General features: G+C 35.3%; 8 protein-coding genes across 21 annotated transcripts in view; 5 read left to right on the forward strand and 3 right to left on the reverse strand.

Annotated features, from left to right (window-relative positions):
• The window catches only part of pwn (calcium-binding EGF-like domain-containing protein pawn), a 65,879-nt gene extending 62,086 nt beyond the window's left edge, over positions 1-3,793 (reverse strand). For 3 of the 4 annotated variants that reach the window (XM_088273298.1, XM_088273299.1, XM_088273296.1), the window contains exon 1: positions 3,374-3,793. The gene's annotated coding sequence lies outside the window, so the exon portion shown is untranslated. Of the gene's footprint in view, positions 1-3,365 lie in introns of all 4 variants that reach the window. The other variant, XM_088273297.1, reaches the window with a different exon arrangement.
• A 3,941-nt stretch (positions 3,794-7,734) lies between these two features.
• Positions 7,735-12,020, forward strand: HINT1 (histidine triad nucleotide binding protein 1). The gene is made up of 3 exons (XM_088273283.1): positions 7,735-7,865; positions 9,718-9,829; positions 11,824-12,020. The coding sequence occupies exons 1-3, from the start codon at positions 7,752-7,754 to the stop codon at positions 11,979-11,981; spliced, it is 384 nt and encodes a 127-aa protein (XP_088129409.1). The 5' UTR covers positions 7,735-7,751; the 3' UTR covers positions 11,982-12,020.
• A 19,672-nt stretch (positions 12,021-31,692) lies between these two features.
• On the reverse strand, positions 31,693-72,231 carry LOC148301380 (uncharacterized). 4 transcript variants are annotated; one of them, XM_088273304.1, is made up of 10 exons: positions 71,918-72,231; positions 68,367-68,484; positions 66,464-66,577; positions 64,936-65,044; positions 63,847-63,983; positions 62,300-62,456; positions 61,452-61,537; positions 61,334-61,379; positions 57,872-58,959; positions 31,693-35,972 (listed from the first exon to the last, which is right to left on the reverse strand). In XM_088273304.1, exons 1-10 carry the CDS (start codon positions 72,061-72,063, stop codon positions 35,922-35,924), a joined length of 2,052 nt encoding a protein of 683 aa, XP_088129430.1. In that variant the 5' UTR covers positions 72,064-72,231; the 3' UTR covers positions 31,693-35,921. The 4 variants fall into 4 exon arrangements, with proteins under 4 accessions (XP_088129430.1, XP_088129427.1, XP_088129426.1 ...); XM_088273303.1 differs by lacking the exon at positions 31,693-35,972 and having other exon boundaries at positions 57,509-58,605; positions 58,696-58,959; XM_088273301.1 differs by lacking the exon at positions 31,693-35,972 and having other exon boundaries at positions 57,508-58,959; positions 61,452-61,522.
• Positions 72,232-72,368: 137 nt separating this feature from the next.
• On the forward strand, positions 72,369-91,261 carry dgt1 (KAT8 regulatory NSL complex subunit dim gamma-tubulin 1). The gene is made up of 11 exons (XM_088273321.1): positions 72,369-72,437; positions 72,819-73,012; positions 77,629-77,831; positions 77,914-78,027; positions 80,399-80,496; positions 82,870-83,023; positions 84,817-84,980; positions 86,249-86,385; positions 88,418-88,555; positions 88,940-89,068; positions 90,349-91,261. Exons 2-11 carry the CDS (start codon positions 72,881-72,883, stop codon positions 90,406-90,408), a joined length of 1,329 nt encoding a protein of 442 aa, XP_088129447.1. The 5' UTR covers positions 72,369-72,437; positions 72,819-72,880; the 3' UTR covers positions 90,409-91,261.
• A 4,225-nt stretch (positions 91,262-95,486) lies between these two features.
• LOC148301382 (uncharacterized) lies at positions 95,487-110,044 on the forward strand. 7 transcript variants are annotated; one of them, XR_015838799.1, is made up of 5 exons: positions 95,500-95,528; positions 97,222-97,569; positions 98,732-98,920; positions 100,444-100,519; positions 109,790-110,044. XR_015838799.1 is itself a non-coding variant. In XM_088273315.1 (4 exons), exons 2-4 carry the CDS (start codon positions 97,266-97,268, stop codon positions 100,461-100,463), a joined length of 513 nt encoding a protein of 170 aa, XP_088129441.1. In that variant the 5' UTR covers positions 95,500-95,528; positions 97,222-97,265; the 3' UTR covers positions 100,464-100,526. The 7 variants fall into 7 exon arrangements, 4 of the variants coding, with proteins under 4 accessions (XP_088129439.1, XP_088129441.1, XP_088129442.1 ...); XR_015838800.1 differs by having other exon boundaries at positions 98,732-98,836; XR_015838798.1 differs by having other exon boundaries at positions 95,487-95,528; positions 98,732-100,519.
• On the reverse strand, positions 102,250-119,847 carry LOC148301383 (angiotensin-converting enzyme-like). The gene is made up of 10 exons (XM_088273362.1): positions 119,533-119,847; positions 118,680-119,097; positions 115,973-116,108; positions 114,147-114,312; positions 113,363-113,532; positions 112,339-112,450; positions 111,149-111,906; positions 109,784-109,871; positions 107,782-107,843; positions 102,250-102,700 (listed from the first exon to the last, which is right to left on the reverse strand). Exons 1-10 carry the CDS (start codon positions 119,845-119,847, stop codon positions 102,538-102,540), a joined length of 2,388 nt encoding a protein of 795 aa, XP_088129488.1. The 3' UTR covers positions 102,250-102,537.
• Positions 119,848-126,607: 6,760 nt separating this feature from the next.
• Positions 126,608-129,288, forward strand: LOC148301384 (uncharacterized). Of its 2 annotated transcripts, none has more exons than XM_088273285.1 (3): positions 126,608-126,657; positions 127,669-128,075; positions 128,299-129,288. In XM_088273285.1, exons 2-3 carry the CDS (start codon positions 127,721-127,723, stop codon positions 129,240-129,242), a joined length of 1,299 nt encoding a protein of 432 aa, XP_088129411.1. In that variant the 5' UTR covers positions 126,608-126,657; positions 127,669-127,720; the 3' UTR covers positions 129,243-129,288. The 2 variants fall into 2 exon arrangements, with proteins under 2 accessions (XP_088129411.1, XP_088129412.1); XM_088273286.1 differs by having other exon boundaries at positions 127,696-128,075.
• Positions 129,289-130,513: 1,225 nt separating this feature from the next.
• LOC148301385 (uncharacterized) overlaps positions 130,514-134,320 on the forward strand; it is a 3,896-nt gene continuing 89 nt past the window's right edge. The window contains exons 1-3 of the mRNA XM_088273293.1: positions 130,514-130,697; positions 130,821-131,343; positions 132,149-134,320. The exon at positions 132,149-134,320 is cut by the window's right edge and continues 89 nt beyond it. Of these exons, the coding sequence (XP_088129419.1) occupies positions 132,479-133,102 (624 nt within the window). The 5' untranslated portion in view covers positions 130,514-130,697; positions 130,821-131,343; positions 132,149-132,478 and the 3' untranslated portion in view covers positions 133,103-134,320. The remainder of the gene's footprint in view (positions 130,698-130,820; positions 131,344-132,148) is intronic.

Genomic DNA, 134,320 nt, shown 5'->3' on the forward strand with positions numbered 1-134,320 from the left:
TTATGAAAAAAAAATTAAAATCCTAAAATATGAAAAATTTAAAAAGTGGCACTCAAAAAACTGATCGGGAAATTCATAAAAGTGGAAATATCTGGAAAACTAAGGCACTTTTACTGAGGTCAAATTTTCATTTTTTGGTGAGTATAAGCTGGCCTAGCACCTCTTAAAAGTAATACGTCGGATTATGGGACACCCTGTTCTGTACATTGGGATAGGTCAGGATAGGTTCTTTCTTCTTGTTCTTTCCTCTCCGCCTACCCCCGTGGGAAGCGACATAATGGTTAAGCTTCGAAAGATGCGTTTTTAATTGAGATGAGTAGATACTGTCGACCAGAAGATGGTCGGCGCCGGGAAACGGAGCGTGACAGCACTGTGTATAGTCGTACCACAATAGGAAGGTGCGTGACACGTCGTGTGTGAGTGTGGAGTGCATTCACTCGAGTCACGGTCCAATGGTTGACAGGCATCCTCTCGATGGATCAAGTGAAGACTTGCATAGGACGAGGTGTATTCTACATATTATCGAAACGTTGAATTCGATCTGTAATATGTTGTATTCTATTGTAACAACGTTGAATTCGATTATCAAAAGGTTCTCGGCTGTCCAAACTCAAAACACCGTAAGAGATATTTTTTTAAGTAGGTTCTACTTAGTCCAAAAATGGAAAAAAAAGTACTACAAAAAATGTCCCTTACTGTGTTTTAAGTTTGGACAGCCGGTCTATTACATTGTTGAAACGTTTAATTCTATTATCATAATGTTCTATTCTACTTTCGGAAAAAAGTTTGAACACAAAGGTCTTCTATTATCGAAACGTTGAATTCGATCAGCAATATGTTGTATTCTATTTTGAAAACATGGAATTCGACTTTCAAAAGGTTGTATTCCATTGTTAAAACATTGATTTCGATCAACGATATGCTCTATTCTACTGTCAAAGCGTTGTATTCTATCGTATTATCGAAACGACGAATTCGATTATGAAAATGTTATATTCTACTTTCGAAACAATATATTCTTTTATCGAAAAGTTGATTTCGATTATCAAAAAGTTGTATTCCATTGTCGAAACGTTGAATTCGATTATCAAAATTTTCGATTCTACTATCGAAACGTTGAATTTCATCAGCTACTTCATGTTGTATTCTATTGTGAAAATATTTCATTCGATTATTAAAAGGTTCTCTATAATATTATACTGTCGAAAAGTTGTATTCTACTTTCAAAACGTCGAATTCGATTAGAAATATACTGTATTCTATTGTGAAAACCTTGAATTTTACTATCAAACGTTGTATTATATTATCAAAACGTCGATTTCCATTATTAAATCATTGTATTTTATCATCAAAACGTTGAATTTGATCATGAATATCAAAAATTATATATTGTTAGATACCAAAACGTTTATATCCATAATCATCATCAAAACCAAACTTATTACTTTATAAAAACGTTGATTTTGACTATCAAAACATTTGAAAAAATGTAAAAAAAATACTGTGTAGTTAGAATTTTTTTTTTCATTGTTTGAGAATCAAAACGCAGGCATTACAAAAACGACAATAGTATAATTATTATAACATATTTTCATTGTTTTTTTCTTTGCCTTGAATATAATGCGTTATATTGTATCTATATAACAAAGGAATTTGTATTTTGTTGTTATTTCTACATTGTTTAATTCCATTGCTATGAATTTTGTTTTTTTACGACGTAGAGTATGTTAAAATTCGACCAGCTTTCTGCTGACCAGTTGTCCAATAAACTTTCCCAGATTTAGACCACGTCCAATATATCGTTATCACTTTTTCGATGTCCGTATTAGATTTTAAGCATTATCGATAAAATTAAGAAAGGTGTGTTGAGATGGTTTGGACATGTGGAGCGTATGAGTGAAGAAAGAACGGTTAAACAAATTAATGAGGCGAATGTAGTTGGAAAAAGAAGCAGAGGACGACCGAGGAAAACTTGGCACAATCAGGTATGTAAAATACTCAGCGGCCGGGTCAGGAGTCGTAATAATCGTCGGGTATGTATGAGGAGATGCATGAATGTAGAAGAGGCAAAGAATGTTTGCAAAGACAGAGTGGTGTGGCGTTCGATTCTCTCTGCCTATCCCTGCGGGGAAGCGGCGTGATGGTTAGTTAGTTAGTTATAAACGAATGTTTTTTTTAGAACAGGGTGGCGCAAAATGAATCACCCTGTCGGAAGATGTTATAATTTTGCAAAGGACGTCGTACGTCAGTCATATTTGATATTTAGCATTTGACGTTCAGTTTATAAAATGTGCCACAAAGTATCTGTGAAAAACATTCAAGAAAAGATGTTAATGTGTCTTGACCGCTCGTTGACATATTTTTCTTACATTTTTCTTCACTTCACGCACTTGGTGCATCTACTGATCTACCACATCGGGTGTCCTACGTATCAAGTGTCCGGGAGTACGGACTAGCAGATCAGCTGTCAGAAAATCAACTGTGTTAGGGATCCGCTGTTTAAAGAGTCAACTGTTGGGGGATTATTTGTAGGAGGGATCAACTGTCATGATATCAAATGTCCGTGGGGAAGATTGTCCGAGAAGTTATCTATCAAACGTCCAAAGGTTCGGGAAACAAACGACCGGGGGATCAGCTGTATAAGTGATCAACTGTCCGGGGATCAAACGTCCGGGGATTAACTGTCTACGTAATCAACTATTCGGGGATCAACTGTCCGGGGGATTAAACGTCCGGTGGATCAACTGTCCCGGGATTAAACGGCCGGTGGATCAATTGTCCCGGGAATAAACGTCCGGCGAATTAACTGTCTGGGGGATTAAACGTCCGGTGGATCATCTATCCGGGGATCATCCGTCCGATGGATTAAACGACCGAGGGATTAGCTGTCCGGGGGATTAAACGTCCGGGGATCAAATGTCTGCGTAATCAACTATCCGAGGATCAACCATCCGATAGATTAAACGTCCGGGGATCAACTGTCTGGGGGATCAATTGTCCGGGGATCTACTGTCTAGGGATCTACTGTCCAGGGGATTAACTGTCCGGTGTTTTCATGCTATTGTAGTAATTGTCCTGACGAAGAGACATATGCGTCTCGAAACCGGTAGACAATAAATCTTGGTGAGTGGTTTTATACTAATATTACCAACATTTTTAGTAAATAACAGTATAAAAGTAAAAATGACTAACCATAAAGTAAATGCTTTAAATATGTATAAAATTGAGAAAATTATTTAATTTATTAATTATAGTGCTGACGTTTCTCGCCGAATAATCATTATACTGCAAAATTCGCTTCAAAAGAAAGTCGAAAGTAAATCGTATGCGCCGAAGAAAGCTCCATACTGAATTGTAATACAAACCGACTCACATGCGCAGCCGAGTACCGTTACGCCGACCAATCACCACAAAACTGGCACAGATACGTTCTTCTACAACACAAATCGAGAAAACACAGCAAAAACTGGCGAAACACAACCGAAAAACCACTTTAAAACACCCGAACAACGTACAAAACAAAGAAATTTAAAAATAAAACCGGAACAAGGATGCGAAAATCTGGTCCAAATTCAAAAACATTCGAATCTCGGCGTTCCAACAAGTTTTTCACACCAAATAAAACACTTTTAAAATGTTTTCTTTTATTTAAACGTTGTTTTTATTTAATATTGTTGAATTATTTATGTTTTATTTTGTTTAAACGACCGGGAAGTGCGTTTTTGAGTTGTTTAGTAGGAGTATTAGCGAGTAGACGGAGGACTATCTAAGAACTGAAGCAGCTCTTCGTGTAGCACTCGAACACCGGCCAGGCGAGGCCGCACTGAGCTAAGACTTCCGAAATGACCAAGCAAATTTCAGGCTTTCTTCGAAAGAACCTTACTAAATAAAAACAACCAATTGTGCATTGGGCACTGCGTCAGTTTAATTTCATGTTGACTTAATCGATAATTATAGATGAAGGAAAGGTGAACGGTCATTCTTCTTCCAAATAGAGTTGGACCAGTATAAAAATTACCTTCATTAATACAATTTTTACTTTGGACATTTGACTTATTTTTTCTTATTTAATACCATTTTTTATGTATTAATTTTAAATCAAATACAGATTTTGTTGAGTTTCCTAAGTTGTATTTTAAAAACACTTAAAAAATTGTCACAATATTAATTTTTATGTGTTTTTGTTCATAAAATACAACTAGTAGACTCAAAAAATCTGTGTTTGATTTAAAACTAATATATGAATTAAAATGGGGTTCTGCAAACTGAACGCCAAATCAATAAATACATTTTTTCATTATCAAACACTGGATTATTCAACATACCGATGATAAAACAACTTACTTGAATTGTAAACACATGTTTAGAATAGATGACAGTAAAAAAAACACTTGTTATGAAATAAAAAAAATACTTTGATACCTCAATGGCACAGCCATCCGTTAAACATCACAGCAACATGCAATCCTCAACTTTTTTCTCATGGCGAAAATCGTGTTTCTTGACAGATGTTTGAATATTGTATAGCCACAAGCACTGTGAAATGAAATTATGTTTTTTGTTTTCTCTTTTCACAGCTGGTAAACAATGACATTTGATGCAAATTGCCAAATTATTTTATTACTTATTGCGTTACTCTTTAAATTTGACTGATTCATATCACCAAATTACTTTATTACTTATTTTATTGTTCTTTCGTTTTGTCTGATTCAAATCACCAAATTACTTTATTACTTATTTTATAACACTTTATTTTTTACTATTTCAAATCACCAAATTATTATATTACTCTTTACTTTTGACTGATCAAATCACCGAATTATTATATTACTTTTTTATTACCATTCTTTCGAATGATTTAAATCACCAAATTATTATATTACTTATTTTATAACTCTTCTTTCGACTGATTCAAATCACCAAATTACTATATTACTTATTTTATTACCCTTTACTTTTGACTGATTCAAATCACCAAATTATTATATTACTCATTTTATTACTCTTCTTTCGACTAATTCAAATCACCAAATTATTATATTACTTAATTTTTCACTCTTTCCTTTTGACATCCAGCAAATTTACTATCCGGAATAATTTCTTTAGAATATTGTAGACATAGCGGTACTGCAATTCTACCTGCCTTCCACTTTCTGAACAAATTCACTCGGCCAACTAGTAAAAAGTTCAAATCCACCGTAAAAAAACACAACTTTCTCCAAGGCAGCACGTAAAACCTTTTCGCATTGAACCAAAATCCAACTTTTGACACTGCGCAGTTTGTCGGAAGAGACTTGGTAAAAAAGACGCACTTCCAACTCGGTTTGAAATGTATTAGCGTGGTATTTGTTTGTATTTTTTACTACGTGGTGTCAGGAAAAGGATTCTCGTGTCTGAAATGGAATGTGGAAAGAATTTTTAGGTTACAGCATTTACCTATCAAAAGATAACACCTGTTTTTTTCGTCTGAAAACTGTGTATTGTAATTTGAACTTGTGAATATATTTTTGATCAGCGATTGAGCAAATAATCCTCTCTCGTTAACTGATTCGGCAGACATTTTGTAGTAATATATATCTATTTTGAATTTGTAATAATAGCATTGGATGATTCTTCCTTTTCTGCCTTCGAAATGAGGCCGGCGCAGAAGGTAAACTAACTAACTAACTAACTAACTAACCATCACGCCGCTTCCCGCAGGGGTAGGCAGAGAGAATAGAGCGCCACACCACTCTGTCCTTGCAAACATTCTTCGCCTCTTCCACGTTCATGCATCTCCTCATACATACCCGCCGATTGTTACGGCTCCTAACCTGACCACTTTCAAGTATTTGGCATACCTGATCGTGCCATGTTTTTCTCGGTCTTCCTCTGCTTCTTTTCCCGCTAACATTCGCCTCATAAATTTGTTTTGCCGAAATAAATAAAAACGGGTAGAAATACCTTTCCCGTCCCAAGTGTGTTGATAATTGTGAATAAAGTAATATAATATAGCCTGGAATTTATCATCTTAAATGCACAACGAAAATTTCAAATTAAAATTAATTTTTTTCTTGGTAAATACCAGCATTTCTTAAAATCTATTGTGACACTTTTTTCGAAGCATTTTTTTAAAATTACCTAACGTCCAAGTGACACTGAAATCTAGCTACGGCTTATGCAACACCGTTTATCATGACCCTACTCAGACTTCAACTTCTTAAGTTTCATAGCCTATGCCTACTCGTGAGTGGATTTACTCTTTTTGTTTAAAGTTACTATAATTTCATGTAATTCATGAGTGAAAATTTCAGGCATAAACGCTCGCTTTCGACGCATTCCGCATCCTTTTTGTTTTAAATCGTCGATAATCGGTGTTTGAAAATGATGCAGAATGCATTGAAACACGTTTCACAATAAATTTTAAGAAATAGTGGTATTTACGAAGTAAAACTTAAATTAGAAATAATTTTCATATTCTCTTGTCAGTTTTTAGAATCAATCATTTTTTACTAGATTTAAAAAAAAAATTAAAATTCAGCAGATAATGAGGACTTAAGAGTGCTAGGTTGTGAGTAGGGTTGTTTTTTTTTCTGTCCATCGTTTGTTAGGATTGCGTAGGCTTGTACCAAGGAAAAAAATCGTTACTTGTGAAAGGGATCCGTAATAGAGTATCGATGAATAATGGTTGCTGTCTGCTGTGCTGGTCGGGATTGTGGAGGCGTCTGTGTACCGGACAAAATTGGATATTGCTGACTAACTGAAATAACTAACTACTAATCCCTTTCTGTGTACCGGACAAAATTGGATATTGCTGACTAACTGAAATAACTAACTACTAATCCCTTTCTGTGTACCGGACAAAATTGGATATTGCTGACTAACTGAAATAACTAACTACTAATCCCTTTCTGTGTACCGGACAAAATTGGATATTGCTGACTAACTGAAATAACTAACTACTAATCCCTTTCTGTGTACCGGACAAAATTGGATATTGCTGACTAACTGAAATAACTAACTACTAATCCCTTTCTGTGTACCGGACAAAATTGGATATTGCTGACTAACTGAAATAACTAACTACTAATCCCTTTCTGTGTACCGGACAAAATTGGATATTGCTGACTAACTGAAATAACTAACTACTAATCCCTTTCTGTGTACCGGACAAAATTGGATATTGCTGACTAACTGAAATAACTAACTACTAATCCCTTTCACTGCCCACATCGGGGCACTTCTAGAAAATTTGGTGTAGGTTTTACAAATTTGTATTTATTTGACAGGGATATTGAAAGCTTTTAAATGTAAATTCACAGTAAAATCGAGATACAATTTTGTCTCACATTTTCCATAAATTTCGCAACTAGTTCATAAAGAAAAAAAATTGCTTTGCAAGAGATGGTCTGTCAGGAAGTCTATGGTAGATACCCCTGTATCGGATCTGGTAATGCGGTGGGACAGCTTTCAATAATAAAAAAATACGTCGCAAAACGTCAGCATGATTATTTACATAAAACAGCGTAATGCACGAAGATCAATATAACAAGATCTTATTAACAAATAAAATGCCAAATTAAATCATTTGTATATCCAATTAGCGAAAAATCCAGCATAAAAAATAACTTTTTAGCCTGCTTATTAGAATCTAGATAGACTCAACAACACAAAATAATTCTGAAGGTACCTACTTAAAATGAGATAAATTCATACTCTGGTATCATTTTTAATTATTGTCAACTGGTAATACTCGTAGATAAGAAAAAAACATGGCGGACGAAGTCGCCAGGGCTCAGGCGGCTGTATCTAACGGCGGAGATACGATATTTGGAAAGATTTTAAGGAAGGAAATACCATGTAATTTCATTTACGAAGATGAAAAGGTATTGCTTATATATTTTTACAAATTGCTTTAATTAATTTACGATAAATTGTCTGTTTTGGGACAGCTGTCACGATTTGAGGTTATGCCGGCAATGTCACTTCTATGATATCTTGAATATACTTATGATCAGAATAATTGGAGATTTACGCAATATTTTCAATGTAAAAATATTATATACCTATTGCGGTCTAAGCTGTCAAGTCGATAGTGCCAACCATAAAAATATAACTGCAATCAGAAGAAAGTTCCATCGCTATGTAAACTTATAAGCGCTTTTCGGCTAATACAGGTGTCAACACTAATACAGAATTTTTATTCAAATTGGACGTTTTACAAAACAAATCGGACGTTATATTGTATTTGATGAAATCGTTTGATGAAATTTCAAAAATATATTGAAAGTAGTACTCATGATTCAAAGGAGTATTGAAAATCTTGTCTGAAAACTTTAGTACGCGTCACCCGCAGAGACTATGACAGCGCGCCGCGCAGGCTTACCAATTTGACAGATATCACTCACTCCTTTCAACAACTTCAAATATCAAAAATTGTCAATTTTCAGTCGACCATGTTTTCGGAATGCCCAGAAAATGTACTATATCCCAGGGTACTCTGATTGGAAATAGCTAAATATGGTATCAAACGTTTTGACCAATATTACTAGTCTTTTGGTTGGTTGGAAGATATTGCTTTTTAGCAATAAGCCTGCCAATGTACTTATTTCTATTCTTTACATGATTATTATTAAAAAAATTAAAACCCTTATCCGCACCCCAATGGTGCATAGGGCACTGTGTCTTATAAACGCAGTGTTATCGTGATCGTTTTACACATGAAGGAAAGGTGATCAGCCCTCCGCTTCAGGTACCAGTCCATGGTAATATTGAATAAATATTACAGAGAAAAAATTACTTATATTTATTTTACCCCCCATGGGAATCGAACCCGGGACCTCCAGAACGGTAGCCGAGCGTGCTGACCATTACACTACGGAGGCGGACAGAAGTTTTTACATAAAGTTTAAATAAATAAATAATTCAAGGGTTTTTTTATGTCTAATTCAAGGGTTTTATATTTTATATATTGTAACTGCAGACAGTTGGTAGAATTTCATATTGAACTGTTGGGTAATATATCCAAAATTAAGCAAGGTTTATTGGATTGAATTCTACTTTTATTTATGTATATGTTAATACGTGATGCGTTTCGTCTTCTTAAGACATTATCATTGAGTGTTTGATGATGTCCTAAGAAGAGGAAACGCGTCATGTTTTAACATATACATACAACATTTTGAGTGTTTCCAAATACTTGTTCACAAAATATGGATTATCTCCAATTACAGGAGTTATTTTCATATTATCTTTTGTCATCTCATCAAAGATGAAGAAGAATATGGAAGTCTGGGCATTTACGGGGCTGACGACCGTCATAGGCTGGTTTAAGTGATCACTTTACACACGTGTAACATTCACCAATTCTACCCATTATTGACAACCACACTACTCAAATTCTTGGAAGTTCTATATATATATATGAACCAATTTTGAAACCTTGTTCTTGAATCACTATAACTTCACTAGAGACATCTTTTGGTGAGATGTAAAGAAGCTTTTTACTAAGCAGAAACTCTTATATTATCGGTCGTCAGCCCCGTAAATGCCCAGACTTCCATATTCTTCTTCATCTTTGATGAGATGTTAAAAGATAATATGAACATATACATACATAAATGTAGAATTCAATCCAATAAACCTTGTTTAATTTTGGATATATTACCCAACAATTTTATTTTTTACCATGAAATTACTCTTTGATTACACAATGCTTGGATCTGATTTACTTGTCAGTGTGTGGCCTTCCACGACATCAACGCTCAGGCACCGGTGCACTTCCTCGTCATCCCGAGGAAGCCCATCTCCCAGTTGTCTAGAGCCGGCGATGAAGACAACCAGCTCTTAGGTCAGTGCCTTCTTCAACCTTCCCCTCCCGGTGATATGTATTTACAAACTACAACTTAACTTTAAAAATGAGAATATCAATATAAATGATAATAGATACGGGTTCACAATTTTTGTATTCCTCCTATAACGGTCGTCAGCCCCGTAAATGCCCAGACTTTCATATTTTTCTTCATCTTTGATGAGATGTTAACCTTTTAACCGCATTCACTTTGTTCCTGAGAGACGCCCGTGCGCGGCGGAATTTCGACGGTTTTGAAATGATTACTTTTATCATGTATTTAGTTAAGAAACGATTTATTTTCCTAAGCAAAAACGTTCAATGGGATTCATTGTGCCTTTTTGGTACTCTATAATACACTCGTGTCACATTATTCTTGAAATATATCGTAATATAAACAAATAAGATCGTAACATAAATAAATCAAAGCACGCATCGTGTGTCACTCTTACCCACTGGCGATGCGTAGCGTCGAGAGTGAGACAGATATAGGGCGTGATTATGGCGCGGACTAATTACCGACCGCAAGAAAAATCAGGGATCTGTTCTTTTATTTATCCTTGTGATGTTACAAATTATTAGTCAGATATTTCAACAGATGTCATAAGACCAAGGATTGATGTATTATTTTATCCAAAGTTCCACACCATGAAAAAATCCCTCCAAGTTGAACTGAGGTTCGAAACTTGGAGTAAAGTAAAAACACAAACGGTTATGTCAGCCGCGTACAGGGAATGTTTTGTGAAAACACATACGGTTATGCGAGCCGCGTGGATCCGGTTAAAAAATAAAATAGTTATAGTGATTTTAAAACAAAGTAATATTTTGATTATATAATTTTAAATTTGGTCTCCAGTGTTTTGGCATGTCTAAAGTTATTGCTTCAAATATAAATTATCTATTCTCGATATTATTCATATTTAAAGCATTTACTTTGTGGTTAGTCATTTTTAATTATTTATTTTTCTACAAAAATGTTATATAACCACTCACCGAGATTTTTATGTCTACCGGTTTCGAGACGTGCCCGTCTCTTCATCAGGACAATCACTAACACAGCATGCAAACAACACCACCCTTCATCACCATAGCACCATTTACACACTTAAAACTACACAAAATGAACATGCGATTTTTGGTCGACCCGAAGACCGAAATGCTCTAAAGGTTCAGCACCGACATGCGTTACGAGCCAAGGTTAAACATGCACTAGAATGAAACGTATCAATGAATCAACTTATATACTCGTAGGAAAAAAGGAGTGGGGGGGGTTTGAATATACACTAATATTACTAACATTTTTGTAAAAAAATAAATAAGTAAAAACAAATGTCTTAAAACGGTTTTCTAGTTAAAAGGGATAAATTATGTGTCATAAATTCATATTTTTATGTCTACCGGTTCCGAGACGTACCCGTCTCTTCGTCAAGACAATCACTACCACAGCATGCATGGTGCATAAGTTTTTGAGGTATCTCTACATGAGAGAGTACGGCTATTATCCTTGGCTCTACCCGACCCAGTTTCTCCAGGGTAAGCTTGGCTACAATAGTTTAGAGACTAGAAGGAATGTGTATTTGATTACGCATTTTTTTCGATTGTTGCGCAGTATGATCGATAATCCTGAAATTATCCGGAGCATTGGTCTGTATGTTCCCGATAGTTACCTAAGACAGCGTCCTATATACAGGAGCAACCTGCCGATGGTTATGCCTGTAGGAAGAGCTACCGCTATGTTGAACAATATCACATTGGATATTGATCTGTTCCATGTGTCCGAAGGAGTCTTCCGAAGCGGGATTCTTCTACACATTTAACAAGAGTCTTCTTGCTTACTTTAAAATTTTTTTTTTAATGTATACGCCTTAAATGTTAGTTTGTAATGTATATATTAATTATTGAATGAATTTAATTTAATTTAATTTAATTGAATGGTGGTATTGTTTATAAGTATAAATTATGTATTGGCCTCATTTACCCTATATCCCCGCCAGGTCACCTGATGGGGGTGGCCCGCAGGGTGGCTGCGCAGGAGGGGCTCGCCCAGGGCTTCCGGCTCGTGGTGAACGACGGGCGCGACGGCGCGCAGAGCGTGTTCCACCTGCACCTGCACGTGCTCGGGGGCCGCCAGATGGAGTGGCCGCCGGGATGAGTGCACGCAACTTTCCAATAAATCATATTGTTTGTTAAACTCTGTTTATTTATTTGAATTCCCCTTTTTGTGTACCTTTTTATAGTCAGGGTGCACTTTTGATCATAAGGAAAATTCGCAGTACACCATGAGGCAAAGGGCCAGGATTGAAGATCTCCTTCTTGTTGAGGCAAGGGGAGAGGGTTGGAAGCTCTCTTTCCTGATGAGGCAAGGGGAAAAGGTTGGAAGACCTCCTTTCTGATGAGGCAAGGGGAAAAGGTTGGAAGACCTTTCTAATGAGGCAAGGGGAAAAGGTTGGAAGACCTTTATCTGATGAAACATGGGGAAAAGGTTGGAAGACCTTTCTGATGAGGCAAGGGGAAAAGGTTGGAAGACCTCCTTTCTGATGAGGCAAGAAAAAAGGTTGGAAGACCTCCTTTATGATGAGGCGAGGGGAAAAGGTAGGAAGACCTCCTTTCTGATGAGGCAAGGGGAAAAGGTTGAAAGACCTCATTTATGATGAGGCGAGGGGAAAAGGTTGGAAGACCTTCTTCCTGATAAGGCAAGGCGGGAGGGTTGGAAGACCTACTTCCTGATGAGGCAAAAGAGGGGGGTTGGAAGCTCTCTTTCCTGATGAGGCAAGGGGAAAAGGTTGAAAGACCTCAGTTATGATGAGGCGAGGGGAAAAGGTTGGAAGACCTTCTTCCTGATAAGGCAAGGCGGGAGGGTTGGAAGACCTACTTCCTGATGAGGCAAAAGAGGAGGGTTGGAAGCTCTTTTTCCTGATGAGGCAAGGGGAAAAGGTTAGAAGCTCTCCTTCCTGATGAGGCATGGGGAAAGGGTTGGAAGACCTCCTTCCTGTTGAGGCAAGGGGGTAGGGTTGGATATTGACGAAGGAATTACAAATTGATGATAATAAGGAAGGCAAAGGAAGAAGGGAGTTTAGGGAAGGAGGTAGAGGAAAAAACTAAAGGAGGAGGTTTGATGGACATATCGCTCACTCCTTTCAAGAACTTCATAAATCAAAAAACTTGATTTTTCAGGAGAACGTTTTTAAAGTTTGAAAATATAGTACAATCTATTAAAAATAAATATCAAGCCACTTATTGAACTTTTTACAGTGCAACAGATCTTTTCAGGTAGAACCTGAAGGTTTTTTCTCCATTTGAAAAATATTTAGTACATTTAAAAAAAAAAATTAAACAATACCTTTTCTTCAAAATGCAAGAAAACTTTCTGCCCTGTAGCGGGTAAATATTAAGTTTAAAATATGCCTCTTTTGCTGGGATATAGTACATTTTCTGGGCATTCCGAAAACATGCACAACTGAAAATTGACAATTTTTTATTTATACGTTCTTGAAAGGAGTGAGGAGTGAGTGTATATCGATAGGACATATTACATGATACTAGGAGGGTTTGTATTTTAAATTATGGAAAAATCAATTTTGTTTTTTTTATAAGGAAAAGTCATTAAATTTCGGTCAAATTTTAACCTAATTTATTTATTTCTTAGAATTCTATGTACATTTTATATTAAATACAGTCTGAATTTTTGTTAAATGGTACAAATATAAATATAGTTTAATATTTTATCATCATAATTTGTGTTTGATAATTGTTCAAAACACCTATTACTACAAAGGAATATAAAAAAATCACACTAGTGTTTTTACAGCTATCCTGACCGACAGTTATCAAATCGGGAATACAGAAGGCTGTGCTTTCCGTTTACAGGGCTTACGATCTGTCATTGGCGAGTGTGAGTGATCAATTTATGCAGTGTGTAACATTCACTTTTCTACGTCCATGATTGACAACCACACTACAAAAATTTCCATTATTTATACATATATCCGACTCCCTGGTTTAATGGTTAGCGTGTTTAGCTACCGTCCTGGAGGTCCCAGGTTCGATTCCCATGGGGGGGTGGAAATAAATATTACTGATTTTACACTCTAATATTTATTTAATATTACCGTGGGCTGGTCCCTGAAGCGCAGGAGTGATCATCTTACCTTCATATAAGTATTGATCAAGGTAACACTGAGTCACTACAATGCAGTGCCCTATGCACCATTGGGTGCGGATAAGGGTAAGAAGAAAGAAGAAGAATATATAGAAAGGATACAAAAAAGGTTTAATTTAATTAAAATATCAAAATATGTCAGGAATTTAATTTAGTATGAGAAACCTAACAAAATAGTAAAGAAGAAAAATAGAATAGACATAAAGCATCCTAATTTAAATAATGTGGTTGTTCAATTATCAGCTGAATCACTAAAACCGGCCGACGGACGGTCGTTAGCTCTGTAAACGTCCCGACTTTCATATCCCCATCTCATCGACACTGTCACCATCAAGATATATATATATTCCTGAAATATATGAACTTTTCAACAATTTTTTTTAAAAATGGCTACGCTATGTACTTTTAAAACACTACAATAGCTATCCGTCTAAAAAAACGGATGTAAGCTACGCAAATACAACCGTGAGTTTATCGTATAGAATATATATATATATGTATATATATATATATATATATATATATATATATATATATATATATATATATATATATATATATATATATAGTCTTAAATCTAATGTGGGTTCATTTAAAAAATATACTTTGATGTGAATAATACAATTTTTCTCCCTTCGAAACAAAGTTTCCCAAACCTTCTCAGCCCGTGGACCGCTTGTCAATTTTTTTCATAGACCCGCCTGTCCAAAATTGAATTTCATGTCACCTATCAATGCACTAAGGACGGGTGTAATGTGCAATCCTGTATAATTAAACAAAATTGAATATTCAACTCGGCCGACATACTACGACATGGCCCGCCGTAATTAGCATACATTTTCTATTACAGCTAGAAGTACACCAATGTGCAAAGGCAAATAGCCGCAAGTTAAAAACAGTAGTTTTGAGATAAAGGAGTTTATAGTTGACTTAAAATCATGCTTTTTGCCAACACGTGTGTCAAATTAATACAATTTTGCGGCTATTTCGATAATGAATATCTCGGTGAAGGAAAGAGATGGGAGTAAAATCTGTGATTGTATATCGCTCACTCCTTTCAAGAACGTCATAAATCAAAATACTTGATTTTTCAGGAGAACGATTTTAAAGTTTAAAAATATAACACAAGGTATTAAAAATAAATATCAAGCCACTTATTGAACTTTTTACTGTGCAACAGATCTTTTTAGGTAAAACCTGAAGGTTTTTTCTACATTTGAAAAATATTTAATTTATTTATAAAAATAATAACACAATACCTTTTCTTCAAAATGCAAAAACAACATTTTCAGCCCTGTAGCGGGTAAATATTAAGATAAAAATATGCCTCTTTTGCTGGGATATAGTACATTTTCTGGGCATTCCGAAAACATGCACAACTGAAAATTGACAATTTTTGATTTATGACGTTCTTGAAAGGAGTGAGCGATATGATAAAGGCCGGTTATAAGAATGCTTTGATCCGTGTTACGCCAAACAGCCGCAATTTGAGTTACGGCTAGTTGAAAATACATCTCCCGCCCTTAGTTAACTTCAAATCTTCTTTTTAGAAATTTCAGTCACTGGCCAAACCCGGTCATCATAGACCACACTGGGAAACAATGCTTCAAAGGTTATTATCATCAAAATAAATTAACGAGGTTTGCACAGCCTAAAAGATTTTTTTGTTTAAATTGTGATCTTACGCTAATAACCGCGTTTAAATTACAAAGTGACTTCTCCGCTACTCGGAGAAGTCACGACAAGGAGTCCTTGTTATTTAAAAAACGCATCCTCATGGGCATTTTTATTTTTTATTACTAACTAACTAACTAACCATCACGCCGCTTCCCCGCAGGGGTAGGCAGAGAGAATAGAGCGCCACATCATTCATTGCAAACATTCTTCGCCTCTTCCACGTTCATGCATCTCCTCATACATACCCGCCGATTGTTACGACTCCTAACCTGACCACTTTCAAGTATTTGGCATACCTGATTGTGCCATGTTTTTCTCGGTCTTTCTCTGCTTCTTTTCCCGCTAACATTCGCCTCATAAATTTGTTTTACCGTTCTTTCCTCACTCACTCGTTCTATATGTCCAAACCATCTCAACACACCTTTCTTAATTTTATCGATAATGCTTATCTCAGCTTTGCATTCCTTCCTTATTTCACTATTCGCACATCTATCATACATCGTTTTGTCACACATTCTTCTGAGAGATCGCATTTCGACTGCATTCAGTCTACATTACATTTTATTACAATAGCAAGTATGTGTGTATGAGGAAATGCATGAACGTGGAAGAGGCGAAGAATGTTTGCAATGACAGAGTGGTGTGGCTTTCTATTTTCTCTGCCCACCCCTGGGGAAAAGCGGCGTGATGGTTAGTTAGTTATAGCAAGTATACAGTGTGCCAAATACTTGAAAGCGGTCAGGTTAGGAGTCAAAATAATCGGCGGGTGTGTATGAGATGCACACACGTGGAAGAGGGGAAGAATGTTTGCAGACAGAGTGATGTGGCGTTCAATCCTCTCTGCCTACCCCTACGAGGAAGCGGCGTGATGGTTAGTGAGTTAGATATACAGTGGAACCACTCATAACGGGTAATCCGTATAGCGAACAAAAAATGTGAATAAGTTGCTCCATCAATGAGTGAAATTTTACATGAGTTACAGAGAAAGGACAAAGCCTGAGTAGGGTCATGATAAGCGGTGTTGCATAAGCCGTACCTAGATTTCAGAGTCACTTAGACGTTAGGTAATTCAAAAACAACAAAAAAAAACTTAGCCGGGACAAATGTATTATATAATTAAAATGTAAGTTTGTTTTTTAATAAATAATAAAACCCTTATCCGCACCCCAATGGTGCATAGGGCACTGCGTCATATAAACGCAGTGTTATCTCGATCGATTACACATGAAGGAAAGGTGATCAGCCCTCCACTTCAGGTACCAGTCCAGTGTAATACTGAATAAATATTAGAGTGAAAAAATCACTTATATTTATTAAACCCCCCTGGGAATCGAACCCGGGACCTCCAGAACGGTAGGCGAGCATGCTGACCATAACACTATGGAGACGGACACCTTTGTTTTTTAATCACTATAAATATTTTATTATAACTTAATTATAATGTCAACCGGTTTCGAAGCTAACCGCTTCTTTATCAAAGTTACGTTTTAATTATAAAACGGAAAATCACAAAGTTAGTGCTTCAAATATAAATTATAAATGAATTATTGTTACGCTGTATTTGATTTTGGATACATTAATTTAAAGTTCAATGATTAAAGAAAACAATTCGTTTTTTACCACTTGAGTTTTATTATAGACTACATGTTTCAGAAGTTAAACTTCCATCATTCAGGTCTGTATAATAACTAAAATATAAAATATAAAATTGTTCTATAAATAAGGAGAGGGGAAAGTAAGGGGAAGGGGTTAGTCAAGAGACGGAGTTTGAAAACAAAGGAAAAATGGAAAGCAATGGTGAAGAATTTTGAAACAATATATTATTCAATAAATTATTATTAGAATTCAGGTTTTTTTGGGTTTCTCAATTTTCAAGATAATTCATAATTTGCCCTCTCCTTATTTATAGAACAATTTTATATTTTATATTTTAGTTATTATACAGACCTGAATGATGGAAGTTTAACTTCTGAAACATGTAGTCTATAATAAAACTCAAGTGGTAAAAAACAAAGTGTTTTCTTTAATCATTGTAACATGTCTTACCACAAAGTTAATGCCGAAACAATAAATAAAATAATTTTTAGTTCGTTATTTTCAAAAGCTTTTTTGATTTTACTCTAAAAAATTTAGCACTCAAAGCGAAATTATCGTAAAAGTGAATCACTTAACAATTTCCCATTGATGTGTGAAATACGTTACCGTAGAACGGGGCTACTTGAACTTTGAAATGTTACTTGAGCCCAGTACAAAAAAGAGATTTAGATCTGTATTAGGTCTACAATAATGAACGTATGGTGACAATAAGTGTCACCTGTCAGGGACACAATGAATCATGTCCATACGTTCATTATTGTAGACCAAATACGGATCTAAATATTTTTTTGTACTGGGCTCAAGTAACACATCAAAGTTCAAGTATTATTTTTTGACATCTCATCAAAGATGAAAGAAGAATATGGAAGTCTGGGCATTTACGGGGCTTACGACCGTCATAGAGCGGTCGCTTTACACACGTGTAACATTCACCAATTCTACCCATTATTGACAACCACACTACTCAAATTCTTGGAAGTTCTGTATATACGAACCAATTTAGAAACCTTGTTCTTGAATCACTAGAACTTCACTAGAGACATCTATTGGTGAGATGTAAAGAAGCTTTTTACTAAGCAGAAACTCTTATGTTAGTATGTGAGGTCCGAATCCTGGATTATAATCACACACATGAGAAACGCCAGAAAATACCATTTTCATTTTTACTATTTAAGCTTATAATTTGACCAGACAATTTATTTACAACATTACGTGCGTAAAGTGAAGTAAAGTACTAATAAAAGAGTTTCTGCTCAATAAAAAGCTTCTTTTCATCTCACCAATAGATGTCTCTAGTAAAGTTCTAGTGATTCAAGAACAATGTTTCAAAATTGGTTCATATATAGAGCTTCCAAGAATTTGAGTAGTGTGGTTGTCAATAATGGGTGAATGTTACACATGTGTAAAGTGATCACTTAAACCAGCCTATGACGGTCGTAAGCCCCGTAAATGCCCAGACTTCCATATTCTTCTTCATCTTTGATGAGATGTCAAAAAATAATATGAAAATAACTCCTGTAATTGGAGATAATCCAGATTTTGTGAACAAGTATTTGGACACACTCAAATGTTGTAAAGTTCAAGTAGCCCCGTTCTACAGTACTTATATCGTAAGTCATTCTAAAACTGATCACCTGAATGCAATAACAATTTGGAAGTATGAAATAAAGCGTACAAACCTATCTTTTTTAGCACATGATGTGATTCATACATTCACTGAACAATTTATTATTAGTTTTTCTTCTTCTTGGGCTTGTGGCCTTTTTTAAAGAGGGATTAGCCTCCTGCGATGTCGACTCCCAGCTGTCGATCCATCTCTTTGTCGTCTACCTTGGAGTTGGCCGTGCAGTGCGATGTGGGGGAGTCTGGATGGTTCCATTCTCCTCACACGCTCATACCATTGTCTCCTTCGTTGCCTTCCCCACCTAACGACATCTTCCATTGTTGGGTAATATATCCAAAATGAAACACGGTTATTGGATTGAATTATACTTTTATATACATATATATGATAATATGTGACACATTTCCTCTTATTAAGACATTATCAAACACAAAAGTGTTTGATAATGTCTTAATAAGGCGAAACGCGTCACATATTATCATATTTCGCTCAGTTCTTTCAACAACATCATATATCAAAAATTGTCAATTTTCAGTTATGCATGTTTTCAGAATGCCCAGAAAATGTACTATATCCCAGCAAAAGCGGCATATTTTCAACTCAATATTTACCCGCTACAGGGCAGAAAGTGTTGTTTTTACATTTTTAAGAAAAGGTATTGTTTAATTATTTTTTAAAATATACTAAATATTTTTCAAATGGAGAAAAAAACATTCAGGTTTTACCTAAAAAGATCTGTTGCACAGTAAAAAGTTCAATAAGTGGCTTGATATTTATTTTTAATACATTTTATTATATTTTTCAACTTTAAAAACGATCTCCTTAAAAATCAAGTTTTTTGATTTATGACGTTGTTGAAAGGAGTGAGCGATATGTAATATTAAAAATCATTAATGGGAGCTATTTTTCTTTAAATATATAATAATGATATGCAATGCATATTGTTTCGTATATATATATATATATATATATATACATATATATATATATATATATATATATATATATATATATATATATATATATATATATATATATATATATATAAATATATGTAAATGAAGGTAGAATTCAATCCAATAACCGTGTTTAATTTTGGATATATTACCCAACAATTTAATATGGAATTCTACCAACTGTCTGCAGTTACATATTTCCCTTATCCTGGCGTTCCTTATTCTATCTCGTAGACTCTTGCCAGATATGCTCCTTAGGGTCCTCATTTCTGACACTCTTAGCGCATTTTTTATCACTTATTTATGATTCAAAAGTCTTAAAAGTAAAGATAAGTAGATCCAACAATTGTTATTTTGAAAATATATGTATAGATTTATATTATCCACTGACACTTGGTGATGGAATTGCATTTTTAATATATTATTAGATTAAAACCAATATTTTTAGCTTTTCCACTTTTTTTATTTGACCAGCGACCGGGTTTCGTCGTTCCCGACATCATCAGACTGGTGGGAGGCTATACAAATTGTTATGTTATATATAAAACAAGGCAGGAGTTGATAACTATGATTTGATATAATTTATCAAATCAATTAATTATATCAAATCATGGTTATCAACTCCTGCCTTGTTTTATATATATAACATAACAATTTGTATAGCCTCCCACCAGTCTGATGATGTCGGTAACGACGAAACCCGGTCGCTGGTCAAATAAAAAAAGTGGAACAGCTAAAAATATTGGTTTTAATCTAATAATATATATGTATATATGTTTAAAAGTATATTAGTTTTAAATTACGAGACGAAACGTCTAACATTTTATATCAGTCCATTACCGAAACCCAGCATATTACGACATATTACAAGAATTATATACAATTTTAACATATTGTTTAAATATATATTACGTGAAGGCGTTATTTAAAAAAATTAAACACAATTAAACTAGTAATATTTGGCTGTCGACGAATTTTATACAAGAAATAAAATGTTTATATTGCTTTTCTTACTATGTTTATACTGCAAACATATATGGCTGACCAGCCGGCATTATCAGAATTGCAACCTGGCAACATTACAGATAATATCAGAAGTAGAGGCATTTATATATGTAATATTAAAAATCATTAATGGGAGCTATTTTTCTTTAAATATATAATAATGATATGCAGTGCATATTGTTTCGTATATATATATATATATATATATATATATATATATATACATATATATGTATATATATATATATATATATATATATATATATATATATATATATATATATATATATATATATATATATATATATATATATATATATATATATATATATATATATATATATATATTTATATATATATATAAAGGTTTATACATTTTACAACAATTTCACAGAACCAATATAGCTAATAATAATAAAAATTCAAGAGATTGAATCCAATTTTTAACGATATCTTCTTTTTCTCACCCTCATTGGCATCCAATGGTGCAAAGGGCACTGCATCGTACGGAAGCAGCGATCCATTGATCGGTTATCTCATGAAGGCAATATGATCAATATTTAATGAGTTGTTTATTTAAATGGAGGTCCGTTATATCAAGGTTTTACTGTACACTGAACTCCCCATTTACAAGGTAGATACATTCCACATGATACCATGTAAAAATAAGTTACTTACTTATAACCCTTATCCGCACCCAATGGTGCATAGGGCACTGCATCGAATTGACGCAGTGTTATCTTGATCATTACTTACATGAAGGCAAGGTGATCACTCTTGCGCTGCAGGAACCAGTCCAGGGTAATATTAAACAAATATTACAGCGCAAAATCACTAATATTTATTTTCACCCGCTGGGAATTCAACCCGGGACCTCCAGCACGGTAGCTAGACACGCTGGCCATTACACCACGGAGGCGGACAAAATAAGTACTTGATTCATAAAAAAAATTATGGTAGATTGGTTCCGTTGTATGAAAATCTATTGAGAATATCCAAAATTCACATTTAACCTTCCCCTCCCGGTGATATGTATTTACTACAACTCCACTTTAAAAATGAGAATATCAATATAAAATATAATAGATACGGGCTCACAATTTTTTTGCCAACTAACTAACTAACCATCACGCCGCTTCTCCGCAGGGGTAGGCAGAGAATAGAGCGCCACACCACTCTGTCCTTGCAAACATTCTTTGCCTCTTCCACGTTCATGCATCTCCTCATACATACCCGCCGATTGTTACGACTCCTAACCTGACCACTTTCAATTATTTGGCATACCTGATCGTGCCATGTTTTTCTCGGTCTTCCTCTGCTTCTTTTCCCACTAACATTCGCCCCATAAATTTGTTTTACCGTTTTTTCCTCACTCATTCGTTCCACATGTCCAAACCATCTCAACACACCTTTCTTAGTTTTATCGATAATGCTTATCTCAGCTTTGCATTCCTTCCTTATTTCACTATTCGTACATCTATCATACATCGTTTTGTCGCACATTCTTCTGAGAGATCGCATTTCGACTGCATTCAGTCTACTTTCATCCTTCTTTTGCCAACTCCATGTTTCACTTCCATACATTAGAGTTGGAACCAGGACTCCGTTGTGCACTGCCAGTTTAGCTTCCGCTGATAGGTTTTTATTTGGTATAACTGATTTCAGTGCACCATTCACTTTGTTCCCAGCATTCACTCTCCTTTATATGTCTTTATCAATCTTTCCATCCCTAGAAAACATACTACCCAAATACTACGACTCCACTTTAAAAATGAGAATATCAATATAAAATATAATAGATACGGGCTCACAATTTTTATATTCCTCCGTAGTATAATCATGTATTACATGAAAGCATTATAATATAACGTTATTCATTTGCAGCGACGGAAATAAATAATTTATGTAAAAATCAGGGATAAAATCATTAATACACAAATGTTTCTCAGTGTGTGCGTGCGTGCCATGCTTTGCGTACACACACTTGTCTTAATGTGGCGAGTGCTTTTGCCTAGAACTTTCACTCATGAATTACATGAAATTATAGTAACTTTAAACATAAAGAGTAAATCCACTCACAAGTAGGCATAGGCTATGAAACTTATAAAGTTGCAGCCTGAGTAGGGACATGATAAACGGTGTTGCATAAGCCGTAGCTAGATTTCAGAGTCACTTGGACGTTAGGTAATTTAAAAAAATAATAAAATATTGTCTTAGCACTCAGGTCGTCTTCCGCGGCGGTCGTGTCGCTACGCCAGCTATTGCGGCTACTTGCGATGTATTTTATTCTCGTTTTCAGATACTTACCAGAACTAATATTACAAAATTTTAACATTTTAAATTCAACTATGGTCGATAAAAGCGATATTTAAGAATATTCACATTTTTCCAGTTTTTTAATTACAATTTTTTAGCACTGTAAGGGAAAGGTTAAACTTACGAAGGGTGACAATGAAGGCAATTCATGATTTTCTGACAAATCTTTCTACACTATAAGTCTAATTTTCTGCAGATAAAACTTGTTACTTACGAATATCGTTAATTTAGTTTTTTTATTTAAAAAAAAATAATTAGCGATATTGGTCCGTAAGCTGTAATAAACTTACAATAATTTAAAAACAAAAAAATTATTTATGATTTTGGTCCATAAGCTATAATAAACTTATGCTAAAAATCTAAAAATAATCAACTGTTTTGGTCTGTAAGCTGTTATAAACTAAAACAAATTTAAGAAATAAAATAGAAAAAATTATGAAATTCGTCCGTAAGCTGTAATAAGGTAACACTTATTAATTTAACAAAGGTTATAGCTAATATCAGCTTAAGGACCAATTTCATAATTTTTATTATATTTTTAAATTAGTGTAAGTTTATAACAGCTTATTGACAATATCGTTAAAAAAATGGTTTTTAAATAAGTGTTAGTTTACTACAGCTTACAGACTAATATCGTTACTTATTTTTTTTGGTTTTTAAACAAGTGTTAGTTTATTACAGCTTACGGACCAATAAAATTAATTTTTATAATTTTATTTTCAAATTACTTTTAGTTTATTACAGCTTACGTACCAATATCGTGAATTCTTTTCTGGTTTTTGAATAATTGTTACTTTATTACAGCTTACGGACCAATATCATTAATATTTATAATTTTATTTTCAAATTAGTTTTAGTTTATTACAGCTTACGTACCAATATCGTTAATTCCTTTTTTTCCTTTTTAAATAATTATTAGTTTATTACAGCTTATGGACCAATATCGTTATTTTATAAATTTTATTTTTAAATTAGTTTTTTACAGCTTACGGACCAATATTGTTAATAGTTTCTTTTATTTTTAAAATTAGTTTTAGTTTATTACAGCTTACAGACTATAACCATTCCTACTTGATAGTCAATGCAATGTCTACTAATTTACATCTCTTCAAACGACAGCGACGGGTGTGACCAATAGCAAGGCTATGTTGATCACAACCGTCGGAATACTGTCTCCGTACTTTTAAAATTAATTAAGAACAAATACATAAAATGGCATAATTTTTACACAACGCTTAAGAAAATATATATAACCTAAATATGTTAACAAACCCTTTCACAGCAGTCAGTATCATGTGAAATATCAAGCACACTTTCAAATGATATAACAAACTTCACAAAAACCTTTATGTGACAGTCTATGATATAACAATCATTACAAAAACCTGTTTGTGATATTACAAACTTCACAAAAACCTTTATGTGACAGTGGACGATATAAAAATCTTCACAAAAACCTGTTTGTGATATTACAAACTTCACAAAAACTTTTATGTTACAGTCGATGATATCACAATCTTCACAAAAATCTTTAAGTGACAGCCCAAGATATAACGATCATTACAAAAACCTGTTTGTGATATTACAAACTTCACAAAAACCTTTATGTGACAGTCGATGATATAACAATCTTAACAAAAACCTGTTTGTGATATTACAAACTTCACAAAAACCTTTATGTGACAGCTGATGATATAACAATCTTCACAAAAACCTTCATTTGACAATTAATTACATAGCGATTTTCACAAAAACCTTTATACGACATTCAATGATATAACAATCTTCACAAAAACCTTTATGTGACAGTCGATGATATAACAATCTTCACAAAAACCTTTATAAGACAGTCGATGATATAACAATCTTCTCAAAAACCTTCATTTGACAGTCAATTCCATAGCGTTTTTCACAAAAAGCCTCTTTGTGATAGTCGATGATATAACAATCTTCACTGAAACCTTTATGTGACAGTCAATAATAATTTTTACACACACTCACGCGACAGTCAACAAAATGATGAGTCAAATGAAAAGTTTCTACACTAAATATTTTTCGCTCGGAATTTTACAGATCTTTTATGGATAAAAGAGGTCGTGTCTGACCTCCCGGAGGTAGATTTAGTTGTAAGGCAATGCTATACTACATACTAAATACTCATCTGCAAAACAAAACATGAAATCACTAAGTACCTACCTACCTACCTACCTACTTAACCCTTCACTGCATGACTGCTATGGCAAATAAAAACCTATCAGCGGAAGCTAAACTGGCAGTGCACAACTGAGTCCTGGTTCCAACTCTAATGTATGGAAGTGAAACATGGAGTTGGCAAAAGAAGGATGAAAGTAGGCTGAATGCAGTCGAAATGCGATCTCTCAGAAGAATGTGCGACAAAACGATGTATGATAGATGTACGAATAGTGAAATAAGGAAGGAATGCAAAGCTGAGACGAGCATTATCGATAAAATTAAGCAAGGTGTGTTGAGATGGTTTGGACATGTGGAACGAACGAGTGAGGAAAGAACGGTAAAACAAATTTATGAGGCGAACGTTAGCGGGAAAAGAAGCAGAGGAAGACCGAGAAAAACATGGCACGATCAGGTATGCCAAATACTTGAAAGTGGTCAGGTTAGGAGTCGTAACAATCGGCGGGTATGCATGAGGAGATGCATGAACGTGGAAGAGGCGAAGAATGTTTGCAAGGACAGAGTGGTGTGACGCTCTATTCTCTCCGCCTACCCCTGCGGGGAAGCGGCGTGACGGTTGGTTAGTTAGTTAGTTACTGCATGACTGCATTGACAGTTGGTCTTGGAGAGACGAGTGAAGTTATTATTTTGGCGTTCATAGCGCGTCTGTTGGCTAAATTATGAACTATATACGTGAGTCATGAATTTATCCAATCAGTAACAACAAAGAATGGTTGCTTAAATTTTAAAAGAACGTTTTAACACTAATAATAATAAAACCCTTCTCCGCACCCCAATGGTGCATAGGGCACTGCGTCATATAAACGCAGTGTTATCTTGATCGTTTACACATGAAGGAAAGGTGATCAGCCCTCCGCTTCAGGTACCAGTCCAGGATAATATTGAATAAACATGACAGTGAAAAAATCACTTCTATTTATTTTAACCCCCCTTGGGAATCGAACCCGGGACCTCCAGAACGGTAGCCGGGCGTGCTGACCGTTACACTACGGAGGCGGACAACACTAACATTTGGGTATGTGACAAATCAATATTACCCTGGACTGGTACCTGAAGCGGAGGGCTGATCACCTTTCCTTCATGTGTAAACCATCGAGATAACACTGCGTTTATATGACACAGTGCCCTATGCACCATTGGGGTGCGGATAAGGGTTTTATTTTTATAATAATAATAAATAATAATAAAACCCTTATCCGCACCCCAATGGTGCATAGGGCACTGCTTCATATGAACACAGTGTTATCTTGATCGTGAATTTTAATTTTTTTTTTTTTATTATGTAACAAATTTGATACACTATGCAGTGAAGGGTTAAGCTCAAATTCTGACGTAAAACTATTCAAATAATAATACACAACATTTTAAGTGTGTCCAAATCCCTGTTCACAAATCTGAGTTTATCCGCAAAGGAGTTATTTTTTAAATTTTGACATCTCAACATAGATGACGAAGAATATGGATGTCTGGGTATTTACGGGGTCTACCTGTCATAGGCTGATTTAAGCGATCACTTTACACAAGTGTATGTGTACTTCTACCCAAGATTGACAGCCACTACTCGAATTTTTGTAATATTGAAAATCTCACGACGCTTCATGTTTGAGTTCACGGCGGCCATCTATGGTCGATTTGAGAAAGCTTTTATTTACCAGAGATCTGTTCATATATACAAGTATCAAAGCAACCATAGATACTGCAGCGAACTCGCACATGAAACGACATGTGAATTATATCATATAAATACAAGTTCCAAATTTTTTTTATAGAGCAGTTGTCCATCATGGGTAGAAAAGTGAAAGTATTAAATAAAGTGATCACTTAAAACAGCTCATGACGGGTGGTAAACCTTGCAAATGCCATATTTTTCTTCATCTATGTTAAGTAAAAAATGAGTAATTATAATTATTTACAACATTTTGAGTGTGTCCAAATACTTGTGCACAAATCTGGATTACATCTCGTTTTATTTTTAATGTATGTGATTTTAATCCAGGATTCGGACCTCACATACAAATAAAAGAGTTTCTGCTCAGTAAAAAAGCTTCTCCATCTCACCAATAGATGTCTCTAGTGAAAATTCTAGTGATTCAAATTCAAATTCTAGTGATGTGGAGGTCCCAACCAAAACGTTACATATCCATTATAAATGATTTTAAGTAATCAGGAATTGTAGCTTGTAAAACGTTACGTTTTGGTGCGATTTAATGTTTTCATATTTGTTTAACACAGGATTGGTCACGTTTTGTCGCAACTTTTATTGAGATTTCGATAGAATACAGTCAACAGAGCAGATTTGCATTTAAAGGATTTTTAGTGCAATATTGGAAATGTAACTTTTGGTGAGGACATTTGAAATTGCTTACCTATGAGAAATATTGCTGTATTGTCCATCAACCATACCATTCTACTAGTTGTTCTAAGATATCACTGCTTTGTTCAAATTATGTATAAAGAGACCATATCTCCCACATCACAATATGCAGGCAACAGATGTGGTCATTTTTCTCACATCATATTACCGTGGCAATAGATGTGATAATTTCTCCCACCACATCACATTACAGAGGCAATAGATGTGGTGATTTCTTGCACATTGTATTACGGTGGCAAAATATGTGGCAATTTCTCCCCCCACATCACATTACAGAGGTAATAGATGTAGTCATTTTTCTCACATCATATTACCATGGCAATAGATGTGGTAATTTCTCACACCACTCACACTACAGAGGCAATAGATATGGTGATTTCTCCCACATTGTATTACCCACCACATCACATTATAGAGGCAATAGATGTGGATATTTCTCCCACATTGTATTACTGTACTATAGATGGGGTAATTTCTCCCACCACATCACATTACAGAGGCAATAGAAGTGATTTCTCCCACCACATCACATCATATGCGATCATATTTCCCACATCACATTAGAGCCAATGGGTGCAGTGATTTGTCTCATATTATATCATTACCTGAATGCAGAACTATTCTAACTCTACATAAGGAAATTTTTCAATCTTGTTTGAACAGACATTTATTTAAGTTTAGAATTCTCTGTTAAAAAAACAGTAGCTTTCTTTTATATGGTAGTCATACAGGAGAAGTGACCAAGTGCACTTTTTACAAAAATGTGATCATTGACCATGTGATATCTTACTAGCTTAATATTGCCCTGAAATAATCCCAAAGGATTTTTAACTTGGATGTATAATATATTGACTTGTTGAAAATGACTAACTGCATTGATGTTTATTTTGTTGCCAAGCAAAAGTGACTTGAATGGCCCTCCTGAACATTTTACGTTTAGGTTAGTTGGTCACTTTCTCCTGTACGAATACGATATGATAAAAGGTAATGTTGACATTATGACGACGCAGTGCCCTAAGCACCACTGGGTGCAGACAAGGGTGAAGGAAAATGTACATACTGGATGAGGAAAAAAATCCTTATGTAATTGCATGACTGTTATTTTTTTAAATTCAAATTATAATTTAAACCATACTTAACTGAAACTATTTACTATTGGTTAAAATCTATTTTGACACATCGCTCACTCCTTTCAAGAACGTCATAAATCAAAAAACTTGATTTTTCAGGAGAACGTTTTTAAAGTTTCAAAATATAATACAATGTATTAAAAATAAATATCAAGCCACTTATCGAACTGTTTACTGTGCAACAGATCTTTTTAGGTAAAACCTAAAGGTTTTTTTTCATTTGAAAAATATTTAGGATATTTAAAAAAAATAATTAAACAATACCTTTTCTTCAAAATGAAAAAACAACACTTTCTGCCCTGTAGCGGGTAAATATTAAGTTAAAAATATGCCTCTTTTGCTGGGATATAGTACATTTTCTGGGCATTCCGAAAACATGCACAACTGAAAATTGACGATTTTTGATTTATGACGTTGTTGAAAGGAGTGAGCGACATGTTTCGGAGTGTTCGGTATCGTTATCAAACACTTGGTATAAATTTTAGCTATGCATGAAGAGATGAATGAATGTGAAAGAGGTGAAGAATGTTTGCAAAAACAGAGTGGTGCAGCGTTCTATTCTCTCTGCCTACAAAATTAGTTAACTTTACAACATTTTGAGTGTGTCCAAATACTTGTTCACAAATCTGGATTAGCTTAATTTTTACATCCCAATATAGATGAAGAAGTCTGGGCATTTACAGGGCTTTCGATCCGTCATAGGCTCGGTTAAGTGTTCTCATTACACACGTGTAACATTCGCCAATTCTACCCATGATTGACAACCACACTACTCAAATTTTTGGAACTCCTAGATATATTGATCAAACTCGTGACACAGTACATGCGAGTTCACATCAGCCATCTATGTTGGAATAGCGCAAACTTTTACTAAGCAGATAGTTAACTTGTATATATATGCAATGCTCTTGGATCTCTTTCACATGCGGGTAGCGATTTGATAGATCTGGAGCATGACTGATTGCGGCGCCATCAGTTGACAAATTACAGAAGTGAGATCCATTTCGATATAATATTGATATTTCGTAGTAGGCCGCAATAGATTTTAACCAATAGTGATACAGCAGGACATCTATAATCCGAACCTCCGCTAATCCGAACTCCCATTCATCCCTTAACCCTCCCTTCCCGGTGTTGTGTACCTAGTACACATTGCTTCTATATATATATATATATATATATATATATATATATATATATATATATATATATATATATATATATATATATATATATATATATATATATATATATATATATATATATATACAGCGCGTGAAGAGTGTGCGGGAACCGCGACACTATATTCGCATCTCACTCTTGCATAATTGCACTGTACAAGCATGAGGAGCTCAAAGCTCAATGTTCTCTGGCTAGCGGCTAGCGGGTTAGCGACAGTCACTTTTGGGCTTGCAACTAGAGCGGACCTATGCTTGTTCCGTGAGCGTTTCCAGATGGTTTTTTAAAATGTTTTCAGCAAATAAATCTAAATTATTATAATTTTTTACTTCATTTATGATTAATTAAGGGGATTAGCTATGAATGTCCGTAGTTTTCCCATTTAAAATCACAATTTTTTTATTGTGTAGTGACTACCCAACACCGGGACGCGCATTTTATTTTAGCACCAGAAGGGAAAGGTTAAAAAAGTTTGATAAACATATTTTAAATTTCACAATACACATTTGTTTTATTTGATAAAAAAAATACCATACAGATTGTCTGTAATGTAATCCGAACGCTCCACTAATCCGAACAGAGGGTAAATTTTCGGGGTACGGATTATACACGAAGTCCTGCTGTATTTGCCAAGTAAAATGAAAACTAAAAATGCCACAAATTAATAAAACCATATTTTTTTAAATCTGTAAAACAAAAGAGGAAAGGAATGAAAAAAAACAACGTAAAAACAAAAGAAAACAAACTCCAAATTCATATTTCAACAACACTTTTCGTTTAATAATAAAAATATATATAGATATATATAATATTGTTAAAAATACTTTTTTTCCATCCGAGACATTCACAAAATATCATTTTTGCCTTATACAATGTTCTCTTTACAATGTTCAAGTTTTCTCTTTACATACTATTCACAGTCAATTATTTTGCTCTGTAATTCTCGTCTAGTAATTACCGTCATCAGTCCGAAGTAACTGTCCTCACACTTACAGCCGAGACGATGAAACTGATACACATGGCCCGAGTGAATACAGACACCATCTAATGGTTAAATTCACATCCTCATCAGTCCGATGTAACTGTCCTCACACTTACAGCCGAGACAATGAAGGTAATACACATCGCCCGAGTGAATACAGACACCATCTAATGGTTTAATTCACATCGTCATCAGTCTGATGCAACTGTCCTCACACTTACAGCCGAGACGATGAAACTGATACACATGGTCCGGGTGAATACAGACACCATCTAATGGTTAAATTCACATTGTCATCAGTCCGATGTAACTGTCCTCACATTTACAGCTGAGACGATGAAACTGATACACATCACCCGGGTGAATACAGGCACCATCTAATGGTTAAATTCACATCATCAGTCTGATGTAACTGTCCTCACACTTACAGCCGAGACGATGAAACGGATGCACATCGCCCGAGTGAATACAGACACCATCATATGGTTTTAGACTTTTTAAAAAGGCTTCAATATATGAGTGATACTGCCGCAATGAAGGCATTTTAACACATTGTTTGCGGGAAATGATTAAAAGCGTCTTGAACGTAATTTTTGTAGAGAGCGGGAGACGCTTGTAAGCGTTCTATTTGCTTACTTCATATTAATTTTCGACATGTCATCAAAGATGAAGAAGAATATGGAAGTCTGGGCATTTACGGGGCTGACGACCGTCATAGACTGGTTTAAGTGATCACTTTACACACGAGTAACATTCACCAATTCTACCCATTATTGACAACCACACTACTCAAATTCTATTTATATGAAACAATTTTGAAACATTGTTCATGAATCACTACATCTTCACTAGAGACATCTATTGGTGAGATGAAAAGAAGCTTTTTACTGAGCAGAAACTCTTATATTAGTATGTGAGGTCCGAATCCTGGATTATAATCACATGCATGAGAAACGCCAGAAAATATAATTTTTCATTTTCATTATTTAAGCTTATAATTTGAATAATCTTGGTAGAGCGCGAGATGCTTAATTACAACATACAGATCGGAGTTGCGTTTGCCGTTACTTGCGATTAGCATACGACCCTTGTTAGTACACTAATTAGGGTCAAATAATTATGAAAGAATAAAGTAATAAATACCATATTCTAATGGTTAGCATGTTTAGCTACCGTGCCGGAGGTCTTGGATTCGATTCCCATAGGGGGTAAAAATAAATATTGGTAATTTTACACTTTAATATTTATTAATATCACCCTGGACCCTGAAGCGCAGGAGTGATCACTTTGCCTTTGTGTGACTATCAAGATAACACCGCGTCAATACGATGCAGTGCCCTATGCACCAGTGGGTGCGGATAAGGGTTAGAAGAAGAAGAATTATGAAAGAACCGCCCGACAACAATGTGTTAAGAATAAAAATTTAACATAAAATAATAATTTTTATTAATTAATATAGCGCCATTTTCGTAAAATACTACCTCAAGGGCGCTTCACTACGATTGATTTAGGGAAGAGGAGATGATTGAGCAAACAAATGCATTTTTAGATATTTTCTAAAAATCATCTCACTCTCGCTATTTCCAACTACTGACGGAAGAGCGTTCCGCGCCATCGGCCCGCAACGGCAAAGGCACGCTCGCCGAATTTAGGACGCCGGTAAGGTCGCTCTAGCCGTGGCAGTTGCTGTACCCGACCGTCTCTCGACCAACTCCTCTGGAATGCACAGCTCTTTTAGACACTCTTTTTTTCGATACTCCACCACTGATATTTATTCCGACCCCTCCGGAACGGTAGCAAAACACGCTAACCATTGCGCTGGAGAACGATCCCATACAAATTTTTCACTCAAGTATTTACTTAAATCGCCCAGGACTGATCGCCTTACCTTCGTGTAATGCACGATCGAGACGACACCGCATCAATACGATGCAGTGTCCTATGCCCCACTAGATGCGGATAAGTGTCAGAAGAGGAGTTTCGCACAACCGTGTTCTTAAGACCCGACTAAGGTCCAAACATTAAAAAAACAACAACCGTAATTCGGAATAGCGGGCAACGCAACAGGGTTGGAGTCCCAGAACCCTGAATTCACACTACCAATCATCCCCTACAACGACGACAAAAGAAAAATCACCGTATATTATCAATACGACTTGAATTAAAGTCAATTGTGTCTATCTCTTTAAGCTCTGTCTGCTCAAATATCTAAAAGAGCTGTGCATTCCAGACGAATCGGCCGACGATTTGATCGGCTACAACAACCGCCACGGGTGGAGCGATCTAACCGGCGCACTAAATTTGGCAATCGTGCCTTTGCTGTTGCGGTGCCGATGGCGCGCTGCGCTATTTAAATTATATTTACTATCAAAATTACAGCCGCAAGGGTGTTTGTAAAGGCAAACGGGCAAATCGCCCCCGCACTGAATTTCTCTAGTTTTTTGAAAATGCGGACACCATATGCTCACAACGGCAGTAAACTCAAATTTATAAGGGAAAATAAAACGTCTGTGCGATCCGTTTCAAAGAACAATTTCACGCGTACAAATGAATTTAAATTACAACAACCAAACGAAATTGAAATAAATATTTTTAAGAAAGAAATAATCGAGCGAAAATGGTCTTTATCCGAACCAGCACAGGGGTTATTTTCGATTTTAAAAATATCAAATTAAAATGATAATTCAACAACGGAAAATATAACAAGGACTAAATCTAAGATGATACTTTTTTCCGCAACGAAAAATGCCATGAAATCAATTATCGTATAAAATTAGAACATAAAAAATTGTACCTAACGCGCTCGATGCGTCCGTCCGGGGACCGATCGGCGGGCGCCGGGAGAAAGCGAGGGCGTCGCGTCAGAAGGGCAAAGGAAACAGAGGAAAACTAAGCGTAAAGTTTATACAAAAGGAAGACCTTTCCACGCGCGCTCTCCACTTTCCCCGACGAAATTGACAATACTTAATAATCTACGGAGCAGACCTATAACAGGCTTACTATAGGCCTATAACAGACTAACTCTAGGCCTATAACAGGCTAACTATAGGCCTATAACAGGCTAACTATAGGCCCACAACAGGACTGACTATAAGCCTATAACAGGTTAACTATAGGCCTATAACAAGACTAACTATAGGCCTATAACAGGCCAATATAGGACTATAACAGGGCTGATTATAGGCCTATAACAGGCTAACTATAGGCCTATAACAGGACTTAATATAGGCCTATAGCAGGCCAATATAGGACTATAACAGGGCTGACTATAGGCCTATAACAGGCTAAGTATAGGCCTGTAACAGGCTAACTTACGGCTTTACTTAATATAGTCCTACAACAGGACTGACTATAAGCCTATAACAGGCTTACTATAGGCCTATAACAGGCCAATATAGGCCTATAAAAGTCCAATATAGGCCTATAACAGGACCAACTATAGGCCTATAACAGGACTAACTATAGTCCTATAACAGGCCAATCAGGCCTATAAAAGTCCAATATAGGCCTATAACAGGACCAACTATAGGCCTATGACAGGACTAACTATGGGCCTATAAAAGGACTGACTGTAGGCCTACAAACAGGAGTGACCATAGGCCTATAACGGACTAAATATAGGCCTATAACAAGACTAACTATAGGTTTATAACAGGACTGACCATAGGCCTATAACACAGGAAGCCAGTAGCCGGCTGCAAACGGAATACCTGGGCGGTCGAGGCAGCTCCGGGCCGTCTGTGATACCCAATATTGCTTTTCAATCACATTCGATTTTCGAAATACGTATATACAAATAAAATAAAACATTGAAAAATTCACAATAAAAAAAAATTATCGACAACATTCAAACGCGCCCCGTTTCAAAATTCATGATTCATTTATGATAAGTAAAAAAAAAAATAAAAAAAAAAATTAAATTTAATTCAAATGACATAATAATATTTAGTATCACCATGTACAAAAAAAAAACAAACAAAAAAAACCTCCCGACTTGCGTCTATTTGTTACCTAGTTTAATCATTGGTGTGAAATGGACGTGAGAGCCGCCACACGTAAACAATGATACGTTTGATTTGGAGATTTATACGAACCGAAGTAGCCTCTTACACGAGGCAAAGTCGCCGCTTATACGAGGCGGAGTCACTCACCATATATGCGAGGCGAAGTCACCATTTCTACGAGGTGAAGTCACCATTTATACGAGGCGAAGTCACCATTTATACGAGGCGAAGTCACCACTTATACGAGGCGAAGTCACCATTTATACGAAGCAAAGTCACTCCATCATACGTAGCAATGTCAATAATTGGCAAAGTCATACATATTGTCACCGATTCTACCTATTTTACATGAAGCGAAGTCGCCGTTTTTTAAGAAGTCGCCACATTATACGGAGCAAAGTTTCTCATTTGTATGAAGCGGTGTTGCCAGTTTACGCATAGCAATAGAGGCTAATATTACTTATCAATTACTTCGTATTAATCTTAAATTTGTTCATTTCATACCGAGCGAAGTCACTAAACAATATAGCGAGGTCACCAAACTATATGGCGAGGCCACCAAACTATACAGAGCGAAGTCACCAAACTATATAGCGAGGCCACCAAACTATTTGGAGCGAAGTCACCAAACTGTATAGCGAGGTCATCAAACTATACGGAGCGAAGTCATCAAACTATATGGAGCAAGGTCACCAAACTATATAGCGAGGTCATCAAACTATACGGAGCGAAGTCACCAAACAATATAGCAAAGTTAACAAATTATATGGCGAGGTCACCAAACTATACGGAGTGAAGTCACCAAACAATATAGCGAGGTCACCAAAATATACGGAGCGAAGTCACCAAACTTTAAACGTATCAAAGCGTGTCGGCCTTCTACTTCTGGTAGGATCCGTGCTGCCCATTCCCCATGACGAGTCCTAAGCCCTGAAAAAAAAACCAGAACATCTTCAAACAACGGCCCCGTGTCCCAAATAATAATTTAAAAAAATCACAATTGTATAAATTTCTTATACAGCTCAAAAAATATTCCCACGGATAAGAAGATTATCATCCTTCTAGCCATTTTTCGCACCGAACGGTGCATAGGGCACTGAATCAGTGTTATCTCCGTCGCAAAGGCGAGGCGATCAATCCTGCCCTTCAGGTACCAGTCCGGGGTAATAATCAAATAAATCAAAGTGCGAAAAATCACCGATATTTATTTCGACCCCGAATTGAAATCAAACCTGGTACCTCCGGCGCAGTAGCTAAACGTGCTAACCATCGCGCTAAAGCTAATTTTAAAAAAAAGCGTATAAACACAAACTACTCTATCTCATGCTTCATTTTAAAACATCAAAAAGTACATAAAAAAAATAAAACATGCAACATTTTTTTTATATGACTAAATACATTTTTTTTTCGATGCGTTGGTTTTGGACATTACGGAGCGATTTGCAGATATTCTGGTTAAAAACTTTGCTTATTTCCGGCGAGGCGTTTTAGTAGACAGTGCAGTTGAGATTCGTTAGTAAGATACTTACCGCGTTAATTTTGCCGGGTACTGTATTCCAAGCGACGAATAAATTTGATTTAAATCGTAAATTTCAAAAAGGTGCCATTATTTTGGGCACAATTGCAGTAGAACCTCGATATGACGGACTAATTCGGGGGAAGGGGGTGTCCGTTACAGGCGAAAGTCCGTTATATAAAAATAGGTTTATAATAAATTTTAAAAAAAAAACATTGTTTCTTCAAATATGAACACTGTGTTTAGTTAGAGAAAATTAGAGAAATAAATTAAAATTGTTGGGCAATATATCCAAAATTAAACAAGGTTATTGGATTGAATTCTACTTTCAATTACATATATATGATTTTATGTGACATGTTTTGTCATATTAAGACATTATCAAACAAATATATTAAGTTATAAGTTATATCGAGGTTTTACTGTATATAGGAGGCATTTGAGATGTGGATGTATCGAATAATGCTTCGGACACCCTGGGTGGACATGGTCATCAATGCTGGAGTTCTCCAAAGAGTCGGAGCAAATAGGGAACTAATATCCAATATTTAAATGTTCTGTTTTCAATATTATTCATATTTAAAGCATTGACTTTGTGTTTAGTCATTTTAACTTATTATTTTTTTTAACAAAAATGTTAATAATTTTAGTATATCACTGAGATTTTTATATCTACCGGTTATGTATGCACAAAGTGCGTGTTTAACCTCGGCTCGTAACGCATGTTTGTGCTGTAACCTTTAGCGCATGTTGGTCTTGAGGTTGACCAAAAATCGCGTGTGTTAAAACATTTTGTGTAGTTTTAAGTGAGTAAATAGTGTCCGCCTCCGTGGTGTAATGGTCAGCGTGTTTAGCTACCGTGCTGAAGGTCCCGGGTTCGATTCCCAGGGGGGGTCAAATAAATATAAGTGATTTTTTCACTCAATATTGTAATAATGTGTGTAACATTCACTATTCTACGTCCATGATTGACAACCACACTACAAAAATTTCCGTTATTTATACATATATCCGACTCCCTGGTTTAATGGTTAGCGTGTTTAGCTACCGTGCTGGAGGTCCCGGGTTCCATTCCCAGGGGGGGTGAAAATAAATATTAGTGATTTTACACTGTAATATTTATTTAATATTACCCTGGACTGGTCCCTGAAACGAAAGAGTGATCACCTTGCCTTCGTGTAAGTAATGATCAAGAAAACACTGCGTCAATTTGATGCAGTGCCCTATGCACCATTGGGTGCGGATAAGGGTTATAAGTATAAAATAGTGCTATGGTAGTGATGGGTAGTATTGTTTGCATGCTGTAGTAGTGATTGTCCTGACGAAGAGACGGGTACGTCTCGAAACCGGTAGACATAAAAATCTCGGTGAGTGGTTATATACTAATGTTATTTAACATTTTTGTTAAAAAAATAAATAAGTTTAATTGTTCTATTTAGGACATGTGTCGGAGGAGAAGAACTACCCCAACTCTTCAAGGGTAAGATGAAGGGTCCAAGGCGGATCTCCTGGCTCCGCAATATCCACGACTGGACAGGAGTACGGAGCAGTTTCGGACTGTCCAAAACAGGGACACTTTCTTCTTTATCACTTGTGATATAGAAGAAGAAATGGTATCGAGCAGACAGACTTTTTGAAGAAAGTTGTAAAAAATACAAACGTCTCTTTTAATCTCAAAATATTGTATTATTTTTTTCGTGTGGCAATAATGACATTATTAAAAAAATCCCTATTGTAAAATTGGCAGGAATTGAGATAGCTTATATTATATTATCACAAAAGACATTTAAAATATGTATTGGATTCTACAATATGAAGAAAAAAAAACCATTTATATCTGGTAATTGCTGATTTATGCATTTATTCAGTACTCAATGTTTTCAAATACAGCTATACTCGATAATTACAAATGTTATTTGTAAATTATTAAAAATAGCCATACTAAAAAATTACGAGAAAAGCTGAATTAATAATAATCAATTAAAACAGATATACCTGAATATTGTGAAACATAGCTGTAATCGATAATTACGAAAAACAGCTATACTCAATAATAATTATGAATACTTTCATTCATTATTAAAAATAGCTATACTAAAAAATTACGAGTAGAGCTTGATAAATTATTTATAAAAATAAATGTCTTCAATAATTATTAAAAATAGCTGTAATCAATAAAAAATATTTAAATGTTATCAATAATCATTGAGAACAGCAGTACTCAATAATTACAAAAATAGCTATACTCTATAATTATTAAAAGTAGCCGTACTCAATAATTACAAAATTGATTCTGGCAATGTCAACATTGAGTAAGTGCCACACGGCTTTGCGAAACACAGTATCAGGGAAGGAGATAAGGTGGAGGGATTCATTTATTTTAAATACATATCTAACTTCTTCTTTTTCGTAAATTTGATTGTAAGAAAATTTTACGATCATCTCGGATAGGAATCAAAGTGAGTTTGGGGTTTTTTCTAGAGATAATAATACAATAAACTTTGTTAAATTTTAAAATTATCCTAACCACCCAAAAATTGTTATATAAAATGTTAAATTTGACTAGTTTAAAATAAATAATAATTATACTATTTCCATGAATTTCAAGTTTGTAGAGAGCCGGAAATTAAATTTCAAGATTTATAACCATTATTTTGAGGAAATTTATTTTGAAAATTAAGAGCCTGAGATTGAGTTCCTGATTAAAAACGAGATTTAAAATAAAAAAATAATGAATATCAAAATGAAATAGTAACAAAACAAGAAATTTTAATAACCCGGGAAAATTTAATGGCCAAGGAAAACAGCACTTGAAATTTAATGGCCGTAGAAAACACCACTTGAAATTTAATAGCCCGGGATAACAAAACCTGAATTTTAATGGCCCGGGAGAACAGCATTTGAAATTTGACGGCCGTGGAAAACAACACTTGGAATTTCATAGTCCGAGAAAAAAAACCTGGCCTTATTGGCCTGGGAAAAATGCATTTGATATTTAACGACCCGGGAAAACAAAACTTGATATTTAATGGTTCGGGAAGACAAAAAAAAAATTTAATGGCCCAGAAAAACAGCACTTAAGTTTTAATATCCGGGGCAAACAACACTTGAAATTTAATGGCCCGAGAAAACAGAATTTGAAATTTAACATCCCACGAAAACAACACTTGAAATTTAATAGCCCGGGAAAACAAAACTTGAAATTTAATAGCCCGGGAAAACAACACTTGAAATTTAATAGCCCAGGGTAATAAATTATTGAAATTAGAATAACCCACAGTCATAAAAGCCAAGCCAAGAGATAGAGGAAGAGGTGAAACACCGTAACAGTAAAACAATGATGCGAATGTGGCCGACAGAGTGAAAGCTCGGTGGTGGATGGATGGCAATGTGGTTACAAGATTAGATAATATTAATTAATTAATTTTAAAAATATAAAAAACCCAAAACCCATTTTTTTTCAAATGTTTCAAAGGGAGTGGGGGGGGGGGTATTTTCCGAGATTGGCTGTCACGATATATACACTTTGAATCATGTTGAAATATTTGCCAAAATTATTAAATTTTGGCAAATATTTGATAATTGAGAAGAGTATTCTTAATAAATACAAGTTTTCAACTTCCGATTGGACATTTATCAGACCAAATTGGACGTTAAACAAATGTAATTTGATGTTTTTAGGAAGCAAATTTGACGTTATGTCGAGTATTTTATAAAAAATAACAATTTTAATTTTTTATAAAAAAAGATAAATATTTGCCTTTTTATTATTTACACAAATATTTTAATTTCATACTATTTCTGTGAGCCTAAGCGACTCATTATTAGAAATAGGTATCAAATTGTGGTAGAGTGGGTTCGTACCGAGAAACTCTCATATTAATCTATATCCTATATATTCTTCTTCTTATACCTATCCGCATTCAATGGTGCATAGGGCACTGCATCGTATTGACGCAGTGTTATCTTGGTCGTGTAAAATAACTAATAATTATTTTCACCCCCATCTGGGACTCGAACCCCGGACCTCCGGCATAACCTTTCATTCAAGTGTTAATAATGATCAGGCATCACCTTTCCTTCAAGATAACGATGCGTTTATATGATGCAGTGCCCTATGCACCATTGGGGTGCGGATAAGGGTTCGAATTTTTTTTTTAAATATACATACATATAACGACAGCCAACTTCGTAAAAATATCTCAAAAAAAGGGGGAAAATATACTCCAAACAGTGATACATGTTTATGTGAACAAGATAGTGAGAAGGGTTAGTAAAAAATCCCCCATTTGTTATACAGGGTGGCGCAAAAGTAATCACCCTATCGCAAGATGTATATATAATTTATGCAAACGGCATCGTACGTCAGTCATATTTTAATTCTATTTTTTTTTAAAAGAGAAATGTTTGTGTTTTACAACATTTTGAGTGTGTCCAAATACTTGTTCACAAAATCTGGATTATCTCCAATTACAGGAGTTATTTTCATATTATGTTTTGACATCTCATCAAAGATGAAGAAGAATATGGAAGTCTTTACATCTCACCAATAGATGTCTCTAGTGAGGTTCTAGTGATTCAAGAACAAAGTTTTTAAATTGGTTCATATAAATAGAACTTCCAAGAATTTGAGTAGTGTGGTTGTCAATAATGGGTAGAATTGGTGAATGTTACACGTGTGTAAAGTGATCACTTAAACCAGCCTATGACGGTCGTAAGCCCCGTAAATGCCCAGACTTCCATATTCTTCTTCATCTTTGATGAGATGTCAAAACATAATATGTTTGTGTTTTTATTATTTACAAAAATACTTCCATTTCATACTATTTCTGTGAGTCTAAGCGGCTCATTATTAGAAATAGGTATCAAATTGTGGTAGAGTGGGTTCCAACCGAGAAACTCTGGATTGAGAGTCCGCGACACTAACCACGGGACCACAACCCGACTTTGACATTTTATAATTTTTAATTTTATTTAAAAAAGTGAAATATTTGTGTTTTTATTGCTTACAAAAATTCTTCCAATTTCATACTATTTCTGTGAGCCTAAGCGGCTAATTATTACGTATAGGTATCAAATTGTGATAGAGTGGGTTCCAACCGAGAAACTCTGACTCATGAGTCCGCGACACTAACCACGGGACCACAACCCGACACTTGTGAACTGGACAGCTGCACTATACTTGATAAAACGGGCACAAACGTGTATCAGCACTGGCGGCAGCCACTTGACAGATATCACTTTTTCCACACGACAGAAAAAAATGTATAGGTTCATCAAATGAAGATTTATATCACTTGAAATATATTTCTTTAATTTAGTAAAAAAGTTTTTCAAAAACAAAATTGGACGATTAATTTTGCGCCACCATAAAATTATTTGTATACTGCAGCTGTCCAGTTCACAATTGTCAAATACGATTGACGTACGATGCCATTTGCGCAAAAAGATAACATCTTCCGAAAGGGTGATCAATTTTGCGCCACCCTGTATACACAAAAACCACTGGACAGACTCATGTAATATCGATAAATGTTCGTTTGTTCAAAATCTAAAATCTCCTAAAGCTATTCACCAATGGCTTTGAAATGACTGCATTAGAATATGTGCATATTTTCAGTATACACTGTCACGGGAGTTTTTACCTGCGACAGCTAATAACATATTTTTTTAACTAACTAACTAACCTAATCATCACAGGGGTAGGCAGAGAGAATAGAACGCCATACCACTCTATCGTTGCAAACATTCTTCGCCTCGTCCACATTCATATTTTTTTAATCATAAAAAAACTTCTTTATCTACCGTCATATAACGCCATCTGTTATTTGTAACAGCAAAACGTGACATTGGCATGGCGGACAAACTAACTAATTAACCATCACGCCGCTTCTCCGCAGGGGTAGGCAGAGAGAACAGAACGCCACACAAATCTGTCATACAATCTTCACATACATTGTATAGTGTATTGTAAGCCCTTATCCGCACCCCAATGGTGCATAGGGCACTGCATTATATAAACGCAGTGTTATCTTGATTGTTAACATACGAGGAAAAGGTGATCAGCCCTCCGCTTCACGTGCCAGTCCAGGGTAATATTTAATAAATATTAGAGTGAAAATATCACTTATATTTATTTGACCCCCTGGGAATCGAACCCGGGACCTCCAGGACGGTAGCCGAGCGTGCTGACCATTACAGTACATAGCCGTCCACTATTCCGACTCCTGTCCTGACCGCGCCAAAGTATTTGAAATACTTGACAGTGCCAAGTGTTACTCGGTCTTCCTCTGCTAATTTTGATTTACCGTTCTTTCTTCACTCATTCGATCCACATGCCCAAACCACACCCTTCTTAATTTGGTGGATAATGCTAATCTCAGCCACGCATTCTCTCCTTATATCGGCATTCAAACATCCATGCATTTATCTATATAATGAAATGCAAAATTGTTTGTTCAAAATCTTAAATTTCCTTAATTCATTCACCAAATGCTTTGATTGACCAAAAGATTTGTTAGAATATAAGTTTTTAAATGCTTTTTCATTATTTTCCATTAACTAGACTGAGCAACTGTTCAAAGGTGTGCCTGCGTGTGCGTGTGTATATGAATATATATATAAATATATATATATATATATATATATATATATATATATATATATATATATATATATATATATATATATATATATATAAATATATATATATATAAATATATATATATATATAAATATATATATATATATATATATGTATATGTATATATATATGTATATATATATATATATATATATATATATATATATATATATATATATATATATATATATATATATATATATATATATATATTATATATATATAATATATATATATATATATATATATATATATATATATATATATATATATATATATATATATATATATATATATATATATATATATATATATATATATATATATATATATATATATATATATATATATATATATATATATCTATATATATATATATATATCATAGTCATACAGGAGAAAGTGACCAAGTGCATTTCTTACAAAAACGTGATCATTGACTATTTGATATCTTACTAGCTTAATATTGCCCTTAAAAACATCCCAAAGGATTTTAAACTTGCAAGTATAATATATTGACTTGTTAAAAATGACTAACTGCATTGATGTTTACTTTGTTGCCAAGCAAAAGTGACTTAAATGGCCCCCTGGACATTTTACGTTTTGTTAGTCAGTCGCTTTCTCCTGTACAACTATGATATATATATATATATATATATATATATATATATATATATATATATATATATATATATATATATATATATATATATAATATATATATAATATATATATATTTATATATATATATATATATATATATATATATATATATATATATATATATATATATATATATATATATATATATATATATATATTAAAATATATATATTTGAAAATGCGTCACCAATTTGAAATATCAAATTTAAAAAATTTCCCTTGCAAAATCCACAAAACAAAAACCAAATTAAATACCGACAGAGTAAAATTTCATATGCAGTATGTATATTTTGGGGGTGTTATTGATCGCGCTACTGTATCCGTGGGGGGCGGGAGTTGTTAGAGGGGTGCGCGCCCAGAGATGGGAGAGCGAGAATGGCCACCGCGAGCGAGTAAGCAAAGTTTTCAACCAGAACACTGACGCCGGAATGCCGTGACACCAAAACCTGTACGCTGCGGACGGACACGGCCGACGCGTTTCCGCGCCGCCGCGCGTGCGCTCCGTCTGCGGCCAAACTTTCTGCATTCCAAAGGGAAATATCTTTAAAGAGTACTAAGCTATATTTTTTTAATATTTAAAGCGTTTACTTTGCGGATCATTGTAATAATTTATATATTAATAATAAATCCCTTACCGCACCCCAATGGTGCATAGGGCACTGCTTCATGTAAACGCAGTGTTATCTCGATCGATTACACATGAAGGAAAGGTGATCAGCCCTCCACTTCAGGTACCAGTCCAGGGTAATATTGAATAAATATTAGAGTGAAAAAATCACTTAGCTATATCTTTAGCAATTTTAGCCATTATGTAAAGAATGTATAAAGAATATTTAACAATTGCTTTAGAATTTTTAGCCATTTCATTAGAATGCTTAGCCATTTCCTTATTTACAGATAAATAAAGAAAAAAATTGCACACATAATTGTTTTTAATGACTCTTTTGCACTTAATGCAAAAGAGTCATTAAAAACAATTAATTTTTGCATTTAAATGTATTGGAACAGATATTTCCTCATATATTAAAAAAAAAAATACAGAAAATTTGACACGCAATCGGTACATAAATATATGAAAAAAATTTACATTAAAATATCACTTTGAAATGGGATGAATATACAAGGTTTTAAATAAATGAAAATTAAGCCAGGGATTATTGTTTTCTTAAAAATATACACAACATATTATCTAAATTGAAAAAATAAAAACCCGTAGCATAATTTTAGAATAGTAAAAATTAAATACAGTATCGAACAGATCAATTAAAAGAAAACTTTTTGCTGTTGTATTTTTGTAAAAAGTTTGGTAAAATCTTTTGTTTATTAGTTATATCACAAATTAATATTTATGTGATCTCATTTGGGCTGAATCAAAGATTTTTCTCTTCTTGGTATGTATTATATAAGGTTTTGGCACGTGGATGCCATTTTTCGTCTCGAAACCATACCTGAATTATGGACAAAATGAGCGGTTCCACCGTAGTGCAATCAATTTCGGAGAACTGATTCTTACAGATTGCCGATAGATTTTCAATCAGGTTTATGTCTGGCAAAATTCTCGACCAGTCCGACACAGTTCATTGTTTTTATGTGAAAAATTTCATAATTTTTTTGGATTTGTGGCAGAGGGTTAAATCCTGCTGAAATATTTGATTACCATTTCGCTCACTCCTTTCAAGAATGTCATAAATCAAAATTCGTCAATTTTCAGTTGTGCATGTTTTCGGAATGCCCAGAAAATGTACTATATCCCAGCAAAAGAGGCATATTTTTAACTTAATATTTACCCACTCCAGGGTAGAAAGTGTTGTTTTTGCATTTTGAAGAAAAGGTATTGCTTAATTATTTTTTTAAATAAACTATATATTTTTCAAATGGAGAAAAAACCTTCAGGTTTTACCTAAAAAGATCTGTTGCACAGTAAAAAGTTAAGTAAGTGGCTTGATATTTATTTTTAACACATTGTGTTATATTTTTAAACTTTAAAAACGTTCTCCTGAAAAATCAAGTATTTTGATTTATGACGTTCTTGAAAGGAGTGAGCGATTTGACCTTCGTTTTTGTATCTCTGGTAGTCGGCTGTCCAAATTCAAAATACAGTAAGGGACATTTTTTTGTAGTACATTATTTTTGCATTTTTGGACTAACTAGAATCTACTTAGTTCAAAAATGCAAAAAAAAATGTTCTACAAAAAAATGTCCCTTACTGTGTTTTAAGTTTGGACAGCCGTAGTATCTTTGCCAGTAGAATTGGGTGACACTTCTCGCTATCATCATCTCAGTCACTGAAACAAGCCCTGGTCCATAATACGAGGAACACCCAAAAAACTTTTTTTAGAGGGTATTGAAAATACGAAAAAAAAAGTTTTGTTTAAATAAATCTGTTCAATACTGTAAAACAAATGGTATTGTAACATTTACACTGAAATGAATAAAATTTAAAAATAAAACACATTTTTTCCATCTTTATCTATTCAGAGCAGTTTGTATTGAGTGACGCCTATTTCGCCCGATTAAGGAAAAATGTACACAAAGGCTTAATACCCGTCACTCAATTTTTTTTGTAGCGATCAAAAAAAAATTTACAATACAATAAAATTGACGATCAGTTGACGAGTCGTCAATCTGAAGTTGACCAGTTTGAACAAATCCGATCCAAGATAAAAAATAAAAATGTGCTGAATTTTTAGGAAATATAATATTTACATTTTTTATAGTTTTACCACTCAAAAAAGTTTCAATAATTCAAAAATGAATTTAAAAAATATTAAATGACAAAAGAATCGATGGCAATCTTCAATTATTGGCATATCCAACTATTAACATGACCAATAATTGGCCCACCTAATTTGTCACACCTCATTATCGTCAAACCCAATTATTGACATGGCAAATTATTTATATACATAATTATTGACATGCCCAAATATTAGCACACCTAATTATTATCATACCCAGCATAAGCCAGATCACAATTATTGACACTTATTATTGGCACCCTCAAAAATTTCACCCTTCTAATTATTGACACTCCCAATAATGGTCACCGTACCAATTATAGTCATCTTCCCAATTATGTACTTTCTCCTAATTATTGACACCATCCTAATTATTGACAGCTTCCCAATTATGGTCACCATAACAATTATGGTCACTCTCGCAATTATGGACATTCTCATAATTATTGACAACCTCCTAATTATTGACACCCTCCTAATTATTGACACCTTCCCAATTATGGTCACTCTCGCAATTATGGACATTATCATAATTATTGACATCCGCCCAATTATGGCCACCCTCCCAATTATGGACATTCTCATAGTCATTGACACCCTACCAATTATTGACATCTTTCCAATTATTGACATATTTTCAATTATTGTAGTCACCGATTTTAGTTGAACAGAAATTACACAATTGAAATTTCCAAAGTACTGTTTTTTTCATCTTTCTACGAGTGGTAAAGCTATAAAGATGGGTGTGTATATGGGGAAGAGTGGACCAAGTCATATTACATACATATGTTGCTCGGTTTCACACACTAAACACTACGTACGGCATGCAGTCAGAAAGTGCAAAAAAAAAGGAAAAAAAATATATGTATATCTTACAGTACAGACCATCACCAAGAAGTTAATAATTGAAATGGAAAACATTATTTTTATCAATATATATAAATATATATAAATAAAAATAAATATATATATAGTATATTACAGATACATTGATTTAAAATACAATTTATTATTATAAACAGCGGAATTTTTTTTTTCAGTTCTTAGATATGTATTTAAAATTTTAATTCTTTTGAAGAATGCTATATAAAATTCATACGTAAAAACAGGGGTATTTTATATATTTCCCGAGTTGAAAAACGGATTCAAATAATTACAGCTTGTGAAAAAAAAGATTATAGACGTTTCGAATACGGAAATTTAATTTAACAGATTATTCATAAAAGAGAAGGAATTTAACGGGTTATTCACAAAACAGGGAAGAATTTAACAGATCGTTCACAAAAGAAAGGGAACTTAACAGATTGTTCACAAAAAAAGGAATTTAACAGTATATTCATAAAAGAGAAGGAATTTAGCAGTTTATTCATAATAAAATAAAACCCTTATCCGCACCCCAATGGTGCATAGGGCACTGCGTCATATAAACGCAGTGTTATCTTGATCGTTTACGCATGAAGGAAAGGTGATCAGCGCTCCGCTTCAGGTACCAGTCCAGGGTAATATGGAATAAATATTACAGTGAAAAAATCACTTATATTTATTTGACCCCCCCCTGGGAATCGAACCCGGGACCTCCAGAACGGTAGCCAAGCGTGCTACCATTACACTACGGAGGCGGACAAAAAATATTTATTTAAAATGTTTATTCATATAACAGACACGAATTTAAGGTGTTTTTTTTATAAAGAGAATGATTTTAACAGTTTATTCACAAAAGAAAATGGAATTAAACACATATTTTAAATATTAAAATAAAACACTAATTTTTAAAGTCTAAGTTGTATTTTTTTCAGTTTTAAAAACACATAAAAATAGAAAATAAAATTTGTGACAATTGTTTTGCCTCGTTAGGGCATCAACAAACTAATTTTAATGCGTTTTTAAAAGTAAAAAAAATAAAACTTAATAGACTCTAAAAATCAGTGTTTGATTTTAATATTTTAAATATAAATTACGGAGTTCTACAAATGAAACGCGAAATGAATAAATAATTTAATACATATAATTAAAATGTAACTTTGTTTTAAACTCACTGTAAATATTTTATTATAACTTAATTATAATGTCTACCGGATTCGAAGCTAACCGCTTCTTTATCAAGACTAATGAAACGGTTAGCTTTGAAACCGGTAGACATTAAAATTAAGTTATAATAAAATATTTAAAGTGATTTTAAAACAAAGTTACATTTAAATTATAAAATGGAAAATCAAAAAGTTGGTGCTTCAAAAATAAATGAAATTGAATAGGTGTTTTATCCGCATCTATAGTGTAGTGGTTAGCGCGCTAGTCTACCATGCTGGAGGTCCCGGGTTCAATTCCCAAGAGGGTCAAAATAAATATTAGTAATTTTTCAGTATAATATTTATTTAATATGATCCTTGACTGGTAACTGAAGCGGGAGGCTGATTACCTTTCCTTTGTATATTTAACAATCAAGATAACACTACTTCTATATGATATAGTACCCTATGCACCATTGGGTGCGGATAAGGGTTAGAAAAGAAAGAAGAAGAGAAGATGTTTTATACTTAAATAAAAATATTTATTTGAACTTTGAGCTTTGTACAATATGTGTGTACATTGGCGAGCTTATTACTATAAAGCAATATCTTCCAACCAACCAAAAAAACAGACTAGTATGATATTCAAAGTTTTGTTAGAATTTTACAAAGAGCGGAGGAAAATATGAATTTTCGATAGCATTCTTTAAAAAGTGAGCGTTTTAAAACTAGTAATTGAAACATATAATTTCGATGTATAAAAACGTGTATTGACAAATGAAACAATGCATCCTGTATAATTATACAAAATTGGATATTCAACTCGGCCGACATACTACGACATGGCCCGCCGTAATTAGCATACATTTTCTATTACAGCTAGAAGTACACCAATGTGCAAAGGCAAATAGCCGCAGATTAAAAACGGTAGTTTCGAGATAAACGCGTTTATGGCAAACTTAAAATGACGCTTTTCGCCAACACATGTCGCTCACTCCTTTCAAGAACGTCATTAATCAAAAATCGTCGATTTTCAGTTGTGCATATTTTCGGAATGCCCAGAAAATGTACTATATCCCAGCAAAAGTGGCATATTTTTTACTTAATATTTACCCGCTACAGGGCAGAAAGTGTTGTGTTTGCATTTTGAAGAAAATGTATTGTTTAATATTTTTTTTAAATATACTAAATATTTTTCAAATGGAGAAAATACCTTCAGGTTTTACCTAAAAAGATCTGTTGCACAGTAAACAGTTCAATAAGTGTCTTGATATTTATTTTTAATACATTGTATTATATTATTAAACCTTAAAGATGTTCTCCTGAAATATCAAGTATTATGATTTATGACGTTCTTGAAAGGAGTGAGCGATGTATCAAATGAATACAATTTTGCGGCTACTTGGATACTGAATATCTCGGTGAAGGAAAGAGACGGAGTAAAGTCTGTGATTGTATATGGTAGAGGCCAAGTATAAGAATGCTTTGGGCCGCGTTACGCCAAACAGCCGCAACTTGAGTTACGACTAGTTGCCTTTATACACTAGTACAACAAAATTTAATACAATTCCTATATAAATAATAATAATAATATCAACAAAATAAATTAGACTAAAAATGGTAGATTAAATTTCAATACGTAAAATAACTTAATACATATTTTAAAAATTAATTAATTCATAGTATTTTATATAACACATTTTGGACGGGTATTTTTATGCCTGCGGACCGCTGGCGACGGGATTTGATAATTATGTACATATAGTTAACACTTTAACAAAGAGATTGGTGTAGAATCTCAGAGAACAAGCTTTAAAGTAATTTTAAGAAGAAAAAAACCTATCCAACAAAATTATTATTTCCCAAAACACTTACAATTCTCCAACTATTTAAGGGAGAAAATTAATAATTATAATAATAATAAATCCCTTACCGCACCCCAATGGTGCATAGGGAACTGCTTCATATAAACGCAGTGTCATCTCGATCGATTGCACACAAAGGAAAGGTGATCAGCCCTCCGCTTCAGGTACCAGTCCAGTGTAATATTGAATAAATTTTAGAGTGCAAAAATCACTTATATTTGTTAAACCCCCCTGGGAATCGAACCCGGGACCTCCAGAACGGCAGGCGAGCATGCTGACCGTTACGCTACGGAGGCGGACGAAGAGAAGGGAGAAAATTACCTACATTTAAATAAAACTTCATCTTTGAGATATCAACATGACTTTACAATACTAAAATGCAATACCAACGGTACTTCAAATCAATCCATCTAACGGGTAGAAATACGTTTCCCGTCCATAGTGTGTTTATAATCATCATCCAAGGCAAAGTACACTGGCCCAAAATTTACAACTTTTATTTTGTAACTGGCATGAAAACACCTGATCTTTATGCACTTTGCATAGCTGAATTCAAAAACGAAAGCAAAAAAAATGTAGCACGTCAGATTTTTTAGCTATGGATATTTTTAATTCTGATTTTGACTAAAGTTTATCTTATTATTTATGTATCAATATATATAAACATATCACTCACTCTTTTCAAGAACGTCATAAATCATAAATCGTCAATTTTAAATTGTGCACGTTTTAAGAATGCCCAGAAAATGTACTATATCCCAGCAAAAGAGGCATATTTTTAACTTAATATTTACCCGCTACAGGGCAGAAAGTGTTATTTTTGCATTTTGAAGAAAAGGTATTGTTTTATTATTTTTTTAAATATGCTAAATATTTTTCAAATGGAAAAAAAATCTTCAGGTTTTACCTCAAAAGATCTGTTGCATAGTGAAAAGTTCAATAAGTGGCTTGATATTTATTTGTAATACATTGTATTATATTTTTAAACTTTAAAAACGTTCTCCTGCAAAATCTTAAGTATTTTGATTTATGACGTTCTTGAAAGGAGTGAGCGATGTAAACTTTGCATAGCTGAATTCAAAAACGAAAGCAAAAAAGATGTAGCACGTCCGATTTTTTAGCTATGGATATTTTAAATTCTGATATTGACTAAAGTTTATCTTATTATTTACGTATAAATATATACAAACATATAATGCTATTGTATTCAATATAAATAAGTTAATATATTTCCACTGTTGCTACATAATTATCAATACTTTTTTTGAATCCCTTAGACCTTAGACTAAAGCATGTCTAGATACCAACCACTATTACGGTTTCAACGTATGGGCTCCATACAAACAATAATACGACTGTAACAGCAAAACTTGATGTGATACAAGCTTGTCACCATATAGACTTTGAATAAGAACGATTAACTTGGTCCAAATCAGTCGTCAAAATTTCAGTTACAAAATCATTGTCGGCCAGTGTTATTTATGCAAAATTTTACTAAGGGTAACACAAAAAATAAAACTTATTTTAATTTTATTAAATTAAGTGAGGAATCGAACTCCGGATATATCGCTCACTCCTTTCAAGAACGTCATAAATCAAAAATCGTTGAATTTCAGTTGTGCATGTTTTCGGAATGCCCAGAAAATGTACTATATCCCAGTAAAAGAGGCATATTTGTGACTAAATATTTACCTGCTACAGGGCAGAAAGTGTTGATTTTGCATTTTGAGGAAAAGGTATTGTTTAATTATTTTTTTTAAATATACTAAATATTTTTCAAATGGAGAAAAAACCTTCAGGTTTTACCTTAAAAGATCTTTTGCACTGTAAAAAGTTCAATAAGTGGCTTGATATTTATTTATAATACATTGCCGATACTTTTAAACATTAAAAACGTTCTCCTGAAAAATCAAGTATTTTGATTTATGACGTTCTTGAAAGGAGTGAGCGATATGTATATGAATAAAAGTATATTAAGTATATCACCGTTGATGAAAACATCTCTAATTCATGTATTAAATGTTAAATCAAACGCTGATTTTTTTATGTCAACTAAGTTGTATTTTACTGTTAACAAAACACATAAAAATGAATTTTGTGACGGTTGTTTCGCCTAGTTATGGTGCGGTGCCCAACCACCATGGACAAATATGACACGAGACAGATACGAGACAGCATACGCGAATACCGCGGATGAGGTCGACGTCACCACGCGTACAACGAGACAAACCGTTAAAAAGACAGAAAGCCAGGAACTCATTTTCAAAATAATGTTGAAAGGTCCATTCGTCTGAAAATGCCACAACGAGGGCGAAATAATAGGGTATTATCACTCAGGAGGAATGTCTAATTTAACATACTGAACCTATAAAGGATTGTGTAAGGCTCGTTTTGCGTTTATAACAGCCGATATAATCAATATTTTCATTCATAATTTTCTATTTCAAAATTCACCTTCATAAGTTGGTGACGAATGACGTAGCAGAAACGAATCCACACTACTACTATTACAGCTCTATAAAGCAGATACATAAAGGGATACGCACCATAACACACCCGATGACGTAAAATTTGATGACATATCGCTCACTCCTTTCAAGAACGTCATAAATCAAAAAAACTTGATTTTTCAGGAGAACGTTTTCAAAGTTTAAAAATAAAATACAATGTGTTAAAAATAAATATCAAGCCACTTATTGAACTTTTTACTGTGCAACAGATATTTTTAGGTAAAACCTGAAGGTTTTTTCTCCATTTGAAAAATATTTAGTATATTTAAAAAATTAATTAAACAATACATTTTCTTCAAAATGCGAAAACAACACTTTCTGCCCTGTAGCGGGTAAATATTAAGTTAAAAATATGTCTCTTTTGCTGGGATATAGTAAATTTTCTGGGCATTCCGAAAACATGCACAACTGAAAATTGGTGATTTTTGATTTATGACGTTCTTGAAAAGAGTGAGCGATATGGCAGTGTCTGTTTTAAGTTTTATTAAAATATGTAAAGTTTAAACCTTCATATCTCCCTTAGTTCCCTACAGATTTCAATAAGAATGCTACAGATAGTCTTGTGATTTTTCATATTAATTTATTAGCCAATAATAACACATCATGAGAATGATCTATTGTCACAAAATTGTGTTTTTCTAACAATAAAATACATCTTAGTAGACTCAAAAAATCAGCGTTTCATATCACATTTAATACATAAATTAAAATGGAGTTCCAACAAATTAAACGCCAAATCTATAAACATACATTTCTAGTTCATAATTAACTCAAAAAAGTGGTCTCATTTTAATTTTTTTTTAAATATTCCACAATTTAATTCCAAATTTAAAACAATTTGCTAATTTAAAAATAAATAAAAATAATGTATTTTTTCGACTTATACCCCTATAGTTTATTCTAGTAAATAAATAATAAATAAAAAAATACATAAAATAAACTCACAATACAATTTTTTGAGCTGAAATTGAGTGCCCTTTTTAGTGTAAAAAAATAATTAAATAAAAACAAACATAGGTCCGACACATTTTGTAAAAATAAGTCTCATAACAATTGACGAGTGGACAAAAATGGACAAATCCGAGTTTGCTTTTTAACACTTGGTAATTATACTACTACTGCCATCACGCCGTTTCTCCGCAGGGGTAGGCAGAGAATATAGAACGCAACACTCATCTATCCTGACATACGCTCCTCGCATTGTTCACATCCATACATCTAGTCATACATGCCCTCCGATTACGCAGACTTTTGACACCACCAGATTTAGAGTCTTTTACGGCCGTCTTCGTTCTGTTCTCCCGCTCACATTTGCCACATATATGTATTTCCTTAGTCATTCTCTCGTTATCAATTCGCTCCGCATGTCCATACCACCTTAAAGAACACTTCCTAATCTTCTCAATTATCCCTTGTTCAGCCTTACATTCCTTTCTTACATCTTCATGTATGATTCTATCATACAATGATTTTCCACACATTCGTCCGAGGGAGCGCATTTCAATGGCCTTCACTCTGCTTTCATCCTTCCTTTGCCAGTTCTATGTTTCGCTCCCATACATCAGTGTTGGTACCAGCACGCCGTTGTGAACCGCCAATTCGGCTTCCATGGATATATTTTAATTCGCAATCACTCTGTTCAAAGCACCATCTATTCTATTCCCTGCTAATTTTATACTAATACTATAATGATAATGATTATATATATAAATATATACATATTTTATATTAAAAATATAATCTGACTTATTTCTCTGTTCATATGAGGCCTCATACATTTAAAAATAACGTATTAAATATTTTTAAATCTAAGTTATCAGTGAACACATGGATTTTTTTCTAAACGAGGAGATAAATGCAACGATGGAAAAAGTTATTTATTTTTCCCGTACTGATTATTTCAAAATTTACAAGTGATCCAAAGGGGGGTACCAAAATACCCCTAGTTCATATTTGTATGGAAATCATAGTACGCAGCTCGCGGCAAGTACCAACTCACTGAGTCATAGGTGCCAAATCTTTCCCAACGCGCCGTCATGTGACGACCGAGCGCGGGTAGCGGGACACTAGATCAAACGTAAGCCGAGTTTCATTGGTCCAATTGAAACTAGCTACTAAATACTTTAACCACCGTTGCACCTAACATTTATTTTAACACATCAATTTTTAAGGGACATGATTATGTTTTTAAATATAAAAATACATTATCAGTAAATGGTACTTAAAAATAAACAATAATAAATATATACATTTTAATATAAGGAAATAATATTTTTTTTTTACATATCGCTCACTCCTTTCAAGAACGTCATAAATCAAAAATCGACAATTTTCAGTTATGCATGTTTTCAGAATGCCTAGAAAATGTACTATATCCCAGCAAAAGAGGCATATTTTAAACATAATATTTACTAGCTACAGGGCAGAAAGTGTTGTTTTTGCATTTTAAAGAAAAGGTATTGTTTAATATATTTTTTTAATAAACTAAATATTTTTCAAATGGAGAAAAAACCTTCAGGTTTTACCTGAAAAGATCTGTTGCACAGTAAAAAGTTCAATAAGTGGCTTGATATTTATTTTTGATACATTGTGTTATATTTTTAAACTTTAAAAACGTTCTCCTGAATAATCAGGTTTTTTGATTTACGAGGTTCTTGAAAGGAGTGAGATATATATATATATATATATATATATATATATATATATATATATATATATATATAAAATTATGTAAGTGTGTGTAATAAAAATTAAATAAATAAAATAAACACTAAAACATGCGTCATTCAAAACTATGTATATAATACATATATATAGGCTGTTTTTTTGTTGAGAGGTATACGAATTCAAATGGCTTTGTGGCATGTTGCGCCATCTTGTTGAAACCACAGCTCTGTCACATCTATGCCACTCAACTGAGGTACAAAGAAGTCAGTAATCGTGGTTGTGTAGCGCTCTCCATTGACCATAAAATTCTGGCCGGCAATGTCACTAAAAAAATATGGGCCGACGATTCCGCCTGCCCATAAAGCACACCAAACAGTGACTTTTAACGGATGTAAGGGAGTCTCCACAAAGGCTTCTGGGTTTTCTCCACTCCGAATTCGGCAATTCCGCTAATTGACATAGCCATTTAACCAAAAATCATCAAAATGCAATCAATTGCAAAAATCAATTTTGTAGAAACAATATTGCCAGATTAAAAAACAACCTCTTAAAAAACAAACCTATATATATATATATATATATATATATATATATATATATATATATATATATATATATAAATATATATATATATATATATATATATATATATATATATATATATATATATATATATATATATATATATATATATATATATATATATATATATATATATATATATATATATATATATATATATATATATATATATATATATATATATATATATATATATATATATATATATATATATATATATATATATATATATATATATATATATATATATATATATATATATATATATATATATATATATATATATATATATATATATATATATATATATATATATATATATATATATATATATATATATATATATATATATATATATATATATATATATATATATATATATATATATATATATATATATATATATATATATATATATATATATATATATATATATATATATATATATATATATATATATATATATATATATATATATATATATATATATATATATATATATATATATATATATATATATATATATATATATATATATATATATATATATATATATATATATATATATATATATATATATATATATATATATATATATATATATATATATATATATATATATATATATATATATATATATATATATATATATATATATATATATATATATATATATATATATATATATATATATATATATATATGAGGGTTTCTCTTATAACTAAATTTGACTGTATTTCTATGTAAAGAAATACTACATACAATAACGTAAACTAATGACAAAAATATATTATTTCAAAATAATCTAAGTAAAATAAATAAATATAAAATCTAAGTACAGAGTTACAACAAAGTAATCATTGTGGCCGATTTCGGCTAGATTCACAAACAATTGCTGCGGTGATCTCCCGCGCCGTTGAGCGTAAACCAATATTATTCAATCGGGTAGAGAGAGATCACCACATTTTTAAAAATAATAATACATGTACATATATAATTATAAAAATTTCATTAAAAAAACGGTCAATTCGCAAGCAGCCGTAAAATTGTCATAACGATCAATTGTTCTACCCGCTTCGGAAAAAGAAAAGGAATACCATGGGAGGCGATCTCTTCCAACTGGTGAACTGAATGAATCCCATGTGTACAAGATAATTAATATTGTAAAGAGAATTATTTAATGATGGTTAGCTAACTAGGTAACCATCACGCCTTGGCGATACTGCAATACGGCTGTCCAAACTCAAAACACAGTAGGGAAAATTTTTTTTGTAGTAGATGCTTGGTCCGAAAATGCAAAAAAAACGTACTACAAAAAAAATGTCCCTTACTGTGTTTTGAGTTTGGACAGCCGAATAGTGCAAGTATCGGGTTTCTAGGTCTGGGGAGGGGGGGGCGGCGGGGGCGGCAGGGGCGGCGGGAGGGGCGGGGGCGGCGGGCGGCCGAAGGCGGGCGCGCCGCGCGGGTAGAAGGCGCCGGGCGGCGGCAGGTAGGGGCGCGCGTACAGGGCGTAGGGCGGCGGCGGGTAGGGCCGCGCGCCCAGCAGCGGGCGCGGGGGCCGCCCGCCGCCGTACGGGCCGCGCGGCTCCGCGTAGTGACCGTTTTTGAAATGGTACGGGGCGGGGTCGGCGGGACTCACCTTGGGGGGCGCGGGCGGCGGCTGCGGGCGCGGCGCCTTGGCGGGCGGGCCCGCGAGCGGGAACAGCGCCCGCTTGCGGTTGACGCCCTCCACCACCTCCTTGGGGATCTTGATCTTGAGGGCCTGCGGCGCGGGCGCGGGCGGCGGCGGCTCCCCGCGCAGGCGCTCCTTGGGGATCTTGATCTTGAGGCGCGGCGGCTCGGCGGCGCCGATGGCGATGGCCTCGCGCGGGATGGTGATCTTGATGGGCGAGGAGGGCGCGGGCGCGGGCGGGGAGGCGTCGCGCCGCCGCTCCTTGTTCTTCTTGCGCTTGCGCTTCTCCTCGCGCTTGTCCCGGTCCTTGTGCTTGTGCTTCTCCTTCTTCTTCTTCTTCTCGGAGCGGTGCTGGATGGCTTCCTTGAGCAGGCTGGAGATGAGGTGCGGGTCTGTCTCTAGGCTGTCGGGAGCGCGCGCGGGCTCGGCGGGCGGCGCTTCGGGAGCGGGCGGGGAGGCCGGCGGTGAAGCGCGAGGCGGGGGCGCGCGCTCCGGCGCGGCCGGCGGCGGCGGGCGCGCGGGCCGGCGCGCCTGCGGCTCCGGAGAGAAGAGCGAAGGCGCGCGCGGCGGTGGAGGCGCCGGCGGAGGCGCGCGCGCGGCGGGAGGCGCGGGAGGCGGCTGCTGCTGCTGCGGGGGCGGGGGGGGCTTGGGAGTCGGAGGCGGCGGCTGCGACGAGCGCGCTCGCTGCTCCGGAGGTAGTCCTGCAAGTGGAGGGAGCCCAGTGAAAACTGCCGCTCGCTCTCGTGAGTCTGGCGATAGATGGGGCCTGGAGTCGGGATGGCGGGCCGTACCTTGCGTGGAGTGGCGCGCCTCGGGCCGCCGCTGTTGGGTGTGGCGGGGCGCGGCGGGTGGCGGGGGGCGCGCGGGCGCGGCGCTCCACTGGCGCGGCGCGGGTCGCGGCTGGCCGGCGGGGGCGGGCGGCGCGCAGGAGGGGGGCGCGGCCGGGGCGGGCCCGGCGCGCCGTAGCGCCGCCTGGCGCTCCCGGTACTCGCGGTAGTCCACCTTGCCGGGCCCGGAGGAGGTGCCAGGCCCGAACAGCGACCGCTTGTCCGGGTCTAGAACGAGAACACAGTGAGAACTCACAATCATATTGATACAGTGAAACCACTTAATATTATTATAACCATATATGGAGCATATGGAGTTCACAAACTGTCTCCAGGCTTTTCTGTCGGCTGCCAGCTCCCTTGCATCCTTCCAAGTCAGGTCCACATGCCGCAGTTCAGACGAATTGTCAGCACTGGCCCCTCAAGTCCCTACACCTTAATATTGAGTGCCATATAAGAGTTGACGACGTTGTCACGGATTGGTTTGGGGTCTCCGCCGGAGTCAGACAAGGCTGCGTCCTTGCGCTCCTCTTTATCATCCTCGTGGATTTCATTATTGGAAAGTCATTACCATCTGACCGAGGTATAACCATCTCCCCCTCCCCGAGACTCGGCGACCTAGAGCATGCAGATGCTGTTATAATTGATGACTCCGTCGAGGGTCTTCAATTAATTGTTGACAGAGTGAATATGTATTCTACAGACATGGGGTATCCAATCCTATAACCCCTATGTATCATTTTTAAAGGGACCTATTAAAGTGAACTATGAATGCGGGTTTAAGAGGTCAATACACAAGGAAACACGATGGAGTAAAGATACAGTTCTCCCAATCCGCATAACCATTGGTAGGTTAAAATTCTAAGAAGAATATAAATAAATACTTTACAACATTTGGAGTGTGTCCAAATACTTGTTCACAAAATCTGGATTATCTCCAATTACAGGAGTGATTTTCATATTATTTTTTGACATCTCATCAAAGATGAAGAAGAATATGGAAGTCTGGGCATTTACGGGGCTGACGACCGTCATCGGCTGGTTTAAGTGATCACTTTACACACGTGTAACATTCACCAATTCTACCCATTATTGACAACCACACTACTCAAATTCTTGGAAGTTCTTTATATATGAACCAATTTAGAAACCTTGTTCTTGAATCACTAGAACTTCACTAGAGACATCTATTGGTGAGATGTAAAGAAGCTTTTTACTAAGCAGAAACTCTTATATTAGTATGTGAGGTCCCAATCCTGGATTATAATCACACACATGAAATTATAAGCTTAAATAATAAAAATGAAAATGGTATTTTCTGGCGTTTCTCATGTGTGTGATTATAATCCAGGATTCGGACCTCACATACTAATATAAGAGTTTCTGCTTAATAAAAAGCTTCTTTACATCTCACCAATAGATGTCTCTAGTGAAGTTCTAGTGATTCAAGAACAAGGTTTCTAAATTGGTTCATATATAAAGAACTTCCAAGAATTTGAGTAGTGTGGTTGTCAATAATGGGTAGAATTGGTGAATGTTACACGTGTGTAAAGTGATCACTTAAACCAGCCGATGACGGTCGTCAGCCCCGTAAATGCCCAGACTTCCATATTCTTCTTCATCTTTGATGAGATGTCAAAAAATAATATAAATAAATACTTAGTGGATAAACCGTGATATTACATATTATGAGGTGTGTTTTTTTTTAAACTTAGTACCTGCTTAGTTTCATTTATAAATTTAGATAACGATATGTTTTTTTTTCAAATCAGTACTTATCGGCGGACAACAATATATATTTTTAACCATTATCAGAGGAACATATCAAAGTTTTCTTTTATAAAAGCTTTGATTCGATATAATATCTTAACCGTTACTGGTCCAATGTGGAATTTCATTCGACATCGATTTTTTCCTCTCCCAGGTCCCATGTCGGATGCTATTCCACATTTTTTCATCATAAGTATTATTTATTTGATATAAGTATTATTCCAAGCTTACATTTTTGTCATTCGTATATCGCTCACTCCTTTCAAGAACGTCATAAATCAAAAGTCGTCAATTTCCAATTGTGCATGTTTTCGGAATGCCCAGAAAATGTGCTATATCCCAGCAAAAGAGGCATATTTTTAACTTAATATTTACCCGCTACAGGACAGAAAGTGTTGTTTTTGCATTTGAAGAAAAGGTATTGTTTAATTACTTTTTTTAAACATACTAAATATTTTTCAAATGGAGAAAAAACCTTCAGGTTTTACCTTAAAAGATCTTTTGCACAGTAAAAAGTTCAATAAGTGGCTTGATGTTTATTTTTAATACATTGTATTGTATTTTTAAACTTTAAAAACGTTCTCCTGAAAAATCAAGTTTTTTTATTTATGACGTTCTCGAAAGGAGTGAGCGATATATTAAAACAGTATGTAGAGCAGAGGACAAAAGTTTTTTTTCCAATTGGAATGTAACTGTCTACCTAGATTTATATATTTTTTTTTTTATGGGACCGGAAAGGGTTAGTCTCTTTAAGAGCGTAGAATAAGCTCGTCTTCATTAAAATGCAAGTGTAACATTCTACCCCCCATTCCCGGAACAAACATAGACTCACCCATTTTATCCAGCTCCTCTTGCGGTATCTTCCGGGGCTCCTTGTCCTGCAAGCAGAGCGAGCGTTAGCACACACACATTACGGGCGCGGCGTACGGAACGAACGGCGGAATACTCACGAAGGGCGAGGGCGCTGCGCTGGCGGCCCCGTGGGCCGGCGGCATCCCTGCCTGGGCGGGGGACCCGGTGCCTGCAAGCATTGCAACTGTTCATGTTTCTTAGTTCACGCGCTTAATTTTTTTTTTTTAAATGAATATTACGCAAAGCCTCTATTTTAGATGCTTGTCTGCGGGTAGGATAGTAATGATTGGGAAGGTAAATGTGAAAAATACATCATAAACACCCAGACCAATTGAAAATAAACCTTTCTTGAATTCATTTTGCAATTGGCGCCTGTCTAATGCTTCCCAAATGAACACATCTCGCTCACTCCTTTCAACGTCATAAATCAAAAAACTTGATTTTTCAGGAGATCGTTTTTAAAGTTTAAAAATATAATACAATGTATTTAAAATAAATATCAAGCCACTTATTGAACTTATTACTGTGCAACAGATCTTTTTAGGTAAAACCTGAAGGTTTTTTCTCCATTTGAAAAAAGTTCGGTATATTGAAAAAAATAATTAAACAATACCTTTTTTTCAAAATGCAAAAACAACTCATTCTGCCCTGTAGCGGGTAAATATAAAATTAAAAATATGCCGCTTTTACTGGGATATACATAGTACATTTTCTGGGCATTCCGAAAACATGCACAACTGAAAATTTACAATTTTTTATTTATGACGTTCTTGAAAGGAGTGAGCGATTTGTTATTTCATATTATTTTATGACATCTCAACATGGGAGAAGAAGAACGTGGAAGTCTGGGCATTTACGGGGCTTATAAAAATACAAAAGAGAAATAAATTGATGGTCTACGTCAGGATGACCTGAACAGAAGTGTGGTGTGGTTAGGAGTGGCTACCTTGGGAGTGCGATATGGACATGATCTTCTTCTTGAGGCGGGAGGGGCAGCGGTCGAAGATGTGCAGGAACTCCGAGGTCAGGCACTCCAGCAGCTCGGCCGTCACGGAGCGGTCCACGTAGTTGAACCAGTACTTGCCCTCGTTGGACTGCGGGATCTACAACGGGGCACAAATGACACATTTCAAGATTGCGGCGAGCGTGTCCAAATACAGTGGAACCTATTTATTGTAACTGCAGACAGTTTTTTATGTATAAATATATATATATGTAGGCGGGTAGCTACTGCTACTGCCAAGTAGGCAACACTGAAATATACGAATTCGCCACGGAGATTCCCGAGCGGATTCAACAAAAGCGGCCAACCGAAGCGCGGAGACCAAGATTCGCCTGCATCGCTTGAGTTCTGAAGGACGTATATTTAGCTTCATAAACGAACTGTAAGTAAGCATTTTTTAAATATCCTATTCTGGCTTCCCGTTTTAATAACGCACACACACCAGGTGAAAAAAAAAAAAAAAAATATATATATATATATTTTTTTATTATTATTTTTTTTTTTATGAGGTTAAGGTATATTGTGACCTCCCTCTGTCATGACCTGTCTTGGTGGTAGGAGCTTCACCTTTTCAGAGTCCAGTAGAGGTCCACCAAGGATGTGACTTGGTTTGCGAGCGAGTGCGTCACAATTATAGAGAATGTGGATTGGTGTTTAGTTTTCCTCCATACAAAATCTGCATACTAAGGAGTGATGTAGTCCAATTTTAGTAATGTGTTTCCTCAGTCACAGTGTCACAGTGGATTTTAAGAAATAGTGCTATTTACTAAAACTTTGATTAAAAATTATTATATTTTGTTTTGAATATTGAAAGCATTAACTTCGTAGATCATATTGATATATTATTTTGAGAAATAAAAAGACTTTGCTTTTTGATCCACTCACATATTTTTATCAACCAGCTAGTTTCGGCAACAACCTGTTGCCCCCCTTCAGGGTTCATACCATAAATTAAAAGTCGTAAATTAAATCGTTAGGTTGGGGGCGCTCTGTATTCTTCTTAGAATTTTAGTCTATGAATGGTTATACAGATTGGGAGGCCGGTATCTTTACTCGGTCGTATCTACTTGCGTATTGACCTCTTAATCCCGCATTCATTGTTTTCCCGCATTCATAGTTTATTTCAATTTTTTTTTTTTTTTTAAACCCTTATCCGCACCCCAATGGTGCATAGGGCACTGCTTCATATGAACACAGTGTTATCTTGATCGTTTACACACGAAGGAAAGGTGATCAGCCCTCCGCTTCAGGTACCAGTCCAGGGTAATATTGAATAAATATTACAGTGAAAAAATCACTTATATTTATTTGACCCCCCTGGGAATCGAACCCGGGACCTCCAGAACGGTAGCCGAGCGTGCTGACCATTACACTACAGAGGCGGACGATTTCAATAGGTCCCTTTAAAACGATAGACAGAGGTTTCACTGTATTATATTTTGAAAAATATTCTATATCCGATAGATGAAGGATTGCACTGCCTCCCGTACCTCCCAGTTGCTCCACTTGGAGGCGAGGTGGATGCAGAAGCAGGCCACCACGGTGGGCCGGTACTGCAGGCACATGGTGGTCAGGTGCAGGCTGTTGGAGGCCATGAAGTAGGACGTCTGCGCCAGGTCCTTGGAAGCTGCAACCAGAGCAAACAAACACCCCTTCAGTACACTCGACGCTCGACGCAAAACAACTCCGGTGAGACCGTTCTAAAATTCCACCAACACGCGTTTTCTTAACCCTAGACCCTAGGATTCGCAACCCAATGGTGCATAGGGCACTGCTTAATATAAACGCAGTGTTATCTTGATCGTTTACACATGAAGGAAAGGTGATCGGTCCTTGGAAGCTGCAACCAGAGAAAACACCTCTTCAGTACACTCAACGCTCCACGCAAAACAACTCCGCTGAGACTGTTCTAAAATTCTTAAAGTATTTTTTTTAAAATTAGATATGAACGTGTTTTGATAGATAGCCTATAGTGTCTATAAGTGGTCGGTATATAATATTTGTGGCAAATTTTTATTTTTTTAATTTTTTTTTTTAAAACAACGTTACCAACGTCTTAACGAAGGTGAAATTTCCAAAAGAAAATGATGAATGAAAATAAAGATTATGTCCGCTGTTATAAACACTTCACGAGCCTTACACAATCCTTTACAGGTTAAGTATGTTAAATTAGATATTCCTCCCGAGTGATAATACCATATTGTAGTAAATACACCGGGGTACTTCTAGAAAATTTTGTGATGGACTTACAATCTTGTATTTATTTAGATTGGCAGGGACAGGTATATTGAAAGCTTTTAAATGTAAATTCACAGTAAAATCGGGATACAATTTTATATTGTTTCACATTTTCAATAAATTTCGCAACTTGGTTCAAAAAAAAAATTGATTAGCAAGAGCAGATCTGTCAGGAAGCCTAGATGCTTCTGTATCAGATCTGGGCATGTGGCGGGACAGCTTTCAATATTGTAGTAAATACATATCACCGGGAAGGGAAGGTGCTCTACAGGGCTGCCCCTAGACCGTGAAACTGGTCATTCAGGGGTCCCCTGGAGTTGGGGGAAGGCGAGTGGTCTGACCTCGGATAAGGCTGCAGGTCTTGACGACGTGCGTGTGGGGATGGTCGATGGCCACGTCGAAGCCCAGCGTCTGCAGGAGCACGTTCTCATTGAACACCAGGTCCTGGGTCTGGGGACAACAGCAAGAAATAAATTCAATTCAATTCAATTTATTTCAATTAATATATACATTACAAACTATAAAAAATTTCAATCGTTACATCAAAATAAAATATATGCAAGAACTATTCGGCTGGCCAAACTTAAAACACAGCAAGGGTTATTTTTTTGTAGTACATTTTTTTTTGCATTTTTCAACTAAGTAGAATCTTTATTTATTGTTTCGGCATTAACTTTGTGGTAAGACATGTTACAATGATTAAAGAAAACACTTGTTTTTTACCACTTGAGTTTTACTATAGACTACATGTCCGCCCCTTGACTAACCCTTTCCCTTTACTTTCCCCTCTCCTTATTTATAGAACAATTTTATATTTTAGTTATTATACAGACCTGAATGATGGAAGTTTAACTTCTGAAACATGTAGTCTATAGTAAAACTCAAGTGGTAAAAAACAAGTGTTTTCTTTAATCATTGTAAGTAGAATCTACTTGAATGCAAAAAAAAACCTACTACAAAAAAATGTCCCTTTCTGTGTTTTGAGTTAGGACAGCCCTATTGCTAAAGGTGTAGAAGAATCCCGCTTCGGAAAATTCCTTCAGACACATGGAACAGATCAATATCCAATGAGATATTGTTCAACATAGCGGTAGCTCTTCCTTACAGGCACAACCATTGGCAGGTTGGTCCTGTGTATAGGAATGTGAAACAATCTATGTCGATATATTATTTCGAGAAATAAAAATACTTTGTGTTCTTTTTTATTAACCAACTAGTTTTGGCAACAACCTGTTGCCCTCTTCAGGTTTCATTTTATGACTAAACATGCCTAAACTTGTTTAAACAAGTCATAAATTAAACCCTGAAGAGGGCAACAGGTTGTTGCCAAAACTAGTTGGTTAATAAAAATGCGAGTGGATCAAAACGCAAAGACTTTTCATTTCTCAAAATAATATAATGTGCGACAAATCACTGCACCCATTGGCCCTAATGTGATGTGGGCAATATGATCGCATATATTATTTCGAGAAATAAAAATACTTTGTGTTTTGATCCACTCATATTTTTATTAACCAACTAGTTTCGGCAACAACCTGTTGCCCTTTTCAGGGTTTAATTTATGACTCATGACTTAAACCCTGAAGAGGGCAACAGGTTGTTGCCGAAACTAGTTGGTTAATAAAAATGTGAGTGGATCAAAACACAGAGTATTTTTATTTCTCGAAATAATCTATCAATATGATCCACAAAGTTAATGCTTTCAATATTCAAAACATACTATGATCGCATATGATGTGATGTGGTGGGAGAAACCACCACATCTATTGCCTCTGTAATGTGACGTGAGACAAATAGGCAAGAAAACAAACACCGATGCAGTTAGTCATTTTGAAGAGCGAGTGTAGCGGGGCCAGGGGGGCTAGTCACCTGTTCCTGGTAGTGATCGGAGCGCACGTCCAGGGGCGCCTGGCTCTCGGCTCGGTGGATGCAGATGTGCGCCACCTTGATCACGTGCTCCAGCTTGCGCGGCTGTTCCTCCATCTGCACACACGTCAAACGGTCAAACTCCAGCCCACAACGTCATCTAACTACGTATCCTGGGTATAATAAATAATAAAACCCTTATCCGCACCCCAATGGCGCATAGGGCACTGCTTCATATAAACGCAGTGTTATCTTGATCGTTTACACATGAAGGTAAGGTGATCAGCCTTTCGCTTCAGGTACCAGTCCAGGGTCATATTAAATAAATATTTTATTATTTTGCGAAATAAAAAGACTCAGTTTTGGCAACAACCTGTTGCCCTCTTCAGGGTTTGTTTTAAACACACATTCATGATATAAAAGAAACAGTGTTGAAGAAACATTGTTCACTGTTTCTTGTATATATCATGTATGTATGTTTAGTCATAAAATAAACCCTGAAGAGGGCAACAGGTTGTTGCCGAAACTAGTCGGTTTTCAATAAAAATGTGAGTGAATAAAAAAACGAATCTTTTTATTTTTTCAAAATAATATATCAATACGATCCACGAAGTTTGAATAAAAAATCACCAATATTTATTTTGACCCTCTTGGGAATCGAACCCTGCACCTCCAGCACGGTAGTCTAGCACTCTAACACTATGGAGGCGGACAATAAAATAATAATAATAATAATAAAACCCTTTTCCGCACCCCAATGGTGCATAGGGCACGGCGTCATATAAACGCAGTGTTGTCTTGATCGTTTACGCATGAAGGAAAGGTGATCAGCCCTCCGCTTCAGGTACCAGTCCAGGGTAATATTGAATAAATATAACAGTGAAAAAATCACTTATATTTATTTTACCCCCCTTGGGAATCGAACCCGGGACCTACAGAACGGTAGCAGAGTGTGCTGACCATTACACTACAGAGGCGGACAATAAAATACCCGCTATTAAACACAAAGTTGATTTTACTTTTATAACTCATTTTAATTTATTTCTCTTGCTGCTCGCTGATAGTGTGTGAAGGAGACGTGTATTGACCAGTGCTAACTATTTGTTATTTTATTATTATTTTATGTTTAACCGGATCCACGCGGCTCGCATGACCGTATGTGTTTTCACAAAACAATACCCGTACGCGGCTGACATAACCGTTTGTGTTTTTACTTTACTCCAAGTTTCGAACCTCAGTTCAACTTGGAGAGATTTTTTCATGGTGTTGAACTTTGGATAAAATAATACGGCAATCCTTGGTCTTATGACATCTGTTGAAATATCTGACCAATAATTTGTAACATCACAAGGATAAATAAAAGAACAGATCCCTGATTTTTCTTGCGGTCGGTAATTAGTCCGCGCCATAATCATGCCCTATATCTGTCTCACTCTCGACGCTACGCATCGCCAGTGGGTAAGAGTGACACGCGATGCGTGCTTTGATTTATTTATGTTACGATCTTATTTGTTTATATTACGATATATTTCAAGAATAATGTGACACACGTGTATTATAGAGTACCAAAAAGGCACAATGAATCCCATTGAACGTTTTTGCTTAGGAAAATAAATCGTTTCTTAAAACTAAATGCATGATAAAAGTAATCATTTAAAAAACGGCGAAATACCGCCGCGCACGGGCGTCTCTCAGGAACAAAGTGAACGCGGTTAAAAGGTTAAGACTTTTTGTTTCTCTATTAGTGTATTTTTATATTAGATACTGTATATATGTATCATGTTAAAGGCATTAGCTGTTCAATAAATAAATAAATAAAACACTCCATAAACTTTTGAAGTTTAAAGAACGTTTGCGTCACACCAGGTACACAGCCCGAAGGCTTTGCGCAGTTGGAAGTACTCACCTTTGCAGCAAGAAAGAGGGCCGCAGCGGCCATGGCGTTGCGGTGGAACTGTGTGAAGGAATGGAACGCGTAGAAGCGGTGCATGTACACTATCGCCGTGTTGATACATAGCTGTGATCTGAACGCACACATGTTAAGGAAACATCCAACAAGCCGCCACGAGTCTCCAATTCAAAATTATTTATTGAAGAGACAGATTTTAACCTCCTTCTTCTTGTAGTATATGTTCGCTAGCTCTTAACTTTTTCATCTTTTTTTATGTTTTTAATTTCATTAAAAAAAAATTAAAAATCGTTTTCTGATAGTCAAGTATTTTTATATTTTATATTAACACTATTATTCTAGTTCTACTTATAATACCTATACCCTTATACCTTTTACTATGACTAGATTATATTGTATGCCCACGCACAGGCCATGCCTTTGTAAGATCTTCTTTTGTATTCATTTTTATATTTTATTCATATTTTTTTGTATTTGAATTTATGTTATGTAATGCAAAAGAAATAAAGAAAAAAAATATAGTAAAAAAAATAAACCCAAACTAACTGGAGAAGTTTTTTGACATCTCAACATAGATGGAGAAGAATATGGAAGTCTGGGCATTTACGGGGCTTACGACCGTTATAGAGTGGTCACTTTACACACGTGTAACATTCACCAATTCTACCACGATTGACAACCACACTACTGTAGCACGGGGCTACTTGAACTTTGATGTGTTACTTGAGCCCAGTACAATTTTTTTTATTTAGATCGTGGTATCGATCTAAGTATCGTAACAATAAATGTCACCTGTCAGGGAAACAATGATTCATGTCGATACGTTCATTATTGTAGATCAAATATGGATTTAAATCCTTTTTGTACTTGGCTCAAGTAACACATCAAAGTTCAAGTAGCCCCGTTCTACGGTACTCAAATTCTTACGGTACCAACAATTCAATATGGAACTCTACCAACTGTCTGCAGTTACAATAAATAACTCAAAATATTGTTTATAACTATTTTAAGAATAAACCTGTATTATTAAATCATATTCGCTCCCTAGGTGGAACATATGGAGTCCACAAACTGTCTCCAGGCTTTTCTGTCGGCTGCCAGCTCCCTTGCATCTTCCTAAGTCAGATCCGCGTCCCGAAGTTCTGACGAGAACTGCCGACGAATTGTCAGCCGTGGTCGGGAACCTGATGCCTTGTAAAGGAGGCGATGGCGGCTCTCGGGAGGCATGCGGAGTACATGGCCAAGCCAACTGAATCGCCTTTTCTTGACGACAGTTGTGACTAAGATTTGCTGCGTCCTACGCCTTATCTCTTCATTCCTCACAAAGTCAAACCACCGCACGCCTAAAATTCTCCGCAAACACCTATTCTCAGCGCTCAGTACACGGTTGCTCTGGGCCCTTGTAAGGTGCCATGTTTCACAGCCGTATAAGAGAACAGGAGCAATGCAGGCATTGTATAGGTGGCATTTGGTTTTCACCCAGTATAAATCCGATCTCCAGACAGCCTTCATACTGTTAAATGCGGACCCTGCGAGTCCTAATCGCACTCCCAGTTCCTTTTGAAGGCTGCCATTTTTAGTCGCGTACACTCCCAAGTACTTGAAACTCTCGACCCTTTCGATGCGCTGGTTACTCAACATCAAGGGTTGTTGGGCATCTAGGCATGAGCTGTTGCACAACACATGGGTTTTTGCAACATTTATTGTAAGCCCCATGTGCTTAGAAAACTAAACCTGTATTGTACTATGAATGTTTTCAGTTGAAAAATGTATGTATTTATTTTATTACTATAGTAAATGGTGTTATCGTAAACAGTGACAAGTCTGTTATCAGCCACATGTGGCTTATTACCCACAAACGTGAATCACTTCTAGGAACATAAACAATCATGTTTTTATAGATGTCTTGACTTGATGTTTTTTTTTAATTTTATTTCTTTAGTTAGCTTATATCACTCACTCCTTTCAACAACGTCATATATAAAAAAACTTGATTTTTCAGAGGATCGTTTTTAAAATATAATAAAATGTATTAAAAATAAATGTCAAGTCACTATTGAACTTTTTACTGTGGAATAGATTTTTTTAAGTAAAATCTGAATGTTTTTTCTCCGTTTGAAAAATATTTAGTATATTTAAAAAAAATAATTAAACAATACCTTTTCTTCAAAATGCAATAACAACACTTTCTGCCCTGTAGCGGGTAAATATTAAGTTAAAAATATGCCGCTTTTGCTGGGATATGGTACATTTTCTGGGCATTCCGAAAACATGCACAACTGAAAATAGACGATTTTTGATATACGACGTTGTTGATATATCAAACGATAATAATAAATTTGTTGTCGGGTTGTGGTCCCGTGGTTAGTGTCGCGGACTCATAAGTCAGAGTTTCTCGGTTCGAACCCACTCTACCACAATTTGATACCTATTTCTAATAATGAGCCGCTAAGGCTCACAGAAATAGTATGAAATTGAAATATTTGTGTAAATAATAAAAATGCAAATATTTCTCCTTTAAAATAAAAAAATAAAATAAATATATATATATATATATATATAATAATAATAAAACCCTTATCCGCACCCCAATGGTGCATAGGGCACTGTGTCATATTAACGCAGTGTTATCTTAATTGTTTACACATGAAGGAAAGGTGATCAGCCCTCCGCTTCAGGTACCAGTCCATGGTAATATTGAATAAATATTACAGTGAAAAAATCACTTATATTTATTTTACCCCCCTTGGGAATCGAACCCGGGACCTCCAGAACGGTAGCCGAGCGTGCTGACCATTACACTACGGAGGCGGACAAAATATATATATATATATATATTTATTAAAACGTTGAGTTTTTGGAGTATTAAATTTCGTAAATACTTGGTTTTCGGATCACACCAAATGTAATTCCGTTGCGAAGTGACACATTCACAATTAACGGTAATCTGTAGTCCTTGAAGGTACACGGTTTCGCAATATTAGAAAATCGCTTAAAACCGGTAGAAACGTGTGAATCAGACACTGCATTCTATTTATAACGCGCGACTCGTAATTAGTGCCTCGGGTTGTAACCCAGACATTGAATTTAAGGGACAATTACACGTAATGGTGAAACGCACGACGAAATTTCGATAACGAATGACCCACATATAAAAATAAATAAGTCAAAAAACTTTAAAATGTACGTAACGAATGGAATCATTTAGGAACTTATATGTTTCATAGACCTTTCAGTTATTGAGAAGGGTTGTTAGGACGTTTATGAATGAACGCAATTGACAACACGCTTGTCAAAGATTCATAACCTCGTGTAAACAATGCCGACCGGGTTCTTGCCCTAGGTGAAATTCAATGAAAACTTTAACGAAATTATGATACTTTGGTCTCGAATTGTGCCAGAAGGCAGGAGGAACGATTATTCCTTGTCTAGAGGCGCGTTCGGAGTAAGAATTCCGAGAAAACACATCACAAACGAGTCACAAAACACAAAAACAAATCACGCAAGCACGTCATGTCACGGGGTTTGAAAACATGAGAAAAGGATACACTTGCAGCCGCTGCCCCATATCCTGGATGAGATTCGCAGCTTGCTGGCGGTATGCGAGCTCTTTATCTGCATCTAAACCGCATTTTCTGCTTGGAGAATTGATAAGTTGATCTCTCGTGAAGTACCATTTCTCCTGCGCAGCCATTGAACTGACGCTTCTTGAACTAGCCGCCAGCGCGCTAGCGGGATCGCCCCGTCTCCCTCGCACGCGCTCGCACGAGAGCGAAAGAACGAGAAAGCGCTATCGAAGCGGCCGGATACGTACAGAGCGAACATTTGAGATCCTTATTTTATTTAAGCGATCATGTTTTTTTCACTGTCAAGCCGAAATAAAATACGACCCGAGCAATTTAAAAAATAAACAACGATTTTTGATATTCACCACTTTGCAGTGTCGCCACTTTTACGTATGTCACTTTTTAATTCGCGATCAGGCGATGATTAGACGCCATTGCAATATTTTCAGTGAACTCGCGGTGATCTCTCCTGATGTTGAGCGCCCTTCTGTAATATTTCCAGGTACGAAAAACACATAAAAAATACGTACAGTTTTAAATTAATGTCTGAATATTGTTTTGTTAATATTTTTGCGGTGGTTTAGTCGGATTTATGCCTGAAATTAAAACATTAAAATGACGAACCTCAGGTATGATGTTATTCTTCCGAAAATGGCCGACTCACCACCGCGTACGAGCTAGTGTGTCAACGTAAAATTGTATAAATTGCGTAGTTGTTTTTCTGACACAAAACGGTTAAAATTTATCGAAAAAGATGGTTAAAAATCATCTAACGATTTGTTATCGTTTAAAATTACAAAATAATCGCCGTATTTAAAGTCAAACGATACTCTGAATATTTTCTTCGGCGGGAAATTTTAAAAACATTTGTTTTTTGTTACAGACTTCAACATTTTGAAGGGTTGTGTCGCTGTTATGAGTGTTTTTGTTGTTATTTGATTGAAAATGTCGACTCCAAAGCCGACTCAAGCTAAAATAGTGAGAATGGTGGCTCCATTCAAAGTGACTCCAAGTGCTTCTCAGAATTTAAGTGCTGCTGCAAAACAAAGAAGTGAGGAGGATGCCCTTCGTGCTCAGGTAAATGTGGTATTTTTTTGTTAATTAAACTGGCCAACAATGATTTTGTGACTAAAATTTTGATGACTGATTTGGACTAAGTTAATCGTTCTCATTCAAAGTGTATATGGTGACAAGCTTGTATCACATCAAGTTTTGATGTTACAGTCATATTATTGTTTGTATGGAGCCCATACTTTGAAACCGTAATAGTGGTTGGTATCTAGACATGCTTTAGTCTAAGGTCTAAGGGATTAAAAAAAAGTATTGATAATTATGGAGTAACACTGGAAATATATTAACTTATTAATATGGAATACCATAGCATTATATGTATATATATTTATACAGTTCATAGCGTTTGGCTACCGTGCTGAAGGTCCCGGGTTCGATTCCCAGGGGGGTCAAAATAAATATGGCCAATTTTAACTCTCATATTTATTTAATATCACCCTGGACTGGTATAAGAAGCGCAGGGCTGATCACCTTGCCTTCGTGCAATTAACAATCAAGATACACTGCGTCGCTACGATGCAGTGCCCTATGCACCATCGGGTGCGGATAAGGGTTAGAAGAATAAAATAATTACTTACAAACGAAGACAGGTCGCAAGTCCTGTAAATTCCCAGACTTACATATTCAAATTGACTTTTTTATCTATTTTGAGTTATCAATGAAATTATAAAATTATAGATGTTGAGTTAAATAGTTGGTAAATGAAATACAGTCAAACTCGGTTATAACGAGGATGAAGGGACCGACTTTATTTGCCCGTTAAACCAGAAGAATAAGTTATAGAATAAGTTAATAAGCTCGTTTTAAGAAGATACATAAATAAAAAGATAAACTTTAGTCAATATCAGAATTAAAAATATCCATAACTAAAAAATCTGACGTGCTACGTTTTTTTGCTTTCGTTTTTGAATTCAGCTATGCAAAGTGCATAAAGATCAGGTGTTTTCATGCCAGTTACAAAATAAAAATTTGTAAATTGTCTCCCAGTACATTTTTGGTCCAAACCTTCTTTGCGGGTCACAATCTGTGTGATGGTAGGTTTGCTTCCTTCATGGTCAGCCTCCGCCCGTCTTTTTACCATGAAAATGATGCGGAATGCATTGAAACACGCGTCACAGTAGATTTTAACAAATAGTGGTTTTTTACTAAGTAAAACATTTTATTTATTGTTTCGGCATTAACTTTGTGGTAAGACATGTTACAATAATTAAAGAAAACACTTTGTTTTTTACCACTTGAGTTTTATTATAGACTACATGTTTCAGAAGTTAAACTTTCATCATTCAGGTCTGTATAATAACTAAAATATAAAATATAAAATTTTTCTATAAATAAGGAGAGGGGAAAGTAAGGGGAAGGGGTTAGTCAAGGGGCGGAGTTTGAAAACAAAGGAAAAATTGAAAGCAATGGCGAAGAATTTTGAAACAATATATTATTTAATAAATTATTATTAGAATTCAGGTTTTTTTGTATTTCTAAATTTTCAAGATAATTCATAATTTGGCCTTTATATGGAACAAGGTGTAGTAATTTTTTTCACTCTCATAAATTAAAATTATTACACCTTGTTCCATATAAAGGCCGAATTATGAATTATCTTGAAAATTTAGAAATACAAAAAAAACCTTAATTCTAATAATAATTTATTAAATAATATATTGTTTCAAAATTCTTCGCCATTGCTTTAAATTTTTCCTTTGTTTTCAAACTCCATCCCTTGACTAACCCCTTCCCCTTACTTTCCCCTCTCCTTATTTATAGAACAATTTTATATTTTATTTTTTAGTTATCATACAGACCTGAATGATGGAAGTTTAACTTCTGAAACATGTAGTCTATAATAAAACTCAAGTGGTAAAAAACGAAGTGTTTTCTTTAAGTAAAACATTAATTAAAAAATGGATAGATTTTACCACAAAGTGACTGTCGAATCAATTAATGAAATTATTTTTATAATTTTCGATTTTTATGATTTTTTCACTGTAATATTTATTCAATATTACTCTGGGCTGGTTACCTGAAGCGGAGGGCTGATCACCTTTCCTTCATGTGTAAACGATCAAGATAACACTGCGTTTATATGATGTAGTGCCCTATGCACCATTGGGGTACGGATAAGGGTTTTTTATTTTATTTTATATATTTTTATGATTAAAATGTAACTTTGTTTTAAAATCACTATAAATATTTTATTATAACTTAATTATAATGTCTACCGGTTTCCAAGCTAACCGCTTCTTTATCAAGACTGATTAATGCTAAAACACTATCTACTAAACAATATTCAAAATATTTTGACGGTTAGGGAAAGAAGCTTAGGTAGATCTCATTTTTACCTGAACTGGATGATACGGAAACCTATGACATGTGGTTTCAACAAGATGGCTCTGCGTGCCACACGGCTCATGCCACATGAGACATTCTGCACGAGCAATGGATTCTGCCATCTCACGTGGAGGTGCTGTGAACTGCCCACAGAGATTGTGCTATTTGACCCCTCATCAAAGATGATGAAGAATATGGAAGTCTGGGCATTTACGGGGCTGACGACCATCATAGGCTGGTTTAAGTGATCACTTTACACACGTGTAACATTCACCAATTCTACCCATTATTGACGACCACACTATTTAAATTCTTGGAGGTTCTATATATAGGGTCCGCCATCTAAAGTTTTTTTTTTCAACTAGTGCTTATTTCGTGAATGGTAACACTTAGCTCATGTCTGATTTGACAGATAATTAGTTTTATCCTTCCGCTGAGCGAACATGGTTGTGTATACGCTTGAACAACGCTGGGAAATATTGCGACATTACTTTGAAAATCATGGTAATGTTGCAGAATGTGTGCGAAAATTGCGTACGGTTTTTGGAAGAAGAGAAGCACCGTCAGCTCCGTATGTTCGTTATCTTGTGAAAAAAGTGAAAGAAACTGGCATCCTCATCGATAAACCAAAGCGTGAAAAGCCAAAAACAGTGCGTACACCCGAGAATATCGATGTTGTGGCAGAAAGTGTGCGTGAAGCGCCATCAACATCAATTCACCGTCGTTCTCAACAATTGAACATTTCGGAGACATCATTGAGACGAATTTTGCATAAAGACCTTGGTATGACGCCATACAAAGTCCAATTGGTTCAGGAGTTGAAGCCAACTGACCATCCAATGCGTTTTCGCTTCGCTGAGTGGGCCTGCGATCGACTTACAGAAGATGCCGATTTTGCCAAAAAAATCATCTTTTCGGATGAAGCTCATTTTGATCTTGGCGGGTATGTAAACAAGCAAAATTGTCGTATTTGGGGCACAGAAAACCCGCACGCATACATTGAAAAGCCGGTACACCCAAAACGAGTCACTGTTTGGTGCGGATTTTGGTCCAGAGGCATAATTGGGCCATTTTTCTTTGAAAATGAGCAAGGAGTGGCCGTTACAGTCAATGGCGATCGTTATCGGGCCATGTTGAACGGATTTTTGTTCACAAAAATTGAAGAGGAGGATATTGGCAACATTTGGTTTCAACAGGACGGCGCTACGTGCCACACAGCCGAAGCTACACTCGATGTTTTGCGCCCTGTTTTCAAAAAAAAAAAGTTATTTGGCGGACCCTTTATATGAACCAATTTAGAAACCTTGTTCTTGAATCACTAGAACTTCACTAGAGACATCTATCGGTGAGATGTAAAGAAACTTTTTACTAAGCAGAAACTCTTATATTAGTATGTGAGGTCCGAATCCTGGATTATAATCACACACATGAGAAACGCCAGCAAATATCATTTTCATTTTTATTATTAAGCTTATAATTTGACCAGATAATTTATTTACAACATTTTGAGTGTGTCCAAATACTTGTTCACAAAATCCTAAGAGTTTCCTAAAGCCGTAGGTCTATGCGAATAAGCCACAAACCACGGTGACCCTCAAAGCCGACATAACCCATAACATCGATCAGATTCAGCCGGAGCCATGGAAAGTTGGACATTTCATATGCGCGCCACCCATAGAAGCCACGGCGGACATTTCAATGATGCTATATTCCATACATATCGCCATTGATAGGCTTTTCAAATTAATACTATGATAATTCGATTCAATTCAATTTATTCAATAATTATTATATACATTACAAACTAACATTTAAGGCGTATACATTAAAAAACAAATTAAAAAGTAAGTAAGAAGACTCTTGTTAAATGTGTAGAAGAATCCCGCTTCGGAAGACTCCTTCGGACACATGGTACAGGTCAATATCCAATGTGATATTGTTCAACATAGCGGTAGCTCTTCCTACAGGCATAACCATCGGCAGGTTGGTCCTGTGTATAGGAATGTGAAACAATCTATGCCGACGCTGTCTTAGGTAACTATCGGGAACATACAGACCGATGCTCCGGATAATTTCAGGATTATCCATCATACCGCGCAACAATCGATAATATCTTACACATACTTTGTTTCAATAAAATTTAAAAAATAGGAAGCACTTAATGAAAGACCCTGTATATATTATCCGAACCCTTATCCGGACCCAATGGTGCATAGGGCACTGCATCATATAAATAGAATAAACAAATGCATAGGCGGCCACTGCATCATATAAAGAAGGAGTGAATGTGTCCGCAGGTGCACGAGGAGATCGAGGAGCGCTCGCGGCTGTGCTCGTACGCCCGGCACGCGTGCCACCTGCCGCGGGCCGCGGGGCGCGCCTACTGCGCCCAGCACGTGCTGTGCGACCCGGGCGCGCCCTTCCGGCGCTGCCGCCACTCTGCCGCCGGGCGCCGCTGCCACCTGCCCGCGCCGCTCACCTCCTACCGCCGCGACCTCGGGTGAGAGAGAGAGAGCTACAGACCACGGATCAAACTATGCCGGATACCGGATGATGAGCTAATAAGGTCTGGATGATTGCAGGCTGTGCTTCGAGCACGCGCGGGCCACGCTGGCGAGCCGCGCGCGCTCCGTGGCCAGACCCTCCCCCAAGCCCAGCGCCGAGGAGATGCTGCTCTCCCTCACGCACTACGTCAAGTGAGTACCTCGCCCCCGTGGTTTGATAATGCCCCAATAGGGCGAGACAGTGGACCATTCTCATGATTCAATTCAATTCAATTTATTTATTTATTTATAGTTAACATACACATTACAAACTTTAATTTAAATCGTATACAATTACAGAAATAGAAAATAAGCAAGAATACTTTTGCTAAAGGTGTTAAAGAGTACCGCTTCGGAAGACTCTTTCAGACACATGGAACAGATCAATATCCAATGAGATATTGTTCAACATAGCGGTAGCTCTTCCTACAGGCATAACCATCGGCAGGTTGGTCCTGTGTATAGGAATGTGAAACAATCTATGTTGACGCTGTCTTAGGTAACTATCGGGAACATACAGACCAATTTTCCGGATAATTTCAGGATTTTCCATCATACCGCGCAACAATGGATAAAAATGCGTAGTTAAATACACCTAACTTCTAGTCTCTACACTGTTGTAGCCGAGCATACCCTGGAGGAACTAGGTCGGGTAGAGCCGAGGATAATAGCCGTACTCTCTCATGTAGAGATACCTCAGAAACTTCTTTTGGACTTTCTCTACCATAAGAGAGTGTGTGTACCATGATGTGTTATTATTGGCTTATAAATTAATATGAAAAATCACAAGACTATCGGTAACATTCTTATTGAAATCTGTAGGGAACTAAGGGAGATATTAACCTTTTAAACGTGTTAACTTTGTTCCTAAGAGACGCTCGTGCGCGGCTGTATTTCGCCGTTTTTTAAATTATTACTTTTATCGTGTATTTAGTTATGAAACGATTTATTTTCCTAAACAAAAACGTTCAATGGGATTCATTGTGCCTTTTTGGTACTCTATAATACAATGGGGCATGATTATGGCGCGGACTAATTACCGACCGCAAGAAAAATCAGGGATCTGTTGTTTTATTTATCCTTTTGATGTTACAAATTATTAGTCAGATATTTCAACAGATGTCATAAGGCCGAGGATTGACGTATTATTTTATCCAAAGTTCCACACCATGAAAAATCCCTCCAAGTTGAACTGAGGTTCGAAACTTGGAGCAAAGTGAAAACACAAACGCTTATGTCAGCCGCGTATGGGGCATGTCTTGTAAAAACACATACGGTTATGCGAGCCGCGTGGATCCGGTTAAGGTTTAAACTTTAGATATTTTAATAAAATGAAAAACTAACCCTTAGCTCCCCCCGATGGTGCATAGGGCACTGCATCATATTGATTCAGTACACACTGGTGTACCGAGGTGATTAGTTGGTGTGCCGCGGAAAAAGTCTAGTTTTGTGAAAATAACACAATCGCTCCAAATTTTGATTGCCTGCGCTCAGTGAAGTAGGCTCACATTTGATAATAAACATAATATGTTACATATCGCGCACTCCTTTCAAGAACGTCATGAATCAAAATACTTGATTTTTCAGGAGAACGTTTTTAAAGTTGAAAATATAATACAATGTATTAAAAATAAATATCAAGCCACTTTTTGAACTTTTTACTGTGCAACTTATCTTTTTAGATAAAATCTGAAGGTTTTTTCTCCATTTGAAAAATATTTAGTATATTTAAAAAAATAACTAAACAATACATTTTATTCAAAATGCAAAAACAACACTTTCTGCTCTGTAGCGGGTAAATATTAAGTTTAAAATATGCCTCTTTTGCTGGGATATAGTACATTTTCTGGGCATTCCGAAAACACGCACAACTGAAAATTGACGATTTTCGATTTATGACGTTCTTGAAAGGAGTGAGCAATATGTTACCATAACATGGTAAATATGCACCTCTGAAATTTCTTAATTTGGTAGGTGTATATTGAATAGAAAAAGTTTGCGGAACGCTGCTGTAGTAGACTACAAAAATCAGTGTTTGATTTAACATTTAATACATAAATTGATTGACGCCTTCGAAATGTGGTGTTGGAGGCGCATACTCCGAATTCCATGGACAGCTAGACGCACCAATGAGTCCATTCGCCAGGAACTACGCTTGGATGGCTTGACTCTGGCCAATGTCTGTACCCGACGGATTCTCCAGTTCTTTGGACACGTTGCGCGTGGCAAGGAGGATAGCGTGGAACGACTAGTTGTGATCGGTAGCCTGGAGGGAGAGGAAGATCCCCCACACGATGGACCGATCAAATTAAGGCAGCAGCAGGCACCTCGGTGGTTGGAGCGCTACGTGCACCGCAGTCAAGGGATAACTGGAGAAGAGTCATTGCTTCCGCAAGGGTCACAACCCTTAAGCAATGAGGAATAAGACGGAGAAGAAGACATATATTAAAATGGAGTTCTACAAATGAAACGCCAAATCTGTTAATACATAGATCCGAGGATAATAAGTTTTGTTCTTCCGCAGTCCGGAGAGGCCCCGCACGGAGTCCTGCGCTTCCCAAGTCTCGGTGGTGAGCGATCTGTCGGATCGCCCGGAATCACCCCTCAATACGGACCCGTTCAGTGAGTTGTTCATCATCATTTCTTTCTTCCAGGATCTCATTCATTTTTTTAATTTTTATTTATTCAATATACTTAAATTTTTTTATACAATTTCTATACATTTCTACTCAACACACTATTTGCGGGCGGAATCGCGCTCATAATAGAGATAAACATCTCTGAAAAGAAGTGATAACATTTAACCATACTGTATATATCCATATGAGATCAAAAGATGCCGCAAAAGTCATGCGTAAAAATAACTTACACGCAATTTACGACGAGCCGAGTGAAAAGGTAAAATTAACCTTCCCGCAGACAGTGTGTTAAAACGATCATGTCCGTCTCCGTAGTGTAATGGTCAGCACGCTCGGCAACCTTTCTAGAGGTCCCGGGTTTCAATTCAATTCAATTCAATTTATTCAATAATTAACCTTTTAACTGCGTCAACTTTGTTCCTGAGAGACGCCCGTACGCGGCGGTATTTAGCCGTTTTTAAAATGATTACTTTTATCATGTATTTAGTTAACAAACGATTTATTTTCCTAAACAAAAACGATCAATGGGATTCATTGTGCCTTTTTGGTACTCTATAATACACGTGTGTCACATTATTCTTGAAATATATCGTAATATAAACAAATAAGATCGTAACATAAATAAATCAAAGCACGCATCGCGTGTCACTCTTACCCACTGGCGATGCGTAGCGTCGAGAGTGAGACAGATATGGGGCATGATTATGGCGCGGACTAATTACCGACCGCAAGAAAAATCAGGGATCTGTTCTTTTATTTATCCTTGTGATGTTACAAATTATTAGTCAGATATTTCAACAGATGTCATAAGGCCGAGGATTGACGTATTATTTTATCCAAAGTTCCACACCATGAAAAAATCCCTCCGAGTTGAACTGAGGTTCGAAACTTGGACCTAAGTGAAAACACATACGGTTATGTCAGCCGCGTGTGGGGAATGTTTTGTAAAAACACATACGGTTATGCGAGCCGCGTGGATCCGGTTAATATACTTAAATTTTTTTATGAAATTTAATACAATTTCTAGACATTTCTACTCAACACACTATCTGCGGGCGGATTCGCGCTCATAGTAGAGATAAATATCTCTGAAAAGAAGTGATAGCATTTAACCATACTGTATACATCGATATGAGATCAAAAGTTGCCGCAAAAGTCATGCGTAAAAATAACTTTCACGCGATTTACGACGAGTCGAGTGTAAAGGTAAAATTACCCTTCCCGCAGATAGTGTGTTAATACGATCTTGTCTGTCTCCGTAGTGTAATGGTCAGCACACTCGGCAACCTTTCTAGAGGTCCCGGGTTTCAATTCAATTCTAACTAACTAACTAACTAACCATCAGGCCGCTTCTCCGCAGGGGTAGGCAGAGAGAATCGAACGCCACATCACTCTGTCTTTGCAAACATTCTTTGCCTCTTCTACATTCATGCATCTCCTCATACATACCCGACGATTATTACGACTCCTGACCCGGCCGCTTTCAAGTATTTGACATACCTGATTGTGCCAAGTTTTCCTCGGTCGTCCTCTGCTTCTTTTTCCAACTACATTCGCCTCATAAATTTGTTTAACCGTTCTTTCTTCACTCATACGCTCCACATGTCCAAACCATCTCAACACACCTTTCTTAATTTTATCAATAATGCTTATCTCAGCCTTACATTCTTTCCTTATTTCATCATTCGAACATCTATCAAACATCGTTTTGCCACACATTCGTCTGAGGGATCGCATTTCGACTGCATTCAGTCTGCTTTCATCCTTCTTTTGCCAACTCCATGCTTCGCTTCCATACATAAGGGTTGGAACCAGAACTCCATTGTGTACTGCCAGTTTAGCTTCCGCTGATAGATTTTTATTTGCTAAATCTGATTTTAGTGCACCATTCACTCTGTTCCCAGCATTCACTCTCCTTTCTATGTCTTTATCAATCTTTCCATCCCTAGAAAACATACTACCCAAATATATGAAATCATCTACCTGTTCCAAAATCCTCCCCATTTACCAATATTTCACACTCAGATCTACATTCATCTCTTTCAAAAAACCATGATTTTGGATTTGCTAACATTCATCAATAAATCACTTTCCTTGCACACATTATACACTTTTGTCACCAACGTTTGCAGGTCTTCTTTGCTATCGGAAAGAAGAACAGTTCAATTTATTCAATAATTAATATACATATTACAAACTAACATTTAAGGCGTACTCATACATTAAAAAAATAAATTAATTAAAAAGCAAGCAAGAAGACTCTTGTTAAATGTGTAGAAGAATCATTAGTGTGGGTTCGATTCCCACGGGTCAAATAAAAACAATTTATATACATATTTTTTTTTTGGCACCACAGAGCACATTGACGCGTCGGAAGTGAACTCCTGGGGGGCCAGCCGCGCCCTGGACTGCCGCAGCTCCTCGTCGGAGGGCGAGCCCACCCGCGCCGGGGGCGCCGACGAGGACTCCTCGGGCGCCGAGGACACCAACCTGGACTCGCAGCCGCTCAGGTTTCCCCTGATCTCCTTTTAGAAGCGCGCAAGTCGTCCTTCGAGGCGGTTGTGCTGTTATGGCGGCTACTTGCCAATATATAGCTCTTTTCTGTCTCCTGTAATAGGTAGTTCTTATCATCTCCTGTAATATGTATGTAGTTCTTTTCCATCTCCTGTAATATGTAGTTCTTTTCCATCTCCTGTAATACGTAGTTCTTTTCCATCTCCTGTAATACATAGTTCTTTTCCATCTCCTGTAATATGTAGTCTTTTCCTTCTCCTGTAATATTTAGTTCTTTATCATCTCCTGTAAATGTAGTTCTTTTTCATCTCATGTAACATGTAGTTCTTTCCATCTTCTATAATATTTAATTCTTTATTATCTCCTGTAATATGTAGTTCTTTTCCATCTCCTGTAACATGTAGTTGTTTCCATCTCCTATAATATTTAGTTCTTATCATCTCCTGTAATATGAATGTAGTTCTTTTCCATCTCCTGTAATATGTAGTTCTTATTAAAAAAAAAACTAACTAACTAACCATCACGCCGCTTCCCCGCAGGGGTAGACATAGAGAAGAGAACGCCACACCACTCTGTCTTTGCAAACATTCTACGCCTCTTCCACGTTCATGCGTCTCCTCATACATACCCGCCGATTGTTACTGCTCCTAACCTGACCACTTTCAAGTATTTGGCATACCTGATCGTGCCATGTTTTTCTCGGTCTTCCTCTGCTCTTTTTCCCAATTACATTCGCCTCATAAATAGTAGTTTAGTAGTTCTTATCGTCTTCTGTAATATGTAGTTCTTTTCCATTTCCTGTTATATGATAATAATCATAATTTTGATAATTCTTATAGCGCCATTTTTGTAAAATACTCCCCCAAGGGCGCTTATAAAGACTTGGATAACAAAAATAATAATAATAGGGTGATGTAGCTTGGTGAGCCTCAGTAATTTTTTTTTTAAAATAACGTTTAAAATTGTTCTTTGAAGAAATGTAAACAATTTATGCTAATTAAAAAAAAAAACAATATTACAGTGAAACCTCTATCTATCGTTCCTCGAATAATCGTTTTCCCGGATGTGTCGTTTATTTCTTCTATCCCGACTTAATTTCATACTAAACTAAACCGCATCCATCGTTTCTCTATCACCATTTACCGCATTTATCGTTCGAATTAAGCTGCATATTTGATACATTTTGTCTGTTTTTTTTATACATTTTTTCCAATTTTCTTACATTCAACGGCAACGTATGGGATAGAGACTATCGAAAGCTCGTGTAACCGATAGCAGGAGAGGTCGATATTGATGAAAAGGAGCCGCTGCCTGTACCTGCATTTCCAGAAGCGTGCACACTCTTTGAAAGAAAACTTTCTACAACGCACATTCAATAACCGATGCTGAAAAAAATACTATTTGCAAAGCCGAAAATATACTATTGACTTACGAAAATAAAACAGTTAAAAAACAAAAGTAGTTTTTAAAATTCTATTCAGGTTTGTATTTTTTTTTTAAATAAATACATTTGCATCTGAAACATGTATTCTTCTTAGAATTTTAGCCTACGAATGGTTATGCAGATTGGGAGGACGGTATCTTTACTCGGTCGTATCTATTTGCGTATTAACCTCTTAATCCCGCATTCATAGTTAATTTTAATAGGTCCCTTTAAAAACGATAGATAGAGGTTTCACTGTATATACGTATACCGAGGTTCCACTGTAGGTTCTTTTCCTGCGGTCGGAGGGGCAATGTTGCCGGGTTGCCAGGTTGCAATGGCGCAGTAACGGGCGTGTGTCGGCAGGTTCGCGGGCATCTACACGTGCGAGGAGGTGGTAGGCGAGACGGGCGCGACACTCCGGCGGCTGCAGGCGCTCTACCTGGAGCAGCTGAGGGGACTCGCCACGCGGCTCCGGGAGGCCCGCCGCCGCTACCTGGCCGACCTCCGCCTGGAGAAGGAGGCGCACTGTGAGCTCTCTCTCTCTCTCTCTCTCTCCTACATACACCTCTTCTTCCCAGCTATATCCCAAGTTATCGTCTTTGTAGACTGCTGGGGTCAGCTCTCCTCGTCCTCAGTCTGTAGGTCCTTCTGTTAAGGACAACGTCACCTAGGCCAGTGTTACGCAAACTTTTTCTGTTCAAGGTACACCTGCGAAATCACTTTTAAAATCACATTAAAAGTGATCACTTTTCCGATTCTTCTTCATATTTGATGAGATGTCAAATTAATAATAATAAAAATAACTCCTGTAATTGGAGATAATCCAGATTTGTGAACAAGTATTTGGACACACTCAAAATGTTGAAAGTAGACGCTCGTTGGCGTAGCGGGTTCGATTCCAAGAAAATTAATTAGGGACTACTCAGCTGTCCAAACTTAAAACACAGCAAGGGACATATTTGCACCATCTATTCATGCACCTTCTATTTTAACCTTCAAAAAACGCCTGAAACATCATTATCTTACCTTAGAACCCTAACTGTCCATCTCCTCCTCCCCTGACCCCTCCCTTTTCCCATGCCTTCCTTACTCTATCGTCATTTTGTTTTTCTATTCATGTTACCCTGTTTAAATTCTTAATTTGTAACTATGCTCTCTTATGTTTCTTTGTTTTTCTCGTCTTAACCTGTTGAAGCATTATCTCCCCACTAATTTCTAACAGACATCAAAAGGTACAAGCCTAGATCGTTCACACTAGTCTGTTGGTTCACACTGGTTGGTTGGAAGATATTGCTTTATAGCAGTAAGCCCGCCAATGTACACACACATATTGTACACAAAGTTAAAACAAATAAAATTAACTAGGGACTACTCGGCTGTCCAAACTTAAAACACAGTAAGGGACATATTTTTTGTAGTACGTTATTTTTGCATTTTTGGACTAAGTAGAATCTACTTGTATTATTTTGAGAAATAAAAAGACTTTGTGTTTTGATCCACTCACATTTTTATTGACCAACTAGTTTCATCAACAACCTGTTGCCCTCTTCAGGGTTTAATTTATAAACCTTGAAGAGGGCAACAGGTTGTTGCCGAAACTAGTTGGTTAATAAAAATGTGAGTGGATCAAAACACAGAGTATTTTTATTTCTCAAAATAACGTATCAATATGACTGACTCAAGAGTCCGCGACACTAACCACGGGACTCCAGCTGACCACCTCTCTCCTACATACTCTCCTCGCCTCATTTAGTCATTTACTTCCCGGCTGACAGGTTGAGTGTTTGACTTGCAGGCAGCATACACAGCCAGGGTGCCCGGACGGCCGAGGAGAGGCACGAGCTGGCGCTGCTCAAGGCCGCCGCGGCCTACCGCCGCCGGCACGGCACCGACGCCGTGCTGCAGAGGAAGCTGCAGGAGAAGCGCGCCAAGGTGAGGAACCTAACCCAACCTCATTAGTAATTACACAAACTAATTGGGTAGACGCTCGGCTGCCCAACTGGCGATTCCCGCCAATCGCAAAATAAATACAAGAAATATTTAACTAACTAACTAACCATCGCGCCGCTTCTCCGCAGGGGTAGGCAGAGAGAATCGAACGCCACACCACTCTGTCTTTGCAAACATTCTTTGCCTCTTCTACATTCATGCATCTCCTCATACATACCCGACGATTATTACGACTCCTGACCCGGCCGCTTTCAAGTATTTGACATACCTGATTGTGCCGAGTTTTCCTCGGTCGTCCTCTGCTTCTTTTTCCAACTACATTCGCCTCATAAATTTGTTTAACCATTTTTTCTTCACTCATACGCTCCACATGTCCAAACCATCTCAACACACCTTTCTTAATTTTATCCATAATGCTTATCTCAGCCTTACATTCTTTCCTTATTTCATCATTCGAACATCTATCAAACATCGTTTTGCCACACATTCGTCTTGAGGGATCGCATTTCGACTGCATTCAGTCAGCTTTCATCCTTCTTTTGCCAACTCCATGCTTCAATTCAAAGATTTATTCAATTCAATTTATTTATTTCAATTAATACGTATACAGTGAAACCTCTATCTATCGTTTTTAAAGGGACGTATTGAAATAAACCACGAATGGGGGAAAACAATGAATGCGGGATAAAGAAGTCAATACACAAGGACATACGATCGAGTAAAGATACCGTCCTCCCAATCTGCATAACCATTAGTAGGTGGAAATTTCAAGAATACAAGTTTTAGATGTTAACCACGCGGCTCGCATAACCGTATGTGTTTTCACAAAACATTCCCTGTACGCGGCTGACATAACCGTTTGTGTTTTTACTTTACTCCAAGTTTCGAACCTCAGTTCAATTTGGAGGGATTTTTTCATGGTGTGGAACTTTGGATAAAATAATACGACAATCCTTGGCCTTATGACATCTGTTGAAATATCTGACTAATAATTTGTAACATCACAAGTATAAATAATCATTTAAAAAACGGCGAAATACCGCCGCGCACGGGCGTTTCTCAGGAACAAAGTGAACGCGGTTAAAAGGTTAATAAATGTATTTATTAAAAAAAAAAATACAATGTTGAACAGAACCCAAAGATCTTCAGACCTCTTCTGCTGTATCCATCACACAAGCTTTCCATAGTCTGTATCCCACACGTTGAAATATTGTCGTCAAATGTAACAAAATTGAGAAAATAAAAAAAAAAACGTAAAAAAGACAGACAAATTATATCAAATATGTAGCATAATTCAAACGATGAATGCGGTAAAATGGTGGATAGAAACGATCGATGCTATATAGTTTTGTATGAAATGAATTCGGGGTAGAAGAAATAAATGACACATCCGGGAAAACGATTATTCAAGGAACGATAGATAGAGGTTTCACTGTACTAGAAGGATTTGTTCAATTCAATTCAATTGATTTATTTCAATTAATATATCGTAGTCATACAGGAGAAAGTGACCGAGTTCTTTTCTTACAAAAAAACGTGATCATTGACTATTTGATATCTTACTAGCTTAATATTGCCCTGAAAAATTCCCAAAGGATTTTATACTTGGAAGTAGAATATATTGGCTTGTTAAAAATGACTAACTGCATTGATGTTTGTTTTCATGCCAAGCAAAAGTGACTTAAATGGCCCTCCTGAACATTTTGCATTTTGTTAGTTGGTCCCTTTCTCCTGTACGACTACGATATATATACATTACAATCTATAAAAAATTTAAGTAATTTTCAAATGGAGAAAAAACCTTCAGGTTTTACCTAAAAAGATCTGTTGCACAGTAAAAAGTTCAATAAGTGGCTTGATATTTATTTTTAATACAAGTGAAAAATCAAGTTTTTTTATTTATGACGTTCTCGAAAGGAGTGAGCGATATGTTTATCATATAACTCACACGTCATCTCGTGTGCTAGTTCATATGTAAATTATCCATTTTGATCATTATCATTATCGTTTGCAGATCACGGAGGGTAACGTGCGCAGCGCCCCGCCGCCGAGCAGCCGCTGCGTGTTCACCGAGGGCGGTGTCAAGTGCTCGCGCCCCGCGCTGCCCTCCGCCCGCCACTGCCCCAAGCACATCCTCGGGGACCGCCACCAGGTACCCCCCACTGTCCTGTTCTGGGCCCCCCTGACTTGTGAGAGAGTGTCCCTGTTCTGGACCCCCCATTTGTGAGACCATGACTTGTGAGAGAGTGTCCCTGTTCTGGGCCCCCCACTTTAATTCAATTCAATTTATTTATTTCAATTAATATATACATATACAAAAAATTTTAATCGTATACATTAAAAATACATTAATATAAAATATATGCAAGAACTATCGCTAAAGGTGTAGAAGAATCTTCGCTTCGGAAAACTCCTTCAGACACTGAATGTGATAAGTGTCCCTGTTCTGGGCCCCCCACTCCCTGTAGAGTGACCTCCCATAGAGATATACCTTACCTGAGCTGTGCAGCTGTAATGTGCGTCTCGTGTCCGGCAGGTGCTGTTCCGAGCGTGCGGGGCCCGGCGGGCGGGGCTGCAGTGCGCGGAGCCCATCCCGGGCCTGCACCCCGCCGACACGTGCGCGCTGCACCACGAGCTGCTGCCCTACCAGACCTTCAGCCTCAAGGTACCGCCCCTCTGCCCCCTGTCCTCCATGTGCTACGCTAACTGTATAATGTATAAGGGCTGTGGAGAATATTTTAAAGCAGCGCGAGAGATTGAAGATTTATGCGCCGGTTGAAGTGGAGCCATTTTAGTTCCGTGCGAGAAGGTGAAACATGGTCGTATTTTTTTTTGTTGAAAATGAAACGGATGCCTTTGATTTTGAAAAACTAAGGGAGGAGGTTTGATGGACAGTTAGGATTCTAGTGATAGATAGTAATTTTTTGTTTTTATTTTTTTCATATCTTAAGTTAGCTTATAAAAACTAATATAAAGTATTATGTACGTCATCTTTATAAATATATATACATATATACATATATAATATAATAAAACCCTTATCCGCACCCCAATGGTGCATAGGGCACTGCGTCATATAAACGCAGTGTTATCTTGATCGTTTACACATGAAGGAAAGGTGATCAGCCCTCCGCTTCAGGTACCAGTCCAGGGTAATATTGAATAAATATGACAGTGAAAAATCACTAATGTTTATTTTACCCCCCTTGGGAATCGAACCCGGGACCTCCAGAACGGTAGCCGAGCGTGCTGACCATTACACTACGGAGGCGGACATACATATATACATATATACATATATACATATATACATATATACATATATACATATATACATATATACATATATACATATATACATATATACATATATACATATATACATATATACATATATACATATATATATATATATATATATATATATATATATATATATATATATATATATATATATATATATATATATATATATGTACATCTCTTTACGACTCTTTTCATTCTCCGTACATTCAGGCATCTCATCATACATTTTCAAACCCTTACACATTAAACAATTTTGCGACTCGGTTTTTTCAACAATGGCAGTCATATTTTTTTATCCTTATTTCTAGTAATATGATCATCACAATGTTTTTAAAAACAATTTTATCCTTAAAAAATTGTGGTTATTTATTGTTATGTAGTAATTATTTATAGTTATTTATTGTTATGTTAAAATTATGTAGTAATATCGGCATATTAAATTTCTGTTAGTCTGTTTTGTATAGATAACCATAATGTCTTGTCATAGTGTAATATCTTGGACGTTTCTTATAACGAAACCAAAATGGCTTCACTTAAATCGGCGCATAAATCTTCAAGTTTTCACGCTACTTTATAATATTCTTCATAATGCACCTAAATTGCTGAAAACTTCCGAAGCTTAGATGTCTGTGCCCGCAGAAGTACGAGAGCGACTCGGAGGACGCGGCTGAGCAGCCCCCGGAGGCCGAGCCGTCCTGACGCCCGGAGCCCCCGCGGCCGCCTTCCATGCCGGAGCGCCGCTATATGGCACCCATTTACTAAAATACCCACCTTTCCCTTGCGGTGCTACAAAGTTTTGTACCGCGTCCAACCGCAACATGTATTTTGTACACCATATGGAAATGTGGTTTAAAAACGGGAAAAATGTGAATATTCCCCAACGTTGATTTTATTAACCTCTTCCCTTACGGTGTTTCAACAACGTCATATATCAAAAATTGTCAATTTTCAGTTGTGCATGTTTTTGGAATGCCCAGAAAATGTACTATATCCCAGCAAAAGAGTAGAGTCTACTTAGTCCAAAAATGCAAAAAAAACGTTCTACAAAAAAAATGTCCATTACTGTGTTTTGAGTTTGGACTGCCGATCTGTTGCACAGTAAAAAGTTCAATTAGTGGCTTGATATTTATTTTTAATACATTTTATTATATTTTTAAACTTTCAAAACGATCTCCTGAAAAATCTTGTTTTTTTTATATATGACGTTGTAAGGAGTTAGCGATATGTGGTTTTACAAGTAAATTCTACTTAAATTTAAAAAGCGGGTATTTTATTCGGACTAATAGCTATAACAATGGGGATTATTCAAACAGTAATTTTAGAGATAACATTTTTTGCCAGTTTATACAATGCCACAATATGTTTAATTCCATAATATAATAATAAAACCCTTATCCGCACTCCAATGGTGCATAGGGCACTGCATCATATAAACGCAGTGTTATCTTGATCGTTTACACATGAAGGAATGATGATCAGCCCCCCGCTTCAGGTACCAGTCCAGGGTAATATTGAATAAATATTACAGTGAAAAAATCATAAAAATCAAAAATTATAAAAATAATTTCTTTAATTGATTCGACAGTCACTTTGTGGTAAAATCTATCCATTTTTTAATTAATGTTTTACTTAGTAAATACCACTATTTGTTAAAATCTACTGTGAGGCGTGTTTCAATTCATTACACATTTATTTGACCCCCGCTGGGAATCGAACCAGGGACCTCCAGAACGGTAGCCAAGCGTGCTGACCATTACACTACGGAGGCGGACACACCATAATACCCTCTATTATAATTCCATAATACCCTCTCTTATAATACTATATGACTCTGGCCAATATCTGTATCCGACGGATTCTCCAGTTCTTTGGACACGTTGCGCGTGGCAACGAGGATAGCCTGGAACGACTAGTTGTGATTGGTAGCCTGGAGGGAAAGAGAGGGAGAGGAAGATCCCCCACACGATGGACCGATCAAATTAAGGCAGCAGCAGGCACCTCAGTGGTTGGAGCGCTACGTGCAGCGCAGTCAAGGGATAACTGGAGAAGAGTCATTGCTTCTGTAAGGGTCACACCCTCAGCAATGAGGATTAAGACGGAGAAGAATAATATTTTGTAAAACAAAAACAAAATATTCCAACCTGGGCAGTATTAAATATAAACTATGTCGGCCCATCCGTTTAAACAAATTTTGCACAAAAATCCTTTCCATTCCTTGCGCCAAATATATTTAATTTGCTGCCCGTAACTATTAAGAATTCCAGTAGTGATCATGTCTTTAAGAACAGTGTCCGTTAAAGGTTGCTTCTCGTTGGAAGGGACAAGGTAGAAAGTGAATTAATTTAAGTCCAAGTGTAATTATTTTATTTTAAAACCTTTATACTGTAAATTTTCATTGTATCTATTGTGTGTAATGTATATAATCTAATAATTTTAAAAATAAAAAAAATGTACCAACATGTAAGTATTTCGGCTCAACACAGGCCATGCCTAAAGAGCCGTAATACATACAGTAAAAAAAAAGTATGTATCTATGTAATAAATAAATAAAATAAAAAAATACTATAATTTTATCCAAATACCCATCCGTTCATAGAAAATAGCTTCTTCCTGACAATTGTTAATACTACATAGTTTTAAGTTTTGTGCTGGCTTTTCTCGGTGGAACTGCGTTTTATAAAATAAAATAACAACTATAAATATAAATATAAAAATATAAAAATATTCTGGAAAGAAGTCAAAAACTCCCGAAATCTAAACGTGAATGGATGTATGAAATCGATTGCAGCGAAAGACGGAAAAATGGTGACGAATGAAAAAGATATAAAAGAGAGATGGAAAGAGTATTTCGAGGAGGTGTATGAAACGCATGCAATTAATAATAACAGCATGTGTGTCGTAAATACACTTCCTCGAATATGTGTGGATGATGATTCAGGAGAGATAGGTATGGAAGAAATTGTGAATGCCTCAAAGTCCCTAAAAAATGCAAAAGCTGTAGGATTCGATAATTTTGCTGCAGAATACATCAAGAATGGTGGCAAAATAGTTCTCACATGGTTACATAGGCTCTTTAACCGGTGTCTAGAGGAGAATTATACTCCCGTCGATTGGAGAAGGGCAGTTATAATACCTCTTTACAAGGGAAAAGGATCTAGGGTGGAATGTGGAAACTATAGAGCAATCAGTCTATTGAGTGCTGTTGGTAAAATGTATGGACGAATCCTCATAGAAAGGGTAAGAACCATAACTAAGGATAAAGTGTGGGATGTTCAGAGTGGCTTTATGAATGGGAGAGGATGTACGGATCAAATTTTTGCCTTGCGCGATATAACAGAAAAGTTTTTGGGAAAGAACCAAAAGCTTTTCTGCGCATTTGTGGATTTGCAAAAAGCGTATGACCGAGTTGATAGAATGAAGTTATGGAAGGTGTTATCTGAGTATGGAGTAAGCAGTAAACTCATCCAGGGCATTCTTGTACGAGGATAGCACTGCATGCATTAGGGTAAATGGCTCTTTTTCATCCTGGTTTGACATCTCTAAAGGTGTAAAACAGGGATGTGTAATGTCGCCTTGGCTGTTTAATCTATACATGGATAACTGCATGAAAGAGCTGAAAGGTTTAAATATTGGAGCAAGAATGAATAATTTGACCGTTTGTTGCCTTTTATATGCTGACGACGCTGTTCTTCTTGCCGATAGCAAAGAAGACCTGCAAACGTTGGTGACAAAAGTGTATAATGTGTGCAAGGAAAGTGATTTATTGATGAATGTTAGCAAATCCAAAATCATGGTTTTTGAAAGAGATGAATGTAGATCTGAGTGTGAAATATTGGTAAATGGGGAGATTTTGGAACAGGTAGATGATTTCATATATTTGGGTAGTATGTTTTCTAGGGATGGAAAGATTGATAAAGACATAGAAAGGAGAGTGAATGCTGGGAACAGAGTGAATGGTGCACTAAAATCAGTTTTAGCAAATAAAAATCTATCAGCGGAAGCTAAACTGGCAGTACACAATGGAGTTCTGGTTCCAACCCTTATGTATGGAAGCGAAGCATGGAGTTGGCAAAAGAAGGATGAAAGCAGACTGAATGCAGTCGAAATGCGATCCCTCAGACGAATGTGTGGCAAAACGATGTTTGATAGATGTTCGAATGATGAAATAAGGAAAGAACGTAAGGCTGAGATAAGCATTATCGATAAAATTAAGACACACCTTGTGTTGAGATGGTTTGGACATGTGGAGCGTATGAGTGAAGAAAGAACGGTTAAACAAATTTATGGAGTGAATGTAGTTGGAAAAGAAGCAGAGGACGACCGAGGAAAACTTGGCACAATCAGGTATGTCAAATACTTGAAAGCGGCCGGGTCAGGAGTCGTAATAATCGTCGGGTATGTATGAGGAGATGCATGAATGTAGAAGAGGCAAAGAATGTTTGCAAAGACAGAGTGGTGTGGCGTTCGATTCTCTCTGCCTACTCCTGCGGGGAAGCGGCGTGATGGTTAGTTAGTTAGTTACACATATCTTTTTTTTTGACATCTCATCATAGATGCAGAAAAATATGGAAGTTTAGGCATTTGCGAGGCCTGCGACCCTAAGTGCCCAGATCATGTTACACGTGTGTAAAGTGATCACTTATGCCAGCCTACGACTGTCGTTAGACCCGTAAATGCTTAGTCTTCCATATTCTTTGTCATATATTATGAGATGTCAAAAAATAATATGAAAATCAGCTCCTATAATTGGGGGTAATCCAGATTTGTGAACAAGTATCTGGACACTCTTAAAATGTTGTAATCAGCTAATGGGTTTCGTCATAACCGACATCATCAGACAGGTGTGAGGCTAGACAATGTTCTGTTATATAAACGAGGGAGGGGGTGAAAATAAATCATGCAAAATCTATGCCTCCAACCAGCTGGAAATAACCCAAGAGGGATTCAAATATAAATGAGAACGGTAAGTTATTTCTAAACACTCATTTACCTAAGTAACTTCACTGCTAACTTAAAATCAATGAAATGTATTAACTCATGCCTCTAGCGAGATAGCGAGTGTTTTCGCCTAGAATTTTCACTCAAAATTACATGAAATTATAGTAACTTTATACATAAAGAGTAAATCCACTCACAAGTAGGCATAAGCTATAAAACTTAAAAAAGTGAAGCCTGAGTAGGGTCATGATAAGCGGTTTTGCATAAGCCGTAGCTAGATTTCAGAGTCACTTGGACGTTAGGTAATTCAAAAAAAAATATTTCTGAACATAAATCGCTCACCCCTTTCAAGAACGTCATAAATCAAAAATCGTCAATTTTCAGTTGTGCATGTTTTCGAAATGCTCAGAAAATGTACTTTATTCCAGCAAAAGAGGCATATTTTAAATTTAATATTTACCAGCTACAGGGCAGAAAATGTTGTTTTTGCATTTTGAAGAAGAGGTATTGTTTAATTATTTTGTTGAATATATTGAATATTTTTCAAATGGAGAAAAAATCTTCAGGTTTTACCTAAAAAGATCTGTTGCACAGTAAAAAGTTCAATAAGTGGCTTGATATTTATTTTTAATACATTGTGTTATATTTTTAAACATTAAAAACGTTCTCCTGAAAAATCAAGTTTTTTGATTTATGACGTTCTTGAAAGGAGTGAGCGAAATATGTATTTTCAGTCTAAAACTCGAGAGTTCGGTGGAAAGGTTCAGGTAAGTACTTACTACTCAAAGTAGTAGTTACTCTTCTATACCAATGACGCGATATTGTCTATGAATGACATTATTGTCATTGTGGTATCGGTGGCGTTGCGCGGACCCTTGAAGGTAATTATCCTAATTATTATTCATTTAATGTAGAGTAAACGCTAATAATTATAAACTTTATTGATATATTTTAACATATTACAAGCTTAAGTTACACACATAATATTCCCGATGACTAATTTCCGTTACTCATTTTGGGACATGGGATTAAGTTTAACCAGACTAAAAAATAGGTAAAGGTGGGGGACCGACCGGAGCATTTCGTCGTAACAAAAGAGAAAATTTAAGTAATCACTAAGTATTTTTTCAGTCATTCGTTTTGGATCCCTCACCGGGTTCTATTTTATATATGTCAGGCAGCTCGTTAATTTGGGTATAGGCAATATATTGTAAGGATCTTACTCCAAACTTAGTTGTGTTTTTTGGCCTCGTTAGTTGTGTATTTTACTACTTAGCCGTAGGAAAAAGGTAAAACTAAATGGATTCCTCCTTATTTGTTGTTACAAATTATTAAGGCGGTCAAAATTGAAACAGTGCAAGTCTCACATTTCGTAGTAAACCGGAAAGTGATTCGTTATAACTAGCCCTGCCGGACGTCCCGGTTTGTTCTGGACAGTCCCGGGTTTCAGACATCCCGGTGAAAATTTAATGTGATTATGGATGACAAAAAGTCTATAGATAATTAACTGTGAAGGATTATTTAGGATAATAATTCAGTAGAGGTGTCGTATATGTATATATACTACTACAGGATCATTCATTTTTCGGATTTAAAAGAAAAGCGAAATAAAACACACACAGCAATTCATTTTTTATGAAAATTTTATTTCATTATAAAGTTTGGACTTTGCCATTTAGCGTGAAAAGCAATATCATTCAAATGCCACCTTAGAAAGATTCCATGCGTGTGATTCTTTTGAGGTCATTTTTAACCACTTTTTCGCACATTTCGGGCGGTATCTCGGCCATAACTTGAGTAATGTTGGTTTTTAATGCGTCTAGAACTCGGGGATTATTCGCAAAAACACGATATTTTGTTTAGCCTTACAGAAAAATTCAAACGGTGTCAAATCGCATGATCTTGGTGGCCAATTGATGTCGCCAAAACGTAAAATTACGTGACCACGAAACTTTTCAAACAATAAAGCTATAATTGGTCGTGTTGTGTGGCTTGTTGCCCCGTTTTGTTGGAACCACATATCGTCCAAGTCATAATCTTCAATCACCGGCCAAAAAAATCGGTTATCATTCGACCATATCGCTCCGAATTGACTGTAACCGTCTGTCCATGGCATCTTCGAAAAAATACGGTCCAATGATACCTTTCGACCATAGAGCAAACCAATCATCAGTAACGACATTACATCAGTAACGCTTCCACTCTCTTCAAAAATCTTCACAATTTTACCGATTGTTTGCGTAGTTGGTCGATTACGACGACCGTAACCAGCGGGTATAATGCGCGAAAAGTGGCCGCGTTTGAATCGCCACTGTTGTAGTAAGTTTTAACAATTTCAACTCGTTGTTCGTTTGTTGAACGATGCATTATCGTAAATGGCAAACATTTAACTAATATCACGTTACTTCAGATGACAGCTGAATTCGACAGGCGTCAAATGCTAGCGCTTTCAACTTGAAACCACTAAATGAATGACCTGTAGTACGGTAGATGTACTACATGCATCACGTCACTGCCTATGTGTATATATAACCATCTCCTTTTGTTCATTTAATCCAAGTTTTAATTTTTCAGGATAAATATATATTTTTTCAACAAAACTTGACTAGAAGAGTGAAATGCAGATGGATCATATTTCAACTACTGCCAAGGCTGAACCGAGAGATGAAGAAGGGGATACTTCATGCTCTAAGCTTAGTAACACGCATGATCCCATAATCAAAGAGGATCCAGAAAGTGATAAAGATACTCCCCGTACTAGGAAATTCCTCAACGACGAGCCAGCAGAACAGGCCACTGAAACTGATCTGCAATACAAAGTAATATCTAGCGATATCGTCATCCTCACTGAAATAGATATTGATCTTCCTGACATTAAAAAAGAGTGCGCGGAATCCTCAAGCAGACTTGAAGCTGAATCTTGTAAGTAAGACTGTAGTGTAAAGAAAACAGTTTACATATTTGTGACGCGGTTTTAGAGACAGTTGCTGAGCGTAGCGCGTTTCATTGCATGAAGCCCGACTTGTAGTTCTTTTGTAACCAATCAAAATAAAAATCATGTTTTTTGAAACCTCAAACATGCTTTTTTATTAGAATTTAATTCAATATATTTAACAATGGTTGTCCATTTTGTTTTTTTAATAATTTTTGAACTATTTTAAGCATTTTCTGTATGGTTAGTCATTTTTGTTTAAGCGGCATATCGCTCATTCCTTTCAAGAACGTCATAAATAAAAAATCGTCAATTTTCTCTTGTGCATGTTTTCGGAAAGCCCAGAAAATATACTTTATCGCAGCAAAAGCGGCATATTTTTAACTTAATATTTACCCGCTACAGGGCAGAAAGTGTTGTTTTTGCATTTTGAAGAAAAGGTATTGTTTAATTATTTTTTTAGAAATACCAAATATTTTTAAAAAGGAGAAAAAAACCTTCAGGTTTTTACCTAAAAAGATCCGTTGCACAATAATAAGTTCATTAAGTGGCTTGATATTTATTTTTAATACATTGTATTATAATTTTAAACTTTAAAAACGTTCTCCTGAAAAATTAACTTTTTTGATCTATGACGTTCTTAAAAGGAGTGAGCGATATGTGATCTAGTCAAATTATTCTCATTCAGCATTGTTTACTATTGGTGACCAACGCTAATTGCTTTCTGCAACGAAACCAGATAGATTGAGCTTTTCTATTGATTCATAGAGATCCGGTAGTAATTGAGCACTATCGCTTCCTTAAAGTATGGGAGTATTATTATATAGTATATTTTTCTTCTTCTTCATGAGCCCTCTGTCCTGTACTGCTGGATAAAGGCCTCTTCCGTATCCTTCCACTTCCTCCGGTCGCTTGCTGCTAGCCAGTTTCTACCCCCCACAGCGACTATGTCGTCGGACCATCTCTTTTGGGGTCTTCCGACGCCTTTTTTGTTCTCACATTCAGAACAGACAGACGTCGCCTTCTCTTTTGCTTGATGTAGGCCTTGTGGCCTGTAAGAGGGATTAGCCTCCTGCGATGTCATTTATGATAGACAGAAGTATTCACTGTTTCGACTTCATTACTAACGTCGAATCATATTTTTGTTTTCAGGTTTAATAAGAAATGAAATAAAATCCACATTACCAGAGCATACTAAGCATGTTCAGAGTCTCAGAGAAAAAACATCAACGTGGTCATACATAAAAATTCACACTGGTGAGAAACCCTTCTCTTGTTCAGAGTGTGATTATAAATGTCCTTCTAAATACAAACTAAAGCGCCACATGTCAATTCATACTGGTGAGAAACCCTTCTCTTGTTCAGAGTGTGATTATAAATGTTCTTTGAAAAGTAGTTTAAAGCACCACATGTCAATTCACACTGGCGAGAAACCCTTCGCTTGTTCAGAGTGTCATTACAAATGTGTACGGAAAGCGCAATTAAAGGTTCATATGTCAATTCACACTGGCGAGAAACCCTTCTCTTGTTCAGAATGTGATTATAAATGTTCACAAAAAGTAAAGTTAAACAGTCACATGTCAATTCACACTGGCGAGAAACCCTTCGCTTGTTCAGAGTGTGATTATAAATTTAAACATAAACAAAGTTTAAAGAATCATATGTCAATTCACACTGGTGATAAACCTTTCCGTTGTTCAGAGTGTGATTACAAAAGTTCTCTTAAAGGATCTTTAAATAAACACAGGATCATTCATACTGATGAGAAACCCTTCTCATGTTCAGAGTGTGATTATCAATGTTCACGGAAAGAAAGTTTAAAGCGTCACATGTCAATTCACACTGGCGAGAAACCCTTCTCATGTTCAGAGTGCGATTACAAATTTTCAGAAAAAAGTAATTTAACGAAACACTTGAATATTCACACTGGTGTGAAACCCTTCTCTTGTTCAGAGTGTAATTACAAATGTTCATGGAAAAGAGAATTGAATAATCACATAAAAACTCACACTGGTGAGAAACCCTTCTCATGTTCAGAGTGTGCTTATAAATGTTCACGGAAAGTATATTTAAACCGTCACATGTCAATCCACACTGGCGAGAAACCTTTCTCTTGTGCAGAATGTGATTATAAATGTTCACAAAAAGAAAAGTTAAACCGTCACATGTCAATTCACACTGCCGAGAAACCCTTCGCTTGTTCAGAGTGTGATTATAAATTTAAACATAAACAAAGTTTAAAGCATCATATGTCAATTCACACTGGTGATAAACCTTTCCGTTGTTCAGAGTGTGATTACAAAAGTTCTCGGAAAGGATCTTTAAATAAACACAGAATCATTCATACTGATGAGAAACCCTTCTCATGTTCAGAGTGTGATTATCAATGTTCACGGAAAGAAAGTTTAAAGCGTCACATGTCAATTCACACTGGCGAGAAACCCTTCTCATGTTCAGAGTGCGATTACAAATTTTCAGAAAAAAGTAATTTAACGAAACACTTGAATATTCACACTGGTGTGAAACCCTTCGCTTGTTCAGAGTGTCAATACAAATGTGTACAGAAAGCGCAATTAAAGGTTCATATGTCAATTCACACTGGTGAAAAACCCTTCTCTTGTTCAGAGTGTGATTACAAATGTTCACGGAAAGTGGGTTTAACACGTCACTTGTCAATTTGTCACACGTGATAAACCCATCTCTTGTCCAGAGTGTAATTATGAATGTATACATAGAGGAACTCTATACCAACAAACGTTTACTCAAACTTGTGAAAAACCTCTGTACGTGTAGCACGTGACTATAACAATGATACTAAAAACAAACTTGTTAACTTATAATTAAAACGTTTTCTCTTGTTCAAGATGACCCTGTAAATGTTTAAAGAAAGGGATATATTTAAAGGAAATGACTTTCTTAAACAATAAAGTGCCATTTTTAGTAAGTTTAACATTTTTCTTATTTACTGTATTTTATTCTTGTGACATTAAAAATAAGATTTAAAATACTTTTATCAACTACCCATCACGCCGTTTCCTCGTAGAAATAGGCAGAAAGAAGAGAAGGCTAGGCCATAGCCTTCGAATCATGTTTTCTTCTTAGCATACGTGAATTCTTCTAGATGTCTTTCGAGGAAGATCCACGGCGATTGCCTGGTTCTCAATATTTTCAGGTTCTCTCCGTCCTATGTGTCCATAGCATCTCAATTGCCTTACTTCTACGTTTCTTTTGACGTCTGTTACACCCAGGCTTTCACGAATGCGAGAGCACTGCTTTGAAGAACTCAGTAAAATTCATGTATAATTAAAGTGACCATACGTCCCGTTTTGAACTAGACCATCCCGTTTATAGATAGCCTGTCCCGTTGTCCCCAAGTAATGTTTCGGGACGTCGAAATGTCCCGTTTTCAAAAAAAGAGAGCAACACACGGTAAAATTTTTAAAAAATGTGCAAAAAATCGACGATAGTTTGTAGTATAGCCGTTTCATATAACTTTGCTGAACAAATCCAAGCTTGATTTCGGTGCATATGGCTACAGCAGGTGGCTGGTGAGTCATGTGCAAACACTAATTAATTTATATAAAGACCGTCGACTCTATATAAATACTTTATATAAATAATAAAACAATATAATTTTGTCATATGTGTATTATTTATTCCTTTGATTTTATCTATCGACATTCCTTTTCTTTTTATAAATACATAAAAACTATGAAAAACTTCTTGTTTTCTATTACGTAAAACACTTTGTTTAGTAGTTGAACCATATATATATATATATATATATATATGTGTGTGTGTGTGTGTGTGTGTGTGTGTGTGTGTGTGTGTGTGTGTGTGTGTGTGTGTGTGTGTGTGTGTGTGTGTGTGTGTGTGTGTGTGTGTGTGTGTGTGTGTGTGTGTGTGTGTGTGTGTGTGTGTGTGTGTGTGTGTGTGTGTGTGTGTGTGTGTGTGTGTGTGTGTGTGTGTGTGTGTGTGTGTGTGTGTGTGTGTGTGTGTGTGTGTGTGTGTGTGTGTGTGTGTGTGTGTGTGTGTGTGTGTGTGTGTGTGTGTGTGTGTGTGTGTGTGTGTGTGTGTGTGTGTGTGTGTGTGTGTGTGTGTGTGTGTGTGTGTGTGTGTGTGTGTGTGTGTGTGTGTGTGTGTGTGTGTGTGTGTGTGTGTGTGTGTGTGTGTGTGTGTGTGTGTGTGTGTGTGTGTGTGTGTGTGTGTGTGTGTGTGTGTGTGTGTGTGTGTGTGTGTGTGTGTGTGTGTGTGTGTGTGTGTGTGTGTGTGTGTGTGTGTGTGTGTGTGTGTGTGTGTGTGTGTGTGTGTGTGTGTGTGTGTGTGTGTGTGTGTGTGTGTGTGTGTGTGTGTGTGTGTGTGTGTGTGTGTGTGTGTGTGTGTGTGTGTGTGTGTGTGTGTGTGTGTGTGTGTGTGTGTGTGTGTGTGTGTGTGTGTGTGTGTGTGTGTGTGTGTGTGTGTGTGTGTGTGTGTGTGTGTGTGTGTGTGTGTGTGTGTGTGTGTGTGTGTGTGTGTGTGTGTGTGTGTGTGTGTGTGTGTGTGTGTGTGTGTGTGTGTGTGTGTGTGTGTGTGTGTGTGTGTGTGTGTGTGTGTGTGTGTGTGTGTGTGTGTGTGTGTGTGTGTGTGTATATTAATATCTTATGTGCTTTGAATAATAAAATAAATTTTGTTTTACGGCCCGGTAGGAAATAAAATTTCCAAAATCTGGCCCGGCCACTGAAAATGTTGGCCACCCATGGCCTACACCAAACAGAAGAAGAGAAGACGACTTCTGTCTGATCTGAATATGAGAACAAAAGAGGCGTCAGAAGACCCCAAGAGGTCCGACAGCATAGCCGTGTGGGGGGTAGAATCTGGCTGCAAGCAGCAACCGACCGTAGGAAATGGAGAGAAGGGGAATAGGCCTATATCCAGCAGTGCAGGACAGAGGCCTCATGTGAAGAAGACTTCTGTCCGTTTCACCATCCCAGTGGGATTTGATGTTTGGCGATCAATTCTTCCAGTATCGATTGCAACGGAGAAAAGTATTCGCGCAGAGCTGATGATGAAATGCTTCCATCTCCCGTCAGAATGTAGATGGCTTCAGACCATTCGATGGAACTGCCTTTAGACATCATTTTCCTGAAAAAAAAGGTAGAATGTATGAGAAAAAACCGATCATAATACACGCGTAAAAAATCTTATACAGTTATTTAATTTAAGGTATGCTACAATAGTTTCTCCAGGGTATGCTTGGCTACTATAGTTTAGAGACTAGAAGAGTTATTTTTACGCATGACTTTTGCTGCATCTTTTGATGTCATATAGATGTATACAGCATGGTTATAATGTTATCACTTCTTTTCAGAGATGTTTATTATTATGAGCGCGAATTTCTCTACCGAGTTTCTCCAGGGCATGCTCGGCTACAATAGTTTTAGAGACTAGAAGGAATGTGTATTTGATTACGCATTTTTTTCGATTTTTGCGCGGTATGATCGATAATCCTGAAATTATCCGGAGCATTGGTCTGTATGTTCCCGATAGTTACCTAAGACAGCGTCGGCATAGATTGTTTCACATTCCTATACACAGGACCAACCTGCCGATGGTTATGCCTGTAGGAAGAGCTACTGCTATATTGAACAATATCACATTGGATATCAATCAGTTACATGTGTCCGAAGGAGTTTTCCGAAGCGGGATTCTTCTACACATTTAACAAGAGTCTTCTTGCTTACTTTTTAATTTGTTTTTTTTTTTTTAATGTATACGCCTTAAATGTTAGTTGGTAATGTATATATTAATTATTGAATAAATTGAATTAAATTTAGTTCTGTTTTGAATATTGAAAGCATTAATTTTGTGGATCATACTGATATATTATATTGAGAAATAAAAAGGATTTGGTTTTTGATCCACTCACATTTTTACTAACGACCAACTAGTTTCAAATTAAACCCTGTAGAGGGCAACAGGTTGTTGCCGAAACTAGTTGGTTGTTAATAAAAATGTGAGTGGATAAAAAAACTAAGTCTTTTTATTTCTCAAAATAATATGATTTAGTTCTATTAGTAAAATACTGTAGGGTGTCCAAGTACTAGTTTACAAATTTGAGTTTTCTCAGCATAGATGAAGAAGAATATGGGAGTCAGAGTATGACCATTTCTATTAACCGGCTTATTACCTGTCATAGGTCGGTTGAGTGATCACTTTACACACGTGCAACATTCACCATTATACCCATGATCGACAACCATATTACGCAAATATTCGAGACTCCTACATATGTCATTAATATTGTGACAGTACATATGAGTTCACAACAGCCATCTACGTTGGATTGATAAAGCTTTTACTTTGCAGAGACCTTTTTATAAGGATGTCTGGAAGATCTGAACCCTGGATTATTTATATATACTGGGAAACGCCTGAATTTTTTCATGTAGTTTATAATTTCACCAATTTTTTTTTACGACATTTTGAGTGTGTCCAAATACTCGTTCACAAATCTGGGTTTTCTCCACTTAGAAGTTACCTAATTTTATTATTTAGCACCTTTCTTTATGTAATCAACAATGCTCAATCTCAGCTTTGCATTCCTTCCTTCTTGCACCATTCGAAGATCTGTCATTCAACGTTTTGCCGCAACTTCGTCTGAGTGATCGCATTTCGACTGCATTCAGTCTACTTTCCCGTCCATAGTGCGTTAAATTCACGTCGAGAGAAGTTATCATACGAATTCTGCGATATTTAACAGATTCCTAAATAAAGTTACCAATAAAAACAAAAATACACGTTTTTATGTTAAAAGAATACATACAACATTTTGAGTGTGTCCAAATACTTGTTCAGAAATCTGGATTATCTCCAATTATGGGAATTATTTTTCATATTATATTCATCTCACCAATAGATGTCTCTAGTATATATATATATATATATATATATTTATATATATATATATATATATATATATATATATATATATATATATATATATATATATATAATATATATATATATATATATATATATATATATATATATATATATATATATATATATATATATATATATATATATATATATATATATATATATATATATATATATATATATATATATATATATATATATATATATATATATATATATATATATATATATAAATATATATATATATATAAATATATATATATATATATATATATATATATATATATATATATATATATATATATATATATATATATATATACATATATATATATATATATATATATATATATATATATATATATATAATATATATATATATATATATAAATATAAATATATATATATATATATATATATATATATATATATATATATATATATATATATATATATATATATATATATATATATATATATATATATATATATATATATATATATATATATATAAATATATATATATATATATAAATATATATATATATATATATATATATATATATATATATATATATATATATATATATATATATATATATATATATATATATATATATATATATATATATATATATATATATATATGTGTATATATATATATATATATATTTATATATATATATATATATATATATATATATATATATATATATATATATATATATATATATAATATATATATATATATATATATATATATATATATATATACATAATAATAATAATAATAATAAAACCCTTATCCGCAGCCCAATGGTGCATAGGGCACTGCGTCATATAAACGCAGTGTTATCTTGATCGTTTACACATGAAGGAAAGGTGATCAGCCCTCCGCTTCAGGTACCAGTCCAGGGTAATATTGAATAAATATGACAGTGAAAAAATCACTTATATTTATTTTACCCCCCTTGGGAATCGAACCCGGGACCTCCAGAACGGTAGCCAAGCGTGCTGACCATTACACTACGGAGGCGGACACTCCTATACGGACTATATATACAGTATCTACTCAATGAATTAGGGCCACCCATTATTTTTTTGAATACTCTGAAATCTTTTGGATTATTACATTTATTTTACATAAATACTTAAAGTTTTTTATTGACATCTAATATCATGTATATTACCTTCAATAATATGTAAAATATACCTGGATTATTTAAGCGTTTACAAAATTTTAAACCCTTTTTCTGAGAAAGGTCCCTAATTAGCACAGGTAGACAGATAGTTGAAAGTTCAAAAAAAAGCCCTTTCTCATTTATTAGTGAAGTTTCTTGAGTTCTGATTGTTGTTTTGTTCAGAGAGGTTATATAGTTATCGTGTCTTGTGAAAAAAACTTAATTTTTAATTTTAGTTCATAAAGTATAATTTTTTTTTGTAAACACAAGTGTTTTTTTTGAAAAGGACAAAATGGGAAAAAGTAAAGACATTTCTGAGGAAAAAAAGTCTAGTGTTATAGTGCTACTGAAATTAGGAATACTATCTAATAGAGAAATTTCAAAAAAAGAAAACGTTTCTCGTCAAACAGTGGACAAAATTTCAAAATCAATAAAAAATCAGTCACCCGCCACCAGCAATCAGCGAAAGAACTGTCGTAAGATTAGAAAAACAACACCGAGGACTGATCAAAAAATCGTTCAAAGTGCCTTAGAAAACCGAAGTGCATCAGCAAAAACATTAAAAATAAAATTGGAAGAAGAGGGTATAAATATATCGGTATCAACACTGAGGCGACGTCTTTACGAAGTAAATCTGAAATGCAGGCGCCCTGTAAAAGTACCAAAATTGACACCACGAATGAAAGCGGATCGATTAAAATGGGCCAGGCTACATCGAAATTACTCGGTAGATGATTGGAAAAAGGTATTTATTTAAATTGAATTTTCAACATATCATTTTAGTCAATAAACTTATATATTTGAATTAAACTTAAATTTTCATTATTTTTCAGGTCATCTTTAGTGATGAGTGCCGGTTAGAAGCCGTGACAGAGAGCCGTCGATTCGTCAGGAGAACACCAATGGAACGTTACAATGAGGCCTGTGTGGTTAAAGTTATCAAACACCCCCCTGCAACAATGATATGGTCATGTATTATTAACAATTTACCTGGGCCGTTGTTTTTCGTGGAAGGAACAATGAACCAAAATTCCTATAAGCAGGTCCTCGAACGAATTTTATTGCCCTTCTACCATACACTCGACCCAACAGAAGGTCCATACACCTTCATGCAGGATGGGGCACCTTGCCACCGGGCTAAATCAATAATAAAAATTTTGTCTAACAAAAATCTGCCTTTGCTCCCCTGGCCTGGAAATTCTCCGGACCTTAATCCTATAGAAAACGTATGGAGCATGTTAAAAAATAAGGTATACTCATTCCCAAATCCGACAGTAGACTGTCTAAAAAAAAAATTCAAAAAATTAGGTCAGAAGACGAAGAAATAAAAAACACGATAAAACAGTGCATTTTAAGTATGCCAAAAAGAATTGAGGCAGTTATTTCTGCCAAAGGTGGAAATAATAAATACTAACTATATTTATATGAAAATATATGCATAATTTAAGCGTAATAAAGTGTTCTTGTGTAAATAAAATTCAATGTTGTTTTATTCAAGGTTTTCTCTGAGTTATTCCTGTTTGAATTGAGAAATTGCGCGAAATTCTGCGTGGCCCTAATTCATTGAGTAGATACTGTATATATATATATATATATATATATATATATATATATATATATATATATATATATATATATATATTTATATATATATGTATATATATGTATATATATATATATATATATATATATATATATATATATATATATATATATATATATATATATATATATATATATATATATATATAATATATATATATATATATATATATATATATATATATATATATATATATATATATATATATATATATATATATATATATATATATATATATATATATAAGGTTCAACTTCGAAACAAAGTGCTTAAATTACTAGAACTTTACTAGAGACATCTATTGGTGAGATGAATATAATATGGAAAATAATTCCCATAATTGGAGATAATCCAGATTTCTGAACAAGGATTTCTAAACCAGCCTATGACGGTTGTAAGCCCCGTAAACGCCCAGTGTTAAGATCATCTATGTCAAAAAAATAATATGAAGTAATTAACGTTTTGATGAAGTGTGTCTGCAGTGTTAGCAAAATACTGACCTCAGCTTTTTTCCTGCTTTCTTAGAACCATAGATGTCACATCTGTGAAGAGACATTGGCACCTGTAAGGATAATACTTATTTAAAATCTTTATAATGATAAGATAAGCATTATGATGTTGGTTTTTATATTTTCATAAAGCAAATTACATTCGATATGCACAGTGGTAGGATTTAGCCGGTTCGCTAGAACCAGTGCCTACATTTTTAGAATTCGCCGAACCGGTCCTTAACCCGTAAGGTGCGGATCGCGTGTATTGCCGTTTTTTATGGAAGTACCGTTGACTGCGGATCGCATGCATAGTCGTTTTTCAACTTTACGTACTTATATCAACACCTATGGATAATTTTTTGCACTTAAATTTGGTTCGAAAACATGGATGAATTAGTTCTCTTTGATTTATTGTCATAAAATATCAAAATTATTTTAATTTAGTGTCAACTTTATCGTGAATACTTCCGATCGGCTCGTGCTCCGTAGATACGACCTCCGCGTCTTCTATACAGCCGCCATACTTTAGGCCGCGAGTCCGTAAATGTTAATATTTTTGTGTAAATACACCATAAAAACATAATAAGTAAAGTGCATTGTGTACTGTGAACATCTATGATGGATGTCCGAAAATTTCACTTAAAAAAATAGGCAAAAATATGCTTTTTTTCTCAAAAATATTGCAATGTAAAATAATCCAGCACGGGACGGAATGTTTGACACTCGACATCGAGCAGCTTAGAGGTTAAACCTTTGTTATCACAAAATATTCTGATCGAGATCAAGTATCGGAGCAAGACCGAGAAAAACTCGACACGATCAAGCATGCCAAATACTTGAAAGTGGTCAGGATAGGAGTCGAAACAATCGGCGGGTATGTATGAGGAGATGCATGAACGCGGAAGGGGCGAAGAATGTTTGCAAGGATAGAGTGGTGTGGCGTTCTAATCTCTCTGCCTACCCCTGCGGGGAAGCGGCGTGATGGTAAGTTAGTTAGTTAGTTATCGGAGCACGCTCGGTTTACTTGATGCGCCATGTTGTAAAAATATTTGAACCTCACAAAGAGAAAAAAATATTAGAAAGATGAAAAAAATAGTGGAAAAATTCAGTTAAGTTATTGCACTTAGTAAAAAGAAAGTCGTGAAAGATATACGCTTCAGCATCTGGAGCATTCTCAGTTGTTATGTGAATGTCCTTTTTATGTGCAGAATAAAAAACAATGAAATTAATAAATGTAAAAACTAATTTTATAGAGGAGGGGTAGGGGTAGTACCTAAAGGGGGAACCGGTTCTTATAATTTTTTTAATCCCATCACTGGATAAAGAGTGAAACCTCTATCTATCGTTCGTCGAATAATCGTTTTTCGAAATTCTAGTAATTCAAGTACAATGTTTCGAAATTGGATCATTTAAAAGAAAAAAAATTGTTCATTATAAAGATGCATATTTTGATTTTCTAAACTTTTCTTGTTGGAAATTAATTCATTTTATATTTGAATTTTCTTTTTGCTCCACGATTTTTATTTGCGTGGTAAATAAACGCATCCTTTACAAATGACAGTTTCAATGATGTATCTGCTTGAAAATCCTTTTTCTTTAAAAAAAATGCTACATCCTCACAGAGATTAATGTATGAGGTGGAAGACCACCTAAACGATGGAAGGATCCTTACATCGTTTAATTGGTCTTCCACTTTCCAGGAGTGATCCGAGAATGACAGGACTTAGTCCTAAAAGAAGAAGAAGAAGAAGAAAAAAAAAAAAAAAATATATATATATATATATATATATATATATATATATATATATATATATATATAAATATATATATATATATATATATATATATATATATATATATATATATATATATATATATATAATTATATATACGTGTGTAAAGTACCAGCCTATGACGGTCGTGAGCCCCCAAAAGCCCACACTTCCATATTTACTTCATCTGTGTTGGGATGTCAAAAAATAAAAAATAAAATGATATGTGAGATACTTACCCTCAGGTTGGGAGACGCTTGTCCATAGAGACTCCATTGACACAGTGCCCGAAACATTTGGACTTGGAGGAAACTACTCAAGAAATACCTGTAAAGTTTCATTTTACTCCATTTTTTATTTATTTTAACACATGTTTATTTATAATATATTTTTGAAGCACTAACTTTGTGTTTTTTCATTTTATAAGAAAAATTTAACTTTGTTTGAAAATCAGTTTAAATATTTTATTACAACTTAATTATAATGTCTACTGCTTTCGAAGTTAACCGCTTCTTTATCTTGATAAAAAAGCGGTTAGCTTCGAAACCGGTAGACATTATAATGGATCTTTGTCAGACGGGAGGAATATCTAATGTAACACACTCAACCTTTAATTATTATTTTAATCCTTTTCTTATCTAAGTTAAGTAGTCATGAATAAACATATTTTATAAACAAACACAGTTTTATTCCGCTATATTTATAAGTAAATGCGTTTTCAATATCAAGTTGTGACAATCCTGAATATTTAAACTGTGTTTTTCTGAGTAACGGCAGTTCAAAGACCAGATATATTTGGTAAGTTTTCAGGATATCTTTTTTTAAATTTTAATTTTTGTTGAATAAATCACGACCTGCTGGGTTCGGCCATATTCATACCTTCTAATAAATAAATAAATAAATACATTTATATACATATATATATATATATATATATATATATATATATATATATATATATATATATATATATATATATATATATATATATATATATATATATATATATATATATATATATATATATATATATATATATATATATATATATATATATATATATATATATATATATATATATATATATATATATATATATATATATATATATATATATATATATATATATATATATATATATATATTATATATATATTATATATATATATATATATATATATATATATATATATATATATATATATATATATATATATATATATATATATATATATATATATATATATATATATATATATATATATATATATATATATATATATGCTTCATATAGGTATTTGAAAATGATGCGGAATGCATCTAAACACGTGTCATAATAAATTATAAGAAAAAGTGGTATTTACTATGTAAAACATACATTAAAAATGGATAGATTTTACCACAAAGTGACTGCCAAATCAATTAATGAGATATTAATTTTAGTTACTGAGAGTGGAATGAATTCCTGATTGCCTAAAATCATTTATAATGGAAATGTAACGTTTTGGTAAGGACCTCCACAATCCGCTCACTCCTTTCAAAAACGTCAAATATCAAAAATCGTCAATTTTCTGATTCACATGCGATATTTCGATATAACCCACCTTACGTATGGAGTATTGTCCGGCACATGGAACTTAGCAGCCGCATCAAAATAGTACTCCGAACGATCTGCCCCGCTCGGGGGCTCGATGCCTTGATACTTTACGACGTAATTCCAGAATTCTCTGTTGTAACTGTCGGGTTTAATTCTGCCAGAGAAAATATCCCATCTATATTTGTCCACCACGTAGCCGAACGGAATTTGGGGCAGCTTTGTAAGAGCTTGTCGCAACATCAAAACCGTGTCGAAGTCACTCGAATCCGTCTGATGACCATCCTTAGCAAATTTGTTTAAATTCTTTTTTATTTTACTGACTTTCCCAGTTTTTGATGGACCCACGTGTTTATCTGTAAAATCGCCGCCGTACACGCGCTTTTCAATTGCATTTTGATTTTTATAATGTGTCGTTTGGTCGTAATCGGAGATTAAATTATCGCCCACGAGACCGAGCCGTTGTAAGCGCTGTTCAGTCAACAAAGTGTCAAAATTACTTGAATCCTTAGCAAATTTGTTTGAATTCTCTTTTATTTCCCCGATTTTTCCATTTTGAGATCGATCCTCGTATTTATCTGTAAAATTGCTGTCGTTTACACGTTTTTTAATCGTATTTTCTTGATTTTTACGTGACTTTGGGTTATTAGCGTAGTCGTAGACTAATTTGTCGCCTATGAGACCGAGCCGTTGTAAATGCTGTGGAGTCAAAACGGCATACATGATACTATCACCGATGCTCTCTTGAAATGCAGAATTCACCCCGTCCTAGAAGCATTAATTTAATAAAATATTTTATGTTAAAGACAATATTTTTTAAAGTTATATTTAAAAGGTTTAAATCAAATATTCATTATGTAAGAAATCTCAACTTGATATGAAAAACATATGTTTCCTCTTTATATGAAAGTCTGACCACCCAAGGGCTGATGCCCTGGCATTTGGTTTCTTAAACGAACACTTTATCATTTTCGGATCTCAAAGATGAACTTTTCTTTAGATTCAAATATTTTTCACCTTTTAATGGATGAAGAACTTATTTTTAAATAGTATCTACATTAGGGACATATATATTATATATATATATATATATATATATATATATATATATATATATATATATATATATATATATATATATATATATATATATATATATATATATATATATATATATATATATATATATATAAAACATACTCTAAAAATGGCGGGAAGTTCAGGATCATATGACATGTAATACTCGATGTGCCCCATTTCATGATGGATCACATAGAAGTCTTCTATTGACAGACCTGCGCAGTACAGCATTCTGAAAGAAATAATTGCAAATTATCGGTGGGCTAGACGAAATTATTTTTAATTTGGAGTACGGCTCTACTACTCTACTCATTTTTATCGATTGTTGCGCGGTATGATCGATAATCCTAAAATTATCCGGAGCATCGGTCTGTATGTCCCCGATAGTTAGCTAAGGATAGTGTATAGATTGTTTCCCATGCCTACATACAGGACCAACCTGCCGATTGTTATGCCTGTAAAAAGAGCTTCCGCTATGCTGAACAATATCACGCTGCATATTAATATATTCCATGTGTCTGAAGGAGTATTCCAAAGCGGGATACTGCTACACCTTTAGCAATAGTTTTCTTGTTATTTTCGATTTTTGTTAATGTATACGCTTTAAATGTTAGTTTAGTTTTGTTAATGTAGACTTGTTTTGTATTTATAACAGCCGATATAATCAATATTTTCTTTCATCGTTTTCTTTTGGAAAAATTCGCCTTCGTAAATACGCTGTTTTCGTAAGTTGGTAATGAATGACGTCACAGAAACGACGGACTTATTTCAATATTGGTAAAATTGCAAAATTATTAGCGGCTCTATTTGTTGATGTCTATGGTTCACCCTCCCACCCCCTCCCCTCACATTTGTATAACACAAATGGTAGTTTAGTGATAAATAAACAATCCACACTACTACTATTACAGCTCTATTAGCCATAGACAATATGACCATATGACGTCATAAAACGTTCGATGACGTACGCGAACGCAAGTTTTTCGTATAATTCAAATATATAAAGTTTAAACCTTGATATCTCCCTTAGTTCTCTAGATATTTCATTAAGAATGTTACCGATAGTCTTGTGAATTTTTCATATTAATTTATTAGCCAATAAACCAACATCGTGACGGAAATCTTTTGAATTATTGATGTCTACCTGTAATCTCCTGGCAAGAACATGTTGGCGGCTGTTCCATGGCACTCCGGGCGTCTCCTCGACGACTTGCCCCATTGTGCTCCCTGATCTCCAAAGTAGGAGTACTTCCAAAACTCACCAGTCATCGGAAACAGACCAATCGACGTGTAGAAGTCTTCAGCTCTCACCAGCTAAAAATCAGTACATTAATCCGTATTTATTAATTTAACCTTTACCTTAGAGCGCTTGTGCACTGTACGGAATCTCACCTGGCGGTCCGATTTTTTCAAATAAAAACGACTACGACATATTATTTTTTGACATCTCTTCAAACACGAAGAAGAATATGGAAGTCTGGCCATTTACGGGGCTGGCGACCTTCATAGGCTGGTTTAAGTGATCACTTTACACACGTGTAACATTCACCAATTCTACCCATTTTTGACAACCACACTACTCAAATACTTGGAAGTTATATATAAATGAACCAATTTTGAAACATTGTTCTTGAATCACTAGAATTTCACTAGAAATATATATTGGTGATTTGAAAAGAAGCTTTTTATTGAGCAGAAACTCTTTATATCTTCTTTATATCTTATCGAAAATTCGTTATATCTTATTTGAAAAACAATATATTTCATGTTTCCTTTAAATAATAAATGAAATTTTGTTTTACGGTTTGGAAAGAAATCTGTTTTCTAAAGTCTGGCCCAGCTGCTGAAAATGTTGGCCACCCATGATCTAGGTCTTCTCGTATTGATTCGGACCTTTGAATGACTGTACATTATAAGAGAACACTCACCATGTCCCTCGTGGTCCAGTTAGTGGATCTAATGGTCGCGTCCAAGTCGATTTCCTTCGCTTGGGGGAGTATCAAGTCCAGGAGTGTCTCCCAGTTCTGCGCCCACATATTCCCAAGTATATGGCTCGGGATGGGTCCCAATTCGGGAACAATAGACCCGTAATGCCTATAACACCAACAAAAGCATAAAGAAAGGTAATTTTTAATTAAAATGTAACTTTTTAATTATTGTTTCGGCATTAAATTTGTGGTAAGACATGTTACAATGATTAAAGAAAACACGTTTTATTAAAGTCTACATGTTTCGAAAGTTAAACTTCCATCATTCAGGTATGTGTTATAACTAAAATATAAAATATTAATTTGTTCTATAAATAAGGAGAGGGGAAAGTTAGGGAGAGGGGGTTAGTCAAGGGGCGGAGTTTGAAAATAAAGGAAAAATGGAAAGCAAAGGGGAAGAATTTTGAAACAATGTATTATTTAATAAACTATTTTTATAACTTTCCCCTCTCCTTATTTATAAAACCATTTTATATTTTATATTTTAGTTATTATACAGACCTAAATGATGGAAGTTTGACTTCCGAAACATGTAGTCTTTAATTAAACTCAAGTGGTATAAAACAAGTGTTTTTTAAGCATTGTAAAATGTAACATTATTTTAAAATCACTATAAATATTTTATTATAACTTAATTATAATGTCTACCGGCTTCGAAGCTAACCGCTTCTTTATCAAGACTGATTATTACTAAAACACTCTACCAAACAACATTTAAAATATTTTGAGGGTATAAATATTTATAGTGATGTTAAAACAAAGTTACATTTTAATTATAAAATGGAAAATCACAAAGTTAGTGCTTCTAATATAAATAATTTAAATTATGAAAGATAATTTATTTATGTATTTCTAACCCTTATCCGCACTCAATGGTGCATAGGGCACTGCATCGTATATATTGACGCAACGTTGATCGTTAAGTATATGAAGGCTAGTTGATCACTCCTGCGCTTTAGGGACCAGTCCAGAGTAATATTAAATAAATAAAAGAGTTAAAATCACTAATATTTATTCTCACCCCCACTGGGAATCGAACCAGGGACCTCCAGCACGGTAGCTTAACACGCTGACCATTACACCACGGAGGCGGACTACTATTTATTTTATATATTTATTTTATATAGTTAAAAAAAATACAATTTGATACAATTTCTATGCATTTATAAAAATGGCAAACTTATAATTTTAAAAAACTTCTTCTTTGCCTCTCCAAAAAGGAAACTGAGCTCTTGTGCTTGGAGAGGGACTTGCACTCGAGGCTTATTGTTTTATTTTATTAATAGCATAATACTATTTTTCTTTTCTTTTATATAATTTTTGAAGAATGTAATGTAAAGGGCATTAATTTTTTTCAAGAATTTTAATATCTTCTAATTTTTAAATTAAATAAACATAATTCCAAATTTCATATTATTTTTTGACATCTAAACTTACATGAAGAAGAAAATGAAAGTCTGGGCATTTACGGGGCTTACGACCGTCATAAGCTGGTTTAACACGTGTAACATTCACCGATTCTACCCATGATTGACAACCACACTACTCAAATTCTTGGAAGTTTCTATATATATGATTCAATTTCGAAACATTGTACTTGAATCACTATAATTTCACTAGAGACATCTATTGGTGAGATGAAGAAGCTTTTTTTAATAACTCCTATAATTGGAGATAATCCAGATTTGTGAACAAGTATTTGGACACACTCAAAATGTTGTGAATAAATTCAGAGGCCAAACTCAAATATTAATGTCGATGAGAACCTTCTTAGGAAAAACCTGACGACTCCGTGAAGTGAGCGGTAGAGTGAGCGGACATCAGCTAGAAGACGATCCATCAGCTCTTCCACATTCGGTATGTCCAATTCTTCTCTCCAAATTTCTCCAAGATCATCATATCCTTTAAAAAAGACATTTTTGACCTTTCAACATAGATGAAGAAGTTGTGTTTCTGGGTTTTGGATCTTGTAATGGATATATATCACGATGTGTGATTATTGGCTAATAAATTAAAATGAAAAGGTAGAATTCTTATTGAAATATATAAAGAAATAAGGGATATATGAAGGTTTAAACATTAGATATTTTTATAAAACAAAAAACGTTCGTTCGCATACGTCATCAAATTTTCGTCATCGAACGTTTTATGACGTCATATGGTTTATTGTCTATGGTTTATAGAGCTCTAATAGTAGTAGTGTGGATTGTTTGTTTACCACTACACTACCATTTGTGTTATACAAATTTGAAGGGAAGGGGGGGAGGGTGGATCAAGGACATCAACAAATAGAGCCCCCAATAATTTAGCAATGTTACCAATATTAAAATAACTCCATTGTTTCTGTGACGTCATGCATTGCCAACATACGAAAATAACGTTTTTTCGCAGGTGAATTTTCCAATAGAAAATGATGAATGAAAATATGTATTAATTATATCGGCTGTTATAAACACAAAACGAGTAACATACAATCCTTTATAGGATGAGTATGTTAAATTAGATAGTTCCTCCCGTCTGACAAAGATCCGTTTCCACAAAGAAATTGTAAAAGAAAAATACTTGTGTTTTCAACCCTTGAGTTTATTTCTGACAACTTGTTTCGGAAGCTATGTTTCCATTTTCAGGTCTAAATGTTAACTCAAACACAATAAATAATTAACTGGTCTATAAATAAGGATATTATTTAATAAATTCAGAGGTCCAAAATCTCTTCTCCGTCTTATTCCTCATTGCTGAGGGTTGTGACCCTTGCAGAAGCAATGACTCTTCTCCAGTTATCCCTTGACTGCGCTGCACGTAGCGCTCCAACCACCGAGGTGCCTGCTGCCGCCTTAATTTGATCGGTCCATCGTGTGGGGATCTTCCTCTCCCTCTCTTTCCCTCCAGGCTACCGATCACAACTAGTCGTTCCAGGCTATCCTCGTTGCCATGCGCAACGTGTCCAAAGAACTGGAGAATCCGTCGGGTACAGATATTGGCCAGAGTTAAGCCATCCAGACGTGGTTCCTGGCGAATGGCCAGGAACTACGTCTGGTCTAATATATAATATTAATAATTTAATAAATAGTATAAAGTTTCAAAATTCTTCACCTTTGCTTTCCATTTTTCCTTTATTTACAAACTCCTACCCCTGGAGTAACCCATCCTCCCCCTAACTTTCCCCTCTCCATATTTAATGAACAGTTATTTATTTTGTTTTAGTTTACATTTAGACCTGAAGATGGAAGCATAGCTTCCGAAACTAGTCGTTATAATAAAATAAACTCAAGTGGTAAAAAAAACGTGTTTTCCTTTTACAATTTCATCATTTACCACAAAGTGAATGCCGAAACAATGAATAAAGTTTCCACATCTAAAGTGTGTTAATTGTGGTTTGCGTGCTTTGCTGGTAATCTTTGCAGGGCAAAGATAATAATAATCAGCGTAATACAAAAAAAATATGTACAGTGGACCATTGATGGCAAGATGTGAAATGCAAGAGATAAGGGTATCTTATGGTATTAACCCTAATGTATGGAAAAGAGAATTAAGTTTGGAAAAATAATAAAAAACACGAAAAAAAATCACTTTATCGAAAATAATTTGTATTACCGACAAACATAACTTACAAGTTTAAGTCCTTCTCCAAACATAAGATCTGTCTCTTTATTGGAGGGAACTGCGTTTTTTATTTTAACATTGCAAGTAGAAATGCTTTAAAAAATAATTTAAATTGTAGAAAAACTTCTGTAACCATATTAAATAATAAAAAAACGATGAAAGTGAATGAAGTCTAAATATTTACAACATTTTGAGTGTGTCCAAATACTTGTTCACAAAATCTGGATTATCTCCAATTACAGGAGTTATTTTCATATTATTTTTTGACATTTCATCAAAGATGAAGAAGAATATGGAAGTCTGGGCATTTACGGGGCTTACGACCGTCATAGGCTGGTTTGAGTGATCACTTTACACACGTGTAACATTCACCAATTCTACCCATTATTGACAACCACACTACTCAAATTCTTCGAAGTTCTATATATATGAACCAATTTAGAAACTTTGTTCTTGAATCACTAGAATTTCACTAGAGACATCTATTGGTGAGATGTAAAGAAGCTTTTTTATTAAGCAGAAACTCTTATATTAATTATTATCTTATATTAGTGATTCAAGAACAAAGTTTCTAAATTGGTTCATATATATAGAACTTCGAAGAATTTGAGTAGTGTGGTTGTCAATAATGGGTAGAATTGGTGAATGTTACACGTGTGTAAAGTGATCACTCAAACCAGCCTATGACGGTCGTAAGCCCCGTAAATGCCCAGACTTCCATATTCTTCTTCATCTTTGATGAAATGTCAAAAAATAATAAGTCTAAATATGTATGTGGAAGAGGTTACTTGTAAAGGTGGAGCGGTGTGGCGTTCTATTCTCTGCTTACCTCTGCGTGGAAGCGGCGTAATTAGTTAGTTAGTAACTTACCGTTTCTTCGTGCTGCAGAATTCTTTGCGGCGACCATTTTTTGATAAAGCGGTCGTATTGGGGGTCCCGTCTTCTCTCTCCACGACAACCATGCCCATCTCAATACAGCCTCATTTCTGCTACGGGCCATCAACCTTTGGATATCTGGCTCCCCAGAGAAGCATATCATCCTCGAATCCTTGCCGACACCATCCAAGCCCGCCGATATTATCGCCGCAATGGGTACGCTCTCATCTTGTCTAAATTTCCGCGCGTTCTTCAAATCCGAGCGGCCATTTTGAAGGATGTTTCCATTTCCCTCGGTTTTCGCTGTCAAAACATCGATTCCTTTTCCGAGTACGTCATCTTCGAAGCGCAAATTATCTATGGTGGAGATTTCTTCGCCGTTGCACAATGGGACATCTTGTTGACACAATATCTTTTTCAAGATGGCGTCGACTTTATCAAGATATAGAACGATCGCCAGTTCTTGATTTTTTTGATCGAACGTGTCGTATTTTGAGTCGTTTAAATAATTTGGGATACAAATTTTTGACGAAGCGTAAATGCCTTGCATTTCAGACAGCACTGCGCTTAGGATTCTGAAACAATTGATAACATTCGATTTTGTAATTTTTTATCGCCCTATTTACTGTCCTGTCAGGAAGCCTAGATGCTTTTGTATCAGATCCGGAAATGCAGTTAGGATCTTTCAGTGTAACGCTAACCTTTGACACAGTAAAGAATTAAATCAAATTAAAACTCACTCGGATTCTTGTGAATTTTGAGTGGCTCCTTTGCATACAATGTTCAACTGCTTTCTTTGACTCTTCGTGGCCATAGAAAGATCAACTCTTGCGACGTTTCTGCAGACCTCCTCTCTCCACGCAGTCCGCGCTGCATCCAAGCGAGCCCCTCTGCCTTGCAACTCCGGGTTATCCGGATTGGTGGACAGTTCCCAGGCAAAGTCGGCCCACAGTATATTGAATTCCAGCACTTTGTCGTTGATGCCGTGGAGCCAATTTGCCAATTCATCCTGGCAGACGTCAAAAACGTCGCCATTTTGATCAAATTTTAACAGCCTGCTCGAGCAAGCGGTGACTGCTCTTTGCGCCGCTGCCACATTCGATGGTATGCGAGCGATTGCGTCATTAGATAATATTATCACGAACAGGAATATCAAATGCATTCTACAAAGGAAAAATCTAAAACATATATATTTTTTAGTAGCTCCAAGATAATTGTGCAGTCAATATAACAAGTAACACTCTACTTATCATTCATCGTTCACTTTGTATAATACCTTTTTTTTTTATTTACACAAAGTGAATGATGACTGAATAATGAGAGTGTTATACTACCATACCACAATGTTAACAATGCTTTTAATATACAAAATATCACAAGTGCTCAAAAGACACACGAGAACCACATTACGACTGTTGCGCACAAGTTGAATATTTTAACTGATGCGCACAAATAAAATATTATGATCAAAGCGCACAAGTAACTTATTATGACACATGCGCACAGGCCACATATTATGACTTTACAAGCATAATGTATTTGTCCAATAAATAATACATTCCAGGATACAGGTCTAGATGTACTATGCGAATGTTATCACCCTTTCGGTGCCAGATATTGATCTAAACCAAATAATGAGTCCTGCGCTAATTTATGGTTTCCCAATAATGTCACTGATAAAAGGCAGGTTCGTATTTTATCTCCTGTGAAGAGTTACATGATATTATCATGTACTTCATCATACATAAAAACCTTTATAAAAACACAATATTTATTCATTTATCTATACATAGAGCACTCTATTGTGTTGATGCATAGTTTCACGAGTAACCTACTCCGCGCGTATTCACTGTATTGTAGTATTTAACGTTAGGAAAAGGTCCCTATTTTAGAGTGAAATTGGAGGACTTTAAATGATTATAATTCTGTTTCTACAATAGTTATAAGACATAGGAACACAGATAATATTGTACTCTAATTTATTGCATAGTTTCACGAGTAACCTGCTCCGCGCGTATTCACTGTATTGTAGTATTTAACGTTAGGAAAAGGTCCCTATTTTAGAGTGAAATTGGAGGACTTTAAATGATTATAATTCTGTTTCTACAATAGTTATAAGACATAGGAACACAGATAATATTGTACTCTAATTTATTGCATAGTTTCACGAGTAACCTGCTCCGCGCGTATTCACTGTATTGTAGTATTTAACGTTAGAAAAAGGTCCCTATTTTAGAGTGAAATTGGAGGACTTTAAATGATTATAATTCTGTTTCTACAATAGTTATAAGACATAGGAACACAGATAATATCGTACTCTAATTTATTGCATAGTTTCACGAGTAACCTGCTCCGCGCGTTTTCACTGTATTGTAGTATTTAACGTTAGAAAAAGGTCCCTATTTTAGAGTGAAAATGTAGAACTGTAAATGATTATAATTCTGTTTTTACAATAGTTATAAGACACAGGAACACAGATAATATTGAACTCTTATTTATTGCGTGGTTTCACGAGTAACCTACTCCGCGCGTATTCAATGTATTGTAGTATTTAACGTTAGGAAAAGGTCCCTACTTTTAGAGTGAAATTGGAGGACTTTAAATGATTATAATTCTGTTTTGACAACAGTTGTAACGAATAATTTATTTTTGAAATTAAAAATATTAAATAAAGCCATTTGAGATCTACCCAAGTTCCTTTGCCTAATGTCCAAAATATTTTGAATATCGTTAAGTAGAAAGTGTTTTAGTATTACTCAGTCTTGATAAAGAAGCGGTTAGCTTGGTAATCGATAGACATTATAATTAAGTTATAATAAAAATATTCACAGTGATTTTAAAACAAAGTTATATTTTAATTATGATTTTTTTTATTCACTTTACATTCACCTCACACACCAGTACTCTGCCAGAAGCACTTTTGTGACTGAAAGCAGAAAACCGAAAGCAGAGATTATATGTTATATACCTACGGGACTGGCTTATCTAGGGAGAGGATAATTCCAAATCCCGCTAGAGGCAATTTTCATTAACAGGACAAGGAGTCACAAAAAGCTTTAATAAAAATTAAAACTCCTAATTGATACTTGCCCTTAGGGTATGCTGAGAAAATTGCGCTTTAAAAATAATCCAAAATTATTCTTAAATATTATTTATTAATACAAACTCATAAGGGGGCGATTCTACATATAATCGATAAAGGATTTTTCTCACGATGTTGGTTTACGGGCTTATAAATTAATATGAAAAATCACAAGATTATCGGTAACGTTCTTATTGAAATGAAATCTGTAGAAAACTAAAGGAGATATGAAGGTTTAAACTTTAGATATTTTGATAAAACGAAAAACGAACACGGCTATACGTCATCAAATTTTACGTCATCGGGTGTGTTATGGGGCGTATCCCTTTATGTATCTGCTTTATAGAGCTGTAATAGCAGTAGAGTGGATTCGTTTCTGTGACGTCATTCGTTACCAACTTTCGAAAACAACGTTTTTACGCAGACGAATTTTGCAAAAGAAAATTATGAATGAAAATATTTATTATATCGGCTGTTTTAAACACAAAACGAGTCTTACACAATCCTTTATAGGTTAAGTATGTTAAATTAGATATTCCTCCCGAGTAATAATATCCTATTGAACCAGAATCGAGAATGAAACTTCAAGGACGCGTCACGTTTATTAGACACATACTCATTACATTTCTTTTAAAATGCACTGTTCCGTGTCTGTCTGCTGTGCTGGTCGGTGGTTGTGGAGGCGTCTGTGTACCGGCAAGCGTCGGGTCGGAATCGGATCTAGCTGACTAACTGAACTATCTAATACTAATAATGCCTTTCACTGCGTACACCGCGGTACTCCTAGAAAATTTGGTGGTGGATTTACAAACTTGTATATATTTAGATTGGCAGTGACAGGGATTTTACATGTAAATTCACAGTAAATTTTTACAATTTTGTTTTACATTTTCAATAAAATTCTCAACTTAGTTTAACAAAAAAAATGCTTTGCAAGAGAAGGTCTGTCAGGAAGCCTAGATGCTTCTGTATCAGATCTGGGCATGCGGTGGGACAGCTTTCAATATGTACAACTAACTATTGTTAGATATACATCTAGAAGGTCTGTCAGGAAGCCTAGATGCTTCTGTATCAGATCTGGGCATGCGGTGGGACAGCTTTCAATATGTACAACTAACTATTGTTAGATATACATCTAGAAGGTCTGTCAGGAAGCCTAGATGCTTCTGTATCAGATCTGGGCATGCGGCGGGACAGCTTTCAATATGTACAACTAACTATTGTTAGATATACATCTAGAAGGTCTGTCAGGAAGCCTAGATGCTTCTGTATCAGATCTGGGCATGCGGTGGGACAGCTTTCAATATGTACAACTAACTTTTGTTAGATATACATCTAGAAGGTCTGTCAGGAAGCCTAGATGCTTCTGTATCAGATCTGGGCATGCGGCGGGACAGCTTTCAATATGTACAACTAACTATTGTTAGATATACATCTAGAAGGTCTGTCAGGAAGCCTAGATGCTTCTGTATCAGATCTGGGCATGCGGTGGGACAGCTTTCAATATGTACAACTAACTTTTGTTAGATATACATCTAGAAGGTCTGTCAGGAAGCCTAGATGCTTCTGTATCAGATCTGGGCATGCGGCGGGACAGCTTTCAATATGTACAACTAACTATTGTTAGATATACATCTAGAAGGTCTGTCAGGAAGCCTAGATGCTTCTGTATCAGATCTGGGCATGCGGCGGGACAGCTTTCAATATGTACAACTAACTATTGTTAGATATACATCTAGAAGGTCTGTCAGGAAGCCTAGATGCTTCTGTATCAGATCTGGGCATGTGGCAGGACAGTTTTCAATATGTACAATTAACTATTGTTATATATACATCTAGAAGGTCTGTCAGGAAGCCTAGATGCTTCTGTATCAGATCTGGGCATGCGGTGGGACAGCTTTCAATATATTTCTTTTCAAATGTTCTCTCTCTCTATCTCTCTTTCTCCTTCCCTTCCTTTGTCTCTCTCAAAGAAATAAAATTGCACTTGTAAAAGAGTAAAAAAATAATTATATTACGGCTTCGGATGATCCTCATCTTGAATCGAAATAAATAACATGGAGATGTTGCAGACAGAATATAGATTAAGACGAAGTAGCAAAGAAGCCAAGTGTCGGAAAGCGCAAAAAAAATAAAGCCAAACACATTTTAACAAAAATTTTGGTATTTCCAAATCTTTGTTAACAACATGTCAGCCTCCGTAGTGTAATGGTCAGCACCCTCGGCTACCGTTCTGGAGGTCCCGGGTTCGATTCCCAAGGGGGGTAAAATAAATATAAGTGATTTTTTCACTGTCATATTTATTCAATATTACCCTGGACTGGTACCTGAAGCGGAGGGGTGATCACTTTTCCTTCATGTGTAAACGATCAAGATAACACTGCGTTTATATGACGCAGTGCCCTATGCACCATGGGGGTGCGGATGAGGGTTTTATTATTATTATTTATTGTTAACAACATATTATTTACATATGCATGTGTTGTGGGATACTGTGAATGTGATAGGAAGAAACAAAATATGTGTGCGGCAAATCAATATATCGTGGGTGTACTGGCAAAAAACATTAACTCGAAAATATGCAACTTTGACTTAATGATACATATCATAATGTTTTCAACGTTCTACAATCTGGCAAAATACACTAAGTAGTTTGAAATATCATATATCGCTCACTCCTTTCAACAATGTCATATATCGAAAATAGTAAATTTTCAGCTATGCATATTTTCGGAAAGCTCAGAAAATGTACTATATCCTAGCAAAAGCGGCATATTTTTAACTTAATATTTACCCGCTACAGGGCAGAAAGTGTTGTTTTTGCATTTTGAAGAAAAGGTATTGTTTAATTATTTTTTTAAATATACTCAATATTTTTCAAATATAGACAAAACCTTCAGGTTTTACCTAAAAAGATCTTTTGCACAGTAAAAAGTTCAATAAGTGACTTAATATATTTTATTATATTTTATGAGGTGAATGTAATTGGGAAAAGGAGCAGAGGAAGACCGAGAAAAACATGGCACGATCAGGTATGCTAAATATGCGGGTATGTATGAGGAGATGCATGAACGTGGAAGAGACGAAGAATGTTAGCAAAGACATTGGCGTTCTATTCTCTCTGCCTACCCCTGCGGGGAATCGGCAAGTTGGTAAGTTAGTTAGTTAGTTTTGGCACATGCCCCCTTCTGTATTCCCTCTGTAGGTCAACATGTAAATTAGTTCTTAGCCACGAATGCGTGGTGGAACTACGCACTGAGATTATCTAGAAGGCACTGCCGCAGATAATAAAGACATCACTTTGAGTGTAATTAATTTATTGTCATCCTGCCTCAGGCGAGCTTTGTCATTCAATTAGTGTCAGTACTTCAAAGTACGAACAGACATAATACGTTTAACTGAAAGTTTATGTATATATATATATATATATATATATATATATATATATTTATGTATATATATATATATATATATATATATATATATATATATATATATAAAATATATATATATATATATATATATATATATATATATATATATATATATATATATATATATATATATATATATATATATATATATATATATATATATATATATATATATATATATATATATATATATATATATATATATATATATATTTATATATATATATATATATTTTTATATATATATATATATATATATATTATATATATATATATATATATATATATATATATATATATATATATATATATATATATATATATATATATATATAAATGTCAAGGGTCCCGATGTACTCTGCTAATTTGTAGAAAGGAATGTCAAAAAGGATATTTTTAAAACTTTTTCAGTAGTAAATGATTCTAAAATCTAGCTAGATACGGCTTATGGAACACCGCTTATCATGGCCTTAGGCTTTAACTTTATAAGTTTTAAAGCCTATAGTTTTATACCCTTTATGTTTGTATGTTTGAAGTAATCATAAGTGCATGTATTTCCTAACGTCCAAGTGACTCTGAAATCTCGCTACGGCTTATGCAACACCGTTTTTCATGACCCTACTCAGGGTTCAACTTTTTAAGTTTTATAGCCCATGCCTACTCGTGAGTGGATTTACTCGTTATGTTTAAAGTTACTATAATTTCATGTAATTCATGAGTGAAAATTCTAGGCAAAAACACTCGCTATCTCGCTAGAGGCATGAGTTAATACATTTCATTGATTCTAAGTTAGCAGTGAAGTTACTTAGGTGAATGAGTGTTCAGAAAAAACTTACTGTTCTCATTTATATTTGAATCCCTCTTGGATTATTTCCAGCTGGTTGGAGCCAAAGTTTTTGCAAAAAAATTTTTTTCACCCCCTCCCTCGTTTATATAACAGAATATTGTCTAGCCTCACATCAAGTTTTATCGCCTATGCCTACTCGTGAGTGGATTTACTCTTTATTTTTAAAGATAGGTATTATAATTTCATGTTATGCATGAGTGACAAATCTAGGCAAAAACACTCGCTATCTCGCTAGAGGTTCATACTTCTAGCGAGATAGCGAGTGTTTATACATTTGATTGATGCCAAGTTAGCAGTAAAGTTACTAAAGTGTATGATTTTACTAGGATTTGAGTTTACTTATGTATTATATTATATTATACTTATGTAGTATATGACATACCCGCAATACGCCAAAAAAAATTTTTTTTTCATATCACTACACAAGTAGCGTCCTGTTGAAGTATAATTTCATGTAATTGATGAATGAAAATCAATAATGTCATCAAATTCACAGTCATTCATATTCATCGTTAGGTACTTAGTATAGTCTGTGGTGTGGGTATGGTTAAATATGATTGTCTATGTCCTATCTCTTCACTCCAGTGTCTACGTACGTCCTCCGCGCTGGTAATTATTTCAATTATTATCAGTGTCATGAAAAAAATAGCAATAATTATATATTTTATTCAATGGAACTTTTGTTTGGCATAAGATATGCGTTCTTGTTACAACTAAATTTTTCGCCCTTATTAACAAGAAATCATTATCGCGGTAATAGCTGTCAAAGTTGAAACCATAGAATTTTGTCCACTACCCGGAATTACACGGAATTTTACCGTCCGGCACGTCAGTTACCGTTTTAAAACGATGATTGGCTTGTGCTTTCGTCCATATTTCTTCGGATCGGTGCTCTTAATCGGTGCGTGAACACGTTGCGCGTAAATTCGCTAACTCTAAACTGTCATATTCATTTTCATTTTTCAAAACCGGACTGCCGGACGGTCAAATCCCGTGTATATATATATATATATATATATATATATATATATATATATATATATATATATATATATATATATATATATATATATATATATATATATATATATATATATATATATATATATATATATATATATATATATATATATATATATATATATATATATATATATATATATATATATATATATATATATATATATATATATATATATATATATATATATATATATATATATATATATATATATATATATATATATATATATATATATATATATATATATATATATATATTTATATATATATATATATATATGTATATATTTATATATATATATATATATATATATATATATATATATATATATATATATATATATATATATATATATATATATATATATATATATATATATATATATATACATATATATATATATATATATATATATATATATATATATATATATATATATATATATATATATATATATATATATATTCGAAAATGAACTAGGCGGATAGGTTATTTGATATATTTTATGAAATGTTAATATTCTTGTATACGGGATAGGGAAGGGTGGCACTGCTTATGTTGCTTTGTTTATCTATAAAATGTCAATTTATTTGCAGTACAAATGAATATTTTTTCTCATGAAGACTCGGCTGGAAGATTGAAACACAGATGGAGCTCCCTCTAACTGATGTTAAGGTTGAACCCGAAGAGGATAGTCTCCACCTATACCCTGGTGGGAAAGAGGCGCCTCTTGAGAGTTACTATAATTTGCGACAGTGCAATGTCGACTTGTACTCCAGAATTATAAAGCCAGAAGACCAAAAGACTGTAATCCAGAATAACCCGACGAGTGATGATGATGCTCTCCGTACTGGGGATTACCTGAACCAGGAGTCAGCTGTACCGGGAACCAGTACTGATCTACACTATAAAGAAAGAAGAATTTTCACTGAAATAGATGTTGATCATCTTGACATTAAACAAGAATGTGCGGAATACTCGAGCAGACTTGAAGCTGAATCTAGTAAGTAGTACTCTGACAGCTCCGTCTCTTTTTTCTATTATTTTCTGGCTTCAAAAATATCTTTCGGATTCCATCCATGTGGACAAATGGTTCATGGAGCACCGCAGTAATAACTTGGCCATTTATAACTAAAGGCAAGATCCTCATTCTTGTGTTCCAGTACTGTGGTATTGTCGCTGTTTTATTTCATAGTTTCACTTTTATGCAATATTTTTCTTTTCAGATTTAATTAAAAGTGAAATCAAATCTACGTGTTCCGAGAATACAAAGCATTTACTTTCTAACGGTCTTGAGGTTATTACATCATCGTGCTCAATGAAACGGAATCTAGGGTCACGAAATACGTCAGTACAAAAAGGGAAGAAACCTTTATCTTGTTGGAAGTGTGATTATAAATGTTCACAGAAAGGAAATTTCCAGATTCACATGTTAACTCACTCTAGTGATAAACCATTCTCTTGTTCAGAGTGCGATTATAAATGTAAGGCGAAAGGGAACTTAAAGCAACACATGTTAATACATTCTGAAGAGAAACCATTCTCTTGTCCAGAGTGTGATTATAAATGTTCTGGGAAAAGGTATTTAAAGAGACACATCTCAACTCACACAAGTGAGAAACCCTTCTCTTGTTCGCAGTGTGATTATAAATGTTCTCGAAAAGTGCTTTTAAAAAGTCACATGTCAATTCACACTGATAAGAAACCCTTTTCTTGTTCAAAATGTGATTTTAAATGTAAAGCAAAAGGGTACCTGAAGGATCACATGTTAATTCATACCGATAAGAAACCATTCTCTTGTTCTGAGTGTAATTATAAATGTTCGGGAAAAAGATATTTAAAGAGACACACCTCAACGCACACTGGTGAGAAACCTTACTCTTGTTCAGAGTGTAATTATAAATGTTCAAGGAAAAAATATTTAACGAAACACACTTCAACTCACACTGATGAGAAGCCCTGCTCAAAAGAATCGAGAACTGTCCATACTAGCGAAGAGGTAGAGTCTGCATTAGGCAACAGTGAACCAATTTTCTCTGTAAAGGAGGAGGTTATCTACCCAGAGGTTCCTATAATCAAGGCGGAACCGGATAGTAGCGATGACGAAAGGAACATGCCCCGCACTGAAGAAGAGACTTCTCTTAAAAATGTTGTAAAAAAAGAATGGTGATAAATGAATGAAAAACTAATGAACATTATTACATGGCAACCCTGTACTTTTATTTTTTATTTAAAAAGTACTTGTTTCTGCGCCCCTCTAGTATATCTGTATATCCTTTGGCCCGGGATCATATGTGGCTTAGACAGTCCTGCTCTTTTAGCTGTAAAATTATTCAATAATGAAACTCTTCTTGGAAAAAATGGCTATTTTCAATTAGATAAGATATGTGAGTACATATAAAAAGATCGAATCGTTCGGCCATGTCATCCATGATTGCATGAATGATCGAAAAATCATCAAAAATTCCAAATCTCCCCCCCCCCCCCCCCCTCCCCGACTCAACGCTACAAAATCGATGAGGTAACGTTTTTTTTACTATAGTTATCCACGTCTTTATAAGCTCATCTTTTTCAATCGTTCAGATCATAATAACTTTTTGTTTTTTTTTTATTACTTAAAAATGTATAAATCTAATCAACATATTTTTGTCGGTGGAGTGCTTTTTACATACGTTTACATATTATTTTTATCTTTTTTACCTAAAATATACAAAAAAATTTTAAACGTTCGGCTACTGTTCTGGAGGTCCCGGGTTCGATTCCCATGTCAAATAAATATAAGCGATTTTTTCACTTTAATATTTATTTAATACCCTGGACTGGTACTTGAAGGCGCGAGGCTGATCACCTTTCCTTCGTGTATAGCAATCAAAATAATATTCCTTCTATACGATGCAGTGCCCTATGCATCATTGGGTGCGGATAAGGGTTAGAAGAATTAAATAACAAAATACACCACCCACCCGAAGCAGCTTCCAGAATCCAGTCCCGCACCATCAAGCCACTACCAGTATGACCACTGCCAATTCTAATTTACCTACCTTCATACAGTTTTAAATTTTAATTCACCTACCTTCATAGAATTTTTAGATTTTAATTATCTGCTTTACTTAGAATCATAGTATAAGCTAGATTTAGTAAATCTTTGGTTAAGTTGTAACCTTTTTTAATACAAATGTAAAACATAGTTCATTGTTTTTCTTCTCCATCCTATCTATCATCTCGCCACTTGCTCATTTCTTATGACTTACGCAAATGATATTTTGTTTCGGAAGTAATTGATCCCACTTTTATCTTGTCGATTACCGTTCGGTAACGAATAATTCTTTGACAATTGAATAAGGGGGTGATACAGTAAATAAAAATAAGGCAACTCTGCGATAGGTAGGTACTAAATACAGGTGGCCGTTGTCTCTGACTAGGTTTATTGTATACTTATTTCTCTCTGACTATCCCCATGCAACTCGTAAAGTATTTTAGTACCTTTGTATGTGTCTAATATGTAATTAAATGAAAACATTTTCGATAAATATATGTTATCATGCTACGAAAACCTTTTATTTATCCGTGTTAAATGCGTTTTTGTAAAGCCGCGTGGTTCCTGCGAATGGAGAAGACTACAAAGGTTAGAAATGCTAGCTGTCAATTTAACCCTTCAAATTTGGATATTTTCAGATGCGTTCAAAATAATTCATTTATTTGCTAGTGATAGTTCAATGTGATTGTTTGGTATTGTGTATACTTACAGAGTTAATGAATGACAGTTTGTAGATGGAATGTAAGATGGCGCTTCCATATAAGACTGAACCGGGCACGATCCATTTTGGGGGAACAGTGGAGTCTGCTAGAAGCAAGAGTGGGATAGTTTCTGCTGTAAAGGAGGAGGTCATCTACTCGAAAGCTCTTTCACCTATAACTTATACTAAAACTCTTCATAGCACGAATGTGGCACCCATCGACTACGTCCACAGACAAGCTTCTGATATCAAGGCTAAACTAGTGGAACCCGACACAGTTCAAACGAATCATAAGGCGGAGTCTGCTGTATGCATCAGTGAGCCACTTTCCACCGTCGAACAGGTCATCTTTCCAGAGGTTCCAATTATCAAGTCAGAACCAGATAATAGCGATGTAGAAGCGGATACACTCAATTCTGGAGAAGGCTGAACCAAGCACCAGTACTGAGCTACATTACGAGCGAATGGACATTTTCCACCCCGATATTAAACAAGAATGTTTGGAATACTCCAACAACCTAGAACATGAGTCCAGTAAGTATGTCTGCAAGTGGATCCATTTCCCCCTCTCACTGCTGGCGTTATTACTCCATTAAAGTCACTTCGCAATCCATGTTTTCGAGTTAACCTCTAAAAATATAACTTCACATATCAGAAATTCTGTGTATATATATATATATTTATATATATATATATATTACGTCAGTATTGATTTTGTCCACCTCCGTAGTGTAATGGTCAGCACGCGCGGCTACCGTTCTGGAGGTCCCGGGTTCGATTCCCAGGGGGTTTTAAACAAATATTAGTGATTTTTTCACAATGATATTTATTCAATTTTACCCTGGACTGGTACCTGAAGCGGAGGGGTGATCACCTTTCCTTCATGTGTTAACGATCAAGATAACACTGCGTTTATATCATGCAGTGCCCTATGCACCATGGGGAGTGGATAAGGGTTAGAGAGATTGATATATCATAAGGTGTTAAAAATTGTTATGGTGTTTTTAGTTAGTTAAATTGTTATAATATATAACGTTTTAATGTTTTACGAACCATTCGAAGTCTTACATTAAAATTTTCCCACAAAGTCTAGTTAAGAGTTACAAATTTGTCAGAATTACATATTTAAAAAACCAATACATAATAATAATAATAAATTTGGATAATTTATATAGCGCCATTTTCGTAAAATACTGTCTCAAGGGCGCTACTACTACATTTAAGGGAATGAAGTTGATTCATGATATATATGAAGAATGTATGAATATTACGTTTTTTTCATATAGTTTTGTATTGACTGTTAGTATGATATAAAAATAAGTTTTTCTTATTTTTTCAGATTTGAAAAGGACCAGAATAAATATACCTGGTGAGAAATCATTCTCATCCACAAAATGTGAATCAAAATTTTCACGGATGACCCATTTAAAGACACACATGTTTACTCACACTGGTGAGAAACCGTTTTCATGCACAGATTGTGAATTTAGATGTTCAATCAAAAGCTATTTAAAAGTACACATGTTAACTCATACTAGCGAGAAACCTTTCTCATGTTCGGATTGTGAATACAGATGTTCACATAAAAGAACTTTAAAATATCATATGTTCGTTTTCATGTACCGATTGTAAATTTAGGTGTTCTCGATATAGTTATTTGAAAATACACATGTCACACCACACTTCCGGGAAATCGTTGTCTTGCTCGAATTGTGAGTTTAAGTGTTCGCGTAAAGAAGCTTTAAAAAAACACATGTTTATTCACACTGGTGAGAAACCGTTCTCATGCTATATTTGTGAATTTAAAAGCTCGGAAAAAGGATATTTAAAAAAACACATGTTTACTCACACTGGTGAAAAGCCTTTCTCTTGCAAAATATGTCAATTTAGTTGTTCGCAAAAAGGAAGTCTTAATAGGCACATGTTAACTCATACTGGCGAGAAACCTTTCTCATGTTCACATTGTGAATATAAGTGTTCCAAAAGACCAACATTGAAGAGACATATGTTAGCTCATACTGGGGATAAATCGTTATCATGCTCACTTTGTGAATTTAAATGCTCGGAGAAGGGAAATTTAAAAAAACACATGTTCACTCACACGGGTGAGAAACCATTCGCATGCACAGTTTGTGATTATGTGTGTTCAAGGAAAAATAATTTAAAAAGTCACATGTTTACTCATACTGGCGAGAAACCGTTCGCATGCACAATTTGTGATCTGAGATTTTCATGGAATAACGCATTAAATAAACACATGTCAACTCATCGTATCGATAACCAGCCAGTGTGAAAAATTATGCTGCCAGTAACAACATACCTCAGAACAGGTATCTCCAAATACCTAGTGAGCAGTGTCCAATAAAAAAAATATATATATGTTTATATATAAATATGTATAACTTAAGTACAAAATTATATTAAATAATAAACGCTGTTCTGCAGCACTGAACCTGAACCAATTGAACCGTTCTTTTTATACAACTTTATACTCTAATTCTCACAAATAAAAACAAAACATAATATTTCTTACTTATATTTGTGGAGGCCCTTCAAATCGTTACATTTCCATTTCAAATGATTTTAATAATCTGGAATTGTAGTTAGTAAAACTGTTACGTTTTGGTGCGATATAATGATTTCGTATTGGTTTAACACAGGATTGGTCACGTTTTGTCGCAACTTTAACCAAGATTTTGATAGAATATAATAAAACAACAACTACGTATTTTTTTCCACATGAATTTTATTTGACCAGACCGGGTTCCGTCGTAACCGACATCATCAGACTGGTCATCGGATCAGTCAGATGATGTCGGTTACGACGAAACCCGGTTACTGGTCTCGGTGGTAGGAGCTTCACCTTCTCGGAGTCCAGTAGAGGTCCTCCAAGGATGTGACTTAGTTTGCGAGCGACTGCGTCACAATTGTAGAGAATGTGGATTGGCGTTTCGTTATCCTCTATACAAAATCTGCATACTGGGGAGTCATAAAGTCCAATTTTCGTCATGTATTTCCTCAGTCTGCAGTGTCCTGTCAATGTCCTGGGATCCCCTATTTGTTTTTTGCTAAGCTTTAGAGCGTCTGTGGTGAATTTCTGCGAGTGCCTCATTACTTTGTTACTTTCTGTACAAGTTGTTTAATAAAGAAACTTTGTTTTAACGTTTTTTAGATAAAATTATTTTTAAAAATGAATATTTTGTTACGAAATGTAATTGTTCCTTCGTTTTAAATCTTAAATCTCCCAAGCTTTTCACAGAATTCGCTTTGAAATTTTGACGCGATAGCAGCACACGTTATATTAAACACTGTTCATAGCAGACAGCGTGTTTCTTGACGGCTGCTAAAATATTAGAAAGTGCGTTTTCTTCTTCGTTTTCTATTAAACCAGACTGAGCAAAAGCAACGCTTAGCCAGGTACATCTAGTTTTTAAAAAAACTCCTGTTTTTGTATGGCCAGAAAGTTAGTTCTCTAGACCATATGATCCCAAAGTTATATCGGGTTGTGGTC

The sequence above is a fragment of the Brachycentrus maculatus genome, unplaced genomic scaffold (genome assembly GCF_059751285.1).
Source record: "Brachycentrus maculatus isolate JH-2025_06_01 unplaced genomic scaffold, ASM5975128v1 h1tg000566l, whole genome shotgun sequence".
Taxonomy (NCBI): domain Eukaryota; kingdom Metazoa; phylum Arthropoda; class Insecta; order Trichoptera; family Brachycentridae; genus Brachycentrus; species Brachycentrus maculatus.

Coding starts and splice junctions, on each gene's coding strand:
- HINT1 (XM_088273283.1), top strand. CDS start 7,752: ATGGCGGACGAAGTCGCCAGGGCTCAGGCGGCTGTATCTAACGGCGGA. Junction 7,866..9,717: donor TCATTTACGAAGATGAAAAG/GTATTGCTTATA, acceptor TTTACTTGTCAG/TGTGTGGCCTTCCACGACAT. Junction 9,830..11,823: donor TGAAGACAACCAGCTCTTAG/GTCAGTGCCTTC, acceptor TATCCCCGCCAG/GTCACCTGATGGGGGTGGCC.
- LOC148301380 (XM_088273300.1), bottom strand. CDS start 72,063: ATGGCTGCGCAGGAGAAATGGTACTTCACGAGAGATCAACTTATCAAT. Junction 65,045..66,463: donor CCGATCACTACCAGGAACAG/GTGACTAGCCCC, acceptor TGTTGTCCCCAG/ACCCAGGACCTGGTGTTCAA. Junction 63,984..64,935: donor GACCTGCAGCCTTATCCGAG/GTCAGACCACTC, acceptor CTCTGGTTGCAG/CTTCCAAGGACCTGGCGCAG.
- dgt1 (XM_088273321.1), top strand. CDS start 72,881: ATGTCGACTCCAAAGCCGACTCAAGCTAAAATAGTGAGAATGGTGGCT. Junction 77,832..77,913: donor TCCTACCGCCGCGACCTCGG/GTGAGAGAGAGA, acceptor GGATGATTGCAG/GCTGTGCTTCGAGCACGCGC. Junction 86,386..88,417: donor TGCAGGAGAAGCGCGCCAAG/GTGAGGAACCTA, acceptor TATCGTTTGCAG/ATCACGGAGGGTAACGTGCG.
- LOC148301382 (XM_088273313.1), top strand. CDS start 97,266: ATGCAGATGGATCATATTTCAACTACTGCCAAGGCTGAACCGAGAGAT. Junction 97,570..98,731: donor CAGACTTGAAGCTGAATCTT/GTAAGTAAGACT, acceptor TTTTGTTTTCAG/GTTTAATAAGAAATGAAATA.
- LOC148301383 (XM_088273362.1), bottom strand. CDS start 119,847: ATGCATTTGATATTCCTGTTCGTGATAATATTATCTAATGACGCAATC. Junction 116,109..118,679: donor TTCTGCAGCACGAAGAAACG/GTAAGTTACTAA, acceptor TCTTTTTTAAAG/GATATGATGATCTTGGAGAA. Junction 102,701..107,781: donor AAAGCAGGAAAAAAGCTGAG/GTCAGTATTTTG, acceptor CTTTTTTTTCAG/GAAAATGATGTCTAAAGGCA.
- LOC148301384 (XM_088273285.1), top strand. CDS start 127,721: ATGGAGCTCCCTCTAACTGATGTTAAGGTTGAACCCGAAGAGGATAGT. Junction 128,076..128,298: donor CAGACTTGAAGCTGAATCTA/GTAAGTAGTACT, acceptor TTTTCTTTTCAG/ATTTAATTAAAAGTGAAATC.